This window comes from Magallana gigas, chromosome 1 (genome assembly GCF_963853765.1).
Source record: "Magallana gigas chromosome 1, xbMagGiga1.1, whole genome shotgun sequence".
Classification (NCBI taxonomy): Eukaryota; Metazoa; Mollusca; class Bivalvia; order Ostreida; family Ostreidae; genus Magallana; species Magallana gigas.
Genome location: NC_088853.1, coordinates 39341752 through 39485930, shown reverse-complemented (window position 1 = coordinate 39485930; position 144179 = coordinate 39341752). Strand labels below are relative to the sequence as shown.

Here is a 144179-nt window from a genome sequence, read left to right as displayed (position 1 = left end):
GGTATTAACTCCTCGCTTGTAACAAAAAATATTTTGTATAACATCAGCATCCGTTTCTCACAATGTAGTGATAACGGCAATAGTTCAATAAATTACATTGGTTTTCTATAGGGCACACACATTTGACGGGAAAAAACCCAAGAATGAGTATCTTATATCTCACCATGAACACCATCCCCTGCGTAGAAGACAACTTTTTCTATATAATACGTGGTATCCAACTGAATCATCAGCCAGGGAACTGGGGACCAGTTTGAGACAGCTACTAAATTGCTGTTTTGCGGACAGAGTGTCACCCCGTCTACGGCGAGTGATGAACTGTGATTGCTATCCAATGTTCCGCTTAAAACTGTGGTTCTTTTATACGCCACTGTGAACAAAATATTATATAGTTAATAAACAAGGTTTTGCAAGAGAGAGAGAGAGAGATATGAATATAGCTCGAAAGAGAGATTAGAACAGCATAGGTGCTTAAAAGCATTATTACAATCAAGTTTATATTACAAAGGTTTGTATAAATACTTTTATTCTTAAATAATATTAAATTACTTAAATGTGTACATGTATAAATACTTCCCTTCTTAAAAACTAATTTTAATATAAAGTCCATAGATTAGGGCGACGTAGTGTTTAGTATTAAGTGTTAAACCCAAGTAAATGCATTTTTTTTAGCAATCTTAAAACTAATTCAAATGTGTTCAACGTAATTTTGACAATGTTTTCATAAATATATCATGAACGTTAAAAGTTCACTTACGATTCTCTCCGAATGCAATATTCTGAAACAATGATTAAGATCAACTTTATAGTGATCAACAGTTCGGCAATCGATACAGTAACAAAAGAATGTGTTTTTTCTTTACGTTTCTATATTGATATACCTATTATCTAAGATAGTCAAAACAGTAAAGACTTTCGTTAGCAACGGAAAAAAAGTTACTAACCTTTTCAACGAACTTACATCCCGGCTCAGCTATAAAAGTGAACCCTTTAATTTTCTTCCATCTACAGCATGTCATACAATAAAACAAACTCTCGGTAAACTTACAGAGCTGAAACCCAATACAACGTTGGTTGAGCTCGCAATTAAAGCTGAACACCGCTCGTAAATAGGCACTGTCCGCCATATTTCTCTTTAATCACTGCTGTCCGTACAACCCTTATATAAGGGACAGACCTCTAAACAGTTCAAAGTACTTCGCTGTAGAGGTCTCACCTGTGTGGACGTACATTTTGCCTCGCCGTGTTACCCGGTCGCGATGAAATTATCAAATTTTACGCACTTTTTGAGGCCAGGAGAATACTAACATCAAATAAATTGGTCAATGCATTATTTACGAACAGAAAATGAACATAAGATAAGAAAAAATGCATAAAATCTTAAGACCACGAAAGGAATACTACATGTCGGCCACGAGGTTCAGATGTGCAATCGGGTGTAACGAAATCGAAGGGTTTATATACCAGATATCTGTGTGACGGTGCCTATTTACGAGCGGTGTTCAGCTTTAAGCACGCACATGTGCCACATTTTTCCATAACTGTTTTCTTCAAAAGCAAGCAAAGGTTCAAAGTCTGTCGAATTAAGTCTACCGTGGGTAATCTTTTGAAAAGCTTTAGTGACACATTCCTGAGAAAAACCGCTTTTAATAAAAATGAAGGACAGTATGAACAGGTAATTTTGTGTCATCGCTTAACAAAATCTGTCCCAGTCGAATATGGAGTTGTTTAAAACGATAACATTGATCTTCTCTACGTGAATTGTGCACTGTGCACAGTTGTACGTACCGAAAATATCCCGCCCTACATGCATTTCAGCATAATTATATAGCGAGTTGGTTCGATGTAGTCATCCTGGTTCAAACATCACATACATAATAGACACATGCAACTAGTTCTTTAATCATATGTTTGATGATCATATACGTTACGTTATAATAGAAATACATATCGAAATTTTAACCCTTTTATTTTTTGTTAAACTGCCTAACTGATTCGGTTTTCTTTTTTATATAATAAACGAGTTTTTTTTTAAAGGGACTTGGACACGATTTGACTTAAAATTTTCAAATTTTAGTTTTTCATTTTCAATGTTTATACTGATAAATATAGAACTTTTTAATGCTATGTCAAAATTTGAAAGTCAAATATCAAGTTATAAGCAAGATACTGAGTTCATAATTCTTTGTTTTGTAAACAAAGCTCGAATATTGTCATTTCTTACATATGTGTTATATTGGTGTAAGTTTCGATCAAATGCATCTTTCTTTTGTTGATACTAGTATTTATGAAGATATTGAGCTAGTTTAAATTGTTTCTTACATGTCATTTTGTCTAAGAAATGGTAAATTTCTACATTACATAATTTGTAAACAACTATAAGACTCGAGCTTTTGTTTACATTACAACCAAATCTCACCTCTGTATCTCGCTTGTAACTTGACTTTAACATTCAATATTTTGGTCAATTATTTAAGATGCACCAGTAAACCATTTTATACATTAAAAATATTTTTTTAAAAAAAATCTGATCTCAAATCGTGTCCAAGGCCCTTTAACTAGATATTTTTGCATTCCAAAGACTACATACCTAGGTATCGTAGTCTTAATAGACATAATGGCCCTAGCAACAACGAATAATTGGTATACCGTAAGCCGTAAAACAACAGAATGCGCTTTGTTCAACTCTTAGAACTAATTTCAACTTAAGAGGTATGGTTAACCATGCATAAAGGACAAATACCTTTGATCGAACAACTTTCGTTAAAAATAAACTAATAAATATGAATGCACTTATGTGTTATTTCGAATAACTCTGAATTAAAACTTGTGAACTTCATCATTGTTAAGAATTTGACAGTCACATTATCAAAGAAAAAAACAATATAGGCATCGTTAACTAAAGTCACATACGCCTTCTTTGAACATTTAGATACGAAGATTTTGCACAAAAGCATTATTTGAATGTTGTACATTTGATTGCGAATTAGTCAAAAATGCAACCTGTACCCACAAGAACTAGAGAGAAGTTTTGAAGCAAATTCTGATTAAACTAAGTTAAACAATTTGAACAATTAATGTCAAGGCCTTTTTAGCGCCATGTTTTCTTCTCAAACACATTTAAATTTACCATGCATATGACAGCTTTCAATGCATGATTTTTTTTTCAAATGATGAACATTTTTAGATGTCCCGTCTTCGTGATACAGGAAATGTGTAGGAAAAAAAATGTAATAAAAATAATTGATTAAAATTTTCATCAGACATCTTAAAATAATACTGCCTTTTTAATCCAAAGTTCCTGTAGGTGCTGGCACGATAACAAATACTTAATGATGGACTTCCTTTAAACCGAGGCACTAGTCTAAATTCCATTAAAATCTGGGTAGCAATTTAAATAAAATTAATTATTTTTCCTAACCTCTGTACTCTCGCATTCAAACAAGTTTGTTTTTCTACTTCATTGATGTCCGATGATTTATGAATTGGTTATATCACCACTCCTTGTATCTGTTTAAGCATTTATAAACTATAAAACTGGTGAAATTATCTTTTATAGCAATTGTAATTATAAGAAGAAAAAAAGTATTTGGTCAACATATAATTGACATATAACCAGTAAAACTTTAAAATTATTAAACATATGAATCTTATAAACCATCTACTGAGTGCGACCCTGGTCCTGGTGTGAATAACATGTAATGACAAAGAATTTTGCTAAGTATATGTTCTTATCCATCACAGCTTTTAAAATAAATAATGTAATAATTACAAAATAAAAAAACCAAAAGTAATTTGATGCATATATTTGGATTGACGGTGTTTTTCAAGTGATGCAAGCAATTATATGGAATGAAAAACTGCAAGCAATTATATGGAATGAAAAAACTGCAACTTCAATGTCGATGTCTGATCAATAGGTTTCAACCAGTATATATGCGTAACCTTTTCATCGAGTGGAAGTAAAATAGATATCAAAAGGCATAAAAACATTAACTAGCTCACAGAAAACTGCAGCCATTTCCCACAATTACTCTATACTCTATTAGACCATGTGTCGTTGTGACCGCGGATAATGTGGTTCATTCAAGCGGTTTCTGCTTATACCAATATACCAGTATACATATATATTATACATTCCAAGTTGTTTTTTTTTGTGCTTAGAAATATCTAGGTCAAAGCATATATTGATAGTTTATATACATACATGTATATCATGATATATTCTACTAAACTGTTTGGTTATATACAAAATGAGCTCGCATCAATCCATGGCTGCATTGCATTGCTGTCTTGTCTATTAATAAAAAATGCACATTACTTAATCTGACCAGCTGAAAAACATTTGTTTTATAAAAAATTCACTGGATGACAAAATTATTCCACACAGTTAGAGAGCACAAAGAAATAATTAAACACATGTTATGTGTACGATCTAACTAAGGCGTGACGTCAGACGGACTCCCTGGTCGAGGATGGACTTGTCCTGGTGCATAGCGATGGCAGTTGTGACTTCTCGTGGATGAACCTATTTGTTTTATGTGTTTAATCTGTTGTCTGCTTGGCATTTAATACCATAACTTTAAAGCTATGGGTTATAAAAGGTATGTTGGCAGTATAATTAAGCATTTTATCTACTTAAGGATTATTATTTTTTTTATTCTTTTTCTGGGGGAGGGGGTTACATCATACAGTATATGCTAGTACTGGAACAAATAATAATTTCAGGGAAAATGAAATTCAATGGTATTATATACAATTCTGAGTAATGACATTTAACTCTCACTTATAAAAGTATTTCTGAAAGTTCAGATATGTAATGTATGATTTTTGATGACTTTGTCACTCTTGGTCCACTCCGACACTCTTTTGACTAAACTTCTTGTATGCCCTCGTACTCTTTATGCTAGCTTCGAGTCATTGGCAGTTATTTTGTATGCATACACTTATTGATTTTTTTTAATTGACAAATGTTCATGTGAAAAAGATGCACTTAGCAGAGAGAACGACGCCTAACTATTCTGTGGATCAATTGTCCGATATTCAAGTCTTTGAAGAAATTTTGTATCTCGTCAGTGGTTTTTTGTCTTGTTTAAACACTTTTTTGTAAATGTTGATGTATTATCTTGTATTTTCTAATTTCTGTCCTTTTTATTCATCTCACCCTTGATCCTATCCCGTCCCTACCATATGCTAACTTTCCTCATGTCCTCTATCGCTTTTTATATTTAAGCTGCTTCAATCTCCTTATTTTCCTTGTTGTTTTTTTCTTATCAAATCTTTGTTTTTTTTTAACAAGTTCTTCTTGCTTCTTTATGTCCTATTTCATAAAAAGCCTATTTACTGATCTGGCACTGTCTTTAATAGCTTCATTGTTCGGCGAAGTTTTCAATAATAGAAAAATCAAAGACATCGTCATAAAAATATAAAGATCTTAGAAAAGTGAAACTTAATTATACAACACTAAAATAGAGTTTATTACAACTATGTAAATAAATTAATCTAAAACATATAAAAATCTCTGGAGAACAGTGGCAATATGTGGGAGGTTGCCAACTTCGGTAGCTTTTAAAAATCTGTAATAATTTCACAAACAATACTCAATATCTTAAACGACGAAAACATGTTTTTTTTTCAGCAAGCATGAATTCTGAATAATAGTGTAAGAACCTTAAAAAGAATAAAAATACTGCAAAATATGTTTGAGCAATTATCAGTCATAAAGCATGACACGTTATTTAAATTATTCTCACTCTCATCTTCTTTTTGGGATATATCCGATAAAATATCTCTTGTAATATCAATGTAAGTCTCACCCTTTCCATCGCACACCTCTCCTACACCCGCAGACAAAACATATTTTGTTTGTATATAGTACAGTTTAGCGCTTAACTAGTTTTGATAACCTATGGTGAACGTATTTTGGTACACCATAAAACTTCCATCTCGATACGAATCCGGCCTTCATACCTACTTCACCTCTCAAATGCACTGACAGAGTATAATTAGGATGTGGCAAGGTACACCTTCATGTTCCGAACAGAACGTATGGGTTGTGCTGCAGTTTAAAGTATAAATAAATATTCGACCATCGGTGTTCCAAGTCTGGTGATGATATTGGATTAAAAATGTTTCCCCCTTCTTTGTTGTAGGATATCTATGTATGGTTATATTACACTTGTGTTTCATATCTACATTGACATGACTACTAGAAACAACACCCATTTCACTTGTTAAAAATGATGCGGTATTTTTGGAGAGATTTTCCACATCAATATCAAACAAATATGAAACTCATTGAGTGATTGGTGTAATGTGACTAAACCTATGTTTCGGCTTCTAAAGTGTCAAATGCTTATCGCCACAGACTCTGAATTTGTCTGACATGTTCTACTCGATAGCATTATTTTTAATACATGTGCAGATCCATGTGTCAACTAAAAATAAAAATTGACAATCTCACACGTTGGCTTTCCTGGAGACAAGTCAACTTCAAGTCTCTTCGTGGTCCCAGAAGGAGGTTCACAAATCCGATGAGGAGAACATAGCAAACATTTGTTTGCTTTGGGCGTTGGAAAGTGTAAAATATTTATATTTTGGGTGTGGGATCTTTGAGGGGTCTTAACATTTGAAGCTGCATAAATATATTCAGTTTCTGGCCTACCCAACTATCTTCTTTACAAGGGCAACATCCGTATTCACAACGATCTTTGCCCGTAGATTACAAAACTTTCAGTTTTTTCTTTTTTTTCCCCCAACATGTAAATTTTATGCTTTAATTCGAGGTCTATATATCATAAACATTGTTAAAACACATTTGACAAACGTACGATGATTTTCCATCGTTTTCCTATCGGATAGCAACGTTAAACTTCAGAATTCTGTTCTAACAAAGTCAACAACTCCCTAAAAATCAATCGGCAATATTTGTTTAGGTTATTATCCACACTAATACGATGAAAAGATAGAGAACCTGTCATTTTCTTAAATGAACATTGGTGCAGCCGTTGTTGTTTACATCATTTCTTCTCTGAACAAGAAACACATTCTGATATGCTCCAGTTTGATACTTGGAACCAATCAAAAACGGTAGCGTCTCCTTCAGTCGAACTGTACCCATAACTACTAAAGCTCGTAGACGATAACGTAAAAGTTACGAATAACGTAAAATTAAAGTAACGAACACGTAAAATGGTATTTACAAAGCTACTCTCAGACGTAAACATAAGTTACGAATTCTTAGATGTACGATGTATTCGTATGCATGCGCGGTAATTAATTTCACTTCACATGAAGTGCGCGAATTTTTTGTTTATCGTCTGCCGGATTAAAATAAAGGAAAGATTGACGCTTAGAAGCAGAGGAAGGCCAATTTTAATGATAAAAAGTGGGTGTATTAGAAGGGAACTAGTTACAAGATTTTGTTTGGAAAGTTCTCGGCGTGTATGACAAATAAAATAAAGACGATGGCTTGAGAGTCGGTGACAGAGAAGTAGGTCGATTTTTTATCCCCTCGCGCAACTTGTTGCGAAGGGGATATAGCATCGCTACCGTGCGTGTGTGTGTTCGTATGTGTGTGTGTATGTATGTATGTATCTGTGTGTGCACTCCATTTCAATTTTCTAGTAAATTAAAAAAAACCTTCCAATAGAATTTCCTCAACCTTTGCACAAATATGCCTCATTGTAAAAGATTAAAACAAATGCAATATCATATTAATTCGTCAAATGTTTATGCAAAAACTTAGATAAAATTACACCATTGTAAAGGAGGAGGGGGGAGGGGGCATACATTATGACAAAAGTCGTTCAAAACTAAAACTATTTATCACAGATTGCACATTTCTGTAAAATAACAAATAAAAAATGCATGTGCATTTCCAAACCATTAATACTATTACAAATTATTATTTCATTAAATCAATGTCATAATCAACTTTGTATACGAGTTATCAATCGAAATTTCTGAGTAAGAGTTATCAATCTTCCGCTTCACTTCTTTGAAACCAAAGTGAAAGTAAGCAGTTCTAATCAACAACTTGATATTTTTGGGAGTTGATTTTAATCAACTCTCCTATGCAGTCACACAGACAAACCGAAAGTGAAACATTGTTTGGACCTCAGCACAAATCATTGCTGCTGACAAGACTTAGTTCTTGAAAATAATTGATAAACTCGATGTCATGTATGCTAAAGCATTGTTTTTCAAGGAAACTTATTTATCGGTACCTTCAAAATAGTAAGATTTTAAATAGTACGAACAATTTGAATATTTTTGTAGTCGTATGTATTCCTACGCCAGAGTTCAATATAGTCTCGTCCAACTCGACGCTCGGCTGTCTCCGTAAATTCTTGTCGGAGATTTACGGTGTCAGCCGAGCGTTTGGTTGAACGAGACTAGAGTTCAATATTGCTTGGATCCATACAATTTTCGAGAAATATTTCTATCACTGATACATAAATTGATTGAATTAATTTTATCTTTAAATATTATTTAACATGATTCGTATGGGGGTTTCTCGACATTCTTGTCGAAAAAGTCCAAAAATCCATATTATAAAAATTTGCGTAATTCAAATTAGAAACTATATGTACTTGTCATACAAAATAACATATCATTGATTTTAATATAAATAAACATCGACAAAATCAACTCCCGTCAGTTCTTCAGTACTTTGATTTTTGATTTAGATCTAGTACAGGTAAAGAAAATGTAGTTTTTGCAGTAATGGAGGGTTATTAGAATGTGGTCTTCTCATTAACATAACTATATTTTCCTAAATAATGCACCCCTACACACAATAACTCATGTCGCGAGGGGATGCTCCGCTTAGCGGTGCCCTTGCTAAACAAACATGCAGATAGAAATATACCTTTACTGTACATGTTGCAATGTGTTAGCCCATCATTTATGAGTTTCCATTCATAAGACCATATTTGAATTCTTATCATTAGGGTTTTGATGGATTTGTGCTTTGCGTTTTCTGAATTTATTGTAATCACGATTCAGAATATCAGCTGACAATATACGCATTATAATTTGCAAAATAGGTTTCCTAAGAAAAAAAACCTGACAGTGGCCACATACATATTGCATTATAATCATGAAATCAATCAGGGTTAAGGTATTTAAAATTTGCAAGTTGACATATACTCCTATTGTAAGTGGTAAACATTGCTAGATTATTTAAATTTGTGTTGTGAATTGGGGAAAGAATGCCTTTTTTTCTATAAGAAATGTTCCTTTCCACATTAGTAGTATAAGGCGCCTAGATAGGGGGGGGGGGTCAAATGAGTGCACTTTACATCCGCCTACATAAGGGGGTCAAAGGTCAAATAAACAAATGACGCCATAAAGGTAAAAAAATATTTTATTTAGGACAAACAACAAGAACAACAATGAGCTATTGAAATTACTCCAAGTGTGTCAAGTCATTGAGAAAACAAGATGGAAACAACAGTAATGGTAAACTGCAAAGAATATGAATGAACAATAGGAGTCCGATTGCGACAAATAGCAGAAATCTAATGAAAATATGACAGCCTAGTCATTTGATATGAATTTCAGACATCACTTCTGCATCTTCCTCCATTTTTTTCCTCTCCTGTTGGTTTTTCTTCCTCTTTTGTTTCTTTTTTGGGTTTATTACCAATGTTGAATTTTGAAATGGTTCTTTCTGTTTCATCGGTGAAAAAGATGTTGAAGAAGTCTTTTTCATTGAATTTTGCAGTCATAGACCAATTTTCAGTGGCTAATTCTTTAGGTCCTCCGTTGATGTAGATGTTAGGGCCAAGTAGTTCTGTAAGGGCCTTTATGTTCATTGGTTTTTCAATTGAAATTCTCCGCTGATGTTATGAGTTACTCCGTTTTCCACTAGGCAAACTTTTCTGCAGTGTTCTGTTAGTAGAGCTTTCTTGGCCTTAAACTTGTCATTTTTGGCTTCTTCTGGTTTGATGTAGAAACTCCATGATGCTCTATTGGCTTCTGATTTCATCCAATCCATTCTGTTTCCTGTTTTTTGTGATTTTTCATATAATGCGAGGATGAATTCTGGATCAAAATTTATATTTGCCAAAAATTGTTTAATTACCTTAAATTTCAATTTGGCTTTTTCCAGGTCTTCATTTTTTTCTTTGTTTCTTCTTGTTCAGTTCATCTTTGATGTCTTCTAGTTTTTTTTTTGATGTATTCTAGTTCTTTTCTATATTCTGCAAGTTTCATTTTAGCTTTTTTCCAGGTCTTCTACATCGACTTTAGGTTTTTGTTCGTCATTTTTGGTTTTTTCCTGGAGTTTAGATAATTCATTTTTGGTGTCCTCCAGTTCTTTTTTGGTGTCTTCAAGTTCTTTTCTGGTATCGTCTTGTTCATTGGATACTAAGAGTGTCTCTGGATAATGTGGATCCTCAAGTAGGTCTCTTACTTTTTCATCTATGGATTTGATGTGTTTCCCACTTCCAAAGTTATCTGTGCTGAAATTGATATGAGGGTTGTCTCTTACTCTTCTACGAAATTGGATATTCATCTGTTTTTGGAATTCCTCGTCTTCCTCTTTTTCCTTTTTTAGACGTTCCACTCTTTCTTTTCCTGTTTTCCATTTTCCCCATGGAGTGGGTATGAAGTATTTCGGGCGAGTTGGTAATTCTTTGACATTGAAGGGTGGGAGGCCAATGTCATTTTCAGGCATTTATGAAGAGAATCCTAATAGTTTGGGAGGGTTTGAACCTCCCCAGTTCGGGCGAGTTGGTAATCTTTTGTCATTTTGAGGCATTAATGAAGAGAATCCTAATGGGTTTTGGAGAGGGTTTGAACCTCCCCAGTATGCCTTGAGTCTTTTTTTAACTTGTTGAAAACACTTCGTTGTGGATTACTGTCTGACTTTTCTTCTGTGATGTCCATTTTTGTGACTTCACTGTCTGAAGCCATTTCTGTTATGAATGCCTGACTGTTGGTAGATGCTCTCTTTTATGCCTGTAATGGGTAATTTTCACTGACGCACTGGAAATTCTAATGACGTCATGGGGTTTTCCACTGGGGACTAGAGCTCTGGGTTTTTCCGATGACGTCATTGGGGACTAGAGCTCTGGGTTTTTCCGATGACGTCATTGGGTTCTCCATTTTTACCAAATAATTGGTTATAAAAGATATATACTATAGAATTTCTTAAAATTGTTCATTTCTGTTTATCAGGAGAAAAGGAGATGAATGTAAAAGAAAGTATTTTAAAAAATCAATTGCTTCTTTTAAGGCACAAAAGAAGAAGAATACAACAATTAAAAGAATTGAAAGAGAAAAGAAGTAGAAAAGAATCAAAACAGAATAAAAAAGAAGTTGTTAAAAATGTCAAGAGAAAAGTTGTATCTGATTTTTATAAGATCAGGTTAGATAGAGGACGCAAGTCTAGGAAATTTAAAGTGAAACAAAATGTTTACACTGTTAATTTTCGTGCTTTTCCTTCAGACAGTAATTTTGTTCGGCGCTTATTAAGAGACATGCTGAAGGAAGTAAACGAACGTATGCAGTGTAATCCTAACGATTATTTGCGTTTGAATATTCGTCATCCCTTTTTAGATTCTGATGTTTGGTACGAATTTACCGAATCCAAGAATTTAAATGAAAGTAAAATTTTAAGTAAGATTGAAGGTGTTCAACAATCTAAGAAAGAATTTACCATTACTGATGGGTCTGCTGAATTTGAATTGTTTCATGTGAAATATCCTCAAGGGAGTGGCGAGTGGCGGACATTCTGCAAAACATTTGCATTCCAACAAAGCCATGTTCAAAAAAGGGAAAAAATCTTTATTAAAAATTGAGAATCAAAATGGTTCTCTTTGTCTCCCTAGAGCTATTGTAGTAGCTCGGTTACTTAGCCAGAAACCTCAGGATACTTTGGAGGTGGGAGAATGGAAAAAAAAGTGGGATCGCATAAAACGAAATGATGTACTTTCTCCTCAGCAGAAAAAAAAGCTTTGGAATTGATGAATACTATGAGGAATACTAGTAGCATCTAAATAAGCCAACATTAAATGGGGCATCCCTTATTGCCGACTCAACACCATGATTAGAGATTTATCTAAACTAAATAATGAGCATTTAAACTAATGGTGCGATGCTGATAAGCCCGATCAAAAACATTCTGAGTGATGTAAATCACACTAGTATTTCGATGGTGAGCTTTGCGAGTAAACCAATCCACAATAGACTCAACTGCTTTGCCTCCCATCATATCGTCAAATACTAACAGGTGACGGCTACTAATATCAGCAACTAATTTTTCATCGTCTTCAGGAATATTGTGAATAAACTTAACCCGATCTTGCAAAGATTCGTAGGCAGGTTGCCATTCACGATAGCACCATACTATTTTTTCGGGGGGAGGACTAATCCAATGACTATTTTCTATTAACTTTTTAACAAATTCTGTTTTCCCCGATTTAGAAGGCCCAGCTACTACCATGGAAAATTCGTGTTTCAATTGAAAAGGGGCCAGTGTCTCGTAGGGATACATGATGAATTATGACATGAAAATAAAAAGTGATTGATTTTTATGTAGTGTAATGCTGGTGTTCATTATTTTATTTTTTTCCATTGCAAGTAATTGAAAGCATCTTTTCGTAAAATATGGGTGGCCCTTAAAAGGGTTGTTGGGTCTTTTTTAGCTAGCTTGGCTCCTAGCGCTCTCCTCGATGCCGGCACATTGGACAGGGGTTAATGAAGTGGTAAACCCCGACAACACACTTGCAGCAGACGCACTGGTTATTGCATCTCGTGCACTTAATCTGCAAGTGTGTGTCCTGTTCCAGACAGATATTGCAGGGTCCCCGCTTGTCCTCTCCTCTTACTGCCCAGGATGGAACAATGGTATAGTGCTGCCGGGGATCAGCAGCCACTTTGGTGTGAGCATACTGGAAAGCTGGTTCCTGAGGCTACTGCTGCCGATGTTGTTGGCCATGACCACTGGAGTTCACAATCCGCCTAATTCCCCTCTCTAACCTCTCAACTAGGCGACTGGCCTCATTCTCTGCCGCAATTAACATAGTATGGAGGTACTCTTTGGCTCTGTCGCGCTGGGCTGAAGTGGAACTGGAACGCTCCGCAGGATCTCTGACTCTGGTTAAAGTTACCTCAGTATCGTCAGCGTTCCTCTGAACACTGAAGATTCGGCGGTTCTCCCCGTTGACTAAAGTTATAAGCACCCTGGGTAGGGAATCGGAGGGGCCATGAACAGGTCTGGAGGCGGTTGATGGCGGAGGAGGCGTTTACTATGGGCGTCGGTGATGTCCTCGGACAAGCTGCCGGCTAGGGATTCGGGCTGGCGGGGGCATCAGGCAGTGGCGGGATGGTGAGACCCACCGGGCTCGACTGCGGGGGGACTCCTCTCCCTCATCCTCATCGTCACCCCTCCCTCTCTTGCAACAGCGGGTGACTCCCTGCCCCGTGGCGGTTGAGCTCCCTGGCGCTGGTGGTGCTGCAGGTGCCGACACCGTCCCATCCGTGTGGTAGACTTGCCCCATACTGGTGTTCGGTCTCACCACCACAGGATCCTGCATAGAATACATCTGTAGACTCATCTAACATAACACTAAACACTGAGCTAGCCCCAACCCTATCTAAAAGCAAGTACAACATCGGACAACTACTGCTGAAACTCCTGAACACTGTTGCTGCTCTCGTAGGTAGTGTGAGAATCTACTCGAAGATCTTACAGCTGAGAACTACCCTAAAAAATTAACAATTTTGTGAGTTACTATGTTTTAAGATTTGTGAGTTATCCAAAATTAGTCTAAATTGAATTGTAATAAATCATTAAGGTTTAAATAATTACCTGTGATATGCACAGAATATTAATCTGGGAACCATTGAATTTGGTAAAATCATTAGAAGCAGCAAAATGAGTGTTGCGTAGAGCAGATATGATGCCTGATATACTCTTTGAGAGAGCGTTTTGCCTAACAACTTCCATGTTTTCTGCAGATTTTGACTTGCATAAGGCTGCAGAGTGGCTATTGTCACCTGAATTAATGACTAAAAAAAATAATTTTTTTTATTTTATTTAAAGCATGTAAAATTTTTATTGATGATCTAATTTCTGGGTAATTATGTAAAAATGTATGTAAAAAAAATAATAAGCACCTGTTCCTCTCTCATGTTTGTCTACATTCTCTTTCTTCATAATGCTACACCCCTCAGTGAAAACATTCTGAACGTTGGCCGAAATGCATAAGTCACAAAACATCAAGCCCAATTTGGAATCGTATCTCAACCAGTTCCTGTTAAATTTCCAACTGATGTTAAATTTACGTTTTGGAGTGGATTGTTTGACTATTTTGACTGAATTAGATGCTTGAGCAGGAGGGGTTGAATGTTCAGACCCTGAATTGGAAGAAAAGCCAAACATTGACAATTTCTGAATTTTAGACTGACAAGGGTCAGAAGCTACAAGTTTACGTTTCCCCATATTGACAAGCCAAATGTCAAAAGTAAATGGGGTACATGGTCAAACAAGATTATCATATTTATACCGTAGCCCACTGGACATCATGGAAAATTAATTATCTGTGTTGATATGTCCATATCAATGACGACCGACTGCAGTGTTTTGAAATTTCATGAGAGAAAAGCAAACACAAGCCAATTATAGAAAATTTTAATAAATAGTTTCAACGTTATCCAAAACAAATGTTCGGGAATACGATTGATGTATACATATACGCATTTTTATAACCAATTATTTAGTGATCGGTGCACTGGTTACGATTTGACACTAATATGGAGACGATAACAGTATAATGAGTGAGACCTTATATGCTTTAACAATTGACCACAAGCCTTGTATACAACCGTCTCGTGCCCGATTACATAATTATCGACGTCTTGCAGACGGTGTGTTCCCGTTTTGCACACATTTGATAATTGGGTAAAGAACAATAGGTGTGATTTGTGTTGTGATAGCAATTATAGTCTGTTTTCAGTCAAAGATATTACCTGGATTTTTACTTGTGTTTCATCAGCGCCATGAAACAAGAATAAAACAATATAGATATTTTGTTGTGTTTTAGTCTTATAACTATCACCATTTTTTTCATTTGATAAAATAAAGATCATATTAATATTTTTAGTTTTAAATTACCGCTCACTGATAAGAAAAATAAGGATTAGATGATTTGACTTTCAATTTTTTTGAACACTGATTTTGTATATCATTTTATTACAAAAAAAGGATTTTCGCCACATTCAAATTTCTTTTCGCCACATTTGAAAAAAAAAATCGCCATTAGCGAAATTGGCGAAGCCCAGCTCGAGCCCTGATGGGAATTTTTAGATAATTTGACATATATCAAGTCATGTTAAAATAACAGAAATAGCTATTTATAGTTTTAATTCCTTTTAGAATATTTTGCATCTTCTGTTGTAAGTGTTTCATGAGAAAAGGCAAAATCTAGGTTTTGATTCTTAGGTCCTCTAGGACCTGAAGTGAGTCTTAAAACCCATGATCTACATCCATGACGACTTCTTCCTTGGCTAACTGGTATATTATACTATATCCGTATTTTGTCTTCCCTTTCAAAGACTACATTGCTATGGGGTCAAACCAAAGTGTTTAGGCACTAATGTGGTCATCAGGGCAAATCGATAAGAAGATATTGCTCGGCGCAAACCCCATTTTTAAATTGTTTCATAAAGTTGTCATGGTTTTATATTGGATAGACCAGATTTCATCTTAAGAAGAAACATACCAGCTTATGCCCTGATGCTTCTCACAGGTGTGTTTCGCATGATTTGTGATATTGGCAGAGAAACTTGCAATAAATCTGGTTCAGCCATACATTTGTATTCTGATAATCTTCATCTGACATTTCTCCTCAATTTAAATAATTTTGAGGAGTACTTTTATTGATTAGGTATATTTAAAAAGCATCTATTTATTCTTCTTTGCCAGAGAAAAAAATGCATTCTCTTTTACAGTTCTTTGATTAAACCAATACTAAATATTAATCAATTAAACATTCACCTTTGAAGGGTTAAGATTAAGGTGCTGCTCGACCATACTAAGTAAAAACAAACTTGTTGTGATGGGAGCGGAGATAGACGAATGCATGGTTACTAGCAATTCCTCATTTCAATGTCTATAATTGTAATCCAATCAACACACGGCTTGCAATAGGCGTTATAATTGGTTGTGAAATATCGACAAACACTCATATTTTACAACGTTACTTCGGCGGGTTTTTCCAAAGGTGAAAAGTAAAAGTCGCCGTCACCAATAAGTATCCAACGATGTTCTTACAGATGCGTCTATTGCTTCTTGAATGTTGGCTGTGTCTTCAACATAGATACCCTAGTTCCTAACGCCAGCATTCATGCGATCCTGAAAATTTCTGGCGTACCCGATATTCCAGATGACTGACGCAACGTTCACACACACACACACACACACACACACACATAAAACTCGTTCCCTGGTCTTACACAGACAATACCATTTTGTGACCTGAATAAAAGGGAAAACAAATAGTCAGTTTGTTTTAAAAACTCTATGTTATTCTAATTACATGTACTTTACGGAAACATAAACAGTTTACACCATACCTCAACTTCGTCGTACGATATCCACAAGACATGAAATTTTGATGACACGTGTTGCTCTGCATCTAATGGTTCGAAGTTATGGAAATTTTCTGTGTACGAGGATGTGGCACCTTGAGAGTTTCAGCTGGTAGTAGCCACACGTTCTCTCACGTAGCTGTTCCTCCGTTAGGTATCTGCCTCCACACACTCTATCAGCCGGTTAACCTGACTACTAAGGTGCAACATTTTATTCAAAATGTCCTTTTCTACAAAAATGAAAAAAAATTCTGTGAAATGTTTAACATTACATTTAATGACGACCTTGATATAGGCCTATACTTCGTAGATACATACATAATTAATCATGTTCATATAAAATGGTTATACATGTATAATCACTAGAAATTAATACGTACTTTCAGCTCAATCAAACAATCGTGAATATATATGTGTCCTCAGTCTTCTAACGTGAGATTTCTCAAATATTGCAATCTTGAACAAAAGTTTGCCAATAACAAAACTGGTACATCTTTTCGAGTTATCTCCCGTTGAGTACACAGAACCTTAGCGACACGGTTTAAGTGTAGCGAAATTCGGAAGTGCAATCAATTGTTCATAAAGATGGCAATATGCCAATTAATTCTATTTGATTTCAAACCTTGTTACGCTCCACTACTCAATATAAAAACATCGGCCAGAACACATGCAATAAATCGCATATGGCCGAAAAAACAAAATCACCACTGCTGCATACGGCCAGATTTCAACATGATAATTTTTTATTTCAAATAAAATTAAAGAAAACACAATCAAACAAACACAAATTAATATGTGTGTAATAAAAACATTGCTTTTTTAAAAATTATACAAACATTTTTTTAAAGCGATTATTTTACATTAACTGTGGGTGTTTCCCCAGATTTTTATTGTTCTGAAGATTTCGAGGCTGAAAGGTAAGTTGGATTTCGACGTGGTCACACCTATCAATCTAAAAAGAAGTATGCATAGTTTAAGCATTTTTTAAAAATTTTCTTTAAAATGACAAATATTTGATTTTAAGGAAGGATGTGTCCATCAAAAGCAATTAACTATAGTTAAGACTATAGAAATGATGTTTTTAATGAAAAAATGTTAAGACGTCTACATTGCATTTGTGACGTAATACAATAATTAATTTCAATACTAATAAGAAATAGTTTTATCATCAGTTTCCTTCTTGCCTTCTTTCAATGGTCACGGAAAATTAGGTCGATCTTGACCCTTCATCACTTAAGCTATTTTCCAACTGGCCTAGAGCTTCTAATTCAATTTCAGATTAAAATTTTAGTTTTGACCTTCAAAATGATTTGGTCCAATGTCACTGTAAGACATTAAGCAAACACTCTGTTTCAGTTAAGTATTAGCGAAATAGGGCTAAGTGGAAAGTGGATAATATATATATATATATATATATATATATATATATATATATATATATATATATATATATATATATATATATGCTCTTTTAAAGGATATTTGATCCGAAATTACCTTGACTCTCGACAAACATTCAGGATTGTTTATGTACATCCTTTGGCCATATACACTTTGTGAGTGATGTATGAGCCATAGTGTACCAAGAAGAACGAGTTGCCCCGGACATATATTTTATTAATAATTCCACTACGATGTTCATCTGAAACCTAAAAACATGGTTCAATGTCACTGAGCTCCATAACGGAAAAACTTTTTGTGTAAGATATGATCTGACTGGACCAAGGGGAGATAAGATTTTTCCTTGAAAAGGATTTATTATGTAACTATGATATTATGACCATTACATTTGACTTTGAAAATTGTTCCAAGGACACTACACACCCTTAACTGAAAAGCTATGTCTATGAGTAGTATAAGCCAATTATAATACGTTCGTCAAATTTAAACCGTAAATACATTCAACATGTAATATTGAAGCGGATTTGTTTTTCGATTGCATTATTTTTGACATACTTAAAATATATTATCTATGAAAAAACGTTGTGCTTTGCAGTGGTTTTCTTGCTGTAATATGAGCGCAGCCAGGTTACAATAACATTATTTTTTAAGTCCTCTTAAATAATTTTAAGAGAAAAACCTATGTTAACGAGTCACATCATTTAAGCGTATGTTAATAATACAACTTTCAAAGGACTAAGTGCGGTTTTATGCAATTTTTGCCCCCCGAAATCAAAGTTTTAGAAAGAGCTTTAAAATAAGGTGAAAGATAGTTAAAATCCTATTGGAAATAAAGGTGTAAAAGATTATCACCACAGTGACGTCATAATGTGGAAATGACGTCATGAATATTGCATTATTTTGATAAATTGATGTTTTGTAGCAAAATATGGGTGTTTTCCGATGGTTTTTCGACTGGGAAACATCGAGCGCAGGCTTGCTCAAGTACCATTTTTTAGTATAATATGTATAACTATCTGAAGAAAAACATATGTTAAAATCGCACTTGAGCAGACCTGCGCTCTATACTTCCGAATGCAAAATATAGAGCAAAAATGAGAATATCTTCATTTGTTTGCAAATTTGCGGAAATTAGGTCATTTAAGTGACGTCATAGATAAACAGCGAGTGAGCAATGATGACTAAAATCAAGATTAAAGTTATAGGCATCCTTTTTACAATGATTTGTGAAGATTTCATTTTCATACGGTACTATTTAAAAATTGGTTGAAATTGGGGGCAGATATTTGACCATACCGCACATAGTCCTTTCCTATCTTTCAAGAGGCTGCATTTAAGAAATAATATTGTTTGATAATTATAACAAGAATGTGTCGCAATGCATATTACATGTTGGAGTTCAATTCAAACTGTTTAGATAATTAACCTGCAAAATCTTAAAAGACTATATATGGTTTGAGCCTAAAATGGCCCCCTAAAATGAACATTGTCATTTTACTGTAATTCTTTGTTTGATTTGAACAAATATACATTTGAAGTTTTTTCATAATTTTCATTTTGACTAGTTGCCAATATTTGAAAATATGACATCATAAAATTCACCTTTTTCCGCCATTTTCTTATTTTTTAGCATAAAACGGCTTGTTTTAAAGCAGTTTTCTTTAAGGAAACATTGAGCGACTGCTTGAACAATCAAAATATTTTCACCAAAGATGTATCTCTCCAATACTTGTTAGTGACAACAAGTTCGTTCTTGTTCAAAGACTCGCTTTATATATCCCATTCAAAAAAAGATAAGAAAAAAGTCCATTTTTCACTGATTTTGAATGAATTAGAAAAATAGCGTCAATTCTGACGTCATATACTGGAAGTGAGTGCATATAAATCAAATAAATAGGTGAAAAACATATTTTATGTCAACTCTGATATAAAATAACACAACAAATTAATATACCTGAATCATTTTAAAAATAGCGAATTATGGGGGCCAAATTTGACTAATATCATATATAGTTCTTTCATGAATGTCTGGCCTTTACTGAATAAAGTACTAAAATATTTTTCAGAGCTACGCCTCTTAAACCCTTTAATAAAGCATTTTGTGTACCAAATACGTACTTTTTTTTATTTATAAATTGCAAACATTTTCAGCGCCAAATATTTTTTGTCCATTTGACGATTCTTTAGCATCAATTGATAATTCAATACGAGCTTAATTATGTTTGAGTAATAACAACAAACATTTTAAATTTAGAATGATTTATTCATATAAGTATATTTACCACTGTGGGTACATATAGTTTCCATAAAATCGGGGCCCTGAAAAAAGTAAATATTTAGAAATCATGAACAGATCCAACTTATGTAACAAACCATGATATCGGTTGCACGTATTTCAAAAAGGAATGAGTTGCTGTATATAATTCAGATTTTTAATTAAGATTTTTAAGGCAAGTGTAGAACATCTCTGCAGAAATTCACAGTACTGAGAATGAAATTGCTTAAAAAAACATAACATGTTTAAAACTTTAAACTTTATTTTACACTATAAATGTAGATACTAGGATGTTAAATTCCTTACGTCTATTTCTACAGCATACTGCGTATCTATCACCTGGATGGACGTTACAGGAATACCCACGTGGGCAATTTTGTCTATTCGGACCACGCCCACAGAAGACATTTCTCAGAGGGACACCGATTTGGCACTTTGGTTCATTATCGATATCTGAATTTTTAGATTTAGGAATTTTTTTGAATTGTATGATAAAAGGCGAATAATTTAGACATAGGTTTGAAACCGTATTCAACAGTTACTTTATCAAAATAGTTGTGGAAGTATTTGATTTTTTGTATTAGATATTTGAAAAGAATTTGATCAAAATAAACACTTAATTACATATGCATGTAGTTGTACAGTTGATGCAGAAATTTTACGTTAATCATAAGTAATTATCAGTAAAAAAAAAAGGATATGCTAATACACAATTAATACTCACTTGTTTTACAGCAAATGGCGAACCTATCGACTGGGTCTATTTTACAAAAATAGCCACTTGGACAGTCCTGTCTGTTAGGACCACGCCCACAAAACACATTGGGTAAAGGTTTACCTATGTCACATGTTGCGATCGGTGGAGCCCCTAAAATAGAAAACGTAATATCCAGATTGCACAGCACTAATAATTTTTACTATATATTCTTACCTAAATTACGCAAATTTAGACACGGATAACGAATTTAAATCACACTTCTGGGAAATTCCCTCTTTACAAATTTTAATGCAATCGTTCATCGAGTCTCTACAGGGAAATACAACCTGTAAGAGGTCTGCAGCTTATATAGGAGTTGTAGGGATAACAGTGGTGAAAAAGAAATATAGACATTGCTTAGGCATCATCGAAGGGCTTGCCATACCTACCTATAGTGCTGTTATCGTGAGAGTTAACAAGGATGCGCTAAGATGCAAGATACATCTTTACTGCAATCAGATTTCCGTAATAAATTTCAGGGTGAATTTACAAACCGAAATCTACGTCACATTACTTTTAAAACTTGTAGTTTAGTATACAGGATATGAAAGGATTGTTTTGACAACTTTCAAGATAGCAGCATTGTATATACCCAATCACGACCATTTATTTCGACTTTGTAATAATAGTTTATGTGAAATTACTTTCTGGACAGCAGACGGCGAACCGGTCTGTAGGATCTATGTTACAGAAGTAGCCACTCGGACAATCTTGTCTTGAAGGGCCCCGTCCACAAAATACATTCAGCAATGGTGGTCCGTTATCACACTGTTGACTGAGAACAACCTGAAATAAATCCCCATATAATATAACAATAATTGGTGATATTTCATGTATTAAGTATTATTTCATTTCCTAGTGTCTTTCTACATGTATATGATAATACTACATACCAATTTTGTAAGAGATAGTCTAAGACATTTCATCAAAAACAATTTTAATATGTAATCATATTATTGTTGAAAATTGTATCAATATAAGATATAAGGTATCTTTCTTTGAATATCCTGAGATTGGGGATGATCAAATGAATCCATCATGAAGCTCTCGAGCCTTGTTGGATTTGGATTTGATCATCCATACAATATTCGATCATCTCATACATATAATACTCAAATTATGACCTCAAATTTCTTGAATATTTTAAATTTATATATTTTAAATTTATGTATTTCAGATTTCAAAAAAGAATAAAATATAACTATCTGAAGCGATCAAAGAGGTAAGATACAATCGTGTACATGTACAATGAACAAAATGATGTCATTGATTGATTTATTTATTATTTTTAACAATTAAAAAATGGAATCGCTCGCTTCAGTATACACGGGCCAAAAAAAAAAAAAATCATAAAACCGCTTTGCAACTCAAACTAAATTCATATGCATTGTTTAAAGCCTTTAATTAACATTTTGATAGTTATGTTTATTTATTTTAGTTTAAACTATGGTATAAAGTGTTAAATGTACAAATTGTTTTGATACCTAAAATATATTTTAGGAGATTAATCCCGTAGTTCTTTAAAAGGATCTGGAATATACGGTATAAACGGAAATAAAAAAAAAAACTTACTATAAATGATCCAAAGAGGCAAACAGCACAGTAAATTGTACGCTCCATATCAACGAAATTCCAAAATATTTCAAAACCTTCCACACAGACTACTACAAGTAAAAGACAGTACTAAAATAGGAGAAAAAACAAACTCATTACATATTTATATTAATCGGACAAATTTGTGTTTTTGCAAACATCATCGTTCCATGCGTAAATATCAAAGCAGTAATTTATTGCGGCTAACAAGTGAATAATAATCCGTTGAAAGGTAGCCACAGGTGTTACACTGCTCGAGGATCACGACCTATGAATTAGTCATTCTGTGTGCGTATATTACACACGGATGTCCTGTTTATAGATCGGTTCTACAATACAAATAACCCCAAGTATTTCAAAGCCAAATTAAATTTATGAATTTTTTAGTGCATTACCTACGGTCATATTTATTTTTCTGTTTTTGTTTTTCTAGTGCATCGCTCATTTGCACGTAATGAATTAACAATGTTGACGGTTTTCTACATACACCTATACAGGACTTCACTAATTAGGTTGTCAAGACAATATGTATAATACATGTATGTCTGCAACAACGTTTTACACATAAAGAGGGTAGGTTGGCGTAGTAGATTTTTACCTATCCTAGCTGTCACTGTAGTAGTTAATTTAAAAAAAAAATCAGTATCAGGAGTGTACTAATTGGCAGACTTATATAATTACACTACTTTAATTGTATACGGCTTTGGTTGTGAAAATATGACATGACATGGTAAGCAAACTGTTTTTCTGTTATGATATCACATCTTTCTAACTGTTTAGCTAAAAAATAAAAAAAAAACGCAATGTGATATAATGTAGACATTTTTTTCATAATTGAGATGGTCCACTTATTACACTGCCTCTTAAAATGCCTTTTTCCGACCACAAATACAACTTCCTTCATTTTTAATATATAATTTATGATATAGCAGAATCTGAGTGAAGAAATTAACAAGGCAGATTTCATGAATATTTTAATGAAAATGAAGTTTCCAAAGTGACCTGCGCCTTTTAATCAAATACCAACTAGACGATCGCGAAACTATATTAAAACTATCTGCAGAAGAAATAGTATTGAGTATTCACAGAAGTATTTTTTTTTAAGTCGCTCATAGCACAAGGACTGGTATACATGTATATTTCACTGCAAATTTAACAAACGTGTGTTTCTTTTGAAACAGGGTGAATCTGTTCATGCCTACATAACTTTTCTTGAAAATACATACAATTATACATGTCTTTGCTCGTTTCTTGTCAGCGAAAAACTCCCTACTACAAGGTAATTTACAATTACAGGTATTCAGTATTCTTTGGTTTTTGTTGTTGTTGTTTTTTGTGGGTTTTTTTTTTGCTATATCCATTTTGTTTTCTGTTGTCAACACAAACACCTGTGATTATATTACTTGTACAATAATTTGCACTATCATTCAATATAAACAATGGCTAACACCTTGTGTAAAGTAAATACATGTACCCATACGCATTTAATCCTTCATCTACAATTAAAATCAATTGTATATGTGTAACTGCATGACCGTTGGACCCGGTGCAGATTTAGTTAAAACAGAGTTAGTCTACTGATTCTTGACAAGCAATCCGCTAGGACCATCATATTATTATCGTTTCGAATATATAGTAACAAAAGTTGGTTTATCAAAATATTTTGAGCAATGTTTTCGAAAATTGTGTATTCAGTCTATATCATTACTTCGGTAACGCACACCAAATCGCATGCAAAGAAAGTGATTTTTATCCCTTTGTTTATGTTTATGAATAGAACTCTGATTTGTTCAAAGATTAAGAATTAGATAGCTACCTGTGTGTAATTTATTCTTGATTTAGAAATATCAAGAGGAAGAACAAGCTGTATGAATTGTTTGATAAAAGTGATATGTATAGTATACAAATAAACACCACGTCTGAGGTTCGATGAATTTATCAATGTATAAATGCCGGTTTATTTTTTTAAAACCCTGTAAATATCAATAACAATAATTGAACATAATTATAACATATTTCAAATAAATACAATATTATAGATTTACAAATAAATTGACTTCTATAAAACATTAAGTGATATACCGAGAATTTGACAGTTGAAGTATGAATTGTTTCCCTTAGATCATAATATTTAATACATGCGCATCTGAGAACATAACTGAATTAATAAATAATTTACCAACACATTAATATTTTATACATGATATAATAACATTCGATAGAGTGTAAATGCATATACATGTGTACCTGATTATGGATCACTTAGTCTGGCCAAATATTTACAAGCGGGCATATATATTATAGATATATTAATAATATACGAACTTCAAATAAACACTTACGCGATATTTCATAAATTCAATTCAAATACGCAATAACTTTAATTTTTTTTTCACATTTGAACAGTATATTACACATGAAAATGAAATAAATGTCAGGAATAAAAATTATTAGAAAAAAAGAATTAGTCAACCTACAGTCGATATTGTCAATGTACTCATCAGTATCGTCAGGCAATTTGATGCATTATATATAAGTAAAATATAAAACCAAATGGTGTTGTATTCTTTTATAAATCATATAAACTGATATTCAAAACATTGCGGATATTCACATATGCGAATTGTAGAAAGCCGAAGTAAAAAGTGACATTTGATATTTAATTATTTCAATAAAAACAAATTAGAAATAACACTCTATCACATCTTTAATTCACCAGTTACATGAGTACAATTCAATGCTTAATGAAACTTTTCCTATTCATGAACGCTTTCCGTCAATTTGCATAAGGAAGGTCCATGTTTCTCTGCATGTTCTTGAAGTGTTCTTTTTTTTATTATCTCTTTGGAAAGTATTTTTTTCCACAAGTTTCGAATGTTTCAGCTGGTTGTCTTGACATTGTGCAGCGGGTTTTTTCATAATTCTTGAGTTGACGGGGAAAAAAACACCACCTTTTTTGTAAATTGCCTTTTCCTCTTCTAGGGTGCCGTTATGTCTTCTAGGATGATATGCATTTTTAAATTTCTTATCAGATTTGGTACATAAGAAGTATTTTTTTTTAAGTCGCTCATAGCACAAGGACTGGTATACATGTATATTTCACTGCAAATTTAACAAACGTGTGTTTCTTTTGAAACAGGGTGAATCTGTTCATGCCTACATAATCGAGAATTGAAGCCAATTTTTTTTACACACATAGACGCTCTTCTTATCCGTGTGATTCATTAAATGGTTTCTAAAGGCACATTTGGATCTTTATTTCTTGTTACATATTGCACATTCAAATAATGGTGTTGTGGAAATTCCCAATGTTACATTCTGGATATCCATCTGCAAAATGCAAAAATTAAATTGAATAAAAACCGACTACCAAAATATATTAATAAATGTATTATAAAAAACTTTCAGGATGTATATAATTATTTAAGGAATGTTGGTAGACGTTTAAATATTTTAATTAAAGTTAAATACTGAATTGTTTTACATACGAGAGAGGAGAGAGAGAGAGTCGGTACCAAACGATTTTCAGTCATATCATTATGATAACCAAGTTTAAATAGTACTTATGATTTACCAAATTTGTGAAATTCATGGCCCCTGGTCCAGCGGTTCTGGCTCTAAGGTGGGGCCAATATGGCACGAACCAGTTATAATACGTACGTCAAACTAAAACTGGTAATGTATTCTAATATTGAGGAGGTTTTGTTTTTCTGTTTTTGTCAAAATGTTTTCTATACTTACAGTCTAGGTGAAACCGATTAGTGGTTTTCTTACTGTGTCATGACCGTAACCAGGTAACGATAACACTTTTTAAAGACGTGTCTTAAGGATTACGTTTACTCAGGATTTGAGATTTAAAAACAATATTTTTAGAAAGTTCAATATCTGAAGTCCAAAGCTGTTTTAAAAAACACAAAACAACAACGTTATTAACAAATATCGATATCCATGGTTTGTTTATTTGAGGAAGATAAGCTCCGACAAAGGTAGATTAAAATTGAAACAGAGGAAATTCGGACTATTTTTTTCATTTTCTCTTAAAAACTTTTTGTTGCAGTGAAATTGCAAAAGTTAATTTTTTATGTATTTTTTCATATCATTTTACATATTTTATGGTTGTATTTACTCCTCTTTAAATTTATACCACTGGCTGACACGCGGTTGGAAAAATCTTTAAAATACATAAAATCGATTCAAGATAAAATATCTTGAAATTTTGATCATTGACCTTATATAATGTTAATGACAACATAATACAGACAATGAAAACAGTTTTAGGCAATCAATAATTTGGAGCTCCTTTTAGTCCGTTTTTTTGTAAAACTCGATCAAAAATGGGTACAATTTTAGAAATAGATAAAGGAAATTCGGAGTAAATTGAACTTAAGGGAGTATGGGACTGACACCAAAGTAATTGAAAAATTTTAAAAATTGGTTCAACAAATATAATTGCATTTTTTCTAACAAAATATAACAATTTTTTGATAGGTTAATATGTTTGTTTCCATGGTAACGGTATCCAAACATACCCTTGTTGGAAATACTTCCGTTCATCAAAACACACCACTTATAACAGAAATGAAGCAATGCTACATCGTTTATAATAATTTTATTTCATTTTTCTTATATGCTATTTATAATACATTGACAGAACAACAATTTATTAAAAAAAAAATTCTGAAAGCCTCCTCAGTATCATACAATGTGCGACCGAATTTCCTCTGCATGGTTCAAATTTGTTGCTTTTTGTGTTGACCGTCAATGCAAAATGGTCAAAAAAATCTGTTTTGATATAATTGGAAGTTTTATTTTTGAACTTAAACGAAATATACAAGTGTTATGCTTTCACTGGAAAAGGAGAAACTCATATGTCAATGACTTAGATAAAAAGATATTGCAATCTGAATTTACTCTGGTCTGTTTTTACAATTTCGCGCCATTTTCACTTGATCACTATTCTAGTGTAGATAAAATAATCAATACCAACTTTTTGTTCAATCAACATTGAGTCAATTAATAATATCTTTACTACAATGCTGGTACTTTATAAAATTCACCAAAAAAGTAAAAAATTATTCATTTAAATTTCAAATTTCCTCTGCTTAACTTGAAATTCCTCTGCTAAAATACAAATTTTTAAACCATTTGCACCTTATAACAATATACCAGGTAGGAACAAAATAATTCTAGTATGTATAAACAAATAAATATTTAATTTATGATTTGCTACAGGTATCTTATAATAATTTTTTTCATCTCTGAAACATAAAAAAAGATTGAAATCAGCATTACATCATGTACAAAATGCACAGTACAAATGCCGAATATAATTTTAAGCTATTTTGGCAGAACAACATCCATTACTGTTACAACCATATATTATGGTATGAATTTTTTTAAATACTAATCAAGTTTATACTGGACATTTAACTCCTCACATGTATATGTACAATGTAATAGATCAACAAACTTATACAAATAATGCACCCAAATCAAAAGCCCTTTCAACATTATTACATGTATTACCAATCTAGCATAACTAATGAAGCTGACAATTACCGCTCCAGAACGAACGCTATCAACAATTTTATTATATATCTAACATAAATATTGAAGCAGACAAGAGCACATCCTTGGCTTATCCATGCAACATCTGCTTTTTATTTGGGCAAAGATGTAGTATAAACATCTTTTGAGATACTGTATGATTTTAAAGTTAAAGTTGTGTGTTATTTTTTCACAATATAGATGGTTCCTTAAGATTTCCATCACGTGATAAGCATCCAATGTTTTACCAATATTTGTGTCAATGTTTGTCCGAAGTTTGGAAATCATTGTGCTATCTTCATCACCAACTTTTGTCTTTATACAAATAGACCCATCATGCACATCCTTGACCATCTCTTCTATCATGTCACTCTCCATGGCCTTCATAGAACTTCCCGTTCCAGTTGATAATGCAATCATGTGGAGGAGGTGTTGATTTGGAATTGAGAGACAAAGTACATGTGCGACAGGATTTCGATCTTGTTGAAAAGTTTTCTATTTTTCCAGAAAATGTCCCGATCACAGATGAATGATCTGAAAGATGGGAAATAGCATCACTTAAATACTTATACATAGAGAAATATCTAAAAACTGTTGTGACATTCAAACACAAGGATTTCTTAGGATGTACAATTATGGTTCACAAAGACTATGCCTCGTACAATTCAGGGTTTATTTAACTACATGCAGTTCGATTTCCATGGCATTCAAAAATTATATAAATTATAATTTACTGATATAATAAACAAACTTTTTAAATGAATGAAAGACTTTCAATCGCCACACTCATGCTTAGAGTATTAAAAAGAATAAAATAAATGACAAAAAATATATAGCACAGTGATAATCTCTAGGACTAAGGATTCAGTCAAAATATATATGGAATAATACATATACTTTTACCTTACTGTATGGGGGCTTTAATTTGTTGATATGAAAGAGTATACCCTTGAAATCCATGAAAATTAAACCAATCACAGTGATACACTGTACCAAACGAAATTACCCAGTAGTTTATGTACTAGTAATTTATCAAATACCTGATAAACCGTCATGACTTCACTCTCTCTATCTATTCTGCCAACCAGCATATTTCTATATATAGCTCTTCTTCAATAGGAGATCAATACAGTCTAAAAATGGCCCCGACCATCGAGCTCTCTTAAATGCGTATCTGCTTACATCCCTAATTCCACCAAACTCCTCCACTGTCTCCAACCACAATCAGACATTTGGACAACTTCTTCATGGTCAACATCTGTAATATTAAGTTACATAATCAGGAATTTTTGCACCATGAGAGAATTTTAAATGGAACACCAGTTGGTTGCAAAGTTGATCAGTAAAAAAAATATATGCATATGTACTTGATATTATAAAGGCATAAACAGACTCTAAGGTTAACTCAGATTTAACAAACATAATAATATTTACTAAGAGAGGAATAGTTTTACTTAATATAAGACAATGACTTCTGAAATCTTTACTTTTAAATTAGATGTTCTCCAATCAGATAAATGCAAATATTTCAACATGGAGAAGGGCATGGGGCTGTGAAAAGTAATTTTTGAGGGAGCATTATTTTGAAAGACTGAAAGTCACACAAAAACTCCAGACACTGTAAAAGTGTTTTAACAGAAAAAAAGACACCATCTGAGGTTGACATTGTACTTGACATCTATTTTACACCTATTTGAAATTTATTTTGCTGTCAATATGTAAATTATGAGTTAATGTGTATACCATAGTGTATATCATTACATAAAGTGTTCAATCTGTCTTTCTATTTTAAAATACATCTCCCGACATCATGGGTTTCCAATAGTCTAACTCAACCCCACACATATTAATGGCTGTCAGTTTACAATTTCTATCAAAACTAAATCATTTTTAACCTCACTCATATATAGCATCAGGAATTACTGATACAAAATCAAAGTCATCATCATTTGCAGTTTCAACTTGTAGCTTATAGTCTGTCCCGAGTTACTGCTTCCATCACCTTTTGATTATTTTTAATAAAAATACACACACCTGTCAGGCTGTGAAAGAAATGCTGTTGAAGTCTATAAAAGGGAAAATATCCAAGATATCTTAATTGATAAATTATCATTTTTCACTCATAAAAGTTCACAGGAACAAAAACAAATTTCTTACAGAGATTTATAATGGGAAATGTTTACATCTGTTCTCCATTCGGAAGTACTCCAGACACCTCGCACAATTATTCAACGTTTTCATCCGGGCTTATTTATGGCTGATGCAATGCAAAATCTCAGCAGACTTTTTATTTTGGGATGTGTATTGAAACCCGAAGAGGTACATGTAGAGGGGGCGTTTCAAAACATATAATCTGGACATTTTTTATAATAGTGGATGAACGTAGTTTGAACTCAAAGGTATTTATGATTATCAAAGTATCAAGTGAAAAGTAGTGGAAGCAAAAACTCGGGACAGAGTATAAATATAAATTGAATACCAGATAATTTGACTAATGAATATGCATAGAGACGACAGGAGATTTCGTATGTGTGGTATGACATCATTTTGAACCATACATTTAAAATCGACCACTGGAAACATCTGATTATCTGAAACATGTGACGACATGATACAAATTCTGATATATGTTAGAATTAAGTTTAACTATTAATAATGAGAGACAAAGAATTCCACTGTGTTCTGATATGTGTATTGAACCATAGTGGCATACTGTCAAAAACTTGTTTAAATAATAATAATTATTTTTTTTTATTATGAAATTACATCTCAGGTACTTGGGGCTTTACTTACGAATGTGTACGATGCCTACTTTAATAGGAATAGGTATCTTACATACCAATGCTTGTGCATTACAACGCCATAGCATTTATATAAGAAAAATTCAATGATGTCCATACAAATTTTACTTTTACTCTAGTCTCAGCAAGATTCGCCGAAACTGAAAAATCTGAAAAAACGTCTATCAAAAACTTTCAGTCTCGACGAACTTAATCCTGCTGAGATTACCAATACTTTTACTCTATCAATGAATGTAAGTCAAACCTGGACAGATCGCTTTTACTGGCGTCGAGTCATATTCCTCCATCTCTGATGAGAATTTTTCAGCTGTAATATCAAAATATGTGATTGGTATGCCCAAGAGAGCGTCCACGTTCGCATTAGACCATCCTTTTTCTTAACTTTAGCAACCTTTCTGTGGCGATTGGTCTTCTCAGCGTTCAAAATCAAATCCACGTTTCCTCCGCATTGCCGAAAACTGAGCCGATATTTATGTCGTAAAAAAATATTTTGGGTTAAATTAACTCTTATTATCATTTATATTCACGCTTTATTATTTAAAAAAACCTATAAAACCCTTTCCACTATAAATTTTATTGTTTAATACCTTAGAATTGAACAAACAGATTTAACGACCGCGAATTGGTTTACGTCATTTAGAGTTGCGCGGTAGATTCAAAATCGTGAGTCCCATACTTCCTTAAGATATCAGCTTAAAACGATTCATTCAAATATAAAATTGGTAAAGCTATTCGTATTTTATCATTTCCCAATCTACAAATTGTTTTACTATTTTTAATAATTAAAAAATAAAGAAAACCTTGAAAATGGTCGACAATTTTGACAATTTTTTTTCAAAAAAACATTTAGAGGTCACTAGCAGAACAAGTAGGTCATTGACCTCGTTATTTGAAAGTGAAAAATAGCACCACAAAAGTGGGGCTACAATGAACAATTAGTAGATTTCCGTTCCTATTAGTTGTTTGTTTTTTTCGCCCCTGGGTAAACGTAATACTTAAATAATTTTGTGGAAATAAAAACATGTTAACGAATCACAGCATTTAAATGTATATTCATAATACAACTCTTAAGTTTTCTATCTCTCAGGCGACTGCATTTAAGAAACAACATTGTGTTAAATAGTGCATTACAGTTTGACTGCTAAGTCCTCGTAAACCACAGCACATAATTTGAAGAAAATTTGAATGCTATTAAAACACAATGTGTGAAAGTACATATCCCGAACTCAAACTGTGAAGGTGTGCTTATACTAATCTAAAAATCTGAAATGTCATTAAAGTCTTTCCAGTATTAAATAAAGTGCTAAATTATTCCTCAAAGCAACGCCAAATCCTTTATTAAAATACTTAATGTACTTTATGCGTACGGTAACTGTCATTTTGTGAACTATTTTCATGAAAGAAGCGGGGGAATGTGACCTTCCTCCCCCCCCCCCCCGATAAAAAAAGAAAGAAAAGAAAAGATTTGTTAGCCCAGGTCTTCTGTAACTCCACATATAGCATAAAGCTTTCAGTTTGAAGTATTGTACTAGCCCACTAGAGACCAATTTTAACAATATTTTTTTTTAAATCATAATATTCAAACATTATCAGCTTCAAGATTTGTTCGGTCCATTTGGCGACTCTGTAGCCTCATTTGATAATTGAAAACGAGCAAATGATAACACACATTAAACATATATTTGCTTCATTATGTTGGAGTAATAACAACAACCAATTTATTTGGAATTCAAAATGATTTATTCATATCAGTATTTTGATCTCCGTGGGTACATATATTTTCCATAAAATCGTGGCCCTGAAAAAAGTAAATATTTAAAAAACATGAGCGGATAATTCTTGTGTAACAAATCATTACATGATATCGGTTGCACTTAATTGATTTCATATAGGCATGCCTAAATTCAGATTTATTTTTTTTTTTTTAGATTTTTAAGCCGAGTGTAAAACATCACTGAAAATATGTACAGTAGTGAAGATGAAATTGCTAAAAAAAAACGGAACATGTTAAAAACTTTAAACGTTATTTTGCAATACAAATGTAGATAATATAAAATTAAATGCCTTACGTCTATTTCTACAGCATACTGCGTATCTATCACATCGATGGACGTTACAGGAATTTTATGTGATTTTTGTTTTGTTTTGTTAGTTATACAATTTCTAAAATCCCAAACGCAGATTTACTTAACCATCACAAATAAATAGAAACTTCAAGCTGAATACCGCTTGCACATAGGCACCATCACACAGGTACCTGGTATATAAACCTTTCGATTTCGTTTGTCCCGATTGCACACCTGAAACTCGTGGTCGACGTATACTGTGGAATCATTAAATTTCGTTGGGGTTAATTTTCATGGATGGCTTAAATTTTACTGGTTTGTGGGGACGTAATTTCGTGTATTCTCTAAAACCTACAAAGGAAATATGACCTTATTACCCTAATGTATTAATTCGTGGAGGATGTTAATTCGTGGATGAGAGGTACCCACGAATTCCACGAAAATTGAGCCACCACGAAATCTAATGATTCCACAGTAGTATTCCTTTCGTAGTCTTTGGATTTTATGCATTTAATTCTTATTTTATGCGCACATTCTGTTTGTAAATAATATTTTTACCAGTTACAATGCAATTTGACATTAGTATTCTCTTGGCTTATAAAAAGTGCGTAAAACTTGATAATTTCATTGCGACTGACCAACACGGCGAGGCATGATGAACTTCTCTACAGCAAAATACAACCTGTAATCAGGTCTGCAGCTTGGGATTTTAAGGATAACGATGGAGAAAGAAAAATATGGCGGACAGTGCCTATTTACCAGCGGTGTTCAGTTTTACGAATCATCAATCAAAATGGGGTATCACAATCCATGACGTAGATAAGGTTTATTAATAATTTGAAATGAGAACACACTAACGACGACATTGCTGTTTGCTAGACATTGCTGTGGCATCACCGAAGGGTTTGCCATACCTACCTTTAGTGCTGCCATCCTGAGAGTTAGCAAGGATACGCTAAGATGCAAGATACATCTTTACTGCAATCAGATTTCAGTAATAAATTTTAGGGTGAATTTACAAACCGAAATCAACGTCACCATACTTTTAAAACTTGTAGTTTAGTATACAGGATATGAAAGGATTGTTTTGTCAACTTTCAAGATAGCCGCATTGTATATACCCAATCACGACCATTTATTTCGACTTTGTAACAATAGTTTATGTGAAATTACTTTCTGGACAGCAGACAGCGAACCGGTCTGTAGGATCTATGTTACAGAAGTGGCCACTCGGACAACGTTGTCTTGAAGGGCCCCGTCCACAAAATACATTTTGCATTGGTTTTCCGTATTCACACTGTTGACTGAAAACAACCTGAAACAAATCCCCATTTTTGATCTGAAAAAAGTATTCTATTTAATATAAGAATAATTGGCGATATTTCATGTTTAAAGTATTATTTTATTTCCCAATGTACTTGTATATGATAATATTTCATACTGACTTTGTAAGAGAAAGTAAAAAACGTTTCATCAAAAACAATTTTAGTATGTAATCATACTATCGTTTAAAAAATTGTATATTTATCAAAAATATTTTATTTTAGCGTATTATTTTGAAATTGCATAAATATAAGGAATCTTTCTCTGAATAGCCTGATATTGGGGGTGTTCCATTCTAAAGCCCTCGAGTATTGTTGGATTGTTCGATCATCTCATACATGTAATACTCAAAGTATGACCGATTTTTTCAAATATTTTAAATTAATGATATTTTAGATTCGAAAACAATGAACAAAATATGATAGTCTGAAGCGATCAAGAGGTAAGATACAATCGTGTATATGTGCAATGATCAGACATGATGCAAATTGTATGATGTCATTAATCATTTTAGTTAACTGTTAAAATTGCTGGTTTCACTACATACACGTCATCCAAAACATAATGAAACCGCGTTGCAACTCGAATTATACTCGTATTTATTGTACAAAGCATTTAATAAACAGATTAGTCACTATGTTCATTTGTTTTGGTTTATATCATGGTATACAGTGTCATAAGTACAGATATGTTTTAAGAGATTGATCACATAGGTCTTTATAAGGATTTGGAAATAAATGGTGTAAACGGAAATAAATTCAACTTACTATAAATGATCCAAGGAGGCAAACGGCACAGTAAAGTGTTCTCTCCATATCAAAGAAATTCCAAATAGTGTAACACCTTCCACACAGACTATTACAAGAGACAGTACTGAAATTGAAAAAAAAAATCGTTACATATTTATATTAATTAGGCAAATTTGTGTGTTTGTATACATCATTGTTTCATGCGTTAATATCAAAGCAGTAATTTTTGGCGGCTTACAAGTGAATAATAATTCGTTGAAAGGTAGCCACGGGTGTTACACTGCTCGAGGAACACGAAGTATGAATTAGTCGTTATGTGTGCTTATATAACACACAGAAGTCCTGTTTCTAGATCGGTTCTTCAATACAAATAACCCCAAGTTTTTCAAAGCCATAAATTAAATTTATTAATTTTTTAGTGCATAACTTACTTTCTTTAACTGATGCATCGCTCATACGCACGTAATGAATTATTAATGTTGACTGTATCCTTCATACACTTATTCAGGACTTCACTTATTAGGTTGTCAAGACAATATGTAAAGGAAGTCTGCAACTACGTTTTACACATAAGGAAGGTATATTGGCGTAATAGATATTTGACCAAACCAAGTAGTCACTCAGTGGTTAAAATTTAAAAAAAACAACAGTATCATCATGTATAAATACCGGTTTCTAATTTGAAACTGTTTAATTATCAATAACAATAATGAATATGATTATCACATATTTCAAATGAATACAACATAAAAGACTTACATTTAAATCGACTTAATTAAAACATGACGTGATATTCCAAATATTTTACATTTGTAGTTGGAGTTGTTTCCCTTACATCGAAATATTAGATACATGCGCATCAGAGAACATTACTGATTTAATAAAAAATTTACAAACACATTTATAGATAATAAATATGTACATTAGATATAATTTGAATACATATATATAAATGTGCACCTGATTATGGATCAGGGTTTCACTTTGTCTGGTCCAATTTTTACTACAAAATTGATAATATACACTTATGCAATATTTCATTATTTCTATTCAAATACGCAATAATCTTGATTTATTTTTTACACATTTGAACTCAGTATAATACACTTGAAAATGAGATAAATGTCAGACAAACAATTATTAAAAAAAAGAAGAAATCAAAGTCAACTTAAAGTCGATATTGTCGATGTACTCATCAGTATCGTCAGGCAATTTGATGCATTATATATATAAAAAGGTACATGTCTGAGAAACCATAATGTCGACCGTCCATATTGACTATGTAAATCGATGTACCCGCCAAAACATAACACAAAGACCACCAAACCGCGGGAAATCTCAAACCAATGAAAAGCCAAGATGTAAGAACACAACTGACCGATTTAAATAATTGCCCTAACAACATATCAAATTAAGATATAAAATCAAATGCTGTTGTATTTTTTTATTAGTCATATAAAAGGATATTCAAAACATTGCGGATATACGCGAATTGTAAAAGGCCAAATTAAATAGTGACATTTGATATTTAATTAGGGCCCCGCAAGGATTTGCAGGTGCCCTATAGTAATCACTATGTCCGTCCGTCCTTCTGTCTGTCCGTCTGTCACTCTTCCGTCCACAAATTTTCTGGGTTTTTTCTAATAACTTTTTTTACGGTTGCCCAATCAAGTGCAAATTTGGTATGGAACTTCAGTAGGCAGAAATACATATTTTGATTTTAAGTTTGGTTCTCTATGGCTGGGGTGGTGGGGTAGATTCCTTAACTATGCATAAGAATGAATGGGCAAAGAGAGATAACTGCTGAGAATGTTACCATTGTATACTTGGAAGGGGCTGCAATATTTGTCCTTTGGGATTAATTATCCTTCCACAGGAAGAAAATCATAAGCTTTATCTTTATCTGTCACATTGAAATTAATTACTGCACTACCTGTGTCTGCAAATGAACTTTGTTTTGAAGTTAAGGTCAATTTTGAATGATGTGTAGTATTGTGTACATTCTTTGAAATATTGATTTAAAATATAATATTCATACTTTATTTTGTTTAAAATACCATACACAATGATTTATGATAATTTTATCGAATTCTAAAATCAAGATATATATTAATATATTCTTTTTCACTATTTTATTCTTTAATTATTTTTTTTTCTGCCTTAATGCTGTTAATTTTAGGTAATCGGATAATAATCCCATTCTGTCATTTCTGAAAAAAAAATATCTTATTGTAAATTTAGAAGAAAAGGATGAAAGAGCAGAACAATTAATCCCCTGGGAGAATGTTACCATTGTATACTTGGAAGGGGCTGCAATATTTGTCCTTTGGGATTAATTATCCTTCAACAGGAAGAAAATCATAAGCTTTATCTTTATCTGTCACATTGAAATTAATTACTGCACTACCTGTGTCTGCAAATGAACTTTGTTTTGAAGTTAAGGTCAATTTTGAATGATGTGTAGTATTGTGTACATTCTTTGAAATATTGATTTAAAATATAATATTCATACTTTATTTTGTTTAAAACACCATACACAATGATTTATGATAATTTTATCGAATTCTAAAATCAAGATATATATTAATATATTCTTTTTCACTATTTTATTCTTTAATTATTTTTTTTTCTGCCTTAATGCTGTTAATTTTAGGTAATCGGATAATAATCCCATTCTGTCATTTCTGAAAAAAAAATATCTTATTGTAAATTTAGAAGAAAAGGATGAAAGAGCAGAACAATTAATCCCCTGGGATTAATTATCTTGCAATTAAGAGGCTTATCTCTGTCATATGAAGACTAATGAACATCTTTGTCTGCAACTGATGTTTGTTTTGAAGTTGAGGTCAACCCTGGGTGATACAATGTATTTGCATTCACTGAAGGATTTCATTTTATAAAACACCTGTTTAAATCTTTTTTAAATACACATTTAATTTAGTTTTTTTTATAAGACATGATGTTATCCCTGTTTTATGCAGATACAAGTTTACTATTTAGAGTTTTTTTACATTTAGGAATTATCTTGAAATTTTTAAAATACAGTTGTTACTTATAATTTTCAAATTTTAAAACTACAGTTGTTACTTATAATTTTTTTACCACCTTACATATATTGCAGTTCTTTACATCTTATGCCGGGCATTTATTTTTCATCATTGTTAATATAAAGAGGATGGAATTAAAAGTTGTTTTTCACTTCTCCATATTAATTGTCATAGCGGGGCCCTTCCTGACTGGTCAGTTTTCTAATTATTTCAATAAAAACAAATTAGAATTAACACTCTACCACATCTACAGTACACCAGTTACAGGAGTACAATTCAATGCTTAAGGAAACTGTTTTATTCATGAACGCTTTCCCTCAATTTGCATAAGGAAGGTCCATGTTTCTCTGCATGTTCTTGAAGTGTTCTTTTTTTATTTTCTCTTTGGAAAGAATATTTTCCCACAAGTTTCGAATGATTCAGCTGGTTGTCTTGACATTGTGCAGCAGTTTTTTTTTTTTTAATAATTCTTGAGTTGACGGAAAAAAACACCATTTGCAAATTGCCGCTTCCTCTTCTTGATTTCCGTTATGTCTTCAAAGATGATATGCATTTTTAAATCTCTTATTAGATTTGGTACATAAGAAGCTTTTTTTTTTAAAAATCAATCATAGCACAAGTTCGCATTTTTTGTTATTAAATTTTTTAAACGTAAGACAGTTTATACAGTGTAAGACATGGAAACAAATATTTTTGATTAATGATTGTTTCAAGTATACTTTTGCTGGCAACTTGCGTAAACAACTAAGTTCATAGCTAAGTGGGCTCCAATATTCTTACTTTTTTCAGACACAATATTTCAACTGATAATCATAATTGATGTAATGCTATCAATTCAAGTATCCTTACTTTTCAATTCTTCATTTTAAGTTATTTAGGTAAAAGTTAATAGCAAAACAAATAACTCGTTATCACATTATGATAAATGATGTAGTAGAATTTAGCAAGGCGTGTCAATTTTCAAACATGTGTATATGTGCCTCTCATGTACGCTTGGTATTTGCTGTAATACATGTACCTACCAAACACCTCTGAATCTCCCTGAAACATTTAAAAGGACAATGTAGACAAGTAGCAAGAAGATTAATTTCATCTAAAAAGAAATTGATGGAGTGCATTTTTAAATATTTTGATCATAGGTTTCGTAAATATGAGAAGAGAATAACAGATTTTGACGTTTTTATTTTTGCTAGTGAATGGTTTACGATCAACCCTGCTCTTCTAAAGTTGTAGTCGAAACTATCAAAACTCGGTCAGACATTTTACAGTTCTGCATAAGTATTCCTTCAAGAAGGTATACAAGAATATCAGTACTGGGGAAGAGTAGGTTGTCTGCACCAATCAAATAGAGGGAGCATTGAAACATGCAAAAGACCAATTTCGACGCATGTCTGTAACTAAAGTGAGGCAGTTTGAGGGTCACTTGGCTGAAATTATGTGGCGATGTGAGAAAAAATGAAACCTGTATAGTGAATTTTTAAAATTATTTTAGAGCAGTTTCACAGTTCAATCTGCAGCAGATTATCGCTTTCTTACATCATTATTTGTTTCATGGACGATGGACGCTTAATCAACAGTCGCTCACATTAATACTGATGCGAAAGAAAACTCAACCAGTGAAACAGAGAGTGAGGATTCCATTATTTCACCTAATCGATTCAGGGAAACACCCTAGTCTTTAACCAAATGCATCTAAACTGGTGAAATTGTTCACGAAATTATTGGTTTCAACACTTTACCTCTATCAAGTGCAGCCTCAGCTAGGGTTTTATCAGCAGCAACTTAATCATCCAAGAGCGCCATTATCATTTTGTTCTTTTTCAGCTGATAATGCCGACAAAACTCTGACAGAACCTGGACCTTTAACATCAGCAAGACCTTCAAAACCAAAGTCCAAAATCGCCCTTGGTAGAAAGAAAACCAGCAGTCCAACAGGACCGTCCAAAAATGATCTGTGCTCCAGAAGGCTTTAAACCTGTTGACACTGCCCCTCCATAAAGACAAAAAAGGAAATCTAACCCATATGCAAAATCAGCTCTCGTGTGGTCCGATGATGATTTTAATGTAAAACAAATTTTATTTCTTTGCTTCTAATTTTCTTCAACACATGTTTTCATTGATCTTTTTTTATTTTTCTTAATTACAGTAAAGTGGTTTGCTCCATAATTCACGAATAATAAAATAACAATATTAACCAAATATATATGAAAAATCTTGTCACGAGCTTTCTTTGTTTAGATACTGTTTTAGATGCATCACTATAACAGATACACTCATAACTCTAAATGGCGTTTGAAAAATAAATAAAAGATTCTTTCAAATGCATCTGTTGTGTGAAATGCAGGTATGCACCCAGCCATATAATTATAATAACTTTTATTAATATTTATTACTCAATTTATACTATTTCCAAATTTTATAATTATTTTTTGTAATATATATTCTCCAATAGATGTGATCAGACTTTTACATATGAGGACAAAGATCGCGATTCTTCTGAAAGAATTAAACCTAATCGTCAAAAGCATAGGAGTCTAACATTGGCATAGAAATGCGTCAATGCATAAAGACATGCGATTTCCCTGTTAAAAACTAAATTATGGATAACGATTTGACAAAAATGCGCTTGTATAAAAACAGATTCTGATTTCTACCTTACCAAGACAATGTTATGATGATCAGCTGTTTTGTGTTTATGTTTACGTGTGACGTCGTCTGCGAAGTTAGAGAGACGCCAGGGATCGGGGAGGATCAAGTTATGACTATTGGACTGGCTTTAACTTTTGGAGAACTATGATTCGTGTGTGAACTCGAACCGTAATTCGCCCGTGTGCGCCCACCGTCCCATCAAACTGCACTGTCCTGTTATCCGTCCTGTCGTCATTTAATCAGCTGAGTATCAGTGAAACTTTGTTAAGATTAATTGATTCTGTATTTGTTTATCGTTTGTGTGTTTTGATATATGTGTTATCTATTAAATGTGTAAACGTTAATCGTTTTGACTGGTTTCTTTTGTAAGTGTCGCTATATTTAGAATTGGGGAAAGTTATTGGGCTAATTTTAGATTTCTAGTTCGGCGCACGTTACAACAAAAACAAAAACACTTAGCAAGTAAACTGTGCGATATGAAGAAAGAGAAGAAATATCCCCTGCTAGGCCCAAAATCAATTCAACATTTAATAAAATTATTTCATGCGCTGTGAAATCAAATGATCACAGCAGTGTCTTAAAGAGAAATTTGGAGAACATTAAGTACCATGTCACAGGCGGTGTGACAATTAGTGGTGCAAGTATTTGAAAGACCTAGAAAATGACATACAGTTGTACTATTAAATGTTCTTGCCATATGGAAAATATCTTTAGGTTGAGGATGTTCGCCTTGATTTACATGTTTTCAGTGAACTGGCAAAGAATGCAAATAAACTTATTTAAGACGAAATTTCAGTCTTTTTTCTCTGATCTAATTCATGTTCATCACTTATACTAAATAATTTCATTTTATTTGAGGAATGCGCATGCATGTATTATTCAAGTAATTACATGTTAGTTGGAAAGCGGAAGATAAAACAATCAGATTTAAATAGTTTTTGTTACATTAATAAATATTAAGGAAATAGGGAAGGATATTCAAGCAAGCTTTATTTTTATTCAAGAAATCTTGACAAGCAATTAAAAATAAGGTGGGATTTTCAAAATCATAAAGGAGAATCCAAATTCGTAGTGAGGGGGCGGGAGTTTGAGGGAACAGGTAGTTTTCTTTGTAACCTCAATTCAATTCAATTAATATCCCGTATTTTCAGTGTCTAATATCCCGTATTTTCAGTGTCATATTTAACATGCTCCGACAAAAGTGGAGTGTAGGGGGCACCCTTGACATTTACATTATCTTAATAAGTAAAGTTAAGAAAAGTGTCTGCTTGATAAAAAGTAGGAGAGGTATTTCATCCTTCCCCGATGCTGCATGCCTGTGATGTGTATACACGGTGTGATCTGAAGATCTGAATATTTGTTTTATTTCTTTACTTAAAGATATGACTTTCACACAAATTACTCTTTATAAGGCAATCGCATAACGAAGATACAAACAATACACGCTCGTTGCGAGCAATGAAAGGTCTTCCGTCTAAAGGCACCATAAAATACAGTATTTCGATAGCTGTTCTTTTCTTTCATTTCTAAACACGTCATTAAATTACATTTAACCCTCTATAAAAGTTTCAATAGAATCAAATGTCTATCATTCATAAAATGTTACAATCAAATCTTTGTTGGAACTGGCGATTGTGATGCTGTAAGGGGATTTATCGTGCTTATACATGTACCTTTGCTGACTCGGGGCCTCTCATTTATATTGTATAATTAAAGAGTCCATGAGAGAGAGAAAGATGTAAATCAATTAGAAATCAGTTTCGTTGGACAGATTTTAAATGATTATAATTCCGATGCACCCTGCCGTAATGATTTGTTTTTATCAAAAGTGAAAAACACTTTTAACAGTGTATTTCCGATCGGTGTTTACATCTGCTTTTTTCTTAGGCTCAAACACACATAAACAGGTGGTCAAACCTTGTCGCAGTCACCCGTTCGTTCGTATAGTTACGTGTGTAAACTTCGGAGGGTTTTCTTAATCCAACACAGGCAAACAGATTTGTATCTGTATATAGACATACACAAGAAAGGAAAAAGTGCACATCTTTAATAAAAATGACTTTTTCTAGTATTATATAGAGTTCAGGGAATCAGTTAATCAGCAATGTATGTCAATAAGCACATGTATATACATGCATGCGGGTATCTATATATGTGCATGAATACTAATCAGTCCCCTTTTTAAAGTCATGTAGAATATTAAAACGTGGGTGCATTGCTAAATAGTGTGTGCATCATTGAGATTGCGACATTTCTTTGATGCCAGCAAATTCTAATGCGGTCGTACTGTAGGAGTACTTTGGCAGTATGTCTTTAATGCTGGCGATGCGACGAGCGTTTGAATTTAGCGAACTGCTAACAGAAACGACCTATCTATTTGTATTTAAAAAAAGCCGATATTGTTTCTATTTATAATAAAAAAAAAACGAAAAACATTAAAATACATCATTTTAAAGATTAAATCATTAAACAAAACAAAATTAAGAAAGAAAAAACATTCGGCACTTTCTGAAGTTTTTTAAGCGTCTTTATCAAATAGTAACATAAACAAATTTCAAAAAAAAAATGAAAAATTAAGGTTTTTCATTTCCTTCCGGTGACGACCGGAAGTAACAGCGGGTGTTTGGAAATCCGAAAGGCACTAGGTCTAACAACTTTCTACCATTCCTGAAAATTTGAAAGTCCTATCTTAAATACTTTTCAAGATAAACTGTGAACAAACAAAAACGTATTTTTTTTAATATCTCGGTACCGGAAGTGACGACCCAAAAAAACTCGCGTAATTTTCCTACAAATTTTGTCATGAATAAGATCTGAAAGTTTCATGAAAATCGGCGGAAGTATTTTTTAGAAATGTGACCAAAAAAAACAACAATAATAATAACTAGACGCTCGTTGCGAGCAACAGAAGGTCTTCCGTTTGAATACACATTAAATAGGCTATCGGCACAGTTTTTTTTTTATTTGTCAACATCTTCTCAAATTCCAGTAAGCCTCTCTAAGGATTTCAACAGACATATATTAAGATTAGGAAAGTGCGCGGTTACTGTGATTTTTGATAAAATTTAATCAAAACTTATTTCAATTCATCATTTCATGGATAACATTTTGAATCGAAACACAATTAAGGAAGAAAAAAGAGTCGGCACTTGGGGATCGAACCAGGGTCGCCTTGATAAAAGTCTACCACTCTTAACGTGGATCAATTTTAGAGCAAGAATACATATGCTGCATTCATTGAAACGTCTGTATCGTAACGTGGCAAATTAATATTTTAAAAATAAGAAAAGTAGAAAAATAAATGGTTTCTGCTTTCTTCCGGTGACGACCGGAAGTGACGACGGACGTTCGGATGTGCGAGGTGCACTGCAGCTGAAGAATGACAATCATCACTGAAATTTTGAGAAAGAGAGAGAGAAGCTAGGTTTAGCTAAGTTATATTACTGAATTTTAAAATCCAATATTATTCCCAAAAATTGACTGACATTGTCTGACATTTACTGTACTTCAACTGTACCTCATTTAACCTTTTACTGACTACCACTGTAGCGCAATGTACAGTCCTGCTGAAGCACTGTACATCACTCTACGGCACTGTACAGAAAACTGACCAGAAATGTACCCTACTGTACGCCTCTGTACATATGTACCATTAATTTGAAAAATAAAATCAGTCTCTAAATCTTCAGTATGATTTTTTATTCGATATTCATTTTTATTGTCCCCCGCCGCAACGCGGAGCGGGGACATAGAAATTTCGGACGTCCGTACGTGCGTCCGTGTTTCCGTCCGTCACACGTTTTGTAAGCGCTCTCATGCCTACAAATTTTGACGGATTTACATGAAAATTATACCAAATGTTTATACTACTAATACCTTGGTCAAGTTCCTAAATCAGCCTTGATCGATACTTTTTTTTGGAGTTATGGGACTTTGACAACAATAATTACTTCATTATTATATCAAAAATTGACTATTAAAGTGCTTTCATGCCTACAAATTCTAAGATATTCATAAACTTTATACCAAATATTTTAAGAGCGTCTCTATCGAATGAAAAAACAAAAAAACTTCAAATCAAAAAAGTTGAAAAATTAAGGTTTTTCATTTCCTTCCGGTGACGACCGGAAGTAACGGCGGACGTTTGGATATGCGAAAGGCACTGCGGCCGTTTACTCTCTACCTTCTCTGAAAATTTGAAAGTCCTTTCTTGAATACTTTTTTACAAAAATCGTGAACAAGCAAAAACATAAAATCTTTAATATCTCGGTACCGAAAGTAATGACAAAAAAAATTCTTACAAATTTTGTCATTATTAACTTCTGAAAGTTTCATGAAAATCGGCTGAAGCGTTTTAGAGAAAACGTGACAGAAACAAAATTAATAATAATAATAGGGAAAAAGAAAAAAAATCAATAACAAAAAGGTCTTCCATTTTTAACGGAAGACCTTAATGAAAAAAGAAACAAAGCAATAACAATAAGTTCTTCCGTTGGGAACTGAAGCCCCTTATTATTTTATTTAAAAAAAAAAAAAGCGATTAAGTTTCTCTTTTTCTTCAACCAAACAGTTACATATATTTGAAAAGATATATCCATTCAAATCCACGATTTCAGCATTAATATAAAAAATAAATTAAAAGCATTTTGATCGTTATCAAAGCTATGTATGACAATGATGGTAAATTAAAAAGAAAATTTTACCGTTTTCTTTTGCCAGCGATATCACCTACAACTGCAGATGCTCAGGACTGTGTAAGTTGGTGTAACAGAAACCAATGTTCTATAACTAACGTTGAGGGCATTAAAATTTAGAACGGACATGATTTAAACCTTTTTTGCATTTCATAAAAAACTACATTTAATTCACTTTATATTGATTTTAAGGCTAAAGCCCATCTGTGAAGATATCATTTATTCAGCTTGTCATATAACTAACGTTAAAAAGATTTAAAATTGAAATAGACATAATTTAGTATCTAAATATACGTTTAAAACATTCTCAATCTGCGTAATGTATAAAAGTTCAGACACGATTAAACATTTGATAGGGTTTGTTTTTCATGCAAGCTTGTTACCAAACAAGGGATAAACAATGAAATTTAGAACCAACATGATTCAAACATTGTTTTGTGTAGACAAAAAGCAACACGCATCCAAAGGATCACATGTATAATACAGTAATAGAATTGACCTATAGGACAGGTATTGGTTCCTGTCTTTATTAAAGCATATTTATCCATTGGTGTTTGTTAAACGCGGAACGGACAACGGAACGGAATGGAATACAGAAAATGTTACGTAATGTTATTTACTCGATAGATGTGTTACACAAGCTATAAACGATATACTAAACGTAATTTTGTTTTAAAATATTGTTAAAATTGTTATTCATATTCAATTTTATTTACTTTAAAAATGTATGATTTTCTCTCAATTAACATTACATGCTTTGATCACTAGTCCAAGTTTATCAAACTTAACAACATGTCCAGCGCTCTATTCGGATTAAGTTGCAGGACTGTACAATCACGTAGGTAAACGTAAAGAAACTGTCATACCTAAAATACTAGGAATAGGTAATCTTATGGTCAAGATCTAGTAAATGATTCCAGAGTATATTTTGGTGCTAGAACTATTATGACGTCATAATTGATTTGAAGAATCTTTTTCCCGTACTTTGCGGCCTGAAAGGAATTACAACGAAAAGTTAACAATTTCTTGACATTCTATATTAAATCATGGGAAAAGTAATCCCGATACCAATATTCAAATTGACATCATTTTACAAAAGATGTCAAGAGCTTATTTAATTATGTTTTAGAGAGACTGTAAACATTCTACATTATGACAGTTTAAAACATGATTTTTCATTGTGTTTACCAAATATTTTAGCCTCGGTACACCCTTTCAAACAAGGCTATTGTTATGAAGCATCATTTAAAGAATTTATATCTTTAATCTTATAAGCCTGTAGTCACCTTTCATTTACTAATTAATTAAATAATTAAATACTAGCTTTATATTTTATCACAATGTGTGTACATTTCATTATTCCGTTTCGTACTTTATTATGCAAATTCAATGCAATCATATATTTGATAGACATTCGTAAGAATGATATCAAATAGTTAAGTTACCGTTTGATAATATTCATTCATAGAATATGAATAAAAGATACAAAGTACATATTTGTGTCCAATCTGTACAATATTTAAAAAGCATTAAACGTCATGGTGTTTTTTCCGTTCCGCGTTTTAGCAACACCAATTTATTCCTTTCAATTTTTTTCTCTTGTAGATTATCAAATTAATGTACACAGTAAACGTTTAGATTCTAGTTCTCATAATAGGGTGTTGCTAAAACGCGGAACGGAATAGAATACGGAAAATGTTACTACAGCTCGGGCTTCGAGTTTCACAGGATTTGATCACGTTACCAATCAACTTGATTACGTGACCAATCAACTTCAAATCCCGGTGGACTTTTTTAAATTGCTGTTCATTTCTGAAATGAATCAATGTGTAGGTATTATGTTTATCTTTGATTAGTTAGAGGAAGGTGTTAATTCCGACTCGTCTACTATTCTTGAACTTTATCAATGCCCCTATCTGTCAAACAACCATGAAACAACAAAAATCCTGTGTATTTGCTGTGATCGATGAAGAAATTTGATGAAGGAGACAAAGAAGTAACCATATTTTATTCATATAGCCGAGACCTTAAGGATAATCTAAGAACATTATTTATTTCGAATATGTGGTCAGTGGTTGGATAATGGGGGTCAACTGTTCTAACTCTTATGAATTTGTCATTTTAGCATACATTTTATATACCTAAACATAAATTGTGATAATATACATGTATTACCTTGTGTGTGTACATGAATACATTTTTTTGAATATTTACTCACTTTACTTTGCAGATTTTTTAATGTTTTAGGTATTAATTTTGAAGAAACGTGTGGCACAGGGAATATGCATGTGTTTTTTTCATCAATTTGATTTCACCTCCATGTAAAAAGATCACTAATGGGAGCGGAATAAATAGCGTAATTATTGTTTATTTTACTACTAATGTACGTTTAATCTCTTTCCTAGTTAAGTGTTTTAACTTGATGTGAGACTGCCTTTAAATATTTAAGCATATTGTTTCGTGAATACAAGACGTGACTAGGACATTATGTTTGACTGAAACGATACCAAGGTGATTAAAGCCTTAATTGTACCCTTTAACATCATTGTACCCCCCCCCCCCCCCCCCCCCCACACACACACACTCCAATGGGGTGGACATTTACTTTTTACCCTTCAATTAGGGGGATAGGTCAATATTTCGTTGCGAAAATAGTGTCAATCATCTCTCCAATGCGAATTGAATATTATATAGGAGGGTCTCAACATTTTCTTGCTAGAGTCTCGATAGTCCTATCTGCAATAGTGATTCTTTCATTATTTTGCGGCCATTTTTTTGTGAACGAATTGATATTTTTATTTTTTCAGAGGAAGAGAGATGATAGTGAAGCGTTCAGTATTTTGCAGCGTTATTTAGAATCCGGTTCAGAATTTTGCAGGGTTCCAAATACACTATTTAAATATATCATTTTGAAATTTCTTCTTTGGCTTTTCCCCTCTGTTTTAAATATGATTTGAAATCTTGATCCATAAATACTTGTTAACAATTCTGACATCCTGTATTTTGAAACTAAAGGATAAAATAAGGATTTCTTAAATCATTGAGCTAGCACCCGATGCTATAGGAATTTGTTAGAGCTAACTCTTGAACACAAGTTTTAATATACTTAAAAATACTAAGTAGAATGGAAAATGTTCCTATACAATATTTTGGCCATCAGTATTGTATCATTGTGTACCCTGCATCCAGCATCTTATCCTATTTTATCAAGTGCAATAAAATCGCACGTAGAAAAAAAAATTGCCTTTTCTTTTCTTAAATATCCATAGAGCCACCACAACAGCCCATTGCGTGCCGTATCGCTATGAAAGTAAACTGTACAACATAAATTAATGCACGTTTTATAACTTAAAGCTGCTGCTTGCATTTAATTTTATGCCAGAAGTAATGGAAACTTATTGTGTGCTTAAAAACATGGACATTATGTTAGAATTTAGTTAATTTTATTACTAAAGACCATCTGTGTAGAGGTATAGAACTGTTCATTTGCATAAAATCATGTAATATTATTTTGCAGATACATGAAATTCTCTATTTAGCAAAGATCACATGAAGTTGCATGCATACATGCAAGTTTATTTATACTCAATACAATGGTTTAGAAAGTCAATCTCGTGTCATATAGGTTTCAATTAATCTGCGCGAAGCATTTATACACACTGACCACATTAATAAATATGTCCCTTTACGTAGCATTATGAAATGTAGATTCTATAACAGGGGCCAATCCTGTTTTAACATTAATTTCAATGTGACCATAAATAAAAAAGGGGTCGAAGTCTGACCCAGATAAAAAAAAACTACCAGCTCGCTTCAATTCAAAATTTCAAGTTGATAGATATTAAAATAGCAGAGGTATACGTCATTATTCTCTCGAAGTCGCCAGTTTATCTTACCTCGGACATTAACCGGTCCAGGGCTCCCGGTGGGATTTTGCCTATGATAACAAACGCATTTCGACAAGAAGAGAAGCATTCACAATTTTAATACAAAAAATATATACATGGAGAAAAAGACACCTTTAAAGCAAATCCACCTTGATTATATTTTGATTTCATATAGTCTGTCTAATATAGGAAAAACTTTTGATATTAAATCAAGCTAGAGATCTGACCATTCTATTGTTATTTTAGAACTAAAGTTTAACCCTTTTGAAAGAGGTAGGGGGCTTTGGAAATTTAATAATAGTTTACTGACTGACATGGTTTTCATTGATAAGGTTAAGAAAACTATAGACAGAGTAAAGAGTCAGTATGCATACAATGCTGATATGCATACATGTTTCAGTAAGGATATAGATGACAGTATATTCCTAGAGGTGCTTCTTGTGGAAATAAGGGGTATTTCTACTTAATATTCATCTTATAAGAAAAAGAAATAAGAGAAGATTGAAATCTCCCTAGTTAAGGAAATAACATCCTTAAAACCTTAAAAACACATTAATTTTGAACTAATAGAACAAAAAAAATCAAATCTTGAAAATTTAAGAAAACATAAACTTCAACACCATTTCATAAGATTTCTAGCAAGATGGATCGAGCAGGGGAAAAAATCAACAAAATATTTTCTAAATTTAGAGTCTCGGAATTTTCTAAACAAAACTATCCAAAAAGTAGAACTTGAAAAAGGGGAAATTATACATAAGCAATCGAACATATTGAATCATGTCAAGGAATTCTATGAAAAACTATATACCTGTGCTCATTCAGTTTTAATAAATATTACCTTGAAGAAATTATTAAAGTGGAAATTCCTAAGTTAGAACCAGATATATCTAGCTCGTTAGAAGCTGAAATAACAAATCACCAGGTAGTGATGGTTTTAAGGTTGAGTTCTTTAAATTCTTTTGCAAGGATCTAAAACTTTCAATCTTAAATGCAATCGACTTTATTTTTCTAAAAAAGGAGCTTCCTATTTCCCAGAGATTGGGAATTATATCATGTTTACCAAAAGGTGACAAACCAAGACAGTATTTGGAAAAATGGAGACCCATCACTCTTCTGAATGTTCTCTATAAGCTTATATCAGGATGTATAAGTTATCGAATAAAGTCTACACTAGACTATATTATAGCTGATATACAAACAGGCTTTCTTTAAGGAAGATATATTGGAGAAAATACTAGAATTATTTATGATTTAATGTCGTTTACTGAAAATGAAAACATACCAGGTATTTTAGTTCTTATTTACTTTGAGAAAGCCGTCGATTCTGTTTCATGGTCCTTTATATACAAAGCTCTAGAATACTTTGGATTTGGAAATTATATTATAAATTGGATAAAAATTCTCAACAAAAATTTTAAGGCTTCTGTTTTACAGTGTGGCTTCCTGTCAAAACAGTTCAAAATCCAGAGAGGATGTAGACAGGGGGACCCAGTAGCTCCTTACTTATTCTTGATATGTGCAGGAATTTTAGCTATTCTCATAAAACAAAACTTTAATATTAGAGATATAATTGTCAATGAACACAAGATTTCTCAGTATGCAGATGATACTTCACTCATCTTAGATGGTTCACCAATGTCACTTTTCGTAGTTCTTGATACTTTATATTTTTTGTCGATAAACAGCTCTAAAACAAAAATTGTATGGATAGGTTCTAAAAAGTGTTCTAACGAAGTTTTTCACCATTCACATTGGAAACTTGATTGGGGCTCCACTTTATTCACTTGGAATAGTTTAGATAAGATGACATCACTTAATTACAACAAACAATTGCCAAAATTTTTTTTCTCTAATTTAACAATGGAGGAGGAGAATTTTAACTCCCATTGGTCGCATCACAGTTGTAAAAAGTTTGATTATTCCAAAACTTAACCACTTGTTTATTTCACTTCTAAATACAAAACAAGATGTCATCATATCTCTAAGTAAGAGCCTGTTCGAATTCATTTTGAATTCAAAGTGTGATAAAGATAACAGAAATTGTTACTCTCGATTACCTAAAGGGTGGTTTACATAAAAATAAGGAATCATTCTTTGAGTGTTATGAGGTGATAATTTTGGTCGGGGCGTGATTAAATCCAATAAAGCCCAAAGGGCTTTATGATAACTTTGATCACGCCCCGACCGAAATTATCACCTCATAATATTCAAAGAATGGTTCCTTATTACTTATATTTATATAATTTTAAGCCATCGTACGATTAAATATTTAAATATGAACAAGGGCACCACAAAGTGGAGCATCCCCTTGCGACATGACTTGTTGAAGGGGGAAATGCATTATTTAGGAAAATACATGAACATTTTTCAGATCAAAATTTATCAAATCAAAATAAATATGACACAAGTATTTCTAAAAACCATTTTGAATTCATAATATCTATTTTAATATGACACAAGTATTTCTAAAAACCATTTTGAATTCATAATATCTATTTTATCCTAATCCCCAACCTTTGTGCTGTATAAATTGGGGGAGGGGGGGGGGGGTGGTTACATGTACATGTACGTGGTTACACAGTTTTCTATTCCTAGCAGAAACTTAGCTCATGTACACATATGCTTTAATGTTAAATAATTTAGATTCATTAAGTGACGTTCATTTTAATATAAGCATACATAATTGATCCGTATGTATTATATTATAGCGGAAGATCTAGCGATCTGTAGTCTGCTCTGATGGACAACTCTAGTTGCTTGTGGTATATCAACCCATAGTAGTAGATATTCAGCTTTTATTAATATGAAACAACCTTCGCGTGATAAATATGCGATATCTGTCAAAGTCTCCTCTGAATTTTGGACTAGTTCTATTGAAAGTAATACGAAAGTCGACTGCTTGTTTCGATGTCAATCGGATGATTTAATTTCTTGCCGCTTCAACTTTTACCTATGGGCAATCTTCAAACCCTCCAATACTACAAAACGTTCGTTTTGGTGGGTTTTTTTTAACCTTTACTAGATTAAAATCCCAAAGATTTGAACTGCATACGGTAGCGATTAAGGTGGATCTCTACACCAAATAAGTGTAGGAGATTTTTGTTGCATGCATTTGTTACCAATACTAGGCACAGTATTCAACAATAATATACCTCAAAATACAATACACTATTTTCTAGAGAATTTTTAAAATATCAGTCTGGTTCCAGAAAACCCCTTATTCATCAAATTTTTAAACATTCCTGTTTTAAAATTCTTATGAAAGTGAAATGTTATTAAGTTTAGAAATGAAAAACAAAAAAATCATGAATGAAGTTTGTATGATTTTTATTGGAATCCACATAAATATGAAACTAAAATATAAAAAATTCTTTTAAGGCAAACTGCTGGACAAAATCCCACAAAAACCTGAAAATATAAACAATATTCGTTGGTGAATGGGATGAAGAAAAGAAATTGAATGAAATTGAAAAATTAAAGGTAATACTTAATTATTGCAAAAATCTTGGTATGAAAGATCCTGTTTAAGAGTTGTCTTTCTTTATTTTACATGGTCTCAAATATCTTGGGATCAATTTTTTAATTAATAAAAATCACGAAGAAAAATTAAAAAAGGAACAAGTTTATGCTAAATATGTAGATATAAGATAAGTAGTGCTTATGATAATGTTTGAAGCTGAAAAATCATATTATTGATGAATGCATTATATATATTTAACTCTTCAGAACAAAATATTAGTAGTTAATTATATTATAAATTGCCTTTTACTTTTTTATATACAATAGCAATTATAAACAACAACCATACGCATATTAATACATACATTAGATGTCCATAGTGATACACATGCATGTGTGGAAATGAAAAACATGCTCCTTTTCAGAATTATGTCTTTCCCTCATTTGGCTTGCAAATCCGGGCTTCCACTGCTATTGCTACCTAGTTGTATCTATTTGAATCAAAATACATTAGTTTAATGTCAAAGTTTCAGTGAAAGTCTTTTACTGCAAATGTTTTTTTTTAATTTGGGAAGTTAGGATCAATTCAAGAGATCGTACTACGGTACTTTCGTTTTATATTCATCATACATATGTTTAAATGAAAATTTGACATCTGCTTACCTATATCGATAATCCGCCACATATGTATGATCGTCTGTTGCAGATGACATGACAAAAATGTGTTGCCAATAGCAGCAGAGCAGGGAAACGGTATATTATTTAGATTCCACGTTTTCCGTAAAAACAGCTGATAATCAATGCTAGTTAAAAGCTTTAAACAGGAAGAAAATTGACATATTTTCTAAGCGTTTTGGTGATTTCATTCCTATCTCACCTCCTTAGTTAGAAGAGTTCAATTAAACGGTGTATAGCTATTTTGTACCACGACATAATGTTATCAATCCGGAACACAATGGCGTTTCGAACGGAAGTCAGACATGTTTTGACGATGTAGCCTTCCACCTTAAAGTCGTACATAAAATTACCGGAAATGTTTATTGTCAAGTCGTACACAAAATTCATGTTTTAACTTCGCTTTTTTACGATAATTAAAAAATATATATTGAATCAATTGAATTGGAAATCAGTAGGGTTTGTCCTTTTACCATGCAGAGAAGTGTACAAAGTTTGATGACTATTCATAAGAGGGTTTTCTTGAAATTTTGCTAAAGAACTTAACAATACACTAACACGCACAGCAGCGATGCTATATCCCCCTCGCAACAAGTTGCGCGAGGAGATGACAACAAACATTCAAACACACATTAACTCTATTAACTCACCGTAACGCTGTTCTGTCCCGCTACTTTTGCTCTTGGTTATTGATAACTCTTGCTCAAAAATTTCGCTTGATAACTCGTATACAAAGTTGATTATGACATGGTTTGAATGAAATAATAATTTGTAATAGTATATTGTTCACGTTATTCGATGACCTTATCAAGAACACTTAGAGTTTTCGCCGTGTTTTAATGGCAATGATTTTCTCAGAAGTTTTATCTCGACTAATGCATACTTTTTTGATGTCGACAAAAGCGCAATTGTTTTTCGATCTATTGCACTTTACTGTATTATCATTAACGTCACAGAATATACGGACTGACGTCAAACCTCCATAATTTGTAACTTATCCTTCAATTTATGGAAGAAATTGCTGTTTTTTGTAACCTATTAATCGATATTACCGATCCCATTGGTGTTTCTGCATAATTTTGCATCAATCGTATTCGTAAATCATGACAGAACGTGTGTTGATAAGTGACTGAATAGCTGGGTTTTTTTACAAAGTGAAAATAAAATTCACGAAATGAAACATGTATATTTAGATGTGGGGTTCTTTTTTTTAATTTTCATTTTTTTTTTTGGTTTTGCTCATTACCGTTTTATGTTTTCATATATTTGTAGCATAAATACATTGTAAACGAAATATATCATTTTAAAAATCGAGAGATAATAATTACGTTCATGCATACCTTGTGCACTAAAATGAATTGATGCTTCAAAATTTATTTCAAATTTACTGTTGGTTCGCTTAATGTTTTGCTCAGTTAAGAATGAAATAAAACAAAAAAAGTACTTGACTAAGTAACAGTAGAAAAAAATCATAAAAAGCTAAATTAAAAATGTTCAGTTTGAGAATAAAACAAAAAAATTACTTTACAAACTTTAAACAGAATTTGATTGTCATCAAACAAAAATAGCTGCTAGATATTTGCAGCGTTAAACATTATTTTTAAGCTTACCATAATCTGTTTATAAACATGGGCCTTAAATGTACAGCATACACATACTGAACGACAATTTGAACAGTTTTTGGAGGGGGATTTGTGTGCAGTTTCCAATTCTGGTTTCTTACACACTTACATCAATAGCTCACCTTTGTTCGCAATTTTTGTTGCTAAATTTGCAATTCATTGCACTAAATTTCAAATTTTGACAAATGTTCGTTAAGGATAATTTTTATCCATCAATCTTGTTCGGAAATCCAACTTATCAGATAAAACGTTTACTACATCGATCAATCACATTCGGGTTGAATGTACCCTATGTCTTCATCTCTATCTATTTTAAAATTGCCATTCATCTACTTATCAAAAATACATGTTTTAATATAATGTTTTTTACACGCACTATTAAGAACAACATGATAAGAAATACGATTCATAAACCAATTTCACTGGTGTTAGATGATTTGTCAACGTAACTTGAAAATTTCAATCTATTAAACACCTTCCTCAGCAGTGTTTCAAGTCTTGAACAAACCTATTAACTTTTCAAATGTTCTACAAAGTATAAGTAAATTATGCTGAAAATAAAAAGCAACTTTAAGACGAAAAACACTATTGACAGTTAATGACTGGTGTTCATAATCCTCTGTTGGAAATAACATACTTGTATGACTCATGATGCATATCAGCTTTCTTTAATGTCAATGTCAATTTATGGAATTTTCACTATTTTACATGGCATTCTGAAAAATATGTAAATAAATACAATTATGTATATGGTATAGCGTTTTGATTCATTTTCAAATCTTGTTTTGAACTAGATCATATACAGATCAAATACTTGCACTACATTTCATATATATCTGCACCTTAAATAGGTATACACAAAGTGTATTTGAAAGTATACTTTAAATTCAAATTGTGTTAAGAAATTCTCATTAGTTTGATTTAAAAACAAAAACATGATTATTCAAGTGAAAACAAGATGCCTTTTCACAAGTCGTGACAACATATGAAATTAATACGTCTAAGTGTGTATTCTTATCATGATTTTAAAAATAAAATATGTGGAATGAAAAGCATTCCTTTAATATTTTTGATTTTCTATTGAAGAAAAATATTGAATCAAAATCTATGTCAATGGTTATCAGAGTGATTGTGTGGAATATAAAGGGTTTACATTTAAAAGAGCAGAAACAGTTGCAAATTACAATATGCTCTGATTTTGTTATTAGCCGCAAATCAAAGGAAAAGAATCGACTAGTGTTCAATATTTTGAGAGATATCAATACAATGGATACAGAATAATTGCTTAAATACAAAAAAGGAAAATAATGCTACTAAACAATCACAATTACGTAAATGTAAAGCTGGGCCCGGTTTTTCGAAAGGTTGTTAAATTTAACACAGTGTTTAGGATAACGACTTGTTTAATCCTAATCAAGTGATTAGCTAACGCAGGGGTTAGATTCTGTTGATCAAAAGCAATTTAACGCAATGGTTAGCTAACACTGTGTTAACTGAGTTATCCACTTGGTTACCCATAATGCATTCGTACTTCCTATGTGAACATGGAGGCTTTAGATGTCTGCTCCAAGCCCAAGAGGGCAAGAAGTCAAAATTTTAGCATTATGGAGATGGATGTCATCCATAATGAGCTGAAAGCCAACCCTGTAGTGGAGAGTAAGTTTTCAAATATCATTACAAATCAAAAGAAACAATCTATTTGGCTGGATATTACTGAAAAGGTAAATGCTTTTGGCAATACAAAGAGAACAATTAATGAAGTCATGGACAAATTTAGAAATATGTGTAGGGATGCCAAGGAAAAAATTTGCAGGGCATCGGAGAGAGACAAAAAGGACCGGAGGGGGCCCACCGCCTACACCCATATCACGGTCGGTTACAGACATTGTGGATATGTACAACGACTGCAGCTCTTTTATGGGAATTCCTGGAGGAATGAAGACCCCAATCTTCAGTGTGACAGGTGTGATATTGAATAACTTATACATGACACATGAAAAAAATAATGATTAAAAATTATTTTACTATAAAAATTTGATGTAAATAACCCCTATCTTTAATTAAAATTAACCCATTTAATCACTTCGTCTACCTTTATCCAATGAAAATTACACAAACTGATCTGATTCAGAATGAAACATGATTCACATTATCACAAATAAAATAAATAAACAATCACATTAATATCCATCGTCGTACATTATTGCCTATTGTGCTATAAAGTGTATATATGAAAGTAGAAAAATCTCGTCTGCTAACGTTTTCAAAACCGTTCCATTTATAGGCGATTCAACTGAATATTAAATCATTGATTTCTTTCAATAATATCAATTATATTAAGTTAAAAGAAGTTTTAAGCTAATGTACATAATTATTTTGCAATTCAATTTTGATTGCACAGCAAAACTAAAATGTTTTTACTAAGAACAACCTTGACCCTTTGACACACTTTTTAAAACGAAAGAAGATGCATTTTAAAAATTCTAAGGAAGACAATGGCTCCACCTTCGCGTTTACTACCTATAGTACGTACTCAAAAGACTCTTAATGAATAGTGTAGAGATACACATTACCTTTCAGTAGTTCTTAATATCAAAAATAAATTCCCATTATCACCCAATGCGCCATGTACGTGTTCCGCAATGTAGGTGCGTTTGATTGCATTAACGCATGAAAGAATGGCAGAAAATGATATAAAATAGGATTATTTGCAAAATGATTCTTATAAATCAAAAAGTTTTGTCTCATCAAAACTCTGTAGCAAAGATTTATGGTTAAAAGATCCCCCCTATTATCATGGAAAAGGCTTCAGACTTAGTGTGTTTGAGTACACCGCAAATATTAGAACTGAACATACGCCTAGATAACTCGTTCGTAAAATATAGTACAATCTACGATATTTTTGAAACCCATTGATTTTGCAAATATTCATTTCATACATGTCTACACACAGACGATATGTTAGAGAGTGAGAGAAAGAGAGAGAAAAAGAGAGAGAGAGACCTTTGCGGATCTCGAATTTTTACCACCCGACCCCCTGGAAAATTCATTTTTTTTTTAGAAAATACATTTAAATCTAACCAAAATATGCCATGGACCCACTTGCGATATGGCAAATTTATATATTCCTCAGATCCCACCATCTTCGAAATTTTGTTGTTTTTATTTTAATCTATATACATGGTTTAAATCTTACTTTAAAATTAAATATATAATTCGAAGGATAATTAACCCTGAGTGTAGGACGTGGAATCTTCTTTTAAGACGTCCAAATGCTTTTTCAATTTGGCTTCTTGTCTGTCCATGGGCTCTATTGTACCTCTCTTGTGCATCATCCTGGGGATTTGGGTAAGGTGTCAATAGGAATGGGCGGACGGCATAGCCACTCTCCCCTAGGAGAACACCATGCTCAAAGCCCCTAGCTTGGTCTCCTTCTTTCATATCTGTCCTTACCTGTTGAATCAATGCTTTAAACATATAACCGGTAATTTCTGTAGCTTATTTCCACATTATAAATATTGGTGTTTCACAGTTTCATTACATTGCCCGTTTTCATAATATATAATTAGATCCACCACTGCATTTCACAAAGGGGAATAAATCTTTCATTCTATAACATCATTGATAAAAATTCTACAAAAGAGGTAATTTACCCTTCTTTTATCCATTTTTTAGGTTGGTTTTATTAATTCATTTACAAAACTAAACAGAGCTATTCAAATGACTCGAAAACATAATATTTTACACTAGAAACGTGAAACGTTTTACAGTGATGTAAGGGGTACTGCATACAAGGTCAAGGCCCATTTATTTACCATCGTGATCGCAGACTGCTTGCACATTGATGCTGTGGAAGCCTTTCCTATTAACACACGCGTTTTCATCTGTTGCTGGTGCTACAATTGGGACATGTGTTCCGTCGATGCACCCGATTACATTTGGAAATCGGGCCTGCAGATAAAAACCATTCTTGATGACAGCCCTTGCGCCTGATGTTACTGGCCACTTGATGAACTGTCCGGCCCTTCCAACGATAGCATCCGTCACATCCTTGACAGTTTTGGATACGGTGCTCTTCTCAAATCCTAAGATTTTCAAAGGTGATGAGTTAAAACTTAGAATTTAAGACAGACTATGTTGAATATACTTTAGATTAAAAAATCCCCACAGTTTTCGGTCAACCTATTGCCCGATAAGCAGAAGAGTACTATAACTCACAGTAATTAGTACAAAGAATTTAATATTAATTGATTTTTTTTACCAATTAAGTGTACATACCTAAAGTGTCCCCAATAACTTGTATAAAACTCCCACTGCTATAGAACCTTAACGCTATTAGTATTTGATGTGGGACTGATATGGCATGGCTTCTTCTTGTTGGCCTATGAAGATCATTTTCCAGCAATTCTGTTTAAAAATTTATCCCCCGCCCACCAAATCTATACCGTTTCCGCAATTCTTCCTCTGACCCGCCTTGAAGGGGGTAAGCAACTGCTCGAAAGCCTTTTTTTCGTCTTCAGGTGGCTGAAGTGCCAAGCGAACGGCCATTCTTAAATCACTGCGTTAGTAGTTAACCATTTTGTTAAGTTTTAACAGAGGTGTTAGGGGTCGATAAAATTTAACGCAGAGTTAACACATGGTTAAACTCTAACACACTTTTGAAAAACGTTTAACCACGTGGTTAACTTTAACACCGAGTTTAACACAGAGTTAAGACGGTGTTAGAGTTAACCACCTTTCGAAAAACCGGGCCCTGATCTGTAAACTTAGAAACACTTTCAATTTAGCATTCTGACAGAAAAGCGTTATCGGAGACATGTCTACATTGCATTGCTTGAATTCTTTTGTTTGTTTTATTTTAATGTTATAAGCAAAGGAAATAGTTCACTAAAGCAACTGGAAATATTGAGAAGAAAATCAAGGTCAAAACCAGCTTTGTCATTGTGAAGTTTTACAATCAATAAAACCATTTCGAAAATAGTTTTGAAGTTTTGGTACTATACAATTACGTTATATAGTTACATATACTCATTTCAGTTGGCTTCACCAATTCCTTTATGTAGGATCATTTAACGAACGCCCGGTTAATTGACTTCATCTGTATTAATTTATTTTAACAAGTTTACTGTTAAATTTAATAAGTGAATGCAGTGACATTCTTACAGCTGATGTTAGTTCTGAACATGTGCATGGTTTTTCTATAACGTATTGTTTCAGTATGTGCTCATGTATGTTTATGATTGGAAATATATTTATCATTTTTCTCATTGATACAACAAAACAAAAGACTTGTAACAACGGGGGCAAAAAAAAACAACAAAAACAAAAAGCCAAAATAAAACTGAATTATTAAAACAAAAACAAAGAAAAACAAAAACAAAATAAAACAAATATTTTTGCACGTAAATGAGAAACAGCATATTCAAACGAATCTGTTTATGTATAAAAGTATTTTCATTACGATTTTATGCGAGAAAAATTATGTAGAAAGAATTATCTTAAACTGGTAATCATTAAGTAACACGCAGAATTTATTGCATTTTATTATTATTTTTTATCGTGTAAGCGAGCGAGCATTGGTCTCCCTTAACGTGCAGGCATTCAAAACAAATAGTTTTGCAAATTTAATTTTGTATCAATCATAAATCGCGTGGTGCCATTTGGCAATTTGTTTTCTAATTTTGAACTAGAAATGCTGTCAACTGATGGCTGAATTATAAAAACACTTACTTAAAGTGCGCTCTTTGAAGACATAAGGTCTTTGAATTCTTATTGCACGCTACACCTGAAAATTAATAAATTCGATCTATATCGATCAATCTAACCACGTTTGGAATTTCATTGGCTTGTAGAAAGGCATTCATTTATGTTTTTTAAGACATTTAGATGTTGACCTATATTTGAGGATATGTATAAATACATAACGTTTTCGACAAGTAAAATTTAAAATGAAATGAAAGGTAAGAGAAACTAAATCATTTAGACAAAATGTATTTCTTTAATTTAAATTTTCAAGAGTGATTGTGCACGGACATAAAATAACGTCATAATTTCACGTAAATACCGTATTGTAAAACTATCACTAATCTTTTTTTTTTTTTTTTTTTTTTTACAAACATTTATATTTCTCTCCTTAAATTAATATTTTGACTTTGACTCAACGACCAAACGTTTGACCCAGATTTAATTATGTATATATCTTCAAACTTTATTGACAATTAGATTCTTTTTTTCAGATTGAATCAAGAAATAAAAGTTGATTTTTTCCCCCGAAAGTATCAGGATGAATTCTTGCGTTCTACAACACGTCACATTTCTGGTAGCCCTGATATCAGTGATTGTCGCTCAGACGGAGTTTAGACGAGTCTGTCGTAGTTACCAGTTAGACGTGGGCATCCGGCGGTGGCCGGGCGATAATGAGGCTACACACACGTGTGTCCCTGGCCCACGTAATGGGAGATGCTTTATACAAGGTTTGTGTTGTCTATTTACTTAAAAAGTGTTCATCTGTTTTGGGTGTTTTTTTCTAGTGATTATATAGATCCAATGTTTATTTTTGAGCATATACTATATGACAAGGTTAATCGAAGAAACTGTTAACACAAGATTTACTATAAAGCATAAATTTGTTTTGGTAACTATTTGCAATTTTTTTTTTATAATAAGCAATGGCAGATATAATTTCTGCGTACACAAATTGAATAATTGGTTAAAATACATATCAAAATAAATATCAAAGACTATTAACGTCTTCCAAGTTCATAACTATATAGCAAAACAAAACAGTATCAATGCGTTTGTTTCATGCTAAAAGTGTACCGGTAAAAGAAAACCCTGTGATAAACACTAAACAAAGGCATTTAAAAGCTTAACAAATACTGCTATTCAAACAAGACATAGAAATAGACCGTCATGAAAAATGCATTAAGATTAATATTTAGCCACAAAACGTTTAGTTATAATTAGATACAGAACTAGCGCATATTAAACAATCACAGTTGACGCGACTACACAAAATGAAATTTAACAATTCGTCAAACACGGAGTTTAAACTAGTTTTCTTATAACTGTATAATGATCAATTTTATTTATGTAGGCCGTTCATCATAAATCTGACTTTGTAACCATTGCATGATTTATATGTCATATAATCATCTGAGTTTGCAGGTGAAGTGTGACATTTATAAATCCTAAATGACACCTAAATGTCAGCGTAGAATAACATTTATTTCAAACAAGGACCACCTAGTAGGTTAAAAAAAACCGCTTCACTGAAGGATGACACAGTGGCTTGGTTTTAAAAGTGCCAGATCTTCATAACTTGTTTTAAAAGTAGAAATATTGGAACAAGATATGTATTGATAATTATTAGTCATTATTAATTTAAAAAAAAAAATGTAGTATATGCATATCAATTGAGGCGGAAACAATGATACAATTAACAATTAGATACATGTACATGTATCTTTTTTAAACGACGTTTAATTCTTATGCAATTCGGTGAATTTAGTTTTTGTTAATTTCTTTTTATTGGCAAAAAAACTCAATTTTCACGACGACAATTTATTCTAACCCAAAAAAAAATTGTTTATGTCATCTTGAATGTAATTTGTAGAATATAGAATAGGCAACATACATCGATCAGTGCGAATTTCAGATTTTTTTTACAGCACCTATACAATTACCAATCAATCTTATCAACTAACATGACCCGTGGATTTAAAAAAAGAAATAAGGAAATGTTTGGATATATATTTTTGATGGGGGGAATCCGTCACTGAAAGTGAATATATTTACTCAAAAAGACAATGTATTAGGCAATGTGTAACGGTATGCAATCAAAACAATGTATTTTTGTTTTTGCATAATGATTGTGCTATATAACGTACCCATTTTACAACTAATAATTACCAGCATTTGTGGAATGTTGAGTGCTTTGGTTTGTTCAAAGTTATTGAATTTTCACAGATGGACGATTTTTACATGCAAAACACATACCTGTAAAACAAAGAAAAAGTAACACCGATAAAAGGAAAATTATCCAAGATATTTTTATTGACAGATGATCATTTCTTTTTGGGAAAAAAATAACAGGATAAAGAAATATCTTACTGAGATTAAAATGATGATTGTTTTACATCTATTCTCTAAAAGGAAGTTACTCGGAATATATGGGACATTTTTAATGTTATCATCCGGGTACTTTCAACGTATGTTGCAAAGTAATATCCCGTAGACATCATATGTTAGCCGTGCATATAATCTTGATAAGCAAAAGGGGCGTTTTTCAAAAGAGAAATCTTGTTATTTTTTAGTACCTTTGAATGAATGCATTTTAACGACGGGGTATTTATAACTATCGAGCATTAAGGAATATTTTAATCGACGGTACATGTTTTTAAGACATATTTAAAATAAGGGTGTCTTTGGGCAAACTAAAAGATCAAAGCAGTCCAACGCTTATAGATAAATTTTCTAGATAATACGAACTCTTTCTTTTCGCAGATGCAAGCATGGGGTTCAATTGTACTGGAAACTTTCAACTTCAAGGAGGACTGGAAAATCGACGATCTCTTTGCTGTGAAAAAGCAGGTAAGGCATATCAAGAAAAAAGTCAGTCTTGTTCAAAAACAAGAATTTATCAAATATCTTAATGTCAAATTACATTATATCTCATTACAAAGATCATCTCAAGATATCTATATATATTTTCTCAATTAAAATCAAAAAGCGTAATATGTCAATGCAAATCGCTTTCTGTCGTGATATATTAATGTCAAATACCACCTGTATGTAATTCATCTACGAATGTCGTAAGTTCAAAGTCAATGTATAATATTGCTAAAATTTTTGGTAGTGGTATCTTGCTGAATAACACATCTAAAGGCATATTGAAACTGATGTTACCATTCTAATAAATCTTTCGCAGGGTTTGATCTAGTTGGATGCTACATACCCAGGAGACTATTTTCATTCAGAGACGGCTTCAACATTCAACGTACACGCTCTGTTCTCCGCAGCATCGTCAGGTGAATATTTCGATACAGTATTCGATTTTAATGTTCGTTGGCATCGATATAAATATTCGTAGACAGTAGTACCACGGTTCAAAATAGGTCTACTGTTGAGTTTTTGTGGATTCTGGTTTACTTAATGTGTATTCGCGGGGAAGAAATTTTGTAGATGCGTTCGTTTTCAGTTTCATTAAAACAAAAACTCTTCTAGATTTGTTTTCGTTGAGGATGTAAATTAGTAGCGGAGGGCTACGAATACCACAAAAACTGATCCGCCACCAATTATAATGATTCTACTCTATAAATAATCTAATTTAGTTCCCAACAACCCCATTAATACAAAACCCTACAACGTATCACGCTTCAGTGCAAACGATTTGAAGTGTCAGCCAACAATACAATAAAATACAAGCAAATTGTTTTTCATTATATATTGATTAAACAACAGCACACTGTAGTAACAAATACCATGAATAATCTAAAAATTTAGCAAATGGAAATGTAAAGCCTTTGTTGACAATATATCTGGTCGTCGTTGTATGAAAAGGGAATAACTCGTAAATTGCAAATGTACAAAGCGTTACGAGTTAAGCGTATTTTATTTTGTAGTTAAAAATATACATGTATGCACAATACATCGCTTGAAAAGCATATCGGAATTTAAGCGGGACACGAATTTGACGGTAGAATGGAAATGCAAACATTTGATAATGAATTAAAACAGCCAAGTATGAGATTTTTTTATTTGTAAATGAAATCAACAATTTCTAATTTTGTTTTCCAGCTAACGGTTTTGGATTTAATCTGTACAATGCACATGATAAAAAATATTTCTTAAGATGACAATTACATCTTCAATGTATAAAAACCGTTGTAGATACAGAATAACATTCAATGGAATAAGCTCGATTTTTTGCAACAACCACCAAGTTTAATAGAACAGGTGTATGAATTTATTTTCTGAAATGAAGCTATTGATTTTAAATTCATTTCACAAAACAAATGAAAAACATATACGCTAATTAAACTAATGACCTTACAATCCCTTTTACAAATAAATGTTGTTGTTTTTTGGTTTCAAATAACATGTTAACTTTTTTGTGTGAAAGGTACAGGACATATGTTATTATACCTTATGCTTTAATTTCTTTTCAGCAATCCCACTCAAAATGATGAAACAACATTTGTAGTGGAACTTTGTTTTCTTCGCAGAAGATTATATGATTTTTATCCGAAATATTTGTAATTCTCCCAGTTTTGAAGGAAAAAACACAAGCCCGAAAAAGTGTTATCTACGCTGTTCTTGTTTCATTTTTTTTTTACATTTGTATTCTTTTTTTATGATACTGTACAAATAAATATTAATAAATGATGTCAATGTCTTATCATATTTTACTTCATAGCAATGCGTGCTTTATTATATATCATTCAGCCGATAATATAGAGCGCTCAGAGAAATGCTTTGAAATTTATCGAGTATTATGTTTTCTAGCAATACATTAAACTCAATATTAAGAGAGAATTTCACATTCATTACACCAAACAAAAAAGTGCGCAACTTTAAATAATCAGTTCTAAGCCAGCGACACACATGTAAAAGTAAATTAGATGTTATTAGAACATTCAAATAACACACTGAATATTAAAAATAACTACAGTTACATGTAGTATCGGTACATAAACTATCAGGTTGTTATTCAGTTATCTAAATTTAAGTAAATATATTAAGCTGTCTATGCGTTACTAATTACTTTTCACCTGCTAAAGATTAGTCGCTGCCATAGGGGTTTCAGTGTGTGAAATACTTTGTGAAATGATGGTACATAAACGATTTTTTTTCTAACGCACCTCTAACCTGATATATCCTTAATATGTTCATTGTTGAAATGAAAATAATTCATCTTACTGAGCTTTATACATAAAACATAAAATGATTTATCATTTGTTTAAATCCCTTGTATACTATCGATGACGTGTATAATCTTAGGAAGCTTAAAAGCTTGTTGCAAGACTTATGTTCGCTTTCGTACAAATTATATTCAAATTTATAAAAATCAACTATATAAACAAACAAAATCTTAACTTTGTTAATTTGGTTTTTATAATTGTACTAGTGTATAAATAATTTCTTCTGTTACTTTTATTAATATTAAGTTTGATAAACATTAGGCTGAGCTAGACCAGGCATTTTTTCTGATTTCTGAAGTTAAGGTATTCGATGTATAACGACCACATTTTGTACCTAACAAATGAATGGTCCGATATTCTTCACCATAATATCGTTTTGAGGTTGATATCAAATAAAAATACTCCACCGAAGGAATTTTCAAAATTGTGATTATGGTCCAACTTATTACACCTTGAATTTTGCATTGAAGTATATGGGAAACATATGTTTTTTTGAGATATTGTTTTAAGTACATGTAACTTAAAATTCGTAAAACTGTCTTGGTTAATACATGCATAAACCTTCTCTTTATTTAAATACGAAATAAAATGAATCATTTACCGAAGATTTTTTGACGAAATTAAAATCTTTCTTTTTTCTCATCTAGGGGAGATAACTTTTTAAATAAATTTAGGGTGAAAACGACCGGCTTCTTATATGTTGTCAGTCATGTGAATTAGGTCATTTCACTTTCATTGTTATCTAGCAATACATGTCTAACTAGTTTAAAATGATACAAAATTGTTCAATATCCCTTCATTATACATTGAAAACTTTAACTCTCTTGTGTAAAGTTAGAATATTGGTCAATATATGTACGTGCACAAGTAAAATGCTAAACAAAAATTTGAATAAAAAAATAAAAGGAATTTATTCGATCAAACACAAAAAAAGAATCGTTATATCAAATTGTAGTGTTATTTTTATTGGTCTTTGTCGAACTTCTAAAATGTTGAAAGTTTAAAAAAAACATGTTTCGAAACAAAAGTCATCTTTACTTAAAAACACAAGCCATAACAATAAGAATTATAAATGAATAGATAGTACAAGATCGAGGCATATCCAATAATTTCTTTAAAAAAAACATTTTTTTTTGCCATTACTGATGTATTTTATGATCAAACATTTCCAAAAAGTTTTGCTGATTTTGATATTGGTGGTCACACTTCACTGGTTTCAAAGTTGTTTAAAAACAACTCAGTATGCTTTGGCTGTTCACTTCTTCAAAAACGGGTCATATGCTGGAGGGAAAAGACTACAAATCTCTACCCGAAATGCCGTTATATCACTCTGTGTTGGGCTCCTGAAATACAGAACTGAAACTATAAACCTTACTTTACAAACAGTAAAGCCCTGAAAAAGCTTCCATTTTGTCAATTATAATAAAGAGCATACAAAAAATATAAAGTCGAGTTCAATTGATTAAATTTATGGTAAGCCTCTAAAAGCTTTAAATATGACAGTATACGAATGTACGTACGGTTTGATGCTTCTTATAACTTTGGTTCCAAGTTGAATGTCAAAGCCCCGTTGAAAAGAGAAAGATCTTAAAGGCAGTGTACACCCAACCAACTGGTGATCTACAAAAAAAAAACCAACCGATTGATAGTGAAACAAATCACCAATTACTGATAAATCACGTTCCTTGATTCTTATCAAAATGCATATAGCAATGTTCTAGTTTACCTACTTTGAGAATGTTTTAACTAATGGTTGATGTGAAGAAATTCATTTGTTTTAAAGAAATAACAAGCTTCCTTGTAGAATTGGATTATTTCACATAAAAATATTACTAACGCCACAATTATCTAACGACAAAAACTTAACAGCCCATCAGAGGTAAAGTTTTAAAGTTGTACAAAGTCAAACGAACGTTTTTTCAACAATTAATAGCAACGTAAAAAATAAAAGGACATAAATGAAAGCCTTACATTGTGTCTTTTTTAAATATATTGTGCAGGACACCCTTATTCATAATATGACATGTTACATGTAATTTATTCTTGGGCTTTAAGTGGATCAACGCGACGACCCCCCCCCCCCCCCCCCGCCAACCAAAAAGTGGAAGTTTTTCGACACTTACTCAATCTGTTACAGCACATGCTGCGTTGATGAGGCAATCCACCCTGCAGATGAAAATCGCCTGTGCAGTTAAAACCATCAGTACCCACTAGAAAAAATATCAAACTAGTGTTATCAGTTACTCTAGTGAATAAAAAACACAATGTACAAATCACAAGTAAATGTTTAAGTCTATACTATCTGAATTATGTCAAAAAAAATTAAGCTTAATTTATCCTGTTTCATTCAAATACATTAAGCGATAAAATTATCAATTCGTTTTAATTTGCAAATAGACAACTTCATATATGTACTGCATTTAAAAAACTTCATTGTTAAAACATTGTGTTTCTCTGAAATTTCATAGCTCACCAATTGCAAAACATTCATGTGTTCGAGGGCCAGGTACACACGTATGGATCGCAACAGGTTCCCATGATGCCTTGCGAATTCCAACATCTACCTCGTTTGAATGGCATATACGGCGATGTGTTTCAAACGCTTCAAGTCCGCTTGATGTCATTACCAATGAAATCAAAGCAAGAAGAAGGTCCATTGTGATACTAATTTATCTCAGGATTATGATCAAAAATATTTGGTCTTGCAAATGATGCTGAAATATAAAATAAATAATTCATACCATATTGATCTATGTGATTCAATTTATACTTTCGCAGTCTAATAAATGTTATTATTTTTTTTTGGGGGGGGGGGGGGGTTACAATATCCTAGATTTTATCTCAAGTCAACACATTATTTAAATAATTTTGAAGATTTTGAGATTAACTAAACATTTGAACATAATAAAATGCGAATAAAAAAGTAGACGTTAATAGTTCGGTTTCTACTACTTTTTTGAACATATTTTTATAAACTAACAGTTTACAAACATTAAAAGACTATTTAAACGTCACTTATTTTCGATTCGTTATTACTTACATTTCTATTTCACAATAGGCAATCCTTTATCTTCCTTGCCAGTGTTCTTTATTTATATAGGAGAAAAAAAGGATGATTTGTATAATTACCTCTAATTAATCTAGAAAAACTGTAATTTGTTTAATCAAAAACAAAAGTACAAATGTACGTATCCTTAAAAGTTCAAGTTTAAAGCAATGGGGAAAACCATCATTTTTTCGGGGTTTTTTTCTTTCAGTTATTCTCTATTTCAACACCTCATTACTGTCTGATGCAAATATCTTATGCACTTTTACCTTTCTCATCAAAAACTGATTCTATACATATATTTGTATCGAGTGCAACTGTGAAAAAAAAACACATTTGCATTTGTGCAACATGTACAAGCTTTATCATTCTGAATTAAATGAAAAACATTTGCATGCTGTTTTTTAGTTTCTATTTTTTTTCATACTTATTTTTTTATCAATATTGGGAATAAATTTTATATATAAACACTTTTAAAAAAATCATATTTCATAGTCAACATTTTATTCTTAATCTGTTTTCTTAACTTGCATACAGCATTCTTTTCGTGAATTAGGAAAAAGGTAAAAGACGATAATCAGTCATTATTTATTTTTAGATTTCTCGTAGTCTGTCAATCATTTGTGGAATGTGGCTTGGTATCAAAATCGTACATTTATAGTGCACGAGAGGATCACCTGATCAAAGTGTAATGGCACTCTGAAGAGGGGATTTATATAAATTATTAATAAGAAGTAAAGTTCTTGACACGTGTTAATAATTTTTTATTAATTTTTTATTTATTTTCTAGTAAAGAATTAATAAAAATATACATATATTTTTTTTAAAAGCAGTCACGTTAACAATAGATCGATACAAACAAAATGAAGGAAAAATTTAAGACAATGAAAGAATGTAAAAATATAATTGCAATCGGTGCCGTATACTAAGAACGCGCCGTTTTTTTCATCTTGCTTTACAAGTAATTTTTCGTACAAATTTAAATATTTTTAAGGGCTTTGCATCAGTTTCTCCTGCCGAAATATCGTTTATGGATAAATACATCCTCATAATATTTGAACCTATTTTTTTAAAAAACTCAATTGCGTTAAAATTCACTCTGCTCTGCTCAATTTATCATCTCATATATGTTCTACTTGGACATCGACTGTTAGCAAGTATTGTAATTAACTTATAACTTGTGTAAGGTTTTTATGTAATATTATGTGTGTATGTAAGTTATGTTGTTATGCCTATATATTATACAAACACTAATCAGCTATTATACACTTTAAGGGGTGTCGGGCTGGCTACCAGAGGGTCTTGCCATTGAAGGTATGTGGCATAGACCAGTGAATTTGGCTGGTGGTGTTGGTAAAAATTTGAGGTGTGACATCGTTCATGAACTCTTGGACAAAGAGTTCAGGGGTATTTGAATAGACCAATTTCTCTATAAAACAATCTTTCGCATAAAACATATTGTACAGGTCTAAAGCTTTTTTCTTTTGTTTTTTTTAATAGATCCCCTGAAGGATAGTTGATGGGGCAGCAATGTTTTGCAGCTAAATATGTCAGAGGCCCCTTTTTAAAGGTTAAGATGATCTTGAATGAAAATGAATGTATTTCCCTCTCAAATCATCAAAGCTTAATTCATACTGATCGCATTCTACTTTTTTGTGTAAAATCCATGCCGTCCTCCTTATGGAAAGGGATAGTGTACTCGTGGTTTCTGTACTCGTGGTTTCAATATTGAGTTCCGACCGGTCAAAGTACAGCTTCGCCAACAATTCATGTTTAATCATTAAAATCGGTGCAATAATTTAAATAAACAATAATAAAAATATTTAGAGTAATATTTGAGCTCGTTCATCTTCTGATGCCAGTCTCGGCCATTTCCGCCCCCTCGTTTAAAGGTACATCTTCTCTACATACAATACGTTATATAATACAAAAACGTTTACCTGAGGAATATAAATGGTGAGCGAAAATTTTGTCAAGTTGTCAGTTGTCAGTCGTCAAGCTTAAACCGAGATACAGGGTCCCAAATGTTATATAAATAATGCTCGTTTACACTATGAAAAAAAGAGTTGACAAATACGCAATGTCAAAATATTGGTGTCATAAAATATAAATTACGGATATTATTGTTGACCATCATTCAGAAAAAATGACATGGATATTTTTTATACTCCAACGCAATTAGTTGCAGCACTTGCTGCGTTAGTTTGGTTATCCACCTTGCAGGCTAAAACACCTGTGCATCTGAAACCATATGTGGCTAGAACAAAGATGTCAAACTTGAGTCATGAAAACGTTTTGTTACAAATTATACCAAATCAATATGCAATGTAATATTTGTATCAAAAATTGATATGATAACAAAAGTAAATGGTTATGCTCTTTTTATTGTATTTACAAATATTCAAAATATAATTATTCATTATGGAAATACGTTAATGATAAACATTTGTACATAATAACGTTTTAAGAAACTGCAGCTCTCTAAAACGTGTTTCTCTTAAATTTAAAATGCACTTTTAGCAAACAAACAAACAAACAAACATTCATGACAGTTAGGTTTATTTAAACGTTTTACGGTTCTATCATAAGATTTATTTTCATTGTTCCTTTTTTGACATTCAACATCCTGAATGTATATATAAAAAAACGAAGAATGAACTCCAAGCATCAGTCATGCTGATTTAATTTAAGATTTTTACCTAGTTTGTCAATCACTTGTGGAATGGAGCTCCTTTTGCTGAATCATAAAACTATAGTACACAGGGAAAGAAAATTAGAAGAGCATCTGTTTAAAGTGCCTGGGCACTCTATTCAAAGCATTTTGTTCACCAAAAAGTACACAATGACAAAGATAAAGTCGCTTCTTCAAATAATGACAACACAACTAGACTGTAGAATATTTATTTATAAAAACAAACTTTTTTTGTGATTCCAGCGTTTTTTATTCGTATTGCGAAATATTGAATCACGAGCGCCGATATTTGTTCAATGTTCCTATTGTTATGAAATGTGAAAAAAACTAAGAAAAAACTGCGAGTAGTGCCTTTCTCAAATTCACATGGACGTTTTTATTAAGAATCTACAGTAGGTCTTCATAAGTGCACTAATCAAGACTGCACTTAACAAATTTCCCTTTTTAAATGTCGTTCAAGCTTTAAAAATGAAATATGAATTGATTTTGTATACTACTTGGTCCTTTCCATAGCTAGTCAGCATGGTGGTTTGGTAAATTGGTAGATATGGCATACTGACTTTAAAATCATTTCAATGGAAATATCTTAGTGTATTGATGTACATTAAACTCTTTAATAAATATTAACCTTTTCGACTTTACCATTTTGTGGAAGAAACATCCTAAGCTCTGCTGATTAAAAAATTATCTTAAACAGATGAAGAATTTTATTCTTAATTTCAAAATGTATCGTTAAATTTGAGTTTTATAATGCGCATGTCATAGTTCATATTTCCCAGGTAAAAAAAAAACTTCCAATCTCTAGTTAGCTTATAGTTTCATTCAAGGAAACATTTAAAAGTCAACTTGTCTTCGATGGTGCGTAATTTTATAAAGCATAATTTATTTTCAGGGTTAACACGAAATTCAGTTGACTTATCATCGCCTTACTGTTGTATGCAAATAAACATCAACAACATGTATTAATATTCGCAATTATTGACTGGATTTTTGATAATTTAATGAATTCTTGTTTTATACTATTAACGTTGTGCTTAGCTTTTTTCCATATCAGAACTATTTTTTTATTATATGATATATTGATTATACATTTACCAAATTTCGTACTAATAATTTTGGATTTGAACTTAGAGTCATTGTAACAGTTCCTTGTAAGATTTGCCCCCCCCCCCCTCCACAACATGAAATTATGCATTCACATTTTATCCATCGACTTGTTAGGAATGTATAGAATGTATAGAAGGTGTTTATTCAATGTGTTTGAATTTCCCAAGTATTGAATTGTTCAATTTTTTTTTGGTTGTTGTTTGATCACTAAAACTATTTTATTTGTTTATTTCAAGTTCGAAAAATTCTGTTCAGAACTGTTTATAAAAAATAGGCGAAAAAAGAGTATAACTAATTTAATCCATACGATATTAAAATTCTGGTGGAGGGGGGGGGGGGGGGGCTTTTCCATGCTATAGGGTTTAAGGAGAATTCTTTTTGAGGGAAATGATTGTAAATACGAGATTGCATTGACAATTCTTTAACTCCTTTTATTAAACTATGTTTATTTTTCTTGCCCAGTTCGTAAGTGTACAGTTTAAAGTTTACAAATAAAAACGCTTTAATAGCATCTTTTTTTTAATTAACTTCATTAGTTTGATCAAGTTTGAATCAGTTTCATGGTCATTCGTTGTTATCAACAAATGTTATAAAAGTAATATATTTCCTGCACTGAATAACTAAATAGGATCTTGAGAAGTTCAATCTAACTTAAGTGTAAGTAAATACGGATATCGTGTCTTTTGTACAATTGCATCAACAGGGGTTATGAATATTTTCACAGCTTGTATTAAAAAATATAATTTCATCATGTTTTTGTACTTTGTGAACCTTTCAATTGAAGATAATGTCCGTGTAATATATACTCGCATATATCGCAATTAATCAAAAATGCACTGGACAAGTCATTTTTAATAGCAGTTGTTTTGGATCAGTTTACGAATTACACAACAATGCGTGGAATAATTAACTTTGTTTCTATGTGATGCACTGGTCATTAAAACCATTAACTTTATTTTACTTCTTTTACATCAATATTTAACGAAACTGCCAAGGAGAAATGTAAATGTTATATTAAACAACTTCTTTATAGTGTTGTTTCAAGGGCTATGATGGTAGCGAATGGTAAACCCTCATAAATGGGGTTTGGGAGGGTTTAGTGTCAAGAGTGGATGGACATGTTTTTTTTTTCACAATCCTGCCTAACATAATGATGTTCTTTCAAACGCTATGAAAAATATTTTGTTGCTAAAAAATAACACTCTAATACTGTATGAACTTTGCACAATTTAATGTATTTTTTTTATCCAACAGACTTGGTCTTTAATCAGAAATATTTGTCTATTGACAACTGATGATTTGCTCAAAGAAATTAACGCACTATGTTTCACAGATTTGATCACCGTAACCATCGTATCAATTACTCTGCGTAATCCGTTCAATTTTATTAAAATGCAATTTACACTCAAATCATGCAACTTTAATACAAAATGCTGAATGTCGATACAAAAAAACTCCATACTCTTTATATAATTCGGTATTTTGATTGAGCAGATGCACTTCCGGAGGCATTACGCATCATCGGCCACGTCATCAGTGAATATTCAAGTTTCTTGATGACCATTAAGTCTGTGTTCATCGCCTTTTGATCGAAATCAATGGAGGCGTACCTGTCAAAAACCTCACCTGAACTGTAGGGAGATGTATCTTGTACTTTTCTCATTCCAGCACCGAAATCTCTCTCCATTGTCAAAGAAAAGAAACTAAACGCACGAAATGCGCGGATTTTTGGTTTGATGTCAATGGCGTAACGTATTCCTTTAGGAACGGGGTAGCTGTAGATCATATAACTGACCGAATTATCAAGCGTCATTGGCGTAGTGTTGATATTCAAAGGGAGGTAATCCAATTTAATCGAAAACAACAGCGATTCGTTTCCATAAACCAAATCGAGTCCAACGTCTTGGATAGAAGAACTGTTGAAAACTTGCAAAGAGGCATGGTAAAGGTTATCGCTCCCTGCTTGTTTCTCAAATGGTCTGGCCACCAGGTTTTCAGCTATTGGAACTAAATAACATGTATTTGAAGAAAAGAATTCGATGTAAGTTGCTTATCATTGTATAATATGTGAGGGATATTTAATTTCTTCAATATTCGGACATTTAAAGAAATTTTTCATTAACACAATAGTTTGGGTCAACATATTGTGCAAATAGTTTTCATTATTAAATAAAAGAATCGGAAATATAAGTGTTTATTTTTATTTCTCTTGCAGTTTTTGATTGAAATACTTAAATCCTCTACTAACTCCGTAACGTAAATAAAATGTCTTAAGTTATTAAAGCATCTCAAAGTCATTAAATAATTACATAACAAAATTCTGCCATTGAGGGTTTCTCCAGGTTCTGCCATTATCTTGATTACAGCTGTGACAATGTAGTCGGCACCACCCGCGTAAAGAGGAAGTGCCTTTTTGATAGATTCGATACGAAACACACTTGGCGAGTGTTTCCGTATAAGAGATGCCGATGTGTAACCCTGAAACAAAATAAAACAACTTTTAAAATAGAAGAGAAATTAAATTTCAAATAGAGATAAATTAACTTTAAAATATTGGAATACCCAATAAGTATTTCGTAGTTCAGACTTTAATCCATATTTTGGTTTTCGGTATGAAGTATGGAGAGGATATCATGATTGCCGGTGTAGTGTTATAATGATTTAAAAATGGTTTTTGATTGTCGCAATGAAACAAAGAATTGTTAATGTTATACATTCATGTATGATAACAATACTTTTAATATAAATCATTTGATTTGGCACTGACTGGAAGGAGTACAGAGCATCCTTAACAACATTCTTTATATTTAGAAGAAAATACCTAAGAACGTGTATTGTTAGCACATGCACAAGTATTAGCAACATCAAATGGGATATCGTAATGTTTTGATTTGTAATGCATATCACTTTACGTTTTAAAACTAAAAATTTCATGTGTACGACAAACTTACCTTATGGATAGTAGCTGCCAATAACACTGCCCAGAAGATTAAAACTTTCATCACTGCATGTGTACACTTCAGCAACAAAGTATATTGTGAAAATAATAATGTAAAGGAGATATATATAGACTGCGATATACTATAGAAGAGCGTAACAGTATTGATTTTGTAATGCTGCTTTAAAACATCTGCCCCTTCGTTGACTAATAGCTTATCACTGAAAATGCTCTTCAACGCATTCGTTATCAAATTGAATGCACTGTATGTGTCATTTAATGTTATCAATCTATAAATTAAGGTGAACATATATGGGGCATATGGTGATTTAAAAGCTAGTAATCATGACAATTACATGTACTCATTAAAATTTATGAAATAAAACTTATTGCCAGTCTACAAGTCCGTCCTTCCGTCCGTTCCACTGCGTGACCAGCCGTCCATGATTACATACCTTTTTTTTTTTTTTCAATCTAGATTGTAGGAGCTATTCTTAATTTTAGTCCAGTAAATATTAATGTACAGTCAATATATGTACTGTCGTAGAACATTTCGTTAGTTTCACTCAAATTTTATGCATATATGCAACATAAATTTTAATCTCATCCATTGCGAAACGGTAATCATTCCACATGTGGGGAGATTAAAACGGTATTCATACATAACATATATCTAAACTACCGATTATCCTTTTCTTTGCGTTTAACACAATTGAGCTTCAAGTAAGATTTTTGGAAGAACTTTTTTTGGCCTCAGTCCACCTGTTTGCCGTCCATTTGTACACTCTTTACCTTTTAGATTTATTCGTCAGAAGCACAAAGTCAAATTAAATCAACCTTGGGATGAAACATGTCTATGTCAAGGGGATTCTAGTCTATTAAAATAAAAGGCTATGCCTCTTTCAACGGGAAAGAAAAAGAATTTATTACATTTTTTTATTTGTTAGCATTTTTCAAAACTCTCCCCAAAACTACTGTAGCTTGCGTATAAACATTCTCAGGAAGGGTAAATACAAGTATATTCAAATCATGGCTCATAGAGGTAGGGTTGGGCCTGAACGGGGAAAGGGGGTTAACCTAGAAATGTAAAATACATTAAGGTAGTGTAGTTTTAAGCTTGTTAAAATTATATTCTTCGGGGAAAGGTTAGGTCCCCATTGTGAAAGGTGGGTATTACGGGGGAAGATACATGCTTTTTTTTAAAAAAAATTCTTTTCAATAACCAATTTACAGGAAAGGCCAAAACTTGGATTGAAGCATTCTTTGGTGGTGTAAATTTACGTTTGTTCAGGTCATAATCTCAGGTGATTTGAGCCACCTTTCTTTTCTTTTGTTTTTGTTTGTTTGTTTTTTGTTTTTTTGGGGGGGGGGGGGGGGTGGGTTCTCCTAACACCAAGGTACACGTTTAAGATAAACTTATATTCTTCTAAAAAAACAATTTTAGCTCGAAAGAAACTAAGCAAGAATAATTTTACCGTGACCAGACTACGCTCAGGTCACAGTAAGAATTCGTCCCATATAGTTGCATTGTAGCAGCCGCGAAGCAGATCAGCCTCGCGTCGATTTTTAGTCTGTTAAAAATTATCTGCAGAGGAAAAACACATTCTTATAAATTACAAACCTTTTTGAACATGCACCCTAGTTTTTTCCACAAAATATTCATTTAATGAGTCGTAACCAAGGCATTGTGTTAAAATACGCGTTTGAATTTGCCTGCCATTTTGTCAGAAATCGCACTCGGAATGTCTCGGATTTTATCGTTAACATGGCGACCATAAGCAGCGAATTTTCAACCGTGATGTTAAAAGTGGCAGTGATTTCGTTGCAGAAACAGTTAACGTGGTAATATAGGATTATAAAAGAGCAACATTGAAGGCATTTGAGACCAATCATATGAAAATTTCGGCGAGATACAGCGCGATACATTTTTTTTTTATTTGCTTCGAAGCGAGTATATAGGACGAATTCTATCGTTAAACCGGGTCTGTAGGACATCTATAATTTTAACGATAAAACATTCAATTTAAAAAAAAAAAACTGTCAGTTGGTTGGAAGCATCTTCAAATATGGAAAATTTATGTTTAGTCAATCATGACATCCGGGGTATGGTGAGATCATAATGAGAGTTCAAACTAGCTTTAACTTAGAATTATTGAATTATTTTCAAATTTTCGTTTCAAAATTCATTTTCCATGAAAGCTGTTACTTGTGTGTCATGTGTGGAAACATTAATATGAAGGGCAAATTCAAGATTGTTTTACATAAGAGCTTCTTAGGTAGATTATGGCTCAAAAGGAGGGGGTTGGGGGAGAGGGGCTTGTTAACTTCGAACTTTTATGTAGGAATGTAAAGAAAGCAATCTTAATTTTTTCTTTAAAAAAATTGAAATCTCGTATTTCACCGCATGCACATGGTAATATAGTCTCCATTTAGGTATGTCAAAAAATGTGAGCTTTAGGGATAGGGTGAAACATATGGGGAGGGGGGTTGTTGTTAAAAGGGACGAATTTAATTTACTATTAAAACCTCAATTCTAATAATATGGGGTACATTTTCTGGTATATGCGGGAATATGTAAAACTTTTATGCAAGCATCTTAGCACATTGTTGATTTTCAGATGTTTAGACTGTGGCATGTAGACATTTTTATGACCCCAAAGAGGGTTCATAGTTTAATCAAGGTTTATATAATAAATCCCTGTCAAATATTGTCTAAAATTTACTTTAAAATTGCAATTATCCATTATTTTATGTGATATGAATATGGAGATAGCCAGTTATAAGAGTTGGGTCAATGATAAATATATCTAGAGAGAGAAATATTTGTTTTTATGCATCATTTTTTTGTCTTGACTTTTTGTACATAACACTTCATAGCAGACTTAACCCATATTGCTATTGTCGTTCAGTTGGCAACTGGGCGATGATATCAAACACGATTTTTTCTGCAAAATTCGCCACTTTTATTCATAAATGAATCAGCAGACAATTATTCTATTGTTTAAATATTCCTAGTACACACACACACACAAATATAAATAGAGAGAGAGAGAGAGAGAGAGAGAGAGAGAGAGAGAAAGAGAGCATGCACGTAGCATCAGTGGGGCCAGCCTCCCTCCCCCCCCCCCCACACACACACTTTTTCTCGCATCAACTGATTTTTAAAAAATTACATATAAAAAATTGAGTTATCATGGAGTTGTCCCCCCCCCCACTCCCGACTTTTTTGGTATGAAAAAAAAAAACCAGAAGTTAGGAGTGAATATGAAGTTATAGACTACGCCAGTCTCCCCCCCCTCCCCCTTCCCCCACGGATTAGGATTTTGAAGATTTTAGAAAAGTCAAAGTTTCCCTCCTTTTTTTTTGCTTGTCAAGGATTTTTGGATGAGTCCCCCCCCCTAAAAACGGTGCTACGTGCCTGGAGAGAGAGAGAGAGAGAGAGAGAGAGAGAGAGAGGCAAGCTTTACGCAATTAGAAAAAAACATAATCAGTATGACTTAAAAAAAAATGAACGACACTTTAATTTTAATACATGTTCAAATGACAAACACTAAGCGTTACAGTATGGCCATTCATTACTACATATACAACAATGTTACGCATGCATGAGTAAATGACGTATTCATGTTAGAAGAGAAATGCACAATAAACAACAACAAAAAAATAAATATTTCAACTACAATAAACGGCTTCTGAAAACCATTGATCATGAGACCATACTGTTTTAGTATGGTATATTTATTTCGGCGATGAAGAAAGTTATTGTAGTTGCTCTATCCCACATTCTGTCCTGGTTCTTCTTCTCTGATTTCTTCTCTGGTTTCTTCTGTTTTCATTTCTGCAAGTGTTTCTTTGACTTGTCACGGGTGGTGGATTCCTTTTACCCCTACGATAGAGATTACGGAATGCAGCTGCAACTCTTTCATTGTTCAGACAAAGTGAAAGACCTCCTCTTTTGAACTGAGTTTTCTGTTGGTAAAATAAATGATGTAAACAAAAAAGAAGAAATGTACATGTACGCTCTGGGTTAATATTTATGGTTGATAAGTTCTCATGGATTGTGTAAAATGACAATGATAATATACTTAATTAATGCCCAATGAATCTATCAATACAAAGTGTAACAATATATTTTACGGCGATGACCCTTTTTGTAAATCAACTGAACAACAAAGTCCATGTGTATTGGAACATTGGATATTAATAAAACCATTATACTTAATAAAAGGGAAAAAACCTCTTTCTTCTATTTTGTTAAAAACCTAAATCTTTACATAATATTTCTTTTGATAGGTGAAAGTTAAAAAATGATAATTTCACCACTAAATTATCTGCACAATATAGGCTACAGCCGAAGCTTTCCGTAATACACTTATTTTAAATGCAAAGTTTAACATTTTCTCAAATCAAGGGATAAAGATCCCAATTAAAATCAATTAAGGGAAGGATTTCTATTAATAAATAGATGTAATGATTTAATATTACAGGATTCATAGGTCTTTTTTTTATACAAACGTACGCGAGTATATTACATATATGAAGATGAAAGCCTTTTAAAAAAAATTGTGATTGAGTAAGTGTGAAAAGTCTAAAAATTATATATACGTATACTTTTTTTGAAAATAACTGTATATGTTATTTTGGTTTTGTTCTCCTAAATAATTAAAATTATACATCTCTATTTAGGTCTCCAATACATGTCCATGGTACACCTCGGGTACTAGCAACTGCCCACTTGGAATGATCCACATTCGTGTGGAATGCAAGTTCATTGTCAAAACGAACATGTTTTACACCTTCCACCTATTGAAATAATGTCAATTAAAAAGAAAAGGAAAATGATATATTGAATATGAAAAAGTATCACTTGTTGCATTGCATGTCATTAATAAATCAGAACAATTAAATAAGATGTCTTGCTTTTTTATATCACCTCTAAGTATTTTTGACTTTGTTTCGCACAGCCTTAAAATAGTTTTAACCCATTAACGACGGCGATTCAAATTCAAGTGTATGTAACCTAACATTGTTTAAATTGTAGTTTATCAATTGCTATATCGTATTTCTGACTGTTAAATGCCACATTGCATTAATGATATTTTTATTAGGATAAAATCAGAACTAAGTGTATTGTTTAACATGTATATTTATTTTGCAAACTCCTAATATATATATATATATATATATATATATATATATATATATATATATATATATATATATATATATATATATATATATATATCCTTTACTTATGATTTGATACATATGTTAAAAAAGGCATTTAATGTAATTACTATTTTTGACAATTAAATTAGTGTTTAATGTCATAATACCCAGTCATCATCGTCTAGTTTTGCCATCCATGATTGAACAAGTAACCTTTGATGAAGCACTGGAGCAATAAAGTGACTGTATATGTCTGCAAAAACCATAAAACATACAAAGTGTCAACTAATGTGTACGTCGACGATATAATAGTCCAGTTAAAACGCACTAAATTCTGCTTTCATTGCTTTCATAGTGATACAAAATGTATTGCCATCGCCATATATTTTTTCTTCATTTATTTAAAAAAAAAAAGAACCAGCTATCGAATAAATTATTTTAAGTTTATATGAACATTATATATATTTAAACATGTTTATGTAACTTTATAAACATATACAAGATCGGTATACCATCTTCACAACGTTTTGGCTTTGCAAACACTTTCAGTTGATCACCGCCAGATGTTCTGAAATCCATATACAGGTACGAGGGGTTATTTCCCCTTCTCCTCTCCAATGTGAAATTGTTTTCATCATATATGAACGGATTTGTTGTCTTGAATATTTGCTCTAGCAATATAAAAAAAAAACTATAATGATAAAAATTACTGCTGTTAGTTCCAATGTATCGGTTGATTACAACTTTTGCTTCAAATGTTATTTGTGTTATATAATATCCTTAACTCACCCGATTCAAAAAGCAAAATGAAGGTACATGTAACACACCTTCAAAGTATTATTCAGGGTTTGAAATACATGATTTAAATTTCAAAATCTATTTGTGAATTGCGTCATGGTATGCTGTTTAAGATAAATCTTTGAGGTACTTTGAGGTACTGACTAATGGCTGAGTCAAAGGCTTGCTGGGACTAGAAAAGACATCCAGGTAAGATCTTTTTGGGTTTTGGATAAAGGAAATATACTATGGAATCATTTCAATTCGTGAGGGCCAATTTTCTAAGATTGTGGCGTTTTTGTTTATTCTTGGAGATGTACTTTGGTGGATGCGTCAGTTTTCAATTTCAAGAAGAATGATTACTCTAATTATACCCCCCGCAAACAAAGTTTTTTTTTTTTTTTTGGGGGGGGGGGGTATATAGGAATCACCTTGTCCGTCCGTCCGTCTGTTCGCCTGTCTGTCTGCCTGTCCGTCTGTCCGTCTGTCTGTGCAATCATGTCCGGTCCATATCTTTCTTATGGAGAAACATTGGAAGTTCTTACTCCACACAAAGACTGCTAATGACCTAAGGGTGTGTCTGACCTTGACCCAAAGTCATTCGGGCAAGGTCAAGGTCACTGGCAGAAAAGTGCAAAATTCGTGTCCGGTCCATATCTTTTTTATGGAGAAACACTGGAAGTTCTTACTTCACACATAGATTGCTTATGACCTAAGGGTGTGTCATGACCTTGACCCAAGGTCATTTGGGCAAGGTCAAGGGCAGAAAAAAAGCAAAATTCGTGTCCGGTCCATATCTTTTTTATGGAGAAACATTGGAAGTTCTTACTTCACACAAAGATTGCTTATGACCTAAGGGTGTGTCATAACCTTGACCCAAGGTCATTTGGGCAAGGTCAAGGTCACTGGCAGAAAAAGTGCAAAATTTGTGTCCGGTCCGTATCTTTCTTATGGAGAACATTGGAAGTTCTTACTTCACACAAAGATTGCTTATGACTTACGGGTGTGTCATTACCTTGACCCAAGGTCATTTGGGCAAGGTCAAGGGCAGAAAAAATGCAAAATTCGTGTCCGGTCCATATCTTTCTTATGGGGAAACATTGGAAGTTCTTACTTCACACAGATTGCTTATGATTAAAGGGTGTGTCATGACCTTGACCCAATGTCAATTGAAAAAGTTCAAGGTCATTGTTTCAAAAAAGCTAAATTCTGTCTGTGTCATGTCTTGTATTAATGGAAATATTAGAAGCTAAAAATTAACAGTTTTCAAAAATAAAGCGGTTGTTATTTATAGAAAATGGACAGTGAAATAGATTCATCCAATATTTTCTATAATAACAAAAATACACGCGTTATGATTTTTTTCTTAGCGGGGGGTATCAATTGTGAGCTTGCTCACAGTACCTCTAGTTTAATTTGTTTTCGATTAGGATGTAAATTTGTGGGGTAAGGCGACTAACGAATACCACGAAAATCGACCCACTATAAATTCCTGTAAACGTCTTTAATTCCACGGGTCTAAAAGTTCACTGTTTACTCAGTTGTTACCTTTCGCAGTTGTTTTAATTTCACGGAAACTCGACATTTCTATGATTTACGGTACTTGTCGTCTTTCGGTTAAAAGATGTCAGAATAAATATCCGTACATTGTTAATATCTTTGGTTTTTTTCCGGTTGTTTTTTATCCATAGATTAACTACTGAAATCAATAATAAATCATAGTGCCAATAAAAATGAAGTCTATTTAAGCAAATTAGTTAAGTAAACAGCCTGTCCTCTTAACTGCTACTGAACATTACTTACAAAACACGCTGTTTATTGGCATCATTATTGAACTAAACTATCAAAGTGTTTACGATATTGTTAAATTCACATAATTCACAACCGTGAACATAGTGAAATTAAAAACACCGTAATGTTTGCAGCGTCTACAGTATAAAGATTTCACAGTAGTCGCATAGGGTAATCTGGAGTTTGTAAAAATGTTTTGCAAGACCCGGCTTCACAAGCTCATATGTGATGTAGAATTTCTAAGAAGACGAACAGGCATATATACTGACACAGGGCGTCATTTATGATAATATTTTTCGAGTTATTATTTTTTTTACATCTCATACCGACCTGTAGCACTTTTGTCAATTGGCACCGATCTGTACGGGTATACAATTAAATGGGAACTAGACCTTGACCCGTGCACGCACGGGTTGACATTGCATATGATATCTGGCATTTACAAAAAAGAGACATCGAAACACCGTATATTATTAACATTTGCATAACAAAACTTCAAGCCTACAATAATGTTTAGACTATTAATTTCACTACACTCTGCTGAGTTGGAATAATCTAACTGTGTCTCGGGAAAGGCCTTCAACACAGTTAAAATGCCTCCCATATTCCCGTAATGTAGCAAAAAAAAACGATTTTGGAGAAAACAGAGACATAGATAACATTTTATTTATATGTCTCTGGAGAAACTTAATAAAGTTGCATTGAAAATAACAGTCAAATTGTTCACAACAAACCGTGTTGAAGCTGTAAATACATTTCTTTAAAAAGTTTAATTCTATAATTGCAGAATTCAACATATTTCAACAACGTTTTTTACACACCATGTTGACATTCGAAACTCTCGAGATTTTTAAAAAAAAATGCACTGTGTTAGAGTTATCTCCCGTATTTTTTTTGATAAACAGAAAAATTTCCAATGACAATTAACACGCATTTGCTTTATCGTTTCCAAGTTTCTCCATGCAAATGTGATATTGTGGAAACATAAATAAAGAGTCTCCGTGGTTTAGTGTGAATATAATGCGCATGCCCAAGGTTGTAAAATCCAAAAAACTCAGATTATTTCCGGAATTTTTTGGGGAATTTTCGTTGATTATTAATTAACGAAGCTTGATTGAGAAAAAATAAATACAAATTGGTAATCTTCAAGTATCAATGATGTTAAAAATATATAAAACAAAAGACAGTACTCTTCCAATTTCTCGGTATAAAAGCCCCAAAATTCAAGTCTATTATTTTAATATAGTAGTATAGATACATATTCGAGTCAGGTAAATGTTCTACCAAGCCTTTATCGTAACTCCTTTCTAGATTTTTTAGACCAGAAAAGGAGAAACTTCAACAGACTGTGCTGCAGTGTAAAAAAAAGATGTAAATTGGATGTTGATACTAAGAAATTGTAAGGAACTTTTAGAAAATTACAAATCACAAAATTTTACTACAATCAATATCACCTCGACTTACTATTTATTTATATTTCATACAACAATTGCCCACAATAGCTTAACGTCCAGGCTTTTTGACATCTCTGATATGCCTTTTTCAATAAAAAATTGATCCTGTATATTAAGTTACTTTTTCATGGGTCATTAACAAAAAATATTTTGTTAAAAAACCAATCAGGGTGCGTTTACAAGTACGCTGAAGATAATATAAAAACATGCTTTTAATTCTGATTGACAGCATCTATGACGTTTTTGGAAATCGGGTCTTCCAACAATCTGTTGGAATTTCCATGGCGCGGGTAGGTTAAGGCAACTTCGAGTTTAATGACCGTCAAAATTATGATCCATTTAAAAACTGGTTTCTTTTTTAAAGAAAACAGTGCGGAATATTAATATCAAGGGAATGTGTTTACCAAGATATTATTTTTTCTACTTCGGAATCGACTCGATCTTTGAAGCTGCCGTGTCATGGTATCACGTGACAGTTAAAAATAGATCACTTTTTTACCTTAACAAAAAATCAAAAAGTTTAACACTACCCCGAGGTTTATTTGTATGTTTGCTACAATAATTCAATCGGCAGTTAGTTCATGTTTATTAGTATTACTGCTAGAATCCTATTGTTAATCGCATAAAAAAAAAATATTGTAAATATTTATCAGAAACCCTCTCAACTTCTATAATTTCATTGTAAATACTACGCATATTTCATTTAAAACAACGAAGCACAGGATTCTAACAGCACTTTTCAGGTAGTTTAGGTCATATACCGTTGATATTTACCAAAGTCATCTTTCATAATATCCGGGTTTGTCTCCCGACATAATCTTCGCTATTAGACATGCTTGTGACGTCATCAATGATAATCATACGTAATAGAGAGAAATCGAAGAAATATTCAGTTAGAAGTGCTAGTTTCTAGTGATATTTTATGCCTGTAGTTTTTATATTTTAAACCAGAGATAAAGTTAAAATCGACATGTTTCTGAGTAAAATATGACATCATGCTGCTTTTTGTGACGTCATATCGATCCGAGGAAATAGATCGCTGAGAGTTGCCTTATCATACCCGCGGGGTACAAATTGCCTTCCATTGCTAATATGTAGCATACCAATTTCCATATTCATATAAAGCATGATTTATTCAAAGACTTGTACTCGAGAAAGGAAATCACCTACTGTTGCCTTCAACTCGACAGTAATGAATATCGAAGATGTATTATCAATTAACAATTGTTTCGTCCATTCTTTTATCGACTCGATATATCCCATTGACCTTCAACTAAAATATACAACAGAGTCCGAGTCACCTGGTTCATATGTAAATACTTTTTCTAGAAAGAGGTAATAATGGTAACCAAACAAGAAAACCTTGTGATAAACATAATGACTCTACTGTTTTTCGTCAATTTTCCTTTACTTATGTAGCAGTTTACTTCCATCATCTGCATATGGATCTTTTGTATCTCGGTTAGTTTGATACGTAAGGACGTGCTTGTATCGTGAACGTTTTCAAAATAATCTTATCATATCATATCCTGTATATAAGCTCCATCCTATCCAATCCTTTCCTTTACCATCTAAGTTAAATAAAACAAAATTGAAAAACAAATGACATATTTTTTACAAGTTATTTAGTACTCAAAATGCTTAAATAAAGTTAAAACTCGAAAAATCTCTCAATCGGATAACTTGTTAACCTGTGCAACGGTGAAGTTATATCGTTAAGGCGTTTTACACAATAACGTAAAAAATAGGTTAGCGACTAAAATTTTGTTTTAACAAGATTAACGTATTTAAAGCAGATAAATTACTTTTGTGTTTTTATGAAAATATTACTTAAACACACTTTTTTATGAAACTATTTTTCGTATCACAAAGTAACTGAGTGAAATTGTCGGTAATCGACCAATTTGGTATTAAATGTAATTATAATTTCTCTTAGAATCACTCCAAAAGGTCTGCTTTGTAGTTAAACCATTCTGATTATCAACATGATCAGTTTGATGTAAAATAATTAAAGAAATACTGGGTTGTTGTTTTTTTAGAAAATATAGAATACTTTGAATCTGTACACCATAATTTCATCATTATAAACCGTCAAAAAATTTAATTTTAAAATGAATTTGGGGAAAGCCGTTCTAAAACTCCTTGTCTAGTTTTATATTTTTAACGTAATTATTAACAGTCAGTTAATGTGTGTTCTTCTTCTTCAAAATACTGAGTAGGGCTCTTCAAAGAGCACTAAGGACGTTGTTTACTCATGGTTTGAGTTATCAAATTCGGATTGTTAAAAAGTTCAATGTCATGAGTAAAATTTTTTCTAAACACTAAACGTATTTATGAAATGAATTATTATTGACAAACTATTCGATTTTTTTTTACTATCTTATGGAATTAGGCTCAAACAAAGTTGGAATTTTAGCAATAAAGAGGAAATTCGGACTAAAGTTTTCAGATTTTGTTTTTTACTGAAATATTTTTCGTAGTATTGTAATAATCAAAGTTAAGATTTTAATTGTTAGTCAACATAATTTAACATATTTTCTGTTGGTTTTATCTCACTTTTTCGCTTAAATATTCGAATGGCACACATTACAAACATATTGAAAAATGCTTAAAAACGATAAAAGACACCATATCTCAAAATTTTAATCATTGACCTCATATAACTTTTATGCCTTGAGAGTAAGGTCAATATACCTACTTTAATGCTATAAATGTTTAAGGATTATCATCATTTAGTTTTTTTTTAATTAAAATTGAATAAAAAAAGATTAGGAATTTGAAAACTGATAGAGGAAATTCGGACTGGAATATTTATAAAATTTGTGAATAAAAACTTAATGTTTTGTGTCTGTTTAGTGTCAATACCATTCATAAACTGTATTTCGTTTTTAAGAGTTTAGCAATTTGTATTTTTTTCACAATTGATAAAATTTCAATCATGGTATAAAATTTGTAGGGACTTTTCTTAAATTTTCAAAAAAGTATTCAATGGCCATTATCTCAAAAAGTAGATAATTGACCAACTATTTTGAAAGTGAAAAATAGCACTAACATGATAGGTCTTTTACACAAAATAGATGGTTTTTCATTACGATCAGTGGAATTTTTTTTCATTCTGAGTAAACGTATACCTTAACACGTATACAAAGAAAAAGTTGTATTAAAATAATTAAATGTGACTGAAAAAAACATTGAATGCCAACCTAACTTGCTATTGAGGTCGCATTATAACGTAACCTTGCTTGTAAATCAAGCCGTCTTCCTAACTACTATTATACAACATTAATAGATCGAGGTCAGTTCATGGAGCATCTTCTTATGATCGAGGTTAGTTCATCGAGGTCAACTGCATTACTGAATGCATCTTTCGATAGAAATTCTTACGCGTGAGACAAAATGTGCATGCTTGAATTAACAGGTCGAACTGTATTTAATGTATGTTTGCATCTCTGAAGGTAAATGAATTGAAATAAAACTGAGTAAAATGTTATATAAATACTAAACCAAAGCTTCAAGTTTTATAAGAACTACTTATGCAAGCGGAATGTTTGCACACGTGGAAGCATTTGCCAAATGCCTCATATGGACACAACAGTGATCGGCCGAAGCTGATCACAATAATCATTCTTAAATGTTTAAACTTATAGAACTTACTAAATTTACTTTGTAAATGCATTGTAACTTTGATTTTCATTTCGCAAAACCACTCGAAAAATTAATACTCGAATCTGATTGGCTAAAGGATAGGATAGAAATTAACTTTTATATTGCCATCATGCATCCTCCATCCTATCATATCCTTTACTAGTCAACTTTCAGGATGGCAGCATTTTAGAAACAATTTCAAAACAAGACAAAGTACTGACAAATGACAAAAAAGTTGATAAAACACGATTTCATTAAACATTTTGTAAGTTCTATGTTCAATACAATGACTTTCTCAGCAAATACAATCTTTCGCTCAGACAAATACTGACTGACGTGTTTGATATTTATTGCCAGGCAATATAAATCAACGCATTGTCTACGGATTATTTCCCCTATTTTCCCGATTACGACAAAAAGCCCATGTGACCGATCAGCAGAGGATGCTCAATTTTTCATGGCAACTGATTCTACATATACCTCTAATTTTTGTATAGGTACTTGTTTACTCTGCTCCTTCATCTTTTCCCCTGGGACTTTTGATTTTAAATATTTTTCCTTATGACAACAGTTTTATTCGGTATAAATTGTGTAGCGGTTGGAACTCGTTATTGTTTTTCGTCATCTGTCAATAGATGCTGAAATCATCTGGCAGAGATAGTTCTGTTATCAACCAACAAACGGCTCCAAAATTAGAAAATAATATTTATAACAAAATGCTTCAATTTTGTGTACATTTTCATTAATGCTCTAAGATCTTGAATACTCTTAACCTGTTTCCAGTCTGATTCACAGCGTTGGTTACCTTTAGTTTTTAACATTGTGAAGTTAAAGACTATGCTTTTAAAAAATTTAAAAGACAAGATAAAGCTATCAAAGAAACCATAATCTTCATAATCGTGGAAAGCGTTACTGCACTTTGTTATACTACATAACATAAAAAACAACCTTTCTATTAGAAAGGAGGTCACGTGTACATTGGAACTTACTTATTCTGTCTTCCATGTTTTCAGGTACGGTTACACATAGTATGATTTGCCCTTTCTTTGTTTGACTTTCACCGTAATTGTATCCAGTCGACCCACTTGCTGGCCATGGAAAACGTGGAACACTAGATATGATCCAAAATCCCTCTGTTTCGCCAAACACAACTGCTCCTGTAATCATGTAATTACAAAAAATAAAAAAAACATCATGTTTAGCATACGAAAACATACATCTGAGTTAACTGATGTTATACATGTAACAAACCTTTTGAATGGGCTCTATGTGATTTGCTTCCGGTGTTCATTGGTGGTTGATCATTGTACATCGCATATGATTGAATCCCTGATTGCTTAACAAAGCATGTTACATGAACATAAGACTTAACTTTTATAAATGCATTGTTTATCTATCACTACGATGAACATTACTGTCAAATCCTGTGGAAAAACTAAAGAGATCATTTGGCTGCTTTAAAACATTTCCATAACGAGTAATGGTGTTTCTTTCTGCATTAGAGCCAATGATAAAGACTTTGTCTTTATACTTAAATGGTCTATAAATTTTGTATTATACATCATATTTTGCTATTCCCGAACACAAAAACAGATTTATGATACTATTAAGATTATTTTTACTGCCGCTTATACCGAAATAGTATATTTTACGAGGTGACCGTTGGGGCGAGCGCGGAAGAAGCCATACATCTGCCATCATTGTTTAATGCAACCCGTGGACTTGCCCTAACTAAAATACTTTGGCTTTGTCTTGTAAACTTTTACCACCGCAAGGAACCCGAAGTTATCAAACTGTTATTCCAATGGTCCGTTCCTAGGCTTTTACATTTAAACAAAAAACTACCACTGTGCATTAATAAAATGTTAAACAGACTTATTGAAATATTTTGATACACACAAAGCCGTTTTTTATGTATATACAATTATGTTTTATCTTTTCTTTAACTTTTGATAATGATCATTAAGATCAGTAAACAATACAATGTTTTATTTCTCATTTTGTTCCTTGTTGTTACCTGTCATTTAATTATTTTCCTCTGTGACATCAATTTTTTTTGTGATCTTTTTCATTTTTGTACGCTATATAAGCGTTGTAGACAGTTAACAGTTTAATTTTTTTTCCTCTTATTTATTCATTACAAAATGACGTGGCTGCACATAGATCTAATGATTATACTTTTCTTGTTTTAATAATTTGTTGTCACATACCTAACGTATACATTGATTGGATCAATACAGGCACGTAGCATCGTTTTTGAAAGTGGGGGGGGGGGGGGTAGACTCATCCAAACTAATCTTTAAAAAAAAGGAAAATAGGAATTTCACAACATCTTCATAAAATCCTAATCAGTGGGGGGAATGAGGGGTCAGAGGAGTAGTATAAAACTTCAATTTCAATTCCTACTTTCCTAATTTTCATACCATTTTTTTAGATCCTCCCAAAAAAGTGGGGGGGGGGGGCAACTCCATGATATTTCAATTTTTTTATGTTAATTTAAAAAAAAAAATGTGTTGGTGCAAGAAAAAGTAGGGGGTGGGTGGGTTAAGTCCCCCACTGCCCCCTTCTCCCCCCCCCCCCCCCCCCCAATGCTACGTGCCTGCAATATGACAATAAATTTAGCATGGAACTTGCATGTGTATTTACTGAGCAAAAACAAATCATCAGAATAAAACTAAACAGCCAAAGAGTCACCGTTAACACTAATAACACTGATACTTAGTACCTCCTACACGTTACATTTAGTACAGACGCTTGATCCACCTCTAAATGTATCGCGGGAAATTAAAACGCACTCTCACTGTGACGTCATACTAAACTTTCTTTTGCGCTCGACAGTTTTCGTAAATTGTCGGACAAATTCGGGTAAGGAAATGATGTCATATGTCAGCAAAGGTTCAGATAGGTACATTTTATGTAAGCATATGTGTTGTTTACTTTGATGTTTTTAGAAGGATTTTTTATTGTTAAATGAAAACGATGTATGCGATTAGGAGGTAAGAATTTTCCGTAGAAACGCTTCCTGTTCCACTATGTTGATATGCACCGCAAAGGATAATTGGGATATTTTGAACAATGTGCAGATTTCAACTCGAATTCCTCCGTTCGTACACGTTTTCTATAGAGCTCGCTACGCGAGCGACGCTTCGCTGCACTCGCTATAAAGCTATTGCTTTCAATGGCTTATAAACTCAAGTTTTCATTTTATGTTGTCAAACGATGACTCTCTGTAGTACACAACGTTTTCACTTTGTATTCAGAAAATATTTGAAATGGGAAAAAACCAAAAAAATATTAGTAAACTTATATAAAACTTAAATATATTTCACGGTAATTTTAAGGGCTTTTTAAGGTAATTAAAAAACTAATTGCAGAACAAAGTTTATATTGTCTATAGACTATTTGAAAAGTTTAATTGTAAGTTAGCGTCTCCAAGCCCTTCTTCGGGTCAAAGCACACATAATAAGATTTGTTTAAATTACTCAAGTATGGAAGCAGTAGTTGAACAGCTTTTTGTTCAATAAAGACAGTTTAATTATTCTTATAAAAAAAGTGCAAGTCATGCATATTTTTGCGTAAAAATGTCTATGAGACTTGTGAAACAATGATAAGAATAGCCATTACAATCACAATCAGGTAATGCCATCTATTGGAAACGAATGATCTTGATAAACAAACAAACAAACCCAAACACGATAACATTAAGGATAATAAGACAATAAATTTACATAATACTAAGGACACTTAAACTGTGTTATCTGATGGAACATAATCCGATTTATAAATATCTGTATATACATGCATGCCCTTCATCCTTTACTTACATCATCCATATACAATGGTCGAAGCGTGTTATATAAAGGGTTGTTATATTCACTGGAAATGTTTAATTGACTGTTTTCGAAAGATGGTGAGTTTCTATCCATGTACAAGAAATTGGTCCCGTTTGACGAGTCGCCTGTTGTAGTTTTTGGCAATTTGTACATGATGAACCTATCAGAATTGGGAAAAAAGTTAAACAAAAAGTCGATGTTTCATACATTTTAGTTTAACTTTTAAAGCAATATGAGCTGTATTTTTCAGAATTTTATTTTGCTGCAAAAACCTGCCAGTGTGATAAGTCTGTCTGTAACTTCAAATTTCATGATAAATAAGATTTGTAAAAATCATTAATTTGATTTCACTTATAAGGAATATATAGCAGATCAATTTTTGTACAGGACGAGAATAATTCAATTTTGCTCCAATTAAGGCTTCTAATGGCTTTTCCCACAAAAACAGAGCTAACAGAAATTTAAAACCTAATATACTTTTTGTCAATTTAGTAGAAAATAACATTTTCTTTAAAAAAAACTTCAACATGAAAATTGTAGCTCATAATGCTTTAATATATATATTCTATGTTGTCTACATAAAATGTGTTTTTTTAGATAAACACGTTACATTTTTTGAGCATGTTTGACCAAGGATACTCTGTCAGTTTGAAAAATGTTGATATTGAATTTCGTCATATTTGTTTGCGGAAAAAAGTGATATTTGTTAATGCGCTGTTGAGAACGTGATAAAATTGCACTGAAGTCCAGTAAATGTTAAATTCATAATTGTGTGAAAGCAAGAAAAAGTTTAAGTTTAAGTTGATGCCGTATGGTACATGTTCTAAATTCACTATCGAACATTTGATTTTGATAACTCTAATCATAGATGTCAAAACCTCGAAATCAAATAATTTGTACTCTATAATACATGTACGACGAAAATAACAATATTATACTAATTATAAGGTTTTGACTCGTACCATTTTATGAAAAAAAGACCGTATTGATACTGCTTCTTTTTAAAATAATTTTTTATTTAATATTTACAATGATAATAATAATTAATATATTTCAGAAACTATCAGCAATGACTGTTTTATTAAGCAAAAGAAGCCGAACAAACTTTTATTACAACGTCTTACCAGTCAACGGGTCCTCCAAGTCGATTGTTGCATTTTAAAGCGCAACAAATATTGCTTTGGTATCCAAGACAAACTATCAAAAGAGTAATCTGCTTCATTTTTGAAATGCTACACTTCAATGTTTGATATATTCGTTCGTTTATATGTAGATTTATCTTCCGTATTTGATGAATGGTTTGCTTCTACGATTGGTCAATTGCCGAGTCTATTCACATAATGCACAAGTCCCGGGTTTATTTATTCAATAATTTGTTGATGATTCAAAATTTGTTAATTGCTTAAAATATTGTTTAAAACGTTGATTGACTTAATAATGTATTCTTGAGTGCATTATAGGGATGTAACTTAATGTTAAATTATAAAAAAAAATACCAATTCGCGTAAAAAAATAAATATTTTTTTTGACACCGGATAATTGTTGGAAGTTAATTTCAACAGAAATATAACTTTTTTGTAATAATAACCTACATGTTTCACGAAAGTGTTTTGAGCCTACAGCATAATCTATTTTAAAAGCATTATTGAATATTCTTTTTTTTTGTTTAATCAACGACCCCCAATTCACAGTCCTGTCCAATAACTAGATTATCGGGACTTTTTTTTATTCTAATCAAAAATATACCGCTAATATTGACAAAGTTAACGTAATTAGTGTTCTAGTGTTAATATTACAAATGCTTGGCTTAGTGCAATCTACAGTTACTATGTTTGAGCTACCGATCCACCTGTATAACATTTATTTGTTTATTTTATCTCAACATGAATACGTATTCAATTATAATCATCTATTGTAGAAATTTGTGATTCATGGCTATATTTGAAAAAAAAAGTTTCGCTTTATTCTTTTGTTATGTTTTAGGGACGAACAAAAATTTTATGAAAGAAAAATATACCTAGCTATAGGCTGAGAATCGGAGAACCTTTATATACTTAAAAATATTATGAGATCAATTTATCTTGGGAGCAATTACTAGCTACTTATCAGCGACTTTGCTTGAACACACGGCATCGTTTGAATGTAGTTGTATTTCATGTCTTATTGGGCTGTTTTATTTCACCTATTACAAAAAAGGAAGTTGTTATGCTTATAAGAACAAATTATGTTTAAAAAAACCTAAAAACAGTTCTTCCCGTTTTATGTTCCGATTAATGTCCGGCAGGAAGACTTAGTTTAATTAATTTATAAAGGAAAATTTTCAAAAATAGAGTAAACTGTCGTCATGTTTTTGTTTCTAATTAACGCATAATTCTAACAACGGATTTATTACGACATGTTATGATAGGAAGTATATTGCAAGTGGAGTAACAATTTGTGACTAAATATAGTTTGAAAACCGTGTGAATGTCTGCAAATACCATATATCTTAATAAGCCGTCGAATTTTTGTTTCGCTTTGATCTGTTTTTATCAATTTATTAAGAACATAATTTAGACATCTATGATTATTCCTGAGACGTGTGCTAGCTGCAAACAAATAAGAATCAAAGTAAGGATGGGAGTCTAAGAAGAAACATTGATATTACAAACATATTGGCATGTACTATAGGAGAATGTTTCGGAAACTATTTGGATATTCATTTCATTATACATACTAGTTGATAACCCGCGCAAGCGCGGGGATTTATCAACTTACACATTAATACGATACAATGCTAAATATGTTGAACCATTTTTTTTGTTCATGTTCTGTATACTGTTCTCGAATATTTTTTTTAAAACCAGTAACATGGTTATTAGTGCGTCCCATCTCTTTTTTTTTTCTTTAGGACATATTGTACTATTCTATTTATTTATGTTCCAAACATGCATGATATTCATATAGGCGTAGGGTACAATATGTTCATTGTTTACAAATTAATGTATAAGGTTTACTACTAATCTGTCGTCGTATAAAAATGTATGTAATTAAACAAATGCCAGGACATAAACATCTATTTGCACATCATAAACAGTAAATATCAGAACAAAAGTATCTGGTCAACTCGCCCTGTACTTTCCGCCATGACGTTTATTAGTTAAACCGTGTTCCTGAGCACCCCGTTGTGGAGAGGTATTTCCATCAAAACTAAAATCCTATCAAATTGTTCCATTTTATTTGTTCACCTTTTTGTATTAACCAAAGATGTCAGATCCAAAGTGTCTGTCAGCGATGCAAAATAAACTCGTCCTGCATTTATCGCAATGATGATAATTAGTCAATCCGCGTCCTTGGTTGTCCCGTTCTGGAAAGTTCTGCCCCATCTTCTCACCAAATGCCGTTCTTCGCAAGCCTCTAATACATCAAAACTAAAATCACGCATTCAAAAAACGAATTGAATTATTTTTTTTATTCAACTCTTGTTGAATCTTAATGTCCTTGTGCACTACAAGTAAGTTCCCCTTTAATCTATTCACTTTTTACGTAATCATTCAATATTATTACATTGTAAGTATATATTTTGATGCAAACACCCACTGATTTGGATCCGCCCAGCCGTGCCACCACCTTACTCTTATATTTGCTACTTCGTGGTAGTTTATCGAAAATGAAAGTATGTTTTTGATTAATTTCAGACTAGTTACTTATCAGGTATAATTCAATTATAGCTTATGGACATCATCTAATACTAGTCAGAATATCAAATGTATAAGCAAGTTACAATATTGCAGGCATTTCGAAGTTTATTGGCAAAAGGTCTGAATTCATACGTATAGATATTACAAGGCTTCGAGGGCGACAATAACAGGATGAGGTGACAGGAAAACCCTTTAATAGTGTTAGGTTGCCCGATGCCGAAGCAATGTAATATATGTAACATAAGGTTAGCTTTAGAAAAAAAAAGGGGGGGGGGGGGGCTTCTGTATCCAACTTCTCAATCTTTCAAGGTAAATTAAGGAACAATAATCTTTCCTGCCAGAAAAAGTGGGAGGGCTGAACCCTCTATCATGCTATGTTTCTAATGGTTAGGTATGACTTTGCAAAAAAAGTGGGGGGGGGGGGTTAAGCCCCCCCCCCCCCCCCAGCCCCCCCCCCCCCCCCGTTCCGACGCCTATGAATACATATATGCAAACTTCGGACCGTGGCTGCAGACGTTACCCGTGAAAGTGAAAGTCAGTGTGACTGACGATGCGCAGTTCGACCTGCAAACTGATCAGTTTCATAACTAATTCGAACTGTCTAATTCCCACCCAGAATTCAGAATTACACAAGCGCATTTGAAGTTTAATCCAAACCTAATTAGTCAGCCCACGGGACTAATACACAGGTAAAATTGCAACATATGTTCAACATATGTTTCGAGTAACATATGTTGAACATACGTTGAACATATGTTGAACATATGAATTTTTCACAGTATGTTGAACATATGTTTGAACTATATTGTTAACATATGTTTGAAAAATACGTTAAACATATTACAGACTAAAAACATATGTTGAACATATATTTGTGGTAATCATATGTTCAACGTATGTTTAACATATTTTGAACATATGTTTGTTTAAAACATATGATCAGCATATGTTTTCAATTTGCGTTATGTTGATATTAAACATGTTTGTTGGCTTAAATTTTTAGATATGTAGTAATGAATACGTGTATAAACAAATTATATAATCATCATTAGCCATGCATTTTTTTCATATGAAGTGTTTCGTTAACAAATCCGGATTTAAGCCTGAATCGGTTTTAAATTTAGTGTTCATAAACATACGTCAGATTTTACGTGGCGGAGGCAGAAGATCAATCTGCAGGATGAATTTAAACTTGTACTTGTAAGGTAAGAATGCGTTTTGATTTACCTATTTAAAATTATATAGTGGCAATGAGTCAATCTACGGGCTGTAGTTGTGTTCTTCTAGAAAATTCGGATTGAAAAACCATACTGTATAAAATAATGTAATGTCAACAACTGCAACCGACGGTCATCATTGTTGTTAAACTTTTATATTAACATTTTCCAGTGTCTTCGCCTGTGATAACACTACGTATCGATTTTGTACTATAAAACCCATAATGCAAATGACGCCAAATCAAGGCGCCAGCGGGGTTCGCTTATCTATCATTTAAATATATAACGGTACGATGGCTTAAAGTTATATAAATATAAGTAATAAGGAATCATTCTTTGAATATTATGATATGATAATTTCGGTCAGGGTGTGATCAAATCTATCATAAAGCCCTTCGGGCTTTATTGGATTTGATCACGCCCCGACCGAAATTATCACCTCATAATACTCAAAGAATGATTCCTTATTCCTTATTAAAAACCAGCTCTATAATTGAACCTCTAAGGCTGTTGAAATTGTTATAAAAATACAGTGAATAAATCATACAGTAATTACCATGTTTACGAATGACAGAATGTAGAATATCTCAGAAAAGGTTAGGTCTGTAAATTTCTTCACACAAAGCTACAACTCAACAGCTTACTGTCTATAGTTTATTTAGACCTTACAAGTTTAATGGTAAACAAGCATAAAAATGTAGATTTGAAAAATATATTAAGATCAGACGCATTTAAAAACTTGGAAAGTGAAAGTACGTAGCCCCAAAAACTAGAGCAAAGCTCATTGCAAAGCAATGAGTATGTCTTATATTGCTGTTTTAAATCAGTTATTAATGGAAAAAGTCTTTACAATCCCACAGGGAAATTCCTAATGTATTATTTTGTGTCAACACAAATTGTACAATGATTTATATCTTTTCATTGAAATATTATTATCAATTCAATTTATTTTTCTTTTTAAAAAATCTTTATCAATATTTATAGTGTAATTTTTATTACATGCTAATTGAAAAAAGTAATTTTATTTTAGGAATGCAGTGACTAGTAGACACATCACAGATGGCATCAAATAACACAGTGTCAGAGATTATGAAGAAGTCAGTACATAATTACAAAAATTTCTTACATTTCTTCAAAACTGCAGCATGATGTTAAATTTTTAAACATGTAATATTATTGTAGTAAAGTTAATTAGGTTCAATGAATATCAAATAATGAGTAACACTGTTTGACAGAGTATTATAATTTGTAGCAAATGGATGTAGTAGTGCAGAGGTTTGTATTAAAGATATCTTGGATGCAGTCTGAAGACGATGAATGAATGAATGATCCAGGATCCAGATATTCGTCCTGAGCTCAAAGATATCTGCACAACATTTTCTATACAAGTTATGGTAATTAAATTTAAACATGGCTCTGACTGTATGATTGATGTTAATTATAAAATTTTCTTAGTTCTAATGATTTTTTGTAAGATTTTAAAATCTCACTTTGTAAAAATAACACAAATATATTAATGGTTTTCCACTTCTTAATTTGCAAAATTTTAAAAGGTCTGATTGTGGTTACTTGCATTTGTATTAATATTTTAGACAGAAGTTTAGACTTGACTTGTGAAATGATAAATAGCACATCAAAAAAGAAGTTGGACAAAAAGTGGGATTAATGCAGGTATATAGTTATAAATTTCTCTCTCTCTCTCTCTCTCTCGACACAGATTGCCGTTATAAAATTCTTTATAATTTTTTGGGGGTTTCAAAATTATTGTAGGGATGAGCGCAGTCTCTGTATCTTAATATGTGCATAAAACTAATTAAAGTATGTTTGTTTCCTATTATAAATTAATCGGTGAAATTTCTCTCTCTCTCTCTCTCTCTCTCTCTCTCTCTCTCTCTCTCTCTCTCTCTCTCTCTCTCTCTCTCTCAGTTCATCTGGTTATTAAACAAAATAAAGATAATGAACCAAAAATGCATCATTTAATTTGATAATCGGTTTAAGGTTTGTATTTTATTTTTCAATTTTCAATATTTCTAGGTCTAACTCTAGATCTGCTAGATACAAGACTCTCAACTGTCTTTGTTATATCGGGCAGGATATTACTGCTTTGTTTGTCTAGACATAGTTTTGTTCGTTTGTGTATATTTAATTAGAGTCTATTGTTTGTCTAACTTAAGAAAACCCCTGGAACTAACACAAAATATACAAGATATACACAACAGTTGTGTCGTGTGCCCAGGTGCAGGTTTGTGTATATCTAATTATCTTCTTGAATATCTTCTTTTCTGCTCCCATACTACGAATTTGTTAAAAACTTAATGCATGAATATGATGTCCATGAAGCCCACTACCAATATTGTGAAATTCATGGCCCCCGGGTCAGGGGCTCTTGCTCTAGGGTGGGGCCAATATGGCCAAATAGAAAAAAATGCATTAAGTCTTAGAAAATCTTCTCTACTCCCATATATATTTGTCAAAAACTAAATGCATAATTATAATGTCCATGAAGCCCTCTACCAAAATTATAAACTTCATGAGCCCTGTGTCAGGGGGTTCAGGCTCTAGAGTTGGGCCAATATGGCCATATAGTTAAAATGTATTAAATAAAAAAAAATTTTCTTTACTCCCAAACATGTGGGCAAAAAACTGAATAAATAGTTATGATGTCCACTAAATCCTCTTCCTAAATTGTGAAAATCGGGGCCCCAGGATCAGGGGTTTCAGGACATTTGGGGGGGGGTATAGTGTTAATGCATATAATATTTTAAAATCTTCTTTTCCATTCTCACACATCTGTATAAAAAAAACTGACTTTAACTGTACCGATCAATTATGAAATAAATATATACATTAAAAAAAAAACTGTACCGATCAAACCCAACCTAGCAGTCAAGACGAACTTTTTTGATCGTAACAACAGGAGTAAGTAAATAACTTAGAATCTTCAAATTGTTATAGTTAACAAAACAAGTACAAGTAGGAATTAGACTAAAACCATTCCTGCTTCACTCCCCTCTGCTATCATCATTATTATAGGTATACATAAACATGTCGCTGGCGTAGTATATATATAAAACTTCGATTTCTCTCACTTTCCGTTCCAATTTTCTAGTAAAGAAGTGGGGGGGGGGGGCACTCCACACTAATATTTTTTTTAAAAAAATCTACTTGATCATAAGTACATCACTTAAGCACAGTTGAAACACAGTGCATTTATTATCGATACCCTTCACTGTAAAATATACATTAACGTAAAACTACTTTTTCTTTTTTATTTTATTCCGTTTATTAACGAGGCCGGGCCTAATTTGTTTTGCCCTCGATTTTTGAATGAAATTTTTTACATGAATTTCTACTGATATAATTATTATTATAAAATAAAAAAAATAAGACATTTACCACAGCGTTTGTTTAAGGGGTCATCTCAAAGTTTGTTATTTTTTAACATAGGACCCTATGGTATTTTGCTTGAAATGTATCAATTTTGCACATTTTTTACATTTTTTTTTTAAATTTCTGTCCTAGGGATTTCTTTTTCTGTTCTACATATTAAAGTTATTGCTAAAAGGCATCAAATGGTCAAATAAAAGAAACCTTATACCTCCTTGTTTGTTCCAGGGGTCTTATCAGGGTTATTTTTTGTATGCCCAATTTCCAAGTTTGTCAGATAATGCATGGTTATTTTTTATTTGACAAAGACGAAAATGGTGATCTTTATAGTATTATTAAAACATTCAGACATATTTTAGTAATAAATAAATATATGACATCACACATTAAAGGTCATTAATATAAAATACATGGTTACTGTTTTGAAATATATAAATTAAGCTATATTTATGCGGGTTGAGAAAACGTGACAGAAGGCTAGGCTTGCTGAACCCTCTTCACGTTTGCAACCGAGCCCAAATATAGCTTATACTTCGAGACATTTATGTTTATTCCACAATATAATATTAATTTTACGCATCAAACGAGCTATTTTCAACAAATTTCGCTGAATATCAGCAGTTGACACTATCACGCCATGGCGTCAACAAAGCAAAAAGATGACGTCACAATAAAAATAAAACCCTGCGCGAAAGCGTGCGTACTCGTTCTGTACTCGGCCTCGTTAAATCAAATTATGCATCCGTCTCGTAAGTTATATTTCCCCCAAAAAGTTACATATTATTTAGCTCAATCAAGTAAGTATTTAATGAAGAAGTTAGAAATGGCATTTAATCAAATATGCTTTAATCCTTAGTTTACTTTTTTGTCTCGAACCGTATCAACCAACTTAAATAAATAATACAAAACATACGCCTTTCGATAATTTTATTATACACAACAATTGTAATACCGTCTTCCCAAGACACAAATTGTATTAAAAATAAAATCCGTTGAAAAAAATGAAAATTTTTTACAAAGCAACAAACATGTCTTTCGTTGCAGCTGAGATGCCAAAAAAAAAAACACGATAGAAACTTCTTTAAAAAATATTATTTAGTTATACAATATTTATTCTATCAAAATATTTGTTAATTACGTAGTCAATTTATAATTTGATTGTTCATGATTACTAGAAAAAAAATAAATTGAATTTCAAGCTATATTTTAGGCTTTAGAGAGTATGGAAAAATCTTTACAATAATAAATGTTGCTATGAGCAAACCAGGCAAAAGTTAATTGATCTACATCAATGTTTATTTGAATGCAATATCTTTTAACAAAATGTGATGTATACGTAGAAATTTTATAGATCCTCAGAATAGTAATTGTCACTATACCCAAAAAGATAAAAAAAAAAAAAGTTTTTATAGTAACAGTTTAGGGTTTCTGTGAGTGTATGTCTGTGCACTATTTGCCTGTAATATCAGCATTTAAAAAGGCTGGGGGTTTGATACATACATTCATGCAAAAATATCAATTTTGTGGTTAAGTAAGTTGGTACATAAATTCATGCAAAAATATCAATTTTGTAGTTAAGTAAGTTGGTACATGTAGCTCAACCTTCTGTTCATAAAAAAGAACTATAGTCCTAACCATTGAAAGAGTACTCCAAGTATCCTGAATAATAACTTTTAACGGGAACAACATTATAAGGCTAGTTTCAAGGTTACAATTAAATCTTACACGAGTATAATTTTGGTGATCCTGGGCTGCTTGCCCCCCCTCCTCCCCCTTACCACCCACCCCATGTAGGACTTTGCCGTGAACATTTCTAGGCGGTCCGTTTGTTTGATTAAAGAAACAAATACAATTTAATATTTTTTTTTAAATAAAAAAATTAACGTTAATTTAAACAAAGTATTGTTTTCATGATGTTTGGGTTGCTCAGATGATTCCCAATAACTGCATGTAACATTAGCTTTATAATGCCTTTTATGCTAGATTAGTTCTGTATTGTAACCAAATCACAAGCTCGGAAGACCCTGCAAACCGCTTCGGAAGAAGTGCACTGATCGAACGGCAAAAACAAAACATGTGTAAAGCAAATAATCAAAGAATATGACTAACATAAAATTAAAAAAAATAAACGAATGTACACATATTTACAAGGCACTGATACGGCGCACATTCCGTTTAAAATTATTGCATGGAATAACAAATCACAAGCTCGGAAGACCCTGCAAACCGCTGCAGAAGAAGTGCACTGATCGAACGGCAAAAACAAAACATGTTTAAAGCAAATAATCAAAGAATATGACTAACATAAAATTAAAAAAATAAACGAATGTACACATATTTACAACGCACTGAGAGAGAGAGAGAGTAATCAATTAGCATCTGTATTTACTGTATTTACACTTATATAACTATATTATTAGAGTTGTTTATATAATAATTTGGAAGGTAAGTATCTTTATTTGTTTTTGTTTTTCTAAGCATAGTTCGGTGCATTATTACACATCATTTTCTTTGGTCCCGTTTCCTTTGGTATACCAATCCAACACTCTACCGATGGAACTAAATGGTTAACCCACTAGCCACAGCTTATGGAAATTTCCATATATACTCTTACTTCATTACACTGGACCCAAAATAAGATGAATTAAAATCAACTGTGTATTTGAAAATTTGCCAGAAAGTATCAAAAATCGAATTGATGAAAGTAAATTGTAACAGTTTAAACCAGGCCTCTAGCATTCGTGTTGATATAAGATGGCTCTCCCATTTCCATATATTCGTTATCGTACGCCTTGTTGTGGAAAGCATCAAAAGTGTTGTTATACACAGCTGGAACCATCTCCTTATTTTGTTGTTGTCTTGCGTTGTTTCTCGCTATTGACATCCTTTGTTTAAAAATATATGTTTCAATGTAACAATAATTTGCAATAATGTATAAGAATGAACGCAACAGTGTTTATAGAAATACAGCAAAACTCGAATATAACGAACACGAATATAGCAAATTTACGGCTATAACGAATTATTATTCATGTCCCGGCAAATTTCTTATATAAACCTATAGATAATTGATGTATTTAACGAACAGGGTTATAATGAATTTACGGCTATAACGAAGTAATTTTAAGACCCCCGCTGGCAAAATTTTAACGTATTTTATCATTTTTTTCCATTTCATATTCCATTGAAGAAACATGCAATTTTAAGATGCATTTATAAAATACTTAAATTGAAATAGTATACGGATTTTAAAAAAAAAAATGAATTGAAATGGTTATATTGACATTTTTTGTAAATGACGGTTATACTAATTTTATAACTTACGATACTTTAGAAAACTGTTAACCAGAAAAACCCTTAATTATTTTATAACGAATTTGCAATAATATTTTTTACGAATTCGTTATAAACGTATAGCAAATTACGGCTATAACGAAGTTTTTTCCATGGTCCCCTGAAATTCGTTATAAGCGAGTTTTGCTGTATTCACATTCTTTTTTAGAATCTTACCTTGTCAGTACAATATATAAGATTAGAGCTCCGATGATGATAACCAAGAAACATACAACACCGATCAGGCTGTATAGAAAAATCGCCATGACTTTTTCTTTATCAACTGTTAGTGAAATAGAGGACATACGTAAACAAAGAGATTTTGTAAAACAATATAATAAAACAAACTAAAGACCAAAGAAACATTTTTTTTTGAAATTATATATTATTTGAAATTAGAATAATTTTAATTTAATTTGCATTACTACTTTTTATTGGCCTCACAGAACCACTTATTTAAATGGTAAAATACATCTTTGATAGACATCGAATATCTATTAGAAGGAAATTATTTTGATGTAAAAAAGGAGATATCAATAGTTTAAAATAAACTGTGTTCGATCATATCCAAAACAAAATCTTATGGAATTATTCGGTTAAAACGAAAATGTAAAAAAAACTGTTACACAAAGCATGATAGTTTCAGTGGGGCCAACCAAATAACTATTATAAAAATCATCGTAAAATGACAAGGCAATACTGTTAACGTATACAAATTGGTGGTTTATTTAGCGTTTTTTTGTAGAATGTGGCTTTTGCAAAATCAAGTACATTGCAACTTGCCATGTATGTACTGTAAACCAACTACTACTCGCGACGGCTATAATTCGCCAATTACCTGAGATGAACTGCGCAGCCATGTTAAGGCTGTCCGAAGCTAAATATATATATATATCGAAAAATGATACTATTTTAATTATCGAAAAATACTTTAACCGAGCGAGTTTCTTTAAACTTTTATTACATTAATTAACAGTGACATCCAACACTATAGTTGATGTATTTTTGTGACGTCATATATTTCTCTTAAGCACGTGACGGGTGTATTCAAACACGGTAAATAATCTATAAAAATCGCATCGGTGCAAGTGAATAATGACATTATATCAAAAATATTCTTATGAAAAATCCTTCGATAAATAATTTATTTTGCAGTTCTTGCTGGGGATTCATATAAATATTTCGTTTATTTGAAATATTGTCAAAACATTTCGCACCGCCATCGAATTAGGCACATTTTTACCTTTTAGGGTCGATTTACACAAAATCGGGTCAATCGGTAGATTTCCCCCAGCAATATTCACATTGGTACTTATTTTTTCTCCCGATTACACGTAAAATATACTAGGATTGTTTTTATCTTTCACTTGCGCCTAGCCGTTTTTTATATGCAAATACATATCACCATTCATTAGATTACACGTAGCAAGGGGAGTCTCAAAACTAATAGTTTATGAATAGTTATTTACCTATTACGAAGCTTTAATACGGTTGATTTTTTTATACTCCATATCGGTGATATTGAATTTAGTATCACTAATATATTTAACAGTGTCTATGTAAGGGAATGAAGCGGTTTTATTATGCACATATCACTTATGACGTTACGATACATTCCCTAAGAACGATCGAAAGGAATGCAGATCGTGACGTCAAAGTTAACTACATGTATGACGTCATATCTTATGAAGTACAGACACGTGACTTCCTACATATCACTGTGAAATTAATCAGGCAGCCTTAACATAGCCGCGTGGATCGCGGCGACTAATTTTCGGAACCAAACCTTATCCACACCTTAATTATAAACGAGCGCAGCGAGGCGGCGCGGAGCGCCGCTCGCGTAGCGAGCTCCATAGTCAAGCGGAGAAAATTCGAGTTGAAATCTACACATTGTTCAAAGAAATTTTGATGAGGCCACGTGAAAGGTTCTATATATCCCAATAATCCTTTGCGGTGCATAGCAACATGGTGGAACAGGAAGCGTTTCTAAGGAGAATTCTTACCTCTTAATCGTATACATCTATTTCATTTATAACAACAAAAATCCTTTAAAAACACTAAAGTAAACAACACATATTCTTACGTAAAAAAACTGTACCTATCTGGAATTTTGTTGACATATGACGTCATTTCCTTCCCCGAATTTTTCCGACAATTTACGAGAACTGTCGAGCGCAAAAGAAAGTTAAGTATGACGTCACAGTGACTTCGCGCAATTGAAATTTACAGGTGGATCAAGCATATGTACTGGGCGTAACGTGTAGTAAGTACTCAGTATCAGTGTTAATGGTGACTCTTCGGCTGATTTGTTTTGTTTTGATCATATATTTTTTGCTTAGTAAATACAGATGCAAGTTCCGTACTTAACTGCATGACTGTCATATTGATTCAATTGTAATATGCACGCGTGAGGTAGGTGACAAAAAATTATTTAAAAAATGTCTTCAGCGCATATATATATATACATGTAGCATACAAAAATTAACAAAATTATTAACGAATTGGTGATACAGAGGAAAATAACATCAAGGAACAAAATAGGAAAATACACACTCGGACAAGCAATTCATTGTTTACTGATCTTAATTATCAATATTAAAAAGTAAAGGCATGATAAAACATGATTGTCTTTTAATAAAAAAAAGAATCAAACAGCTTTGATTCAACATATCTTAATAAGTCTGTTTTACATTTAATTTTGGTTCAGTGGTAGTTTGTTTATTAAGTGTATTAGCCTAAAATGGACAATTGGAATAACTGTTTGATAACTTCGGGTTCCATGCGGTGATAAACGTTTTCGAGACAAAGCCAAAGTTTTTAGGTTGGGACAAGTCAACAGGTTAAAGTTGCATTTAACAATGTTGAGAGATGTTTGGTTCCTTCTGCGCTCGCCCCAACGGTCACACCGTAAAACATATTATTACAACTACATGGCAAATACTGGTCTGTGGCGAGATCTATTCGTGACAATGAGGCTCTCGCGAACAACGAGAAAAGTTGTCACTCTAGAATAAAGGGTGGTAACAGTAACAGTATGCATTACGTTAGAAACTTACAGGATTACGCTACTCAAGTTAAGGACAACGTCTTGCTTACCATTTTTCACCAAGTATCGTACACCACAAATAAAAAAAAATTGCAGTAATTTGTTGATGCTTATTATTAGTAACAAGCCGGGAATGAATTTTGTAACGTTTTAAGTATAAAATGACAGTTGGTTGCCTTCAAAATAGTTCGAAATTAAAAATACTACCCGAATTTCCAGAAGTATGTAAAAAAAAAAAACACCACGAACCGTCCTTGCACAATCTTTCTGAATATCCTGCTCCACATCCAGTTCGACAGGTTCCAGTGACGGAAGAACACTGTGTTGCATTATTACAGTGGCCACACGTCTCGTTGCAATTGTACCCATAATGACCAATGTCACAATCTGAGAAAAATTAATATTGTTAACTGTATTAAGTATTCTATTAACAATGTGGTGACTTTACCGAATGTACAAATAAACATAACTTTATGTACATTAATGTATAGAACTCATTTTTTTCAAAAATGGCACATAAAACAATGTGGTTCTCAAGCGACGATTTATTTGACTTTAAAACAGTAAAAGTGATGTACGTTCTATGCACAAACGTCCGCGATATCCAGCTGCACATCCTGTACGACATGTTCCAGTGACATGATTACACTCTGCCGGATCAATGCAGTGGCCACATGTATAAGAACATTTATATCCGTAGAGACCAATGTCACATTCTGAGGAATAAAACACAATTACAAATTATATACTCTATACAGGAAAATTGTCTTTGTCACTCCCCCACCAGAGTAACCTGTTTGGCAAGAAATGACAGTGGAATGACTTAAAAGGAACGTTTTTCATTGTACCAAACAAATACAAAAAAACCCACCAAAAAAAAAATAATAAAAAAAAACAGGAAAAAGAAAAGAATAAAAATACAAGAAAAAAAGTTGTACCGTTTGAAACAAATATAAACACACTGCAACAATTTACTGGTGTCCGCCAATAAAGATGACAAACAATGATTTATACTTTGCAATGCGTGTTCAGTTAATAATTTAAGGCTTCCTCCGACCCGGTCGTGATTGAATATTTTTAGGCTAGTTATCGTAAATTTATACTCAGTCAAATTATAACCTTTTCTCCAAATGACTTTTAAAAAATATCAATAGTAATTAAGCCTGCCAGTAGAGACATTCATAACTGAAAATCTATTCCAGTTGTGAACTGCCAACTTAGTAGCTGGTTTTCTTGTTTACACAAGACATTCATACATTAAAATTAAACCAGGTTTTATGAGTAAAAGACCAAGGGTAATTATAAATGAAACATGTTTTTTTTATTACCGGTACATATCAAATTTAAATCAGGAGAAATGATATGTGACAAAACAGTATAATGAGTAATATAAAACGAGCGCAGATTTATCGAAAAATATAGTAAAGTGTTGCACAAAATTTTTGAAGTTTATTCATTATGAATAGTCTTATACAAAAGCACACTAAACTATCATGGTTATAGTTACGTTGTCCTCAACTTGTTAACTTCAATTCGTTTCCCATTTCTTTCTTAAAACAAAATGCTTCAATTTAAACGTACCTTTTTTGCACAAACCTCCGGTGTACCCATAAGAACATCCCGTATGACAGATTCCATTCGTAGTGGAGCATTGCGATATATCATTGCAATGACCACATGTCTCATTGCAGTTGTATCCATAATTACCAATATCACACTCTGTAAGAAATGATGACAATATAGATAACTATCAAGTCCATGATATATATGTATTCATTGCGTTTTTTCTATTGGCCAATTAACACAACAAATTTGTAAAAATAACGAAATAAAATGAGCAACAACTGGTACTTTTAATAAAGGTTTATATCTATTTTGTGGAGAAAAAGAAAAAAGAAATTGGCGAAAATGAGATTTTCTTAATTTCTTAATTTTTTTGTTTAGAATACTAAAAAAAGTTGGTCGCCAAAGAAAATGAAATTTAAAATGCAATTTTATCAATAAGTTATACATTAAATCTTGTTGTACACGGCAAATGTGAACATATTTTGCTGTTTTGCTGTTTTGCTGTATATCAAGTAAAATGCACCCCCTCCCCCCGAAAAAACAAAAAACAAAAACAAAAACAAAAACAAAACAATTTAATGGCAACAAAACGACTTCACAAATATAAGTAACTCTTTATATTAAAATTGTACCTCAACCAGAAAAGAGTATGGCTTATGTTATCGTCTTAACTTACATAATTAAACACAATTCAAAAGGTAGATCAATTCGGTAAGATATAAACTAAACCAAATTATTGAGTGTTCACCCTTTATAATTATTTACTGTATAAAATAAACACATTTATTTGTCTTGCCGTCGGGGTAACTGATTATCAGTAAACTTTCAAGTAGTTAAGAACGATATATTGATCTAGACCTATGGTTGCGACCCGAGACCTTGACCTTTGTTGAATATCACAAATACTTCCGGCTTTGATGGATTTCGCCCAGAACTTTTGGAGTGTTTTAAGTTGCCGATGATAATGACGATACACTTATATAAGAGAACAGTTATGTTTTAATAACGTTTCCTTTTGATTGCTTTATATTTAAAACAATGTCCAGGACAAACGAAACAAAAGATTGAAATTGAGTACAATATGTAAGAACAATCGAGACTTTAACAGTAAACTTTCAAGTAGTTAAGAACGTTGAATTCATCTAGACCTCTGGTTGCGACCCGAGACATTGACCCTTGTTGAATATCACAAATACTTCCGGCTTTGATGGAATTCGCCCAGAGCTTTCAGAGTGTTTTAAGTTGCCGATGATACTGACGATACACATATAAGAGAACAAATATGTCGATTGCTTTATATTTAAAACAATGTCCAGGACAAAATAACAAACAGATTGAAAGTGAGAACAATATATAAGAACAATCTAGACTTTAACATTCCAACAGTTTCAAGGGTTTTTCTTTTGGAACTATAACTAAAGATTAGTACAATCGCATAAGATTGCCAATTGAATTTAGCACGCACAGAAAAATAATATTTTTTTTTCTTTTGACGTTTTGTTCGGGTAATTGTTTTCAATTAGTATTGCCTTATTTTATCTGTACCAATGATGAAAGTACATATCAGTTATGAAATATTAAACAAGTCACATAATTTTAATTTTAGATATTCAAAATATTATACTTTTCAGGATGAACAGTTAGAAGTTTTGTTCATTTTATACAACGCCGTCAATTTCTTTTTCTATTTTAAACAAAAGTAAAACGGCTATAATCTCGATAGAAACATATATGCACATTGAGTCTTCTCTTACTAAAGAATACGTATAACTCAATAGACTGAAACCTTCTTTGCACGATGGTCCAAAATATCCAGCACTACATCCTGTGAGACATATCCCAGTATCAGGGGAACATTGAGTCGGATCTTTACAATGACCACACATTTCATCATAGTAGTATCCATATGAACCAAATGGCCAATCTGCTAAAGAAAGACACAGAAGAAGACAGATAAAAAGTCATTTTAATGTGCATCATTAAGTGAAACCATTATTGATTATTAATAAACACTGTATTTAAAACACCTTTAGAGAATCACTGAACAGGCATTCTATGACCTTGGTATTGATGATTTCCATTGGAACCAGAGCAATGTGTTGTTACATGCATGTTAAACTGGTTCTACATTTTTAATTTCTTTTCGATTCAAAATATTTTTTATTTTACAGAGGTAGAAGTCTCTGCATATAATGTGTATGCACTTAGATAAATTTTATTGTTATGAAATGTCTGTCTTTGAATTAAGCAACTCCATTTTTATACAACGTAATTTACCTTTAAATTAATGACAACATATCAACGGCTTTTCTTTGTTTGTTTGTTTGTCAGTTTTTGTATTTGTTACTTAAAGTTGTTTGGTGGTAGTAAGATAAAAAAGACTTTTAAACTTGTTGAAAGATCATAAAAGTGCTAACCCTTGCATCATTTTTAAACACAAGGAATTAAAAAAATATAAAATTCTAAAAATAAGCCACTTAAACATGAAAAAATAAAATAGTCAATTAACACTGTTTATTGAAAAGTTGTACTTTTATTTTTTGCGCATTTTTCTGGAAAGAAGTTTTGTTTGTTTGTTCGTTTTTTTTTCGGTTTATTATAATTATATTAAGTTTAAAAAAACAACACTTTTTTAAAAATCGTTTATATTGTATAACATAGTTAACTACCTCAGAATGCAACGGACGTGCAAACTTTATTAATGCGCTTGACCATACATATAAATATTGTTCTTGTTATCCTCCTCTCTTTAAAACGACATTTTTATTAAGCGTAACTAGTGAAATATTCATCTATTGGAAATGAATCTATCCTAATCATGTTTTACACCAGCTGCAAAACATAACATAATTGGTTTATAGTAAGTGAAACTCTCTCACTTTATGTTATGGTCGTAAAACATTGTTAAAAATTGAGTAACTAAAGAATTTAGATTTAAAACTTTTGCCTTGAAACACTGTATCAATAATTGCATAATATTGATTTCTCGATCAATATTCATATTTTAATAGAAAAGAAAATAAGTTGCAATAATAAGACACATTATGAAAAGAATAAAAAATCTGATTGAAAACATTGTTTATAAAATTACTTGTTTCATGTTGTGGTTCAATGTCCATGTAGCTGGGTTTACAGACCAGACAGGCACACATCATTGGATCCCATACATCACAATCCGGGTTTAGTGTTGGACACCCTTTAACAGAATCGTCATAAGTATTACGTGTACTATATTGTATTTCAGTACTTTCATTTCTTAACTGTTCATTTTATTTTAAAGTAGCACTATAAACGTGTTCTAAATAGCATTTATTTTGTTATGCAAATATATTTTTTCTCAATAAGTCATTAAATGTTCTTATTTGTGTATTATCAACTACGCTTTTTGTAAAACCGCTTAATGAAAAACTTTGCTTTTTGTTTCACGACGATTGAGAAGCAACATCTATTATTTATATTATTACGTTTATATTTTGTTTGCAAAGATGTTAGCGCAAGGGTGTCTTAATGTGAGGGTAGCAGAATACATGAAGAAAACCATCACACTACGTAATTCATTGTACATACAACCAGAGTCGATAACAAAGATCGATATTCAAACTCATTAATTTTAGATCTGATAAACCGATAAACTTATCCTAACCATATAACTGATAAACTTATTCTTACCATATACCTCTACCTCACAAAGATCGTTCTCAGCAATATTATTATAGTCGCTTGGATAGTAAACTCCGGGTAATCTCTCATTGTAGTAGATGACATATTGTCCAAACATACGGCACGTCGTGTTGAATACCTCTGGTATAGTACTTATATTGAATTCAATGTCTTTGAAACACAGTATTCCATTTAATCTATCTGTTGAGTTGGACACATAGAGCGAAAATCCTAAGAAACTAGATATTCTGACGTTCAATTCATCTGTGTACAAAGTAATTTTAGATATAGTAAAAATAGTAAAAACAAAAACACAGACTTTAAAAAATAATCAAACAAGATAGGGTTTAATAAAAAAAAATCAAACAAAAAAAAAAACAAAAAAAAAAAACCCATCGTGAATCTTCGATCAGAGTACATTTAATGCACTTGAATATGGTAGACTGATTGAATTAACATTTCTGTTATACTCATGTTCTGTTATACTATTTATAGCGGGAACCACAAACAATAATATCGATGGAAATAAAACAAATGTAAATAACAACACATATAATAAAGAATTTAAGCGTCTTTCTTACATGAATATTACACATCAAGTTTTTCTTGTTTGTTTGTTGGGTTTTCTGTAGTTTTTAAAGTATTTGTCAGCCAGACTTTGTAGTTTACTACATTACCTTTCAGATTCTTTTACTACATCACATTAGTTTGGAGTGCTTTCAATTTACTTTTGTTTATGCATGTGCTAAATGATATAATATTAAAAAGTAGGATAGAAGTCATTAATTGGGTTGATATTTATCACAAAACTTAATGATAAACGCGATGACTTCAGAATTGTTATAGTCAACATTCCTTAGTTACATGTAGCAAAACACATTCGTCACCTGCATGTTGAGTTATTTGTCTCTCAGTTAATTCAATAGACAAGGCCATGCTCTACGTATGAGCAGTTTATAAGGCGTGGCAAGCTTTTGACAAAAAAGTTGAAAAAAAAACCCAGGACTTTCAACAGTCTCTTCTGAAGTCATGTGTTCCTTAGTTCTATGATCGATACAACGCCCTTCACAGTAAAGGCAATATTCCACTGGGTCGCATGCTGATACTTATTGTTAGACCATAATTGATCACCTGTATGTTATTGTCTACGATTTTCCGTTTGCCGATTTCGACAAAGAGTACATGGCGGGTGTGACCGGTCAGCAGAGGATGATGCTCACTCCTTCGTGGCACCTTATTCTCCCTCTGATTTTTTTTCAGAGATTCGTGTTTACTTTGCCCAGCTTTTATATTTTTCCTTTGGACCTTTGATTTTGAGCACTATTTGTTATCACCACATGTAAACCAATACTGATAATTTTATATTCATTTGTTAAATTAAAAAGAAATCAAATATACATACAATTAATACATCGATACATTGCAATATGAAGTAGCAATTGTATATATAATATCAGTTACTACTAATTTTAAAATCCTCGCGTGTGTTTTCCTTTGAAAATATATTACCCCATGTATTAATTTAAACATACTTCCCTTGCTGGTCAATGTTTATAAGTTTTTAATGTTTAAAATTATATTTTCGTTTTGCCTTTACGTTTATTAAGAGTGAGTTATTCGTAAAGTTTTATCTGTTTCTAGCAATGATTTAGTAATTACCCCAACATTGGTTATCCGTCATAAAATACAACGTGATGTGATCGATGAAGTGGACGCTGCCAAGGTCTACTCTCCAGATAGCAGTTTCATGTCCTGTTGCGGACACCGCGCATTGACCACCGTCGATGCTTAGATCTGACTTAAGTCCATCAACTGCATTGGCTGCGTCATATATAACATTGCCTTTATACGGGTTACTCTGATATGATGGCATGTAAAGGGCAACATTTTCTGTAGGGAAAAATAAACTCAGGAACATTAGGGAAATGTAATTTTGACCCTATGATTCAAATTTGAAAAAAAAAATGTTTTATGTATCATATAATAATTCTAAAGCAGAGTTCAATCTTGTATGAAAAGCCTTTAAAAAAAAAACATTTATCTTATCGATTGTACTTAATGATAGTGTTTAACATCAAAAGTTCAACGGTATTTGTAATACACTTAAAATCATTTATTATAAACATAAATAGTTTTGACAAGGAAATGCACAGAGTAGATTGAACAAGTAAAATGATTGCTATATTTGTTTAAAATAGATTCATCGATGATTGAAATGTATTGTGTATTTGTGAGACGCGTTCAAAATAGTACTGAAAAAAACTGCAAGAAAATAAAAAAAGTTTTGCAAACAATGGTTACATGACAGATACATGTTTATTTTAATGTTTTCATAAAATTATTAAGTTTGAAGGCATTTGAATCAATATTATAATAATGAAGAAAAACCCCCCCAGGTTTTTGTGCTTCAGAAATATATATGTACAATTTAACTATGAAATTTCAATTTTCTTTTTAGAGGGGAAACTCTGCGGGAAGGGGTCATTTAAGACCTTCATTGTATATTGTCGTTTTACAATATTCAACAATCAAATAAGTTTAGACTTATTACATAAAGTACTATCAAAGCAGACAATATAATGTAATACATGTACGTTACGGTTTTTTCTAACATCGATGCTTATTATCTACATTCATCAGTATGTACTCAGTAGAGTTGAGAACTTGAAAAAATCCAACACCACTTAGTACATATTTAATACAGTTGGTTGCGGCGATTTTAAGAATTTCCAAGATATTTTTAACACTTAAGTTGAGAATTGGGGCTGAGTACGTTAGGTTTTTGGTGGCGGCAGTGCCAGAAGGGAAAATATCATTTTTTTCAAAAATGTTAAGAGGGATTCACTGTCATTTAAATATATAATTGATGTGTGTATTGGTTAACCAAATTCCTTAGTCACATTAATGTACCATGAAGCGTTAAGGTGTTGACAGAAACTGTACAAGTCTAATTCGTGATGATAATAACTATAAAAAACTAAAAAAAAACTAAAATAATATCAAATCTTAAGGTCCTTAAAAGGTTAACACTTTCCAGCTTGTATGCACCCCCCCCCCCCCCCCAAAAAAAAAAGAAAAAGAAAAAGAAAGGGTTAACAACGATTTTCAATTATGTTAAATAAAATAAAACTATATTAAAAAGAAAATATGCACTTGATCAATAGTAAGAATTTTGATATAAAGTAAACTAAAACATTAACTCACCATACGCCTCTGTTACTTCTAACATATTTAACAACATGGTCAGGACAACAAGGAGACCCAACTCATGACAAATCAGAAGGTACATCGTAGAATGATGCAGACTTTGTATTCTCAAATCTTGATGAAAACTGACGATTTTTAAAAGATAAATTGATTTAAAAAATGTAAAGGTTAAAGGGGAAATGTATAAAGGGGCGTAGTATTGATAAGGAAGTTGAAGAATAACAAAAACAGAATTTGTAGGAATAAGGATTGCATGATTTTTTTCCCTCGAGATGAGATGCAATTGTGGAATTCCTGTTTTTGTTTTTTTATCGATGAGATACAAAAATGGTTCTGTGTTATTTTCCTATCTTCCTTTTTATCAATGTAAATCAAATAATGCAAGCATTGCAATTTCTTACCGCTGCTGTTCTTAGATTTTAATAACGCTAATTCTTTTAATTGTAATTCAATGTTAAAACACGTAATCAATATGCAACACGATTCTTATTTTGGCAGATGTATAAGCCAATCATGATTTAATCCGAAAAATGAATTTAAAATGATTTACCATAACTGTTAGATTATAACATCGTATTGCGCACACACGCTTTTTATTGTACACGTTCATGATGAAATATGTTTCAAATCGATATACGAAAGATTTCTGATTTATTATTTTAAGAGATAATTGATAAAACAGCATAATTCAAATTAAAAATAATTGCCAACTTTTCATTGGTCAAAATTCCCTAAGATAGAGAAACATGTAACCCTTGAAGCTTAAGTACTTTGTAAGAATGTTAAGAAAAATTGCTTCATTAATTTATGTTTTTGCTACACTACATGTAGTAGTGCTTTAGTACATATCGTAAACAATCCTTACATTAAAGGGACTTGGACACGATTTGAGGTCAACATTTAACTTTTCATTTCTTTTTTTTTTAATGTTTAGAATGGTTAATATTGGTACTTGGTAAGGTAAATGCATTATTAAAATTTAAAAGTCAAATATTGAGTTATAAGCAAGAAACAAAGTTTGAAAATCTTTGTTTTGTAAACAAAACTCGAGCTTTGTTATGGTTTATAAATGTGTTTAATTGGTATAAGTCTCAATCAAGTGTTGCTTTTTTATGTTTATTATATTAACTATTTAACATATTGATCAGTTTACCTTGTTTGCCACGAATCATTTTATTAAAAAATGGTAATTCCACACTATACATAAATTGTAAGCAAATATAAGACTCCAGCTTTGTTAACATAACAATAACTTTTTTTTACCTCTGTACTTTTCTTAATACTTGACTTCTAACATTCAAATTTTGGTCAGTCATTCAAAATGAGCAAGTAAACTATTTCATACATAAAATAAGAAAAAGAAAATGTTGATCAAAAAGTCCTTTTATCATTACATTTTAATTTTATAATGTAAAACAAAGTTAGTTCATGCGTGTTAATTAATATGAATGTCTAACAATAATATATATCTGATGACACCGTTTTGTCAGAGACGTGCGCCTTTAAGGAAGACAAAAATCAAATTAGAGAAGTTGTACAACTTAGTAACATGGCACCTTGTTTACACAAATCATATATTGCTTTTTGTTTCCACAAATGTTTATTTCAAAACAAGGAAAACGTATCAAACTGTACCATCAGATAACAGGAGATATCGCCATCTCCATTCGTATTTACAATTATTGGTTTAAATTATACATGCTTGCAATTTTTATTGACATGACTTTTTACTAAAACAATCATTCTTGTACTCCCTTTTGTGTTCTTGCCTTCAATCAACATTATTTATTCGTACTGTCGAGATTGGGTTTAAGGTTGAATAAAACACCTGGAAAAAGCCACTCAAATTAACAGGATTTTTTTATAATGAACGATATAATGATAAATAAACAGTACAAATGTCAAATAAGCGAAAATTTTGCAGTTTGGGGATAAATAAAACGAATATCTAAAAAAATTATTCCAGTAAGTAACAACGAAAGCCCCTGTGGGATTCGAACTCGGAATCTACGGATCACAAGTCCGACACTTTATCTACTTTACTATGGAGTAAGATACATGTTTCAGTTCATAAAATCCTTTTAATAAAATGAAATGTCGTTTTGATCAGCAGTCAGCCATTTTGTGAGAATGTGTTATTCCACCTTAATTAAGTACAGTTTATATACAGATTTTACAGAATATTGCGCTTCAGTAAAATATTTACAATGACATATCTTTGAAAATGTAAGGTGACTGATTTAGCAGAAAAAAAACCCTGTTAAGTCAGCAAAAATGTTCTAAGAAAAAGATAAATGAAGTACAGCTGTAGATTTCATACTTATGTTTTTATGCACATATGAGATGTAAACATAACTCAAATGAAAAATAACCTTCATTAAGGAAAGTTTATAAGTGACTCTCTTAAAATCGTTTGTAAAAGTGCTGTTAATCAGAGACTCCCCCCCCCCCCCTTTACTAAAAAAAAGAACCAAATACAAAAAAAAAAAATAAAAATTAAAAGTTGAAACGTTACAATGATGTATGCATTTTTTATAATGTATTTTGGTCTGTAGACATACACCCCCCCCCCCCATACTGAGAACAACAACCCTTTTATTATGAATATGCTTTATAACAAGATATAAAACCCCCTAAAAGGATTTTTTGTTTCAGATGATTTTTTAAAAAATCCGTTTATTTTTAGTTTGTATTATGAATGAGCTATTTCAACCCAAAATTCAAAGTTATCTCTCTTTGTTCGACAATATCATTTATATTCTACGAAAACATACATAAATGTTTACATTATTAATTAGAAATATGTTTCATTAGACAAATATCAAAATATGACTTTTAGTTAGACGACTTGGCAATGCTATCGTTCGCAGTTCTTGTTGATGTTTTGTGATCAAAACAGCTGATGTCCATTGCTATGCAAAAATCCATCAGTAGCTTTGCGGAGTAAAAAAGAAATTTACTTTGAGTTTATAAGTGTCTTCAATATTCGGAAGAATCACAAATGCTGTTTGTGATGAAGGTCACACAGTAATAAATATAACAAGTTGCTTTCCTTTAAAAAAGGACTACAATACGTGGACCATTTGCATGTGTTTCCAACGAAAACGTGAAAGCCTTAAGATTATCAGAGATTCCACCGACTCTAGCCCTCTTCTTTTAACCACTCAATTTGTATGTTGTATTACGTATACATGTATGTACAGCCCTGACTTTTATCTCAGAATTTAAAGGATTCATACTTCTAAAATAATTATGATCTATCTATGAAAGAAGTTTGCATATATAGTATCAGGCATGCGGTGAATTCTACTATTTGCGCACACATTACGATTCGCACTACTTTGTTAACTCTGCAGTGACAGCTTTGTGTAAATTAAAAATTTCATATTTTGATGCATTTTTCTTGAGATTTAAACTTTTATACTGTGACATAATTATTCAATCATACTTAAATGCTTAAAAAATTAATCAGGAAGTTTTCTAGCCTCGCCTACTGTAAAAGTAAAGTTAAGTTACATGTGTATTCGGAAAACAACAAAACATTGCAAATTATGCTATTTGATGCATGTTGTAGTTTCGGCATAACATTAACATATTTCATAATACTGGTAGTTCATATCACATGCCAATCATTTCTTTCAAAGGAATACTTTGTTTCTGTACTGTTTACCGACAACTTTACAATTACAACGCTTTTGAACTTATGTGTGCATATGGCACGGAATCCCGATCCCGATTCAGATAAACGTGGGATCGACTGGTTCCCTGAGCTACCCATTACGCACAGGAACCAGGCTCGCTCATGCGCAGGTTGAATTTTCCCCCATAGCATCCAGTTTAACCTCACTTATATATTTTCTGCGTGGACCTCAGGGTCCACGCAAAAAAGTGATTTGCTGGAGTCCGTGCATTCGTTTCGCCTTGTAACAGAAATATAAGATTGTCACAAATACACCGTGTATTTGGACATGATTTTGGTTTAATAGCAGAGGTATTAAATTATTATTTCTAAGATAAGGAATTACAAACAATTCTTTTGTATAGAAATGTACTGGACCAATCATTCACTAGTACACACTTCAAGAATCGAAAACATACTTTATATTCTCCCTTACTCTTTTATTTCGAATATAAAATAATTATAATCTAATATAGTATGAATATGCTAAATCAATTGAAAAATAACAAACAAATGCATATGGGTTGCTGCTCGTTAGAACATTTATACAGTATATTTCATAACAAAAAAACACATCAACAACATAATATTGAACACACATGTTGCATATATAATCATAATAACAGTTTACTGGTAGCCATTACACTTTTACTATGTCCTAACAAGCGGTAGAATGCCCACAAAACCTGCGCTATTACTATATATATCCTAATGTCACGTGACCTAAAAACCACACAGATCCGCCCCTTATATCACATAGCTCACACAGAATTATACCAAACCAATACGAACATAGTTTTAATAAAGAAACCCCCCCCCCAACAAAGACCATTAAGCTCATTATAATGATGTTCTAAGCTTGTTTAGAATTTGACTGAAATCGTAACAATGTATAATCTGAACAACGATCATCGTTTCAAGCAATAAATTAGAGTTCACATGCCTTTTCCTACTTATAATTGCTTTAATACATTAGCATGGCGTACTGTATAACTTCAATTTTACTCCTCATTTCCTTTTTTTCATATTTTCAATTTCTTACATTCTCCCAAAAAAGTGAGGGGGGGGGGCTCCATGATAATTCAACTTTTTATATGTAAATATTAGACAAATTGTTGCTGCGAGAAAAAGTGGGGAGGATGGGGCTGCCCCCCCCCCCCCCCCCCCCCCCGATGCTACGTGCCTGAATGGTAGGTAACGCCGGGGCAAATATGTTTTATTTATCGTTCCAATAAAGTAAGCTAGCAAGAGTATCAAAAACATGAATTTGCAAGTATGAACTGCTATTGGATAGCCAGCTTTCGCAAATAGGTCAACTTCTTATAATGTATACTAGACTTTGACCCGTGCACGGGTTGACATTGCGTACTGGATAATTACGAAATATGTACATTGACACACCTTATTATTGACATTTACATAACAAAGCTATAAGCCTTTAATAATGCTATTAATTTTACTACACTTTCGTTAGTTTGAATAATCCAACTGTGTCTCGGGAAAGGCCCTCACCACAGTTAGAATGCCTCCCTTATATCCGTATTGTAACAAAAAATCGCTCTGGAACGATTTTGGAGAAAGTTAATGAAACTGCCTTGAAAATAACCGTCGAATTCATCCCAAAAAAACCTTTTTGAGACTGCAAATACCTTTCAACTAAACATTTTAATCCATAGAATGGAAGAATGAACACCTTTTCACCAACGTACACGTATTTACTTTGTAAAACTGGGTTCGTGGGACATTATTCATTTTTACGATATAGCATTCTATCTTCACTCTCCTAACAAATATAATGTAACCTTTTTGCATGTAATCAAATGTTTATAAAATATATAAAACAAAAGACAATATACTTCCGATTTCTCGGTATTAAAGACCAAATTCGAGTCAATTATTTTAATATAGTAGTATAGATATGTCACAATCAGTAGATTTATGAATGCATTTTTTTTCCCTGTAGGGTACCTCTGGTTTTTGTTTCATGTTCATATCCTTTTTGGTGCCTCAAATTTTGTCACTTCAGGTATTGGTCAGTAATGGACTATACTCGGGTTGTTCTATTTGTTTACTATAAAACCATTTATATTGCAGTCAAATGCAGGTGTTGGTGCAGTGTTTTTGCAAGAGGAAGACTGAGTGAAGAAACTCGTTTTTTACGCAAATCAGAAGCTGAAGTCGCATCAATTGTCCTACTATACGATCGAGAAAGTCGCAGCTATCCAAGACTTTTGAACAACTACCACTTCGAAACAGGTTAGGTCATTCTTGGGACTTGTTGGGTTTTATAGAAGAATTATACCTAACTTTTCAGCAATTTCAGCACCGCTGACAGATTTGACACGAAAAGGACAGTCTGTATCTGGGGACAACAACATGAAAATGCGTTTACTTCGCTGAAGTACACCTGTGTCCTGTGACAAAATTACCCGATATGAGTAAACCATTTATAAATACTGTAAATACTTATTGTTCTGTATTGAGTGACTGATTGGACACACGACAGCTGTCGTAACATTTTACTACTTAAATTATACGAGTTCCTATTCGTGCGATTTTGTCGTTTTGTTTCAAAAAATGAAATATTAACCTAACCTAAACATTTTAAACTATATGAGTGTCACTTGCTATCTTTAATAATTTTCGGGTCAACTTATTAAACTTTGAACTGTCCATGAAGCTCATAGTTATAGATTGATGTAATTATACCTCAGTTCTGTCATTAGATTAATAGTTTTCAAATTAGGCACTTATGACTGACAACTACACAGCTGATTGAAAAGAAATTACTATATTGTCTATCATTCTTCATTGATTCAACAGAATTAAAGGATGTCATTATTCATTCAAAACTAAGAGGTATGAATGAAACAAAAAGAATAATGAAATCATCTTAAAAGAGATACTAATTTCTGTAGATTTGTTGGATTGATATATGAAATTGAATATACCTGAAGATGAATAGATAGTAGTATTTATAATAAGGTAATGTACTCAAAGAATCATTAGTCACAAACTGACCTCAATTTGTTCTTTAAACTTTCATATTCATTCAATTTCGATCCTGATAAATTAGATGCACACACATTTTGATAGAATCGTAGTATAGAAGCATGTTATATGTATATACATGTATAACATTGCATCACTTTTTTTTTCATTTTGTGTGTCCTGGTATGTAACGACATTAGCAGCAGACGACACGTTATAGATATGCTGCAAATAATTGATAAGATAAAAGTTGTATTTAAAATCAATCTGTGTCCATGGACATTGATTTTAATATTTTCGAATAATTACGGCGGATGTGACCAGTCAGCAGATGATTCTTACTCCTCCATGGCACTTAATCCTACTTCTAATTATTTTAGATGTCCGATTTTGAACACTGTTCGTTATCACATGCCATGATTGATTAATTCTTAGCCCTCTAATTGACTGATATTGTAATGATAAAATTCAAACCTATATTCGCCTCCACTTGACTTACGAGGTAAGTATGCCATTAGATGTTCTCATTTTTCAAAAATAGAGTGGGATTTTCCAAAACGCTACAATAGGTTATTATCATTTTTTTTTTTGTAAAGAAATTTTGCGATTTGTCTGTGTGTTTAATTTTGACTTCAATCCTATGCTTAGTGCAGTTGTCACTCTTAACATAATTGAATTTCTCTAAATATATTAAACAAAAACAATGCAACCTTAGATACAGATTATAAGTTCCAATCAAGGTTATGTAAAGCTTCCCCTGAGTATTTCTTAGAACAACACTTGATATGCATTTTAATAACCCCGCTCCAAAAAAAAGGCAAGATTGTTTGTTTACGTCGAAGTTACACATGTGATTGAAAACGAGCTCAGGTGGTTTTTTTTACCCTAATCCGGCAATAACAAGCATCGATATCTTAAAACACCTCGTATTATTACAATAACGGAACAACAGACGTCTTACACATGTATTTTTATTCATCAAAAATCAGTCTCTGTCCAAGGCGGAAACAATTCAAAAGGGGATTTGGGATTTTAATTCGCCTAAGTCATGTTTTGACACCTTAAAATTTTCCTCGCAAGATAACATTCTGTTTGAAATGACAGTAACAATTTGTCATTGAATCAAAAAATGAAATCATTTTTATCAGTTTTGTTCGATTGGTACGATGAATGTATGTAGCTTACATAGAAATACATTATTTTTTCGACCTCCAGGCTTGGTGAACATTATTCTTTTCAGGTGCATGTGCATGTACCAAATCATATAAACCAATAAAAATAGCAATATTTCTGAATAGCAACAAAACAAAGACAAACAAAAATTAAAAAAAATAAATTAAAAAAACAGAAAAAGGGACGTTAAATCTACACCCAAAACTTTGATGGGTTTTTTGTCTGAAATGTAGAGAATAGAGCAGAATGTCTTAGCTATTCACCATTTTGTCAGATATGGTTCAATTTTTATTTTTTATTTTCTTTTTTTTTTAATAAATTGTAAAAAATTGGCTAAAATATGGAATTGAATTAACAATTATGATAATGAACGCACACATCATTATATTTAATTGATATATGATAATCTCAATGAACACTAAATAAAAATGCAGCACAAGAAAAAAAAAACGACTTTATTATATTTCAGAACTCATACACATATATCGTTAATATCCTTTTTTATGAAAGCAAATATTCAAAAGTCTATAACATAAAAATACATTTCAATTTACAGTTATCAACTGATTCATTGTTTCATGTTTTCTAATGTGCACACTCTTCAAAATATATATTAAGGGGAATTTTCATCTTTTTTGACATACATTATTAATTGGTTAGTGTACTAAAATAAATTAGTGTAGTTTTAGTACTATGATATTTTTCGTTATTTCAAAAATACAAAACAGTTATATATATTAATAACATGAACAAAACATCAATTAAAATTCTAATTGATCTGTAGTTTTTTTTGTAACCAAATCACAAATATCAGTTTATTTGCGTTAAACTCAAAAAAATTGAGTTCAATATAATCTTTCTCAAAATATCATAAATATTTCTGCGTTCATGCTTTGATTAATCAAAAACATCGAAATCAATTTCAAAAATACATGTATATTTGCTGAAATTATAATTATTCTTCAATTTGTGTCGATTTTTAACTTTTCTAAGGGCAAATGACTTGAAAAATTTTCGATTGTTTTAAAGAATAAGTTTTAAACTACACCTGTCATCTCTTGGATCGTATAATATGGGTCAGTTATCCTGGACCATCCGAGCTCAGTGTAACTATTAACAGTATAATTGCTTCCAGCATCAAGAGTGTTGACTGAGTTGGCGCCATTCCTTAATTCTATTGCATTCAATATTGGAGGGTTCCTTCTCATTGAAATTCTAAAATTACGTAAGAAATAAATCACAGTTATAATTGGTTTCAAATTGATAAATTTTAATATCAAAATAAAATAAAATTCACCATATTGTTATCGTATTTTACCTTGTCTGTACAATATAGAGAATAAGTACAACGATGATCAAAATCGAGACACTGAGTCCACCGATCAGACCTTGCAGTGCATGAGTGCAGTTATTTTTTTTGACATCAGTTGAGAATTCTATAACAATTTTGAATAGAATGTTAATTTCAAATTATGTACGTGAATTGAAATGTAAAGTCTTACATCAGATAAATACACCATGACATTTGTTCAATTAATTCCAAAATCTTACAAACTTAAAATAATAAAGCAGGTTTAAAGTTTTTTTTTCAAATTTGCTTTTATTGTTGTTCTTTTCTTTTAATTTAAGGTTAGGTTACATGGCGTAAATGAATATATACACAATCAAACTTATTTGGAAAGATATATTTTAAGTTCATAAAAAAAAATTTTGATGTATGCAATGTATCATGATCATTTTGAATAAGCAGATAAGATTATTTAAGATACCATTGCAATAACATAAGCATTGTATAACATATTTAACTAAGCATTCAACATTTTGATCATCTAAAATGCATCATTTACTTTGTAAATAAATAATCAATACATGATATATCATTGTATGGCATTACGATTGTACATTGCTTATTTTTACTTGTGATCATATTCATTCTATATGCAACGTAAATTTTTGAAAATAGTTTATGTTTCTTTATCAATCCAAAATAGTTATATGAGCCAGACGACAAATTACCTTTCATGTGAAGATTTATCATGTATTTGGATATGGGCGCTTGCTAATGTCGTTTTTTTCATTTTTTTTTCTTGTTATCAAAAGCGTAAACTGTATACATTGTTTAATAGTGTATTGCATGCGCTGAGCAAGAATACCTGAATTTATAAGTAGTAAATAAATCATTTAAACTGCTAAATTTGTTGTCTTGAAATAAAAGTTTGTAGAAGTACACCATGTATTCAAATATGAACGGCATTACGAAATATATATATATATATATATATATATATATATATATATATATATATATATATATATATATATATATATATATATATATATATATATATATATATAAGAATTTACTTCCTTCACACGTGTCACCATGGTAACCAGGTTTACAGGCCAGACAGACACATTCAACTGTGTCAAACACATCGCAATGAGTCGTTTGTACCGGACAACCTACAACAAACGCTTATATTGCAGATGTATCTCAAATAATTGATTATAATTTTACAGTTATGTTGTGTTGTGGGACTTAAAAATTACTTACCAAACTACATTTAATATGAGGTTTGTATGAGGTGATTCTAACTTTAAAAAATTGTAGAGAGCAGAAAATCAAATCAGTTGTTTAAATAAGGCGTTAAGTGTTGTATAAAAAAATCTTATATAACAAATGAAACCAGCAAATTTAATAGCTAAAAAAGCAATATATCTAAAAATGACTATCGTAGACAAAATATATATATATATATATATATATATATATATATATATATATATATATATATATATATATATATATATATATATATATATATATATATATATATATAGATGTTGTAACAACCAACCCCCCCCCCCCCCCAAAAAAAAAAGACATCTTAGAGAAGGTTATAAATATGATTTTAAACGAAATATTTTTTGAAACGTTAATCATCTGAAGATGCACTTTTTTTCAATAATAATTGAACCTAAAAGAAATGAATTAGCCAGTAATCCTATTGAAAACAAATTGGAACAGTTTTAATTTTCCAACATATAATGTAAATTATCTTTTACCATTACTATTTAATCAAAACGTTCAATGTGGATTTGAAATTTGCGTTTAATTGCCAAATATGTATTTACTAACATTTTCTGTTGTAAATATACATGTATTTTGAACCGATCTTTTAAAACAGTAGACAAAAAAAATCTAGAGTAAATTTCCAGAAATAGTAATGGATAAAAAACAAAATTTTAAGTAGTGAATTGTGACACTAAATATTTTCTAAACAGATGTATGTTTGAGAATTGCGATTTGAGAAAAAAAAATTACAACTAATCATATTCCTAGAATTACAAATTAAATAACACTTCAGTTTTCTTTAAGAGGAAGCCACGCCAGACTAGAGTAGCCACAGTAACCACAGTAAGCAAATCTTACCATACACCTCGACTTCACATAAATCATTTTCAGCATCTGAATTATAATCGCTAGGATAGGTAACCCCTTTCAGTCTTTCGTTGTAGTAGATGACATATTGTCCTTGTACATAACATATTGTGTTAAACACTGCAGGAATAGTGCTTGTGTTAAAGTTATTATCCTTGAAACATAATTTTCCTTGCAATCTATCTGTTGTGTTGGAAACATAGATTGAAAATCCTAGAAAGGTGGATGTAGCATTGTTTGTGAAATCTGCAAAGGATATATACTATTACCAAAATGATTAGATAACCTGTAAAAATGTAATTATTCACTTCAAGCACCGCTTAAGGGTCAATACTTTAACAGTTAATTGATTCTCCCATTGCCGCGATCATTGACTGATTACCAAGTAAAATGGTCTGTCTGAACACATAATTTCTAAATATTCTCCTTATTTCATTTAAAACCAATACATATTTCATGTATGTTGTACATTGTAAGAACACAGGTTTTGCACAAGCGCCAAGTTTGTTTGTTCCCATAATCATTGAATATAAATCTGAAACCTCTGAGTGTTTTTTTTACATGTATTAGCTCATATAGAAACATTAAAAATATCTTTTTTAAAAAAAATCTGTTACTTAAAGAGATTTTATTCAACTTTTTACATGTTTTTTTTTCAAAGTTTAATACAGGTTTAACGAGATCAATATTTTTGTTTGATGACTGGTTCGAAAATAATAAATTAACTATAGGTATACCCTACCCCAAATGCCATTATTTGTCTTGAAATACACAGTGATGTGGTGGATGACGTGAAGTCTGCCGAGGTTTACCCACCAGGTGGCGATTTCTTTTCCAAGAGCTGATACAGCACATTGACCTCCCGTCCAAGATAAGTCAGACTTTAGTCCATCTACTGCGTTAGTTGCGTCGAATGTTTTATTGTTTCTGTCATACGGATGCAATTGAAATGCAGGTTTGTGTAAGGCAACATTTTCTGTAGGTTAAATCTTACAAATTATCATTAAGTTCATTAAGTGATAGACAATGAATATACTGTATAATATGATTTGTATTTAAACACATACACGTACAAATTTATGGATTAATACATGTACAATCGATCGTTTGCTCATTACCGAGGATGGAGGGTATGAGATAAGGTAATTTTAAATCACAATATCGCCCTTTTTTCTATTCAAAATATAATTACATGTAGTTTTCAACAAATGCTAATAAGAACATGCTTCAAATATACAAGTATAACTTCAAACATGCAATTGAAAACATTCATTCCGTTGAAAGGTCTGTATCTTTCAACATTTGATGAAGATAGGTACAATATCGATGCTCGAATTTTTTTTTTTAAATTGGATCTTATATCAAATAGTATCTAAACCAAAATATTCAAATAAAGGAAAATGAATCTTTGAAATTGACTCAAGTAGATTCCGTCACCGGAAGTCACGGAACAGCGATAGATAATGGGAAAACACGATTCAAGCTGAGTTATAAACGATGATGCAAAAAGAAAAAAGAAAGAAAGTAAAATGCAAAGGTCATTTGCGCGTATTTATTTAAACTTCATTTGAGAATTGAGGCTGATTACGTCATTTTTGTGTGGCGGCGGTGCCAGAAGGAAAAACATCATTTGTTTCCAATATGTTAAGAGGTATACTCTGTCAATTAAATATTATATTGATGTGTGTATTGGTTAACCATTTTTCTTAGTTACATACATGTACCATAAAGTGTTAAGATGTTGACAAAAAGAATTAAGTCTAATGCGTGATGATATAGAAAAAAATAACTTATCTTAACGCCCTAATAAGGTTACCACTTTGTGTATACCCCCCACAACAAGGTAAAAAGTTAAAATAATTATTTAATTCTGATAAATAAGATAAAAATAATAATAATAATATGATCTTGATCAAAAGTAACTTTTTTGTTATAAAGTAAGCGAAAACATTAACTCACCATACGCCTCTGATACTTCTAACATACTGGACAACATAGACAGGACACTAAGGAGACACATAGAATGACAGAAAAGAAAGTACATCTTAGAATAATGTAGGCTTGGTATTCTCAGATCTTTCTAAAAACTGACGATATTTAAAGAATAGACTGATTTTAAATATGTAGAGGTTTAAAGGGGCGTAGTATTGAAAAGGAAGATTAAGAATAAAAAAAAACAGGAATAGGATTGCATGATAATATTTTCCTCGAGACCAATGCAATTGCAGAATTTCCGTATTTTTCTCTCGGTGAGAGACATAAAAGGTTCTGTGTTACTTTTCTATCTTCCTTTTTATAGATATAAATAGTAAATACTAATAATGCAAGCATTGCGATTTCTTACCGTTGCTGTTCTTGAATTTTAAGAAAGCTTATTCCTTTAATTGTGATTCAATGTTAGAACACGTTATAAAAATTCAACAATTTTTTTTTTATTTTCATAATCAGACGTATAAGTCAATCATGATTTTATCTGAATAATGAATTTAGAATTGTTTACCATAACTGTAGATGTATAACATTGTATATCACGCACACGCTTTTAATTGTACACGTACATGATATTATATGTTTTAAATCGATAAATGAAATATTTCTGATTTATTATTATTAGCGATAATTGATAAACAGCACACTTTTAATTCGAAATAATTGCCAATTTTCCATTGGTCTAAATTCCTTTACATAGAGAAACGTGTAGCTCTTGAAGTATGGAGGTGACAATACATATTCAAATCATATATGTAGTTTGTTAGAATGTTTAGACAAATTGCTTCATTAAATCATAGTTTTTTGCTACACAAGTACTGCTGTAGTACAGAGCGTTAAAATTCTTACACTATCATTATATTTTATAACGTAAAACAAAGTAAATTCATACATGTTAGTTAATATGAATGTTAGACAATAATATAGTTTATATGATATAAGGTATTTGCATCACCACATTCATATTTCTTTGATATATTTCGGTAATAACTAAAAACATCTCTGATGACGCCGTTTTGTCAGAGACGTGTGTCTTTAAGGAAGAAAAAACAACAGATTAGAGAAGTTGTACAAGGTAGTAACATGGCACTTTGTTTACGCAAATAATATTTTCCTTTTTGTTTCCACAAATATCTATTTTAAAACAAGGAAAACGACACAAACTGTACCATCAGAAACAGGAGAGATGGCCACTTCCATTAGTATTTACAATTATTGGCTCAAATTATAAATGCCTGCAATTTTCATTGACAAGACTTGTTACTAAAACAATGATTCTTGTACTCCCTTTTGTGGGTTCTTGCCTCCAATCAACATTATTTAATCGTACTGTCGAGATTGGGTTTAATTTCGTATAATTTATATACAGATTGTAAGTATATTACGCTTCAGTTAAATGTTTACAATGACACATCTTTGAAAATATAAGATGACGGATTTAGCAGAAAGAAACTGTAAAGTTAGCAAAAGTGTTCAAAGAAATGATAATTGAAATACAACTGTAGATTTTATACTTACTCGTTTATGAACATATGAAATGTAAAAAAAAAAAAAACCTCAAATGAACAATAACCTTCATTAAGGAAAGTTTATAAGTGGCTCTCTTAAAAACATATGTAAGAGGCTGTAAATAAGAGACTTCACCCCCCCCCCCCCCCTTACAAAAAAAACACAGAAAAAAACCCAAAAAAAAACAAAAACAAAAAACAAAACAAAGAAAAATCAAAAATTAAATTTTGCAACGTTACAATGCACTATGCATTTTTTATAATGTATTTTGATCTGTAGACATATTCCCTCACTGAAAACAACAAATCCTTTGTTATGAATATGCTAAATAACAAAATATAAAACCCCCCAGAAGGATTTTTTTGTTTTCAGATGATATTTAAAAACTCCGTTTATCGTTTGTATATATTATGAAATGAGCTATTTTAACCCAACTTTCAAATCGTCTCTCTTTGTTTGACCAAATAGTTTACGAAAATATACATTAATGTTTACATTATGTAATAGAAATATGTTTAATTAGACAATTATCAAAAATGACTTTAAGTTAGGCGACTAGGCAATGCTATCGTTTGCAGCTCTTGTTTGTGTTTTGTGATCAAAACAACTGATGTCCATTGCTATGCAAAACATCCATCAGTAGCTTTGCGGAGTAAAAACAAAATTTACTTTTGAGTTTATAAGTGTCTTCAATATTCTGAAGAAGCGCCAATGCTGTGTGTGATGAAGGTCACAGAGTAATAAATTTTAAAAAGAATGATTTGCTGCAGTCCCTCCATTCGTTTCGCTTTGTGACGGAAATATAAGATTGCCACAAATACATCGTGTAATTTGACATGATTTGGATCATATGGGTTTGATAGTACAGGTATATAAGTTAATATTTTTTCTAAGATAATAAATTCCAAGCAATACTTTTGTTTAGAAAGGTACTGGACCAATCATTCATTAGTGCACACTTCAAGAATAGAGAATATACTTTATATTCTACCTCATTCCTTTCGTTTGAATATAAATAAAATTATACTCTGATATAGTATGAATACGCTGAACCAATTAAAAACAAAACCAAACAAACTCATGAATATGTATTGCTGCTTGTTAGAATATTTATACAGTATATCCTTACAAAAACAAAATAACAAAACAAAACAAACACACCAACACCATAATATTGAACACACATATTACATTTATAATTATAATAGTAATTTACTGGTAGTCATTACACCTTCACTACGTCCTAACGAGCGGTAAAATGACCACAAAACCCGCATTACCATTTATATCCTAATGTCATGTGACCTAAAAACCACACAAATCCACCCCTTATAGCACACAGCTTACACAGAAATAAACCCAAACGAACATAATTTTAAGTAGGAATGCCCCCTCCCCCCTAAAAAGATCAATAAGCTCATTATATTGATGTTGTAAGTTTGTATAGAATTTGACTGTAATCGTAACAATGTTTAATCTGAAATATGATCATCGTTTCAAACAATAAATTAGAGTTCACATGGCTTTTCCTACTTATAATCGCTTTAATACATTAGCATCGCCTCAATTGATATACAGTAAATGTTATGTAACGCCATGGAAAAGATATTTCAATTATCATTCAAATAAAGTAAGCTAGCCAGAGTATCAAAAACACGAATTTGCAAGTATAAACTGCTATTAGATAAACATCTTTCGCACATAGGTCAAAATCTTATAATATGTATATGTCATATCAATACATTTTTCTGTAATGTACCTCTGGTTTTTTTTAATGTTCATATCCTTTTTGGTGCCTCAAATTTTGTCACTTCAGGTATTTGTAAGTAATGGACTATACTCGGGCTGTTCTATTTGTTTACTATAAAACCATTTATATTGCAGTCAGATGCAGGTATTGGTGGAGTGTTGTTGCAAGAGGAAGATGAAAATGAAGAAAATCGGGTTTTTTACGCAAGTCAGAAGCTGAAGTCGCATCAGTTGTCCTACTATACGATCGAGAAAGTCGCAGCTATCCAAGAGTTTTGAACACCTACCACTACGAAACAGGTAAGGTCATTCTTGGGACGTGTTTGTTTTTATAGAATATGTTCAGCTAATGCAGCGCCGCTGACAGATTTGACACGGAAAGGACAGCCTAACTAGGGTATCTGGCGACAACAGCAGGTAAACACGTTTTCGTCGCTGAAATGCGCACTATTGGTAACACCTGTGTTAAAATTACCCGATATGAGTAAACCATTTATAAAAATTGTAAATACTTTTTGATTTTCTTTATTGCTTGACTGATTGGACACAAAACGGCTGTCGTGAGAGTGTACTCCTTAAATTATGTGAATTCCTTTTTGCGCTATTTTGTCATTTTGTTTCATACAATGAAATATTAACCTGAACATTTCAAAATCTATGAGTAAACGTTTGATCTGCCCATGAAACACATAGTTATAGATAGATGTAATTATACCTCAGTTCTGTCATTAGTTTAAGAGTTTTCAAATTAGGCACTTATGACTAACAACTACACAGCTTATTGAAAATAAGTTACCATATTGTTTATCTTTCTTCATTTATTCGACAAAATAAAAGGATGTCATTACTCGTTCAAAATCAGAGGTATGAATGAAACAAAGAGAATAATGAAATTATCTGAAAAGAGATACCAATTTCTGTAGATTTGTTGGATTGATATACGAAATTAAATATACCTGAAAATGAAGAAATAATAATATTTATAATAAGGTTATATACTCAAAGAATCATTGGTCACAAACTGACCTCAATTTGTTCTTTAAACTTTAATATTCATTCAATTTCGATCCTGATAAATTGGATGCACACGCATTTTGATAAACAAGCATACAAGTATACAAACATGTTATATGTATATAAAGCATTGCATCACTTTTTATCATTTTGTGTGTTATGGTATGTAACGACATTAGCACCAGACGACACGTGAAATATATGCTGCAAGTAATTTATAAGATAAATGTTGTATTTAAAACCAATCTGTGTCTTTGGACATTGGTTAAATATTTGCGAATGATCACAGCGGGTGTGACCAGTCAGAAGAGGATTCTAACTCCTCCATGGCAGCTGATCCTACTTCTAATTATTTTAGATGTCCTTGTTTGCTTTGTGATCCTGCTTTGTATCTTTCCTTCGTAATGTTGATTTTGAGCACTGTTCGCTTTCACCACAGGTCATGTTTGATTAATTCCTAGCCCTCTAATTGGCTGATATTGTGATGATAAAATTCAAACTTATATTCACCTCCACTTGACTTACGAGGTAAGATGCTATTAGATGATTTCATTTTCCAAACATAGATTAGGATTTTCCAAAATGCTACAATAGGTTATTATCATTTCTGTTATATAAAGAAATTTCGCGATTTGTGTGTGTTTAATTTTGACTTCAATCCTATGCTTTGTGCAGGTGTCACTCTTAACATAATTGAATATCTCTAAATATATTTAACAAAAACAATGCAACCTTTGATACACATTATTAGTTCCAATCAAAGTTATGTAAAGCTTGCCCAGAGTATTTCTTAGAACAACACTTGATATGCATTTTAATAACCCCGCTCCAAGAAAAGACCATAGGGTTTGTTTACGTCGAAGTTACACATGTGATTGAAAACAAGCTCAGGTGGTTTTTTAACCCTACTCCGGCAACAACAGGCATCAATATTTCAAAGCACCTCGTATTATTTCAATAACGGAACAACAGACGTCTTACACATGTTTTGACACCTTAAAATTTTCCTCGCAAGATAACATTCAGTTTGAAATGACAATTTGTCATTGAATCATAAAATGAAATCAATTTTTTCAGTTTTCTTCGATTTGTGCGAGGAATTAATGTAGCTACCATCGAAGCACAATATTTGTCCGACTTCTGGGCATAATGAACATTATCCTTTTCAGGAGCATGTGCATGTACCTAGTCATATAAAAATATTTCTGAATAGCAACAAAAAAATAAAAAAATAAAAAAATAAAATAAAAACAGAAAAAAAGAAAGAAGGACGTAAAATCAACACTCAAGTTCATAGTAAAGATATTGAGAATATTTTTTTTTTCGTCTGAAATGTAGAAAATAGAGCAGAATGTCTTAACTATTCACCATTTTGTCAGAGATATTTTTTTTTTCGGGGTTTTTTTTTTTGGTTTTTTTTTTAACAAATTGTAAAAATTTGGCTTAAGTATGGAATTAAATTAACATTTAAGATATGGAATTTACACATCATTTAATTCAATTGATATATAATAATCTCAATGATCAGTAAATAACAATGCAGCATAAGAAAAAGACCGACTTTATTATATTTCAGAACTCATACACATATGTCGTTATTATCCTATTTTATGAAAGCAAATATTCAAACATCTTTTTTGACATACATTATTAATTGGTTACTGTAATAAAAAAAAAAAAAAATAGTACTATGACATTATTCGTTATTTTCAAAATACAGAACAGTTATATACATTATCAACATGAACAAAACATCAATTAAAATTCTAGTTGATCAGTATTTTTTATTTTACATAAATCACAAATATCAGTTGTTATCCGTTGCAAGAAAGTTGTGTACAATATAATCTTTCTAAAATATCATAAATATTTGATTGATTAATCAAAAACCTCCAAATCAATTTCAAAAATACATGACTTTTTTGTATATTTGCTGAAATTATCATTATTCTTCAATTTCCTTCCATTTTCAATTTTTCTAAGGGCAAATGACTTGAAAAACTTTCGATTGTGTTAAAGAATAAGTTCTAAACTACACCTGTCATCTCCGTAGAATACTGGTCAGTCTCCCTGGACCATCCGAACTCAGTGTAACTATTCCCAGTATAATTGCTTCCAGTAACAGATGAGTTTGTTGAGTTGGCGCCATTTCTTAATTCTATTGCATTCAATATTTGATGGTTCCTTCTCATTGAAACTCTTAAATAATGTAAGAAACAAATCTCATTTATAATTCATTTCAAATTGATAAATTGTAATATAAAAATAAAATAAAATTCACAATTTTGATTTTGTATTTTACCTTGTCTGTACAATATGGAGAATAAGTACAACTATGATCAAAATCGAGACACTGAGACCACCGATTAGACCTTGCAGTACAGGTGTCTGGCTTTTAACTTCGACATCAGTTGAGGATGCTATAACACCTTGCAGTACAGGTGTCTGGCTTTTAACTTCGACATCAGTTGAGGATGCTATAACAAATTTTGAATAATATGTCAATTTCAAATAAAATGTAAAATCTTACATCAGAGAAACACACCATGACATTCGCACAATTAATACCAAAATCTAACAAACTAGAAAAATAAAGCTGGGTTTATTTTTCAAATTTGCTTTTATTGTTGCTTTTTTTTTCAAATCAAGGTTAGGTGACATGGCGTACATAAATATATGCACAATCAAACTTATTTGGAAAGATTTATTTTAAGTTCATGAAGACAGAAGATTGATGTATGCAATGTGTTATGATCATTTTGAATGAGCAGATAAGATTATTTAAGATACCATTGCAATAACATTAGCATTGTATAACATATTTAACTAAGCATTCAACATTTTGATCATCTAAAATGCATCATTTTCTTTGTAAATTAATACTCAATGCATGATATATAATTGTATGGCATTACGATCGAACATTGCTTATTTTTACTTGTGATCATATTCATTCTATATGCTACGTAAATTTTTAAAAATGGTTTATGTTTCAATCGAAATAGTTATATGAGTCAGACGACAAATCACCTTTCATGTGGAGATTAATCATGTATTTGGATACGTGCACTTGCTAATGTCGTGTTTTTTTTTTGGGAAGTTTTTGTTTTTGTTTTTGTTTTTTGTTTTGCTAATAAAAGCGTAAACTGTATACATTGTTTAATAGTGTGTTGCATGCGTGGAGCAAGAATACCTGAATTTATAAGTAGTAAATACATCTTTTAAACTGCTAAAGTTGTTGTCTTGAAATGAAAGTAGTGCACCATGAATGTAGTAGTACACCAAGTATTTAAATATGAACGGCATTACGAAAAAATAAATATATATATATAAAAATTTACCTCCTTTACACGTGTCACCATGGTAACCAGGTTTACAGGCCAGACAGACACATTCAACTGCGTCAAACACATCGCAATGAGTCGTTTGTACCGGACAACCTACAACAAACGCTTTTATTGCAGATGTATCTCAAAATAATTGATTATAATTTTACTTTTATGTTGTGTGTATAAATTATTTTCATTTGTATATAATTATATCATGCGCTGATGCACACTGGACTTAAAAATCACTTACCAAACTATATTTAATATGAGGTTTGTATGAGGTGATTTTAACTTTAAAAAATTGTAAAGAGCAGAAAATCGAATTAATTGTTTAAAAAAAAAATCTTTTATAACAAATGAAGCAGCAGCAAATTTAATAGCTAAAAAAGCAATGTATCTCAAAATGACTACCGTTACAATATATATTTATGTTGTAACACCCCCCCCCCCCTCCCCTCCCGAAAACAGACGTCTTAGAGAAGATTATAAAAATGATTTTAAACGAGAGTTATTTGAAATGTTAATCATCTGAAGATGCACTTTTTTCATTAATAGTTGAACCTAAAAGAAATAAATTAGTCAGTAATCCTATTGAAAACAAATTGGAACAGTTTTAATTTTCTCTCAAATAATGTAAATTATTCTTTTCCATTAATATTTAATCAAACATTCAATGTGGATTTGAAATTTGCGTTTAATTGCCAAATATGTATTTACTAACATATTCTGTGGTAAATATACATGTATTTTGAACTGATCTTTTAAAATAGCAGAAAAAAATCTAGAGTCAATTTCCAGAAATAGCAGTGGATAAAAACAAAATTTAAAGTAGCCAGTTGTGCCACTGAATATTTTCTAACCAGATGTATGTTTCATAATTGCGATTTGAGAAAAAGATTACAACTAATCATATTCCTAGAATTACAAATTAAATAACACTTCGGTTTTCTTTAAGAGGAAGCCATGCCAGACTAGAGTAGCCACAGTAGCCACAGTAAGCATATCTTACCATACACCTCGACTTCACATAAATCATTTTCAGCATCTGAATTATAATCGCTAGGATAGGTAACCCCTTTCAATCTCTCGTTGTAGTAGATGACATATTGTCCTTGTACATAACATATTGTGCTAAACACTGCAGGAATAGTGCTTCTGTTAAAGTAATTATCCTTGAAACATAATTTTCCTTGCAATCTATCTGTTGTGTTGGAAACATAGAGTGAAAATCCTAGAAAGGTGGATGTAGCGTTGTTTGTGTTATCTGCAAAGGATATATACTATTACAAAAATGATTAGCTAACCTGTACAAATGTAATTATTCACTTCAAGCACCGCTTAAGTGTCAATACTTTAACACTTAATTGATTCTCCCATTTCCGCGACCATTGACTAATTACCAAGTGAAATGGTCTGTCTGAACACATAATTTCTAAATATTCTCCTGATTTCATTTAGAACCATGAAATATTATGTTGTAAGTACGCAGGTTTTGCACAAACGCCAAGTTTGTTTGTTCCCATAATCATTGAATAGGAATCTGAAACCTTTGAGAGCTTCTATTAGCTCTTATAGAAACATTAAAAATATCTTTTTAAAAAAAATCTGTTACTTAAAGATATCCTAATCAACTTACATGATGGTTTTTTTTTCAAAGTTTAATGCAGGTATTAAGAAATCAATAATTTGGTTTGATGACTGGTTCGAAAAAATTAAATAAACTATAGGTATACCCTACCCCAAATGGCATTTTTTGTCTTGAAATACACGGTGATGTGGTGGATGATGTGAAGTCTGCCAAGGTTTACCCACCAGGCGGCGATTTCTTTTTCAAGAGCTGATACAGCACATTGACCTCCCGTCCAAGATAAGTCAGACTTTAGTCCATCTACTGCATTAGTTGCGTCGAATGTTTTATTATTTTTGTCATACGGATGCAATTGAAATGCGGGTTTGTGTAAGGCAACATTTTCTGTAAGTTAAATCTTACAAGTTATCATTACGTTCATTAACTGATAGACACTGAATATACTGTATCATATGATTTGTATTTAAACACATTCATGTACAAATTTATGGATTAATACATATACAATCAATCAATGTGCTCATTACCGAGAATGGGGGGTATGAGATAAGGTAATTTTAAATCACAATATCGCCCTTTTTTCTATTCAAAATATAATTACATGTAGTTTTTAACAAATGCAAATAAGAACATGCTTCACATATACAAGTATATAACTTCAAACATGCAATTGAAAACATTCATTCCGTTAAATGGTATGAAGCTTTCAACATTTGATGAAGATAGTTACAATATCGATGCTCGTATTTTTTTAAAATTGGATCTTAAATCAAATAGTATCTAAACCTCAATATTCACATTGCTATAAAATGTATCGATAACAAAATCGTTTACAAAAGGAAAATGAATCTTTGAAATTGACTTAAAAAGATGCCGTCACCGGACGTCACGGGGCAGCGATAGGTAATGGGAAAACACGATTTAAGCTGAGTAATAAACGATGTTGCAAAAAAGAAAAAGAAAATAAGTAAAATGCAAAGGTCATTTGCGCGTATTTATTTAACGAAGTATATTTTTGGGATGGTAAATCATTTGTTTTTGCACCAAACTGCCCTTAAAATTGATGAGTTGAGAGCTTAACAAAACCAACACTACTTAATACATTGTTTTATATGGTTGGTTGCGGCGATTTGCAGAATATCTAAGTTGAGGATGTTCTTAACACTTAAGTTGAGAATTGAGGCTGAGTACGTTCATTATTTTGTGGCAGCGGTGCCAGAAATAAAAAATAAATATCTTTTTTTTCAAATATGTTAAGAGATATACTCTGTCAATTGAATATATTATTGATGTTTGTATTGGTTTACCATATTCCTAAGTTACATACATGTACCATCGAGCGTTATGAAGGCTAATTCGTAACGATATAAAACAAAATAACTAATATTAACTCTCTTAAAAGGTTACCTCTTTGTGTATACCCCCACACCCAAGTAAAAAGTTAAAATAATTATTTAATTCTGGAAAATTAGATTGATCTTGATCAAAAGTAACTATTTTGATATAAAGTAAGCTAAAACATTAACTCACCATACGCCTCTGTTACTTCTAACATACTGGACAACATGGACAGGACACCAAGGAGACATATAGAATGACAGAACAGAAAGTACATCTTAGAATACTGTAGGCTTGGTATTCTCAGATCTTTCTAAAAACTGACGATATTTAGAGAATGAAGTGAGTTTAAATATGTAAAGGTTAAAGGGTACTTGTTTAAAGGGGCGTAGTATTGATAAGGAAGATTAAGAATAAAAAAAACCCGGCAATAGGACTGCATGATATTTTTTTCTTCGAGACCAATGCAATTGCAGAATTTCTGTAATTTTTCTTTCGGTGAGAGACATAATAGGTTCTGTGTTACTTTTTTATCTTCCTTTTTATATATATGAACAGTAAATACTAATAATGCAAGCATTGCGATTTCTTACCGTTGCTCTTCTTGAATTTTAAGAAAGCTTATTACTTTAATTTTGATTCAATGTTAGAACACGTTATAAAAATTCAACAATTTTTTTATATTTTCATAATCAAATGTATAAGCCAATCATGATTTTATCTGAATAATGAATTTAAAATTGTTTACCAAAACCGTAAATGTATAACATTGAATATCACGCACACACTTTTTATTGTACACGTACAATATAAAATATATTTGAAATCGATATACGAAATATTTCTGATTTATTATTTTTAGTTTTTAAATACTTTTAATTCATTTTAATAATTGCCAATTTTTTATTGGTCTAAATTCCTCACGATAAAGAAATATGTACATGTAGCTCATGAAGTTTGGAGGTGACAATACTCCAAATCATATAATTATGTACTCTGTCAGAATGGAAAGAAAAATTGCTTCATTAATTCATGGGCTTTTGCTACACAAATAGTGCTTTAGTACATAACGTTAAAAATCCTTACATTATCATTATATTTTGATTTTATAACGTAAAACAAAGGTAATTCTTACATGTCAGTTAATATGAATGCTGGACAATAATTTATTTTACATAAAATGAGGTATTTGCAGCACCACATTCATATTTCTTTGATCTATTTCGGTAATATGTAAAAACATATCTGATGACGCCGTTTTTTCCAGAGACTTGTGTCCTCAAGGAAGAAAAATCAACAGATTAGAAAAGTTGTACAACTAAGTAACATGGCACTTTGTTTACGCAAATAATATATTGCTTTTTGTTTCCACAAATATCTATTTTAAAACAAGGAAAACGTAACAAACTGTACCATCAGATAACAGGAGATATCGCCACCTCCATTCGTATTTACAATCATTGGCTCAAATTATAAATGCTTGCAATTTTTATTGGCATGACTTGTTACTAAAAACGATGAGTCTAGTACTCCCTTCTGTGGGTTCTTGCCTTCAATCAACAGTATTTAACCGTCTGTCGAGATTGGGTTTAAAGTGGAATAACACACCTGGAAAAATCACTCAAATTAACAGGAATTTTTTTGATAATGAAAGATGTAATGATAAACTGTACAAATGTCAAATAGGGGAAAACTTTGCAGTTTAAGGTAAAAAAAATGAATACCTTAAATAATTATTTCAGTAAGTAACAACAAAAGCCCCTGTAGGTTTCGAACTCGGAATGTATGAATCACAAGCCCGACACTTTATCCACTCGGCAATGGAGTAAGTTACATTTTTCAGTCCATAAAATCCTTTTAGTAAAACGAAATGCCGTTTCGATCAGCGGTCAGCCATTTTGTGATGATCTGTTATTCCACCTTGTTTATGCACATATGAGATGTAAAATAACTGAAATGAACAATTACCTTCATTAAGAAAAGTTTATAAGTGGCTCTTTTAAAAACATTTGTAAGAGGCTGTAAATCAGAGACTTCATCCCCCTTTAAAAAAATAAACAAAAAAATAAATAAATTTTGAACCGATGCAATGCTAGATGCATTTGTTAGAATGCATTTTGGTCTGTAGACTATTGCTCCCCCCCCCCAAAAAAAAAACAGAAAGAAAAAAAAAACCAAAAAAACAAATCCTTTGTCACTAATTTACTTAGTAACAAGATATAAAACACACTAAAGGCATTTTTGATTCAGATGTTTTTTTAAAAAATCCGTCTATCGTTAGTTGATATTATGAAATTAGCTATCTTAACCCAAAATTCAAAGTTATCTCTCATTGTTCGACCAAATCATTTATATTTTTCGAAAACACACATTATTGTTTACATTATTTAATAGAAATAAGTTTAATTAGACAATTATCAAAAATGACTTTTAGTTAGGCGGCTAGGCAATGATATCGTTCACAGTTCTTGTTGATGGTTTGTGATCAAAACAGCTGATGACCATTGCAATGCAAAACATCCATCAGTAGCTTTGCAGAGTAAAAACAAAATTTACTCTGAGTTTATATATGTGTTTTCAATACTCTGAAGAAGCACCAATGCTGTATTTGATGTAGGTCACACAATAATAAATAAAAAAAACATGATTTTTTGCAGTCCCTGCATTCGTTTCGCTTTGTAACGGAAATAAAAGATGGTCACAAATACAACGTGGAATTGGACAGGATTTTAATCATTTGGGTTTAGAGTAGAGGTATATATATATTATTTCTAAGATAATGAATTCCGAGCAGTGCTTTTGTATAGAAAGTTACTAGACCATTCATTCACTAGTACACCCTTCAAGAATTGAAAACATACTTTATATTATCTCTCACTCCTTTTGTTCGAATATAAAATAATTATACTCTAATATAGTATGGATATGCCGAATCAATTGAAAAATAACAAAATCATGAATATGGATTGCTGCTCGTTAGAACATATTTCACTACAAAAACACACACCAAAATCATAATATTGAACACACATATTGCGTATATAATTATTATAACAATTTACTGGTAGCCATTACATCTTCACTACGTCCTAACGAGCGGTAGAATGACCACAAAACCCGCGCTATTACCATTAATATCCTAATGTCACTTGACCTAAAAACCACACAGATCCACCCCTTATATCACACAGCTCAGACTGAAATATACCTAAACGAACATAATTTTAATTAAGAATGCCTCCCCCCCCCTTAACAAAGATCATTAAGCTCATTATATTGTTGTTCTAAGTTTGTTTAGAATTTGTCTGTAATGGTATCAATGTAAACTCTGAACAATGATCATTGATTCAAGCAATAAATTAGAGTTCACATGGCTTTGCTACTTATCACTGCTTTAATACATCAGCAACGCTTCGATTTATATACTTAAATGGTATGTAACGCCATATTAAACATGTTATTATCATTTTTCATATTCAGTATGCTAGCAAGAGTAACAAAAATACAAGTTTGCAAGTATCAACTGCTATTGGATAGCCAACTTTCGCAACTAGGTCAAAATCTTCTAATATATATATATATATATATATATATATATATATATATATATATATATATATATATATATATATATATATATATATATATATGTCACAATCAATAAATTAGTTTATTCGTACATTTTCCTGTAGGGTACCTCTGGTTTTTACTTTATTCATATCCTTTTCGGTGCCAAAATTTTGTCACTTCAGGTATTGGTCGGTATTGGACTATACTCGGGCTGTTCTTTTTGTTTACTATGAACCATTTATATTTCAGTCAGATGCAGGTGTTGGTGCAGTGTTGTTGCAAGAAGTAGATGGAGTGAAGAAACCTGTTTTCTACGCAAGTCAGAAGCTGAGGTCGCATCAGTTGTCCTACTCTACGATCGAGAAAGTCGCAGCTATCCAGGAGGTTACAACACCTACATGTACCACTAAGAAACAGGTTAGGTCATTCTTGGAACTTGTTGGTTTTTATAGAAGACTGATGCTTAACTTTTCAGTAATTTCAGCGCCGCTGACAGATTTGACACGGAAAGGACAGTCTGTATCTGGGGACAACAGCAGGAAAACGCGTTCACGTCGCTGAAGTACGCACTAATAGTAACACCTATGATAAAATTACCCGATATGAGTAAACCATTTATAATGATTGTAAATACTTATTGATGTTCTTTATTGCTTGATGACTGGGCACACGACGGCTGTTGTGACGGTATACTCCTTACATTATATGAGCTCCTAATCGCGCGATGTTGTCGTTTTGTTTCATACAATGAAATATTAACCCGAACATTTTAAAATCCATGAGTGTCATTTGCTCTTTTTAATAATTTTCGGGTCAACTTACTAAACCTTGAACTGTCCATGAAGCACACAGTTATAGATTGATGTAACCATACCTCAGTTCTGTCATTAGTTTAAGAGTTTCAAAATTAGGCACTAACAACTTCACAGCTTATTGAAAAGACGTTACCATATTCTCTATCTTTCTTCATTGATTCGACAGAATAAAAGGATGCTATTTATCGCGCAAAACGTAGAGGTAAGAATCATGAACTCTTCTAAAAGGAGATAAAAATATATCCGTAGATTTGTTGGATTGATAATCGGATAAATTAAATATACTGAAGCAAAGTTATATTATTCATTTTAATTTTATCTAGTTTATTTCTTTCTTTAACGTATGAACTTTGTTTACTGATTGATATTAACT

General features: G+C 31.9%; 8 protein-coding genes and 3 long non-coding RNA genes across 14 annotated transcripts; 1 reads left to right on the top strand and 10 right to left on the bottom strand.

Annotated features, from left to right (window-relative positions):
* Nucleotides 1–20245: 20245 nt before the first annotated feature.
* LOC105319059 (uncharacterized) lies at nucleotides 20246–22806 on the bottom strand. The gene is made up of 5 exons (XM_066079162.1): nucleotides 22608–22806; nucleotides 21680–21821; nucleotides 21003–21146; nucleotides 20585–20731; nucleotides 20246–20322 (listed from the first exon to the last, which is right to left on the bottom strand). The coding sequence occupies exons 1-5, from the start codon at nucleotides 22653–22655 to the stop codon at nucleotides 20282–20284; spliced, it is 522 nt and encodes a 173-aa protein (XP_065935234.1). The 5' UTR covers nucleotides 22656–22806; the 3' UTR covers nucleotides 20246–20281.
* Nucleotides 22807–27220: 4414 nt separating this feature from the next.
* Nucleotides 27221–31644, bottom strand: LOC117689380 (uncharacterized). The gene is made up of 3 exons (XR_004601665.2): nucleotides 31221–31644; nucleotides 29216–29433; nucleotides 27221–28709 (listed from the first exon to the last, which is right to left on the bottom strand). It is a non-coding gene; the product is annotated as an uncharacterized lncRNA (long non-coding RNA).
* A 2577-nt stretch (nucleotides 31645–34221) lies between these two features.
* LOC105327349 (uncharacterized) lies at nucleotides 34222–45697 on the bottom strand. Its single transcript, XR_010712009.1, has 3 exons — nucleotides 45514–45697; nucleotides 35133–35238; nucleotides 34222–34357 (listed from the first exon to the last, which is right to left on the bottom strand). It is a non-coding gene; the product is annotated as an uncharacterized lncRNA (long non-coding RNA).
* Nucleotides 45698–52701: 7004 nt separating this feature from the next.
* LOC136273774 (uncharacterized) lies at nucleotides 52702–53854 on the bottom strand. Its single transcript, XR_010712003.1, has 3 exons — nucleotides 53514–53854; nucleotides 53216–53341; nucleotides 52702–52799 (listed from the first exon to the last, which is right to left on the bottom strand). It is a non-coding gene; the product is annotated as an uncharacterized lncRNA (long non-coding RNA).
* Nucleotides 53855–57241: 3387 nt separating this feature from the next.
* LOC136275908 (putative nuclease HARBI1) lies at nucleotides 57242–59695 on the bottom strand. Its single transcript, XM_066086250.1, has 4 exons — nucleotides 59593–59695; nucleotides 58963–59232; nucleotides 58467–58614; nucleotides 57242–57269 (listed from the first exon to the last, which is right to left on the bottom strand). Exons 1-4 carry the CDS (start codon nucleotides 59693–59695, stop codon nucleotides 57242–57244), a joined length of 549 nt encoding a protein of 182 aa, XP_065942322.1.
* Nucleotides 58936–65498, top strand: LOC105319060 (uncharacterized). The gene is made up of 5 exons (XM_011416461.4): nucleotides 58936–59247; nucleotides 61384–61620; nucleotides 63653–63739; nucleotides 64077–64176; nucleotides 65317–65498. The coding sequence occupies exons 2-5, from the start codon at nucleotides 61431–61433 to the stop codon at nucleotides 65405–65407; spliced, it is 468 nt and encodes a 155-aa protein (XP_011414763.3). The 5' UTR covers nucleotides 58936–59247; nucleotides 61384–61430; the 3' UTR covers nucleotides 65408–65498.
* Nucleotides 65499–67034: 1536 nt separating this feature from the next.
* On the bottom strand, nucleotides 67035–69161 carry LOC105319071 (uncharacterized). The gene is made up of 5 exons (XM_034463297.2): nucleotides 69110–69161; nucleotides 68543–68783; nucleotides 68193–68279; nucleotides 67590–67689; nucleotides 67035–67412 (listed from the first exon to the last, which is right to left on the bottom strand). The coding sequence occupies exons 2-5, from the start codon at nucleotides 68724–68726 to the stop codon at nucleotides 67325–67327; spliced, it is 459 nt and encodes a 152-aa protein (XP_034319188.2). The 5' UTR covers nucleotides 68727–68783; nucleotides 69110–69161; the 3' UTR covers nucleotides 67035–67324.
* Nucleotides 69162–79412: 10251 nt separating this feature from the next.
* Nucleotides 79413–93770, bottom strand: LOC136273771 (plancitoxin-1-like). Its single transcript, XM_066079142.1, has 8 exons — nucleotides 93646–93770; nucleotides 92513–92681; nucleotides 89940–90024; nucleotides 89678–89845; nucleotides 81534–81692; nucleotides 81189–81274; nucleotides 80527–80655; nucleotides 79413–79821 (listed from the first exon to the last, which is right to left on the bottom strand). Exons 1-8 carry the CDS (start codon nucleotides 93741–93743, stop codon nucleotides 79612–79614), a joined length of 1104 nt encoding a protein of 367 aa, XP_065935214.1. The 5' UTR covers nucleotides 93744–93770; the 3' UTR covers nucleotides 79413–79611.
* A 9429-nt stretch (nucleotides 93771–103199) lies between these two features.
* Nucleotides 103200–115733, bottom strand: LOC105319061 (multiple epidermal growth factor-like domains protein 11). Of its 3 annotated transcripts, none has more exons than XM_066066919.1 (10): nucleotides 115618–115733; nucleotides 114073–114303; nucleotides 112423–112677; nucleotides 111845–111949; nucleotides 110540–110680; nucleotides 108769–108906; nucleotides 107766–107903; nucleotides 107437–107574; nucleotides 104316–104421; nucleotides 103200–103690 (listed from the first exon to the last, which is right to left on the bottom strand). In XM_066066919.1, the coding sequence occupies exons 1-10, from the start codon at nucleotides 115700–115702 to the stop codon at nucleotides 103525–103527; spliced, it is 1503 nt and encodes a 500-aa protein (XP_065922991.1). In that variant the 5' UTR covers nucleotides 115703–115733; the 3' UTR covers nucleotides 103200–103524. The 3 variants fall into 3 exon arrangements, with proteins under 3 accessions (XP_065922991.1, XP_065922997.1, XP_065923001.1); XM_066066925.1 differs by having other exon boundaries at nucleotides 110540–110677; XM_066066929.1 differs by lacking the exon at nucleotides 107766–107903.
* An 8567-nt stretch (nucleotides 115734–124300) lies between these two features.
* LOC136270177 (uncharacterized) lies at nucleotides 124301–129014 on the bottom strand. The gene is made up of 6 exons (XM_066066908.1): nucleotides 128865–129014; nucleotides 127648–127881; nucleotides 126897–127151; nucleotides 125828–125926; nucleotides 124782–124899; nucleotides 124301–124678 (listed from the first exon to the last, which is right to left on the bottom strand). The coding sequence occupies exons 1-6, from the start codon at nucleotides 128947–128949 to the stop codon at nucleotides 124501–124503; spliced, it is 969 nt and encodes a 322-aa protein (XP_065922980.1). The 5' UTR covers nucleotides 128950–129014; the 3' UTR covers nucleotides 124301–124500.
* A 5901-nt stretch (nucleotides 129015–134915) lies between these two features.
* On the bottom strand, nucleotides 134916–139747 carry LOC136270174 (uncharacterized). 2 transcript variants are annotated; one of them, XM_066066901.1, is made up of 6 exons: nucleotides 139614–139747; nucleotides 138234–138467; nucleotides 137505–137759; nucleotides 136508–136606; nucleotides 135469–135586; nucleotides 134916–135365 (listed from the first exon to the last, which is right to left on the bottom strand). In XM_066066901.1, the coding sequence occupies exons 1-6, from the start codon at nucleotides 139696–139698 to the stop codon at nucleotides 135194–135196; spliced, it is 963 nt and encodes a 320-aa protein (XP_065922973.1). In that variant the 5' UTR covers nucleotides 139699–139747; the 3' UTR covers nucleotides 134916–135193. The 2 variants fall into 2 exon arrangements, with proteins under 2 accessions (XP_065922973.1, XP_065922968.1); XM_066066896.1 differs by having other exon boundaries at nucleotides 134918–135365; nucleotides 135469–135643.
* Between the last annotated feature and the right edge of the window lie 4432 nt (nucleotides 139748–144179).

Bases quoted from the DNA above. Each gene is read 5' to 3' on its own strand.
- LOC105319071 (XM_034463297.2), bottom strand. From the start codon at position 68,726: ATGGACCTTCTTCTTGCTTTGATTTCATTGGTAATGACATCAAGCGGA. The intron at 68,280-68,542 runs GTGAGCTATGAA...TATTTTTTCTAG, and splicing joins ACATGAATGTTTTGCAATTG to TGGGTACTGATGGTTTTAAC. The intron at 67,413-67,589 runs GTACGTACATTC...TCTGTATTTCAG, and splicing joins GTTATAAGAAGCATCAAACC to GAGCCCAACACAGAGTGATA.
- LOC105319061 (XM_066066919.1), bottom strand. From the start codon at position 115,702: ATGTACCTTCTGATTTGTCATGAGTTGGGTCTCCTTGTTGTCCTGACC. The intron at 110,681-111,844 runs GTAATTTTATAA...GTCTTTCTTTAG, and splicing joins TGAACCACAACATGAAACAA to CAGATTGGCCATTTGGTTCA. The intron at 107,575-107,765 runs GTACATCACTTT...AATTTTTCTCAG, and splicing joins CGGACGTTTGTGCATAGAAC to ATTGTGACATTGGTCATTAT.
- LOC136270174 (XM_066066896.1), bottom strand. From the start codon at position 139,698: ATGTACTTTCTGTTCTGTCATTCTATATGTCTCCTTGGTGTCCTGTCC. The intron at 135,644-136,507 runs GTAAATTTTTAT...AATTTGTTATAG, and splicing joins TGGTGACACGTGTAAAGGAG to CATCCTCAACTGATGTCGAA. The intron at 135,366-135,468 runs GTAAAATACAAA...ACATTATTTAAG, and splicing joins CTCCATATTGTACAGACAAG to AGTTTCAATGAGAAGGAACC.
- LOC105319060 (XM_011416461.4), top strand. From the start codon at position 61,431: ATGAATTCTTGCGTTCTACAACACGTCACATTTCTGGTAGCCCTGATA. The intron at 61,621-63,652 runs GTTTGTGTTGTC...TTCTTTTCGCAG, and splicing joins TGGGAGATGCTTTATACAAG to ATGCAAGCATGGGGTTCAAT. The intron at 64,177-65,316 runs GTGAATATTTCG...ATTTCTTTTCAG, and splicing joins GTTCTCCGCAGCATCGTCAG to CAATCCCACTCAAAATGATG.
- LOC136273771 (XM_066079142.1), bottom strand. From the start codon at position 93,743: ATGAAGCAGATTACTCTTTTGATAGTTTGTCTTGGATACCAAAGCAAT. The intron at 90,025-92,512 runs GTAAGTAAAGGA...TGCTTTGTTAAG, and splicing joins GACCATTGTATATGGATGAT to CAATCAGGGATTCAATCATA. The intron at 81,693-89,677 runs GTAAGTTCCAAT...TTATATTGCTAG, and splicing joins AAACATGGAAGACAGAATAA to AGCAAATATTCAAGACAACA.
- LOC105319059 (XM_066079162.1), bottom strand. From the start codon at position 22,655: ATGGAGCGTACAATTTACTGTGCTGTTTGCCTCTTTGGATCATTTATA. The intron at 20,732-21,002 runs GTGAGTATTAAT...CTAAAAATTCAG, and splicing joins CGCCATTTGCTGTAAAACAA to ATATCGATAATGAACCAAAG. The intron at 20,323-20,584 runs GTAAGGAATTTA...TACTTTTTTCAG, and splicing joins AGTATGCTGTAGAAATAGAC to GGCCCCGATTTTATGGAAAC.
- LOC136270177 (XM_066066908.1), bottom strand. From the start codon at position 128,949: ATGTACTTTCTTTTCTGTCATTCTATGTGTCTCCTTAGTGTCCTGTCT. The intron at 127,882-128,864 runs GTGAGTTAATGT...TTTAACCTACAG, and splicing joins AGAAGTATCAGAGGCGTATG to AAAATGTTGCCTTACACAAA. The intron at 125,927-126,896 runs GTAAGATTTGCT...CGTTTGTTGTAG, and splicing joins ATGTGAAGTCGAGGTGTATG to GTTGTCCGGTACAAACGACT.
- LOC136275908 (XM_066086250.1), bottom strand. From the start codon at position 59,695: ATGGCCGTTCGCTTGGCACTTCAGCCACCTGAAGACGAAAAAAAGGCT. The intron at 59,233-59,592 runs GTATAGATTTGG...TGAAAATCTTAG, and splicing joins GAGGAAGAATTGCGGAAACG to GATTTGAGAAGAGCACCGTA. The intron at 58,615-58,962 runs GTAAATAAATGG...ATATGTTTAAAG, and splicing joins AGCAGTCTGCGATCACGATG to CATTGATTCAACAGGTAAGG.